At 42.3% G+C, this 144,179-nt stretch overlaps 2 protein-coding genes and 1 pseudogene across 6 annotated transcripts; all 3 read left to right on the forward strand.

The window, feature by feature from the left end:
- The first annotated feature begins 2,691 nt into the window (after window positions 1-2,691).
- On the forward strand, window positions 2,692-39,716 carry MTARC2 (mitochondrial amidoxime reducing component 2). Of its 3 annotated transcripts, none has more exons than XM_010368086.2 (8): window positions 2,692-3,154; window positions 8,922-9,095; window positions 16,004-16,166; window positions 17,171-17,311; window positions 34,639-34,700; window positions 34,789-34,860; window positions 36,402-36,549; window positions 38,868-39,716. In XM_010368086.2, exons 1-7 carry the CDS (start codon window positions 2,883-2,885, stop codon window positions 36,523-36,525), a joined length of 1,008 nt encoding a protein of 335 aa, XP_010366388.1. In that variant the 5' UTR covers window positions 2,692-2,882; the 3' UTR covers window positions 36,526-36,549; window positions 38,868-39,716. The 3 variants fall into 3 exon arrangements, with proteins under 3 accessions (XP_010366388.1, XP_010366390.1, XP_010366389.1); XM_010368088.2 differs by having other exon boundaries at window positions 2,702-3,154; window positions 36,402-36,556; window positions 38,868-39,192; XM_010368087.2 differs by having other exon boundaries at window positions 2,883-3,154; window positions 36,402-36,541.
- A 1,997-nt stretch (window positions 39,717-41,713) lies between these two features.
- On the forward strand, window positions 41,714-69,327 carry MTARC1 (mitochondrial amidoxime reducing component 1). 3 transcript variants are annotated; one of them, XR_004059013.1, is made up of 7 exons: window positions 41,714-42,054; window positions 46,171-46,344; window positions 51,646-51,808; window positions 52,866-53,006; window positions 54,623-54,957; window positions 60,135-60,196; window positions 60,298-60,355. XR_004059013.1 is itself a non-coding variant. In XM_010368089.2 (7 exons), the coding sequence occupies exons 1-7, from the start codon at window positions 41,780-41,782 to the stop codon at window positions 68,321-68,323; spliced, it is 1,065 nt and encodes a 354-aa protein (XP_010366391.1). In that variant the 5' UTR covers window positions 41,714-41,779; the 3' UTR covers window positions 68,324-69,327. The 3 variants fall into 3 exon arrangements, 2 of the variants coding, with proteins under 2 accessions (XP_010366391.1, XP_010366392.1); XM_010368089.2 differs by lacking the exon at window positions 54,623-54,957 and adding an exon at window positions 68,197-69,327 and having other exon boundaries at window positions 52,866-53,057; window positions 60,298-60,369; XM_010368090.2 differs by lacking the exon at window positions 54,623-54,957 and adding an exon at window positions 68,197-69,327 and having other exon boundaries at window positions 60,298-60,369.
- Window positions 69,328-81,129: 11,802 nt separating this feature from the next.
- On the forward strand, window positions 81,130-81,244 carry LOC115899468 (annotated as a pseudogene).
- The last annotated feature ends 62,935 nt before the right edge of the window (window positions 81,245-144,179 follow it).

Consider the following 144,179-nt stretch of genomic DNA (forward strand, 5'->3'; position numbering starts at 1 on the left):
TGCACACATTATTGATAAGGAATTTCCCTGCTCCCCTGAAGGCACCCCCAACCCCAGCATTGGTGAATCTGCAAACAGGGCAGGCTATGATAGGTAATGGCTGGTGAAGACAGCGAAGACTTGGCAGCACTCACCATGGCAAAGTTCCTCACTTGCTATCTATCCCCATCATTTCGCGCATGAGGAGGTGGAAGCATGGAAAGGTCAAGTTACCCATGTATCTAGGTAACTATTTCCTCTTTGATGTCCCACAGATACCTCCCACTCACTGTCTACAACAGGCTCATCATCTTTTTTCCCAGACTATCTTTTTCTCTTGAATTCTTAATCTCTGAGAATGGTACTCCCACCCCACCCCAGACTTTTATGCCACAGAGCTGGGAGGCCCTGTGGGCTCTTCCTCTCTCTCTGACTCTGTGTTCTGTCATCACTATCTCTTGTTAATGCTGTCCCCTGACCATCTCTCCTAACCACATGTCTATCTCCAGCCCCACTGTTATTTTTCCTTGATTTGGAATTACGTCAGCCTGAACTAGGGCATTTGCAACTCATTTTACCATCTGTGGTGTTATTCTTTCTCAGAGCAGCCAGAGTGGCCTTCCTAGCACCCAAGTCTAATCATGCCAGACTGCTGTTCAGAATTCTGAGGTGTCTCCACATTAAGTAGAGATAAGATGCATGTTGATCTGACTTCTGCCCACCTGTCCTGCCTCAGCTTCCGCCACCTGCTGCATGTACAGGTACATCCTAATACAGCTGGATTGCTGGTGGTTGCCCAAACATGCCACACTGTCTTGTTCCTTCCATTTTTTTTTTAGGCTATTGCACATGCTGCTCCTTTTACCCAGAATCCTCTCCTCTACCCATCTCCAAGCCCCTCCTCATGTTCAAGTCTCAGCTCCAAAGTTCTCTGCTCTGAAAACAGCACTGTCCTGAGATTCAGCTGCTCTTTTGCCTCTGCTTCCTCTGTATCTTGACCTTGCTTCTCCTCTGCCATTATCCTCTAGACTTGCAGGGGGAGGTATCAGTCTTCCAGGGAGTCAGTGAACTGGATGGAGGGGCAGCTTCTTCTAAACTTTAAATCCCCAGTGCCCATCTAGGGCAAAGCCTGGTGAATGATCAATACCTATGTGGTGAAAGAAACAGACGCTTAATCAATAAGACATTTGCCCTGTCTGGGAGCTCACATACGGCGAGGAGATGGCTTTGTAAGCCCCTCACTTTGACAGCAGGCTTGTGGGCAGCGAGGACTCTGACCCTCCTCAGGAGTCGAGAGAGGCAAAGGGGGTCAGCTCCAAGTGTACACACATCGCATTCAACACACTATGCTTAAAAAACAAATCTGTGAGTCTCAGCTGCCAAGCATGATGTAAATGTATGGGGATTGAGGGACTAATTCTGCTGGCCTGAGGCTTTTCCCTGAGGTGGGGAGAGATTCAGGCCCTTTTTGTCTTTCACTTTTCACAAGGAACAGTCAAAGGGAGCCTGGCTCCTCTGGTTCTCCACCCCTCCCAGAGTCTCTTCCCACACTCCAGAGGGGACCCCTTTCCCAGGGGGTGGCCAGCCCAGATTTGGTAGGTGGCCCACTGGTTGGCCTCCTTAAACTTTCCTAGAACTGTGCCACAGTTTAAGGGACAAACTTTTGAAAAACAAAAACAACCACAAAAAACTTGAAAGACTTCAAAACTTAATTTGTCTAAGAAAATCCACTGTTAACCCAGCAGCTTGCTTGAATGGAGTTGTTAAAGATCAATAAAAGCCGGACATTAGTTAAAACATGAAAACAGATTTTACTCAGTAACTACTTACAGTAGGAGAAAAAGCTGCTCATTCTCATTTGCGCAGAGGAGACTGGGCGTTTTAAAGGGTGAAGGAGAGAGTAGGGCGGGGGAAGCTAGCAGGGGCTCAAGTGAAAAATCACGAAGGGGTGGTCAGTATCAATGACCGGGCGGCTGTGCCTGGAGCTGGCAGTTATGAAGCTGGGATTCTATCATCCCACAGAGACTGGGGGACAGAGGCCTATCCTCCCCATGATTGCATTTCAAAGCAATGGCTTTCAGCTCCTTGAGAAAGACACTTCTGAGGTGTAGGCGATACATACACATCTCAAAACAACAGAGAAAGGATTCACAGTTGTAAGCCCTTTTAAGAAAATACCCTAAAAAAGGGAGGTCAGAGGCCTTACCATCGGGTGTTGGCTAGAATAAACGGAAAATTCTCCTGGCTGCCTTGAGCTTTCTCGGGAAGACATTTTACTGGGGTCGAGGTTAGGGGGCAGCGGAGAGTGGAGGACCTTGAGTCATACTCCTATAAGCCACGCTAGAGTTCCTCGTCTTTGAGTGCAGAGGTTTAGACTGTGTTTGTGTGCAGAAAGTCCTGCAGTTCTCACAGCGACCTGCCAGAAAAAGTCGTTCCCAAATGTTTGTAAATCCTCCGTTCTGCAACCCGCCTTCACGTTCTGCGGTGATCTTGTCGTGGGAGAAAAAGCGCAGTATTAGCAGAGAAGGGGGTGGCAGAGTGCTGACGCTAAAGGTCACGCTGCAGGGGTAACTGTCGTGGTGTAAGGGCGGGGAAGAGGGAGGAGAAACTGACCACCCTGGAGCTCGCTTGCTTTAGACGTCGTCGTTCCCACGGCGCCCAGGGTACCCCAGTCGCTCTCTTCCTGTCCTCCCCCATTACCGCGCAGGCTTTGTCACCACATTAAGGCATTCCCGCTCTCCGCGGAACCGCTCTGCCATCTCGGCGGTGAAAGGGTGAGAGGGCCAGTGTTTGGGTCAACTTTGACTCCTCCCACCCGCCCGGATCCTTCAGGGCCTCCTCGTCCTCCAGGGCTCCGGTCGCTGCCGCTCTGTGCGCAGGTTTGCGCCCGCCCTCGTTCTGCCATGGGCGCCTCCAGTTCCTCCGCGCTGGCCCGCCTCGGCCTCCCAGCCCAGGCCCGGCCCAGGTGGCTTGGGGTGGCCATGCTGGGACTGGCCGCGGTGGCGCTGGGGGCTGTCGCCTGGCGCCGAGCATGGCCCAGGCGGCGCCGGCGGCTGCAGCAGGTGGGCACCGTGGCGAAGCTCTGGATCTACCCGGTGAAATCCTGCAAGGGGGTGCCGGTGAGCGAGGCGGAGTGCACGGCCATGGGACTGCGCAGTGGCAACCTGCGGGACAGGTACGGCCGAGCGCGGGCGCGGGGCAGCGCGGAGCCTGCCTGGGATGAGGAGGAGGAGGCAGGTGGGGCCCGACCTATCTGGGAAGTACTATAGAGGTTTGCCACCTGAGTTTCTGGGCTGACTGTTGAGTCGTTGGTCGTTTAACTGGGAAAGCCAAGTTCATGCCAGATTTATTTTTGGTAAAATATGTAGGGGCAATCCCTTGCCCTTCCCTAGAGGAGAGAGTCCTCCTCTGTAACAGGAGGGAGTCTGACCTGTATCTCCAAGCCTCCTTAGCTCTAAAGTTTGTGATTCTATCTTATTATACCAAAGTAGAAAAATAAAGCTATTGGCACTAGAAAGCAGCAAGAAAGAAACCAAGTGTTGTTCAAGGACATTGGCTTAGGCGTAGCTGGGCCTTGTTCCTCACATTTCTCCAATCCTGGGGGTGCCAGGGGGGCCTGATACACTGTGACTAAGGATGAGCAAGTGGCATGGGGACTCTGGGGCAGGGGTCCTTTACTTGCCATTAAGGGAATAGTGTACCCCCTTCTCCCATAGGCAGAGTTGTTCACAGCCTGGAACTTTGGGACTTTTGGGTCTGACACACAGACATTTCATACTTAGGATTAAGATGCTTTCTTCTTTTTTTTGAGACAGAATCTCACTTTGTGGCTCAGGCTGGAGTTCAGTTGCGCTATCTCAGCTCACTGCAACCTCCACCTCCCAGGTTCAGGCAATTCTGCCTTTGCCTCCCAAGTAGCTGGGATTATAGGTGTACACCACCACACCTGGCTAATATTTGTATTTTTAGTAGAAACATGGTTTCACCATGTTGACCAGGCTGGTCTCAAACTCCTGACCTCAGGTAATCCACCTGCCTTGGCCTCCTAAAATGCTGGGATTACAGGTGTGAGCTACTGCGCCCAGCCAAGATGTCTTCTTATCTGGCTGAGATGGTTTAGCTGTGGCCCTGTGTCCGAGGGGAGGGAAGTTTGCAAGTTGATCATTCAAGGATTCTTCTAGCAGAGAGCCATCTGCATCCCTGTGTTCACTCCAGCACACACAGATGCACTGTTTTCTGAAGACTGCTGCCTTCTTAAAGAAATGTGGGCTTCCATGGTATTGGAAAACTTCAGTGAGTCTTAGAGAAGTGTTGTGTACACAGACGATATGAATCATGGGAGGATTTTCATTCTCCCACCCCCACCCCAAATTTCTTTTCCTGGAGAGCTTTTTCAACTATAATTTCTTGAGATTCCCATCCCAGGACTACTGAAGCAGAATCACCAAGAGTGGGGCCAACTCGTGTAGAATGTTTAAATCTCTCCCTGGTGATTTTGATGCTATAATTAAAGGGTTTTATCCAAGACCATGAAGAAGAAGAGGATGTTTAGAGCTTATTCAAATATGAAGGATAAGAAAGCCTTCCTATTGCTGGAGAGACTTCAGGCTCTGTGGGACTGGACACCTTCCAAAAAACTGGGAGAACCAAGTTTTCACGATGCATGTCCAGAGAAAATTAGTGTTGCAGACTAGGTTGCACTACTTCCTTCCTCACTTGAAGGATTGGTTTCACAGACTGTTTCCAGTTCTAATCTGCATTTCCTCTGATCACCTGAAGAACTGTTTCTTTCCCACTTCTCTTTGTCACTGCTTTGCCCTGACTACTGCAACCATGGAAAGAAAATACGTGTCCTTTGCCTGTGCTTTTTGCTCCCATTGGCATCTTAACATAAATACAACTATATTACCTTTCCCTTGTTTTAAACAATAAACGTTTAGGATGGGGTGGGGTGATGTGAAGCCTGGGGTGGAGGGAAAGGCAATGAAATTAATGTTAATTCAGTGGTAAAATGCAGCAGACACTGAGCTAAATCCTGTCGCATAGATTAGCATATTTAAGCCTCATAACAATCTTGTGGGCTAGATATTATTATCACCATGCAAATAAGGAAACAGTGTCAGAAAGAATGAGTATCTCATCCAAGTCCAGAAAATCAGTGTATGCTGTGGGGATTTGAACTCAGATCTGTGTGAGTACAGTACTTACGCTGTTTGTATGAAACCAGTGCATGATATAAAAGTATAAGGATTGCACTGAGGATCAGGAGACTTAAGACGAACTTTTACAAAGTTTTCTTATTTGCAAAAGAATGAGGTTGAACTTCATGGTCTCTGAAGCCCCATTTTAACTACATTTTATTTATCAAAAGATAATTAACAATTTGAAAGCAGGCTTGCTGGAGAGAACTCTATTCAATGACTGCTCTTCTCTCCACCTGACAATTTAATAACACTACTACAAATGTTCCTAGAATTCAGGGAAAGGCCTCATTTAATGAATTCCATTCTGAGCCTGTGTCTTTGGAACTAACTGCTTGAAGGAGCTGGGATTTTCCTCTGGAAGTGCTCTGGGTCTCAAATTTCTGAAGGTATTTTATTCAAAGCTCTTAGTATACTTGTGAACACTTGGCTTGAGCACCCTAAGCATTGAGTGGTTAAAGTCCACCTAGCAGAATGCTAGCATTGGCTGCCTGGTGCAGTTGCTGGGAGGGCGTGCTTGTTCTCCCTGACCTTGGAAATCTCTGCTGTCCTTAGCCATATGTGAGTTGATCAATTTTATCTGTCCAAACCCTTACTGAAGCCAGCTTTTTATTTCTTCTGCGCAAATGATTAACTGTTGGAGAAAGGAATCCCTTGAGGTTATTATCCAGGATGTTGTTCCCTGCCCAATTCCTGCTGTCTTTCTCATCCCATACTCAGTGGTAGGGTTCCTGCTTTCCCTCACTTTTCAGTCCTTCCTGCTCCCCAGGCCAGTTTGTAATTGAGAAAAGAGATTTTTTCCCATTGTTTTGGACTCCACTTACTCGTTGCTGTTGGTCAGGGCACTATAGCTCTTTTGGGGAATCGGGGCTCCAGGCTTCTACACCGATCCCTCTACCACATACTCATGTTTTACCTGTAAATTCAAGGCACCGGCTTTTATGTTGCAGACTAGGTTGGAGTAACTTGGTCATGATGAAATCCATACTCCAGACTTAACTCTTCTTTCAGATCTGGCAGAATAGAACTGGTTATTCTTTCACTGGGCATCATTTTGTGCACAAGAGGTGAAAAATAATATTGCCCAGGTTGACAGGAAAATGAGATGATTGGGGTATGTTACAAATGGCAACCTTTTAACCTGTGATTACTGTCATTGTCCCGACCCAAAATTGGACTCCCGGCACGTTGCCACTTGCTTTTTCAGTGACAGTGATGAGTGGGAAACCTCTAGCAACTACTTCCCACTGTTAACCCCAGCAGTTAACGCCTGCGTAATTATACAATAGGCTGGAACCATGGGTCAGGCTGTGAGCCACGGTGAAGGGCAGCATTAGTAAGGGATGAATGGGAGATGAGAAGATTCAGCCCATGGAGAAATAATGTCAGAAATAATGTGCAAACAGATTTGCCACTCCTGTTTGAACATGGCTCTGGTTGTGTGCAGATCTCAAAGGGAGTCTTGTCTGGGGATGGGGCATGTTGGAAGTTAAGGGTGAAGGCTTTGGTGAGGTTAACCAAAGAACTGTGCACCAAGGGACAAGGCTGGAGATAGGGAATAGGGCCCAGCCCTATCAGGCATCTAAATCAGAGGATGCCTGCCTAGTTTCATTGTAGCCCCGTTCTCTGGGCAGACATCCTCTGATTTACAGAACCCAGCCCCAGGCTGAGTGAACCTGAGAACTGTGGGATCTAAAGACATCTTTGACCAGGCAGGATAGCTTGCATCTGTAATCTCAGCACTTTGGGAGGCCAAGGAGGGAGGATTAATTGAGCCAGGAGTTCCAGGCCAGCCAGGAGGTCCAGACCACAGTGGGACCCCATCTCTACAAAAAATAAAAAAAACAGTTGGGCATGGTGATGTGTGCCTGTAGTCTCAGCTACTCAGGAGACTGAGGCAGGAGGATCTCTTGAGCCCAGCAGTTCAAGGCTGCCATGAGCTAAGATCATGCCTCTGCGCTCTAGAGCCTGGGTGATAGAGTGAGACCCTGTCTCCTCTCTTGAAATTAATTAAATATAAATATATATATATGAATAAATAATACACATATGCATTTATACACTTAGAAAGGAAAAGGTGGTCTCCTCAGAGGGGTGGGGACTTGCTGCTACCCAGTGTCGCCAGCTTTTTGGAAGGGGGTAGCCAAGACAGTTACGGGAATGCCTTTACACTGCCATACCATCATCATGCCAGCTAGCAGGGCACAGGCTGCCAGCCATTGTCTTTCGGTGTGGTTGCAGGGAAGGGACAGTTTAGCCAGCACCTGGAAAGGACTCTACCGATGAGGAGGTTGCGGATGCAAGACTATCTGTCAGGGGCAGGACAGGGCAGAGACGGATCTCCCTCTGCTCTGATGTCGGATGTCCTCCTGAGGTCTCCTCAGGCTTTCCCTCATGGCTCTGGTCATATTTTGGAATGTCTTCCTGGGAGGAGCCACCCCTGCTTCTGGAAGGGGCTGTGCTTTTTATCCTCCTCACATTTGAAAGGCTCTGGCTTTCAGGCACTTTTTACTCACCAGTGCCCACATTTTCCTCACCCGGTTGTCTGCAGATTCTATCTTCTTTCTAAAATAGTGATACTGGGCTGGGCACACCTGTAATCCCAGTACTTTGGGAGGCCGAGGCGGCAGATCACTTGAGGCCAGAAGTTTGAGACCAGCCCAGTCAACATAGCGAAACCCCTTCTCTACTAAAAATACAAAAATAGCTGGGCGTGGTGGTGCACGCTTGTAATCCCAGCTACCCGAGAGGCTAAGGCAAGAGAATCACACGAACCAAGGAGGTGGAGGTTGCAGTGAGCTAAGATTGTGCCACTGCACTCCAGCCCAGCTGACAGAGTGAGACTCTGTCTCAAAATAAACAAAATGAAACAAAACAACTAAACTAAAGGAACCAAACTGTGATATTGACATTTATTTTTCCTAGGAGTGGAAGATTTTTTCTTTTTGGCAACACAGTGTTTTGTGTGGTGTAGGCCCAACCTATATGCTAGGCTGTAGGTAAAAGTCTAACAAACTGGGCCTGGCCAGCTTTCCCTCACTCTTCAGCTCATCCCGTAGAAATACAAAGTATGAAAACCAAGTCCAGCACAGTGGGCTCTCTAGGAAATAAGTGGGATTCTTATCTAATGTGTACTTCTGTGAGTCTTTGTTCTCTATGTCAGAATGTGTGCATGAAAAGGAAAGGCTGTTTGGGAGGTTTCCTGATGTAGGACCCCCACATGCCACAGCAAGTTAAACAGAGCAGAGGCGGGCCTGGTTCTTCTTGGAGGCAGCAACATTGCAAGACCTTTGTCTCAGACTCCAATTCACTTGGCCAGCCTCATCTTGTTCTACAACAAAAGGCCCTGAAAGCTGTTTTACTTCTTCCAGGGCCACAGAGACATATATAACAGACCTACAGAAGCTTCTAACCAAAGCAGAGCCCCACACAGGCAGCAGGGTTGCCTAAGCAGTGAGGGGAAGGTGTCTGAGCCAGCCTCCTGTTCTCGTTTTTGAAACTGGAGATTGCCATACATCAGCCAGAAGCTCTCCCAGAACTGTTTCTGCCAAATAAGCACTTTTTGGGGTCACCAACTTTTAGACTCAAATCATTTGGCCAGACCCGGATAATTGTCTGGAAAATGATGTTAGGTCCCAAGTCAGGGCGGGTGGAGAGTTTTGAGGAAGTAGAAAGCTGGAGGGAAGCTATTGGGAGGTGGAGGAGGATTTTCTGAGTGTGCCCTGGTTTGTTTCTCTGCAGGTTTTGGCTGGTGATTAAGGAAGATGGACACATGGTCACTGCCCGGCAGGAGCCTCGCCTGGTGCTTGTCTCCATCACTTATGAGAACAACTGCCTGATCTTCAAGGCTCCAGACATGGACCAGCTGGTTTTACCTAGCAAGCAGCCTTCCTCAAACAAGCTCCACAACTGCAGGTATTCTGCCTGAGGGCATCCGGGGAACTGCAACAGGCTTGATTCCCCTTCAGGCTTCTCGCTCCATTCTGTCTTGCTATAGTTTCTACAGTAGAGGGTGACATCGGTAAAGGAAATATTTAATAGAAGTGCAGTTTGGGTTGGGATTGGGTGCGAGTGGATGATGCAGGGTATTGTTTTAAGGGTGCCTAGGATTTGTTTTAATCAGGTATGGTTAGACACGCAGACATAGAAATGACTGTCCTGAAAAAAGATGTTTATACCAAGAGATTCCTTAGAAATTGGAGGCACACCACGCCACACAAGGCCAAGTGGGGAAGCACCAGGAGGCAGAGGGAGCAGGGGGAACATGTGGGCAAGGGCTTTTATTGTGGTTTCCACAGGAAAGGAGAAGCAAGGCAGGGGTGGCAGGCTTAGGGCTGGCTAGTTTGAATAACTTCAGCAGGCTCTGGGACACAGGTTGTCTGGTGCTTGGCTCTGGGGTTGACTAGGGCAGGGGACTAGTGGCCCGGCATGTAAGCACCAAATAAAGGAGGTGACTGGGAGTGCAGACTCTGGATGGGTTGGTATTCCTATTACAGGCACACTTGCAGGGCATCAGCCTATTGTTTCTAGGAATTGGTCAGCCCTGGGAGAAGTAGTTTCTTCAGTGTCAACAAGGCTCAAAGATGTCAAAGCATAAAACATGCAGAAAATTAAAAGCAAGATTACTACAACTATAAATGTGGTACAATGTGCTCATCTTTAGGGCTTTTCTCCTTTCGTTCAAATCTTCATTCAGAATTGTCAACTCTCCAACCAGGCAGACAAGGGACTTAGTGGAGACGTAACAGCTGTATCTCAGGGCTGGGTGAGAAGGATGCTGGAGTTTCCAGAACTTTTCAAATGGACTCTGCAGCCTCTGAAGTGTGTGGTTGAGATGAAGGCATATTCCTTGGGTATAAGGGATTTCCACTTCTGGCCAAAGGCATACCTCAGGCCTTGGCTTCCTTTTGGCCTGTGGGACTTCTATTGGGTTGTCAAGTTCTGTGGTTTGCTGGGGTCTTGTCCTTCCTCATTAAGAAGACTTAGATGCTTGTCATGAGATGATCTGGATCCCTTGTCACCAACTGAGCTTCTTAAGTATATGGAAGTTGGTTTTGTCCAAGGTCCCAGGGCTCAGAGGAGAGCCTCAGATCACTCCCTGAACGCTCATCTTATGTTTTTTCAAGCAAAGTGTCTAAGCTGAAATCCACCACTCATAGTTCCCAATTTTCAAAAGTCTAAAGCAATAATTCACTGAATTCAGTACTTCGGGTGATTATCTTAGCAAGCCCGTGAGGGGGGTCCTTAATTCCACTTTACAAATGAGGAAACCAAGCCTTAGATCACTGCCATGAAAACACAGAGCTGGGGTTTGAACCCACTTGCCTCCTAAGGCTTTTGCCTTTAACGTGTATGTGTAGGGAGAAGAAATGCTTTTCCATAAATGACAGGTTTTGAACTCATTAATTTATTGAAGAGGAAGAGTGTAGCCATCTCGACTTAATTGGAAGACATGTGAAGGCAATGGGTAAATACATAGCTGACATGTGTCACATGAGTAATATAGGTGTTGCTCTGTAGACTCACTATGTTGCCGACAGTGAGCAAGTTTTCCCCCCAAGGCTCTTTACCAGCTAAATAGGCAGAAATCTAGGGACATGCACACCTTCCTGGATGGAAAGAGGGAAAGAGCAAGACCTTGTAGGTGAGTTGCCTGGGTCTGAAAAAGACACCAATTGCAGCCTGTTCTTTTTTATTTATTTATTTTTTGGGACAGAGTTTTGCTCTTGTTGCCAAGTCTGGAGTGCAATGGCATGATCTTGGCTCACTGCAATCTCCATCTCCCAGGTTCAAATGATTCTCCTGCCCCAGCCTCCTGAGTAGCTGAGATTAGAGGCATATGCCACCACACCCGGCTAATTTTTTTTTTTTTTTTTTTTTTTTTTTAGTAGAGATGGGGTTTCACCATGTTGGCCAGGCTGCCTTTCGAACTCCTGACCTGACCTCAGGTGACCCACCCGTCTTGGCCTTCCAAACTGCTGGGATTACAGGCATGAGCCACCACCCCGGCCTGCAGACTTTTCTTATGTTATTCTGTTCCATGCATCAATTGTAGATCTGGATGAGGTGGGAATAGAGAGCCTGGAACCCTGGCAGTTTGGTGAAAATGATTGAGAGCTGTGTATTTGGATTGACACAGAGGTGTAATCAGTGTACTGCCCCCTCTAGCTGGTTAGACATGCTGTAACTAGTTCAGCCTGTATTTATAAGCTATTTGTGATGGATTTGTTGCCAAGGGAACTGCTAAAAACTGAAGAAATAACATAGATAGTGTGCTTAGTTAGTGCCAGCTGCTATGACAAAATACCATAGTCTGGGTGGCTTAAACAACAGACATTAATTTCTCATAGTTTGGGAGGATGGGAAGTCCAAGGTTGAGGTGCTGGTAGATTGGTGAGGTAGCTTTTCAGGGTTGTAGATGGCCACTTCTCGTTATGTCCTCACATGACCTTTCCTGGTGCCTGCATGAAGAGAGAGAGCATTCTTGTGTTTCTTCCTCTTCTTATAAGGGTACAAATCCCAGCACGAGGGCTCCACCTCATCTAAACCTAATTACCTCCCATAGGCCCCACATTGGGGCTCAGGGTGTCAACAAAGGAACTTTGGGGAGACACAAACATTTGACCCCTAACAGTTGGTAAGTGACAGAGTGATTACCACAGCCAGCCCACCAGAGCTCAGAATCAAATAACATAAACCAACAATCTCAAGTTAGTAAAAAGAAAAGGAAGTCCCTTCACAGCCATTTGGACAAGGCTGAAGTGTCATGAATTTTATATTATTCTACACTTATTTTATTGTATTAATTTTTTTTTTTTTTTTTTTTTTTTGAGATGGAGTCTTGCTCTGTCACCCAGGCTGGAGTGAAGTGGCGCCATCTCAACTCAGTGCAACCTCTGCCTCCTGGGTTCAAGCAATTCTCCTGCGTCAGCCTCCTGGGTAGCTGGGACTACAGGCGCCTACCACCACACCGGCTAATTTTTGTATTTTTAGCAGAGACGGAGTTTCACCATGTTGGCTATGATGGTCTCGATCTCCTTACCTCGTTATCCACCTCCCTCAGCTTCCCAAACTGCTGGGATTACTGGCGTGAGCCACCGCGCCTCGCCACTTATTTTATTTTAAACTTTCACTGTTAGTGTTTTGAATCAGCTTTCCCTGTTCACCTTGTGTGGTGTTAAGTCTTTTAAGACTGATTATAGACCAGTATGGCTTCTTGATTATCACAAGGATTTATGAATAATTAGTGTCTTTTTTTTTTTTTTTTTGAAATGGAGTTTCACTCTTGTTGCCCAGGCTGGAGTGTGATGGCACGATCTCGGCTCACTGCCACCTCCAACTCCTGGGCTCAAGTGATACTCTTGCCTCAGCCTCCTGAGTAGCTGGGACTACAGGCAGGCACCACCACACCGGGATAATTTTTGTATTTTAGTAGAAGTGGGGTTTTACCATGTTGGCCAGGCTGTTCTAGAACTCCTGACCTCAAGGGATCCACCTGCCTTGGCCTCCCAAATGCTGGGATTACAGGCGTGAGCCACCATCCCCAGCCTGATTATTGTCTTAAAAGGTGACGCTAATGTTTTAAAGTAGGGGGAAGTAAGACATGACTTCAACCCTATATTGAATTTTTGGCTCATTTAGAGAAAATTGATGTGAAAATATGTATGTGTGTCTGGGGGTGTGTGTGTGTGTGTATTAAAGCACCTGCAAGAGGACCTGGTACACAGTAAGCTCTTAATTAGATATTAGCTCTTAAATAGCTATTATCTTTATTGTATTAATCCACCTTATCTATAAATATTATTTTTCTTCAGTTCTTTATGTCTTATTTTATCTCTTTAAAAAAGTTTTATAATTTTATCTGTAATGGGATTTTACATTTAGTAAAATCCCATGTTAGATTTAGTACTAAACATTTACTCCTTTCTTCCACTTTTACATGGCAAGTCTTAAAAACATATTTTTTGTTTGCTGTGTAAGATCGGTATTATTTATTCTTTAATTATTAGTAGAACCTGCCAGTAAAAGTATCTGGATTTTCTTTGTAAGAGTCTATCCAAGTTTTCATGCCCTCTTACATAATTTTTAGTGAGTTGCTTTTAATTTGTGAGTTAAGAGATTGCTTACTCATGAAGTTTTATTGAACCCACAGAGCAAGGGTCAGTTTTTTTCTATGGAGTGTTGCTGATGAGACATCTTGTGTCAAAATGTAGAAGAGAATGTATTCTGCAGAAAATTCTGCAAGAATTGGAGAAGATGGCATGGCAGAGGGAGTGATACCAGTCGGTGCAGGGATGGAAGACAGGGCCGGTGGAGGGATGCCTTCCATGGGGGGGAAGGGGTCCTGGTTGATCAATATTCCTTTGCCCTGTTGGCGGCTTTTCTACTTTTCAAAGTGCCACCCATAAGCTTCCCCAGGTGGGTGGATGCTGTGGGTAATACGTGTGCACTTACCTACAAGTGCTATTCTGAGGGGATAAGGGAAGAGCTCCATCGAGGAGCATATACTTAGGGAACTGCTGAACAGTGGGATGGAATCAGTTTTAGAGGAAAGACAGAAGGCCAGGAGAGGATCATGAGATGTCCGAAGAGCCAAGAATTAATCTGAGGTGAAACAGTGGCTTCAAGAAGGGAGTTTAGAGAGAAGGGCTAGGCCCAAGCAATGTGAAAGGAGCAGCATTGAGATTTGACAGTAGATGGGAGAGGAGGTAAGAGGGTAGGGAGTCTCTACCCTCAGACCAGGATTGTGAGTTGCAGGGTACCCAGGGGTTCATCTAACTGGGAGCACCTCAGGTGTCCACATTGAATTCCTTCACGTGCATTGCCTCAGGAGTCCTCACACTGGTGTGAGCCTTCCCACGGGGAGGAGCAAGCCCTTCCCATGGTAGATGAGGGTAGGGGAATCAATTTCCAGATCCTGTGAATCGTATCTACAGTCGGCAAGTTCTTCTGTCTCACCATAGGCCTTTCCTCTTTGTACAGAGGAAAGGCTTTTGTCTGTCCACCCCACATCTTACTAGGGGCATTGCCTGTGGAGGGAAAATCATACAGGGTCCCAAACAATGAAAAATGCTGGTGTTGATAAAGAAGGTGATGTTAATGACAGGGTAAAATTGTTGTACAAATCAGTGGTTCCAACTCTTTGTCTTACATTAAAATGAAGAGGCCTCCAATCAAATTGTTGCTGATAAATCATGAAAAATACTTGTTGACGACAAATCGCTATGTGACATATATTGCCTAGAGGTTCAAGGAATAAGTGAAATTACTATAACTCCCATTTCTGTCTCTTTATTTGTGTGAAAAACTCCTCAGGGCTTATTTAAAAGAAAGATTTAAAATTAATACTGAACCTTGTCTTATTCTAGCAATATGTGAGATTCATTCAGAGTTTTATGGATGCTCTATAGGGATCATTAAGCATTTAATTTCCAATAAAATCTGATTTTTAATGTTCAGTAATTATCAAAATATATAGCATATCTATTTTGTTATGATATATAAATCATAATTATAATGATAACTCAATCCTGAAAACATTTCTTCACACTTGAAAGCTTAAGAAACCAAGCAAATTTGGCCGGGCGCGGTGGCTCAAGCCTGTAATCCCAGCACTTTGGGAGGCCGAGACGGGCGGATCACGAGGTCAGGAGATTGAGACCATCCTGGCTAACATGATGAAACCCCGTCTCTACTAAAAAATACAAAAAATTAGCTGGGCGAGGTGGCAGGCGCCTGTAGTCCCAGCTACTCGGGAGGCTGAGGCAGGAGAATGGCGTGAACCTGGGAGGCGGAGCTTGCAGTGAGCTGAGATCCGGCCACTGCACTCCAGCCTGGGTGACAGAGCAAGACTCCGTCTCAAAAAAAAAAAAAAAAAAAAAGAAAAGAAAAGAAACCAAGCAAATTTAATTGCTTCAAAAGAAATACAGCAAGTGATCGATAGCCATAAAAATATATTAGGATAAAGTTACATAAGTAAAATAATATGCATATGTGTTCATGAATAAAAAGAGGAATAACACAAAAATGTTTAAATGGATAATGGTGGATATCAAACCAACATGGCCTTTAGATCTCATTACATACTTTTAAAAGCATACGGCAATCATTTTATTTTAAATGTCAATGTTTAAAATTCAGTGGAAATGATATCATTCAGAACAAATTAAACCTATGATGAAAAAGTTTACCTGTCAACTTATAGTTCTGTGAAGGGTCCATAGCTTTTTAAAACTCCTTTGGGGAATTTAAGCAAGAAAACCTTGAGGGCCACTGTGTTATGTAAAGTTATCTGTTGCCACCAAGTGGCATAGGTAGGTACCATATAATTATCTCCAATTTACAACTGGAGACAGGTCAGAGGAGTTAAATGATTTGCTTTTGGTCACAGAACTAGAGAATGGCCGAGTTCCAATTTGACCCAGGTCTGTTGGATTCTAAGCTCAGGGTGCATCTGCCACAGGACAGCCCCTCTCCTTTTGTGAAAGTGTCCCAAATCCTTGTGTTCGTGGACACTGTAGCTTAGGCATCCAGAAGCTTGTTGGGAATGTAGAATCTCAGACTCCAACCCAGACTTACTGAACCAGAATCTGCATCCATACAAGATCCTGGAAGATTTGCACATACATTAAGGTTTGGGTAGCTCTTCCCCAGAGCACATTCTACTCCTTTCTCCTGTGCTTCTGCCCAGCTTTGACCCAAGGACCACTCAACAGCCTTCTGGGCTGGTCAGGTCCCAACAGTCCAGCTGTTCATTTTTGACACCATCCCTTAGTGTATTGATAATAAGTAAGTTACCTGGTGTTCTTTTGTGACCTTTCCAGGGTATTTGGCCTTGACATTAAAGGCAGAGACTGTGGCAATGAGGCAGCTCAGTGGTTCACCAACTTCTTGAAAACAGAAGTGTACAGATTGGTTCAATTTGAGACAAACATGAAGGGAAGAACATCAAGAAAACTTTTCCCTACTATTGATCAGAATTACCAGGTGAGCTTACAGAGAGTTTACCTTCACTCCTACTAGTCACCCTTCTCTTTCTGACTTCCTTCATGGTCGGCAAAGAGTCTCTCTTGGGACCTCAGTTAAGAAAATATGATAATGGCCCTGGTGAGTGATAATGAGGGCACAGCCTGGGCAGAGGTAACGGGGGATGGAAAAGAAGGTGGATATGAGAGATGTCTCAAAAGTGGGATCTCTAGGGTATATGGAGGATTGAATATGGGAGATATTGTGGAGCGGGGAGCCGGGGTGACTCCCAGGTAGATGGAGATGCAAGAGAAAACTGGCTGGAGAAACAAAAGTGAGAAGTTTGTTTGGGACTAAATCCAAATTTCCTGGAATTACAGAAGCAGGCTTTGTTCTGACCCGCCCCTCACAATCTGTGAGATGTGCTTGTTTCAGGTGCTGGCAAGGCGCCTCCCCGTAAGGAAAACTGTCCCCTGAGCCAAAGACCAAAGCCTCTGATTCTGCCATGAGCTAAGGTTTAAAATACAAGGACCTCAGGGAGTTTCTCTTGGTAGCCCCTAAACTACAAGCTACTTGAGGGCAGGGATTTTTATCTGCTTTCTTTACTGCTGTTTCCCCACTAGAACAGTGCCTGGTAGGTGCTCAGTAAATGCCTAGTGAGTGAATGGTGTTGTTGAGGAAATTATTACTGGAGTATAGCTGATTGGCAGGAGGTCCTCGCTATTTGAGGATGATGTGGGAAGGGGGTCGCTGCTGGAGTGGGAGTGGGAACCCAGGAAGAAGAAGCGTGGTGGGTGACATTGGCCCAGAGCTGGCCCTGGCTGCAGCCCTGTTCCTGTGTATGGACATGGACTGCTCCAGTTCCTGGCCACTTGAAAGCCCAAAGTCACGTCTCTCTCCTTCCTGAACACCACTCCCCTCTTCTGCACTGAAGTGGTTTTGCTTCTGGACATTACTCAGCTTTGCAGTTGGTCTAGGCCATTCTGTGGAGTGGTGGGGCCTGACTATCCTGTGTTCTTGGTAAGGTGGCCTACCCAGACTGCAGCCCGCTCCTGATCATGACAGATGCCTCCCTGGTAGATCTGAATACCAGGATAGAGAAGAAAATGAAAATGGAGAATTTCAGGCCAAATATCGTGGTGACCGGCTGTGATGCTTTTGAGGAGGTAAGTGACCCACTGCTTTTCTGTGTTGTGCTCAGATGTGCTGTTCGCGGTGCTAAGGTAACTCTCCTGTAGCCAGAGCCAACTCAGATCCGCCAAGGTCGAGTCGTTCATTCATTGCTGCTGCCATCACTCATTGCTTGTGGCATCAACACACTGGCCTCGGCCTTGGAGGGGCACGTTGCTCTCACCCGTTAATGCTTGGGCCCCAAAGCAAACAGTCAAAACTCGAAATCGTAGCAAGTCTGAGGTTGGAATATGTAATCATAGCTCAGAGATAACTGAGGGAAGCAAAGATAAAGGAGAAAGATAAAGCCATTTTCCACTTCTCTGTCACTCAGCAGTGCTCTCAAAGATTTGAGACTTTTAGAAGCCCCATGCCCCAAAGTGCAGACCAAGAGGACACAGCCAATCTGCCCCTGGAGACATACCATGCTGTGGCCCGAGTTCTCTCCCAGGGCATGCACCTGCTCTTTTATGGGGTTGGAGCCAGAAATTTCCACCCTTTTCAAAGACACACCTTTGTGGTCTTAAGGGAAAACTGCATCAGAACCCAGTAGAAACCTTGAACTCTGTATGTATATACATATAGCTGGGTGTTGCTTTATAATAAGAAGCATCAGCCATCATATTAAGCCTGAGGGGTAAGCTGAACTTTCCAAGTAGTGGAAGTAACAGTGACAAATACCATTTATTGGGTGTTTACTGGGTGCTAGGCTTTGAGCTAAATAATCATTTCAGATAAATTACTTTATTTGATCTTTACAATAACCCTGTGAAATTTGTGTTACTGTCTCCTTTTTATAAGGAAAATGAAGCTCAGAGGTGTTATACACTTTGCTTAGCAGATAAATGGTGGCTGGCATTAGAACACAAAACTTGTAACTCCAGCATCTGTAGAGCTGGGGTGACAATTCTAATTTAGAGATCCCAAGTAGTTAACTCTGAGAGGAGAGGCTCTTAAACACCCTCTCCATTCTTTGCTCCCCTGAATGACTGTGCTTCCTTAGTAAAATGTGCCCCCCCCTCCTTTTTTTTGAGACAGAGTCTCACTGTGTCACCCAGGTTGGAGTTCAGTGGCACAATCTCGGCTTACTGCAACCTCCACCTCCCAGGTTTGTGTGATTCTCCTGCCTCAGCCTCCAGGGTAGCTGAGACTACAGGCACGTGTCACCACACTTGGCTAATTTTTGTACTTTTAGTAGAGATGGGATTTCTCCATGTTGGCCAGGCCAGTCTTGAACTCCTGACCTCAGGTGATCCACCCGCTTCAGCCTCCTAAAGTGCTTGGATTACAGGCATGAGTCACTGTGCCCAGAACTTAATTTGTTGATAAACATTGTTCTTTAGGATAAACCTTTGCGCTGAGCTTAGTATAAATCATCGTACATGTAGGCACTCCGTATTATCTGATAATTTGAAAAATAGCTGCCATGTGCTGTAGGCGCTCATGCTTATAGTCCTAGCACTTTGGGCCAAGGCAGGAGGATTGCTTGAGCTTAGGAGTTTGAGACCAGCCTGGATAACATGGCAAAACCCCATCTCTACTAAAAGAATACAAAAATTAGCCAGGTGTGGTGGTGCGTGCCTGTAGTCCCAGTTACTTGGGAGGCTGAGGTGGGAGTATGGCTTGAGCCCGGGGTCGGAGATTGTGCCACTGCACTCCGGTCTGGGTGACAGAACGAGAACCTGTCTATTAAAAAAGAAAAAAGAAAAAGGGAAAGAGCAATAGCAATGTATACAGAAGTTGTCTACTTGATGATGTCGTCTTGTCATTTGTTGTCTAGTTGAATTCCTCTGTGCCTTTGTTAATTTTAAAAATTTAATAATCTATTATGGGTCAGGCATGGTTTGTAGGAGCCCAGATACAGATGAAAAGATACGGATCTTGCTCTTCAAAATGTTCCAATATGAGGGGCATGGCCAGGAGACAATGACAGCCCAGTGTCAGAAGTGCTTTAGTGTACATACTTAGAAGTCACCAGAGATGTATAGAAGTAGAACTGCCTAAATCTGCCTGGAGAAGGGAGGCCTGGGCATGGGGAGGGGTCAGGTCCAGCTCCCTGGAAGCAGTGCTGTTCACCCTGTACTTGTGTGGACTGTGTGCAGGCCAGGGTCAGAGGAGGGTCTTTATGGGTAAAGGCGACAGGTGGTTGGGAGGCCTAGAAGCATGAGAGGCCATGAATAAAGGGGTGCTTGGGAGCATTTTAGAATCACAGGAGCATGGGGGTGAAGGAGAAATGTCAGGGCGGCTGGACTGGAGCTGGATGGAGGCCACCACACCAAGGAGTTTGGATTTTATACTGTGGATATTGAGGAGCTGGCAATGATTCTGAGCAAGGAAGTAATTATGATTTGCATTCTTCCAACAAATATCTGCTGAATGCCTGTACAGTGTGCCAGGCACATATTATTCTGGCAACTCTCTTGAATGCTTATTGAAAGGCAGGGAAGCCTGAGACAGAAATACCAAGGCCAGGCCCAATCACTAGAGAGTCTTTTTTTTTTTTTCTTTTTTGAGACAAGGTCTCTGTCACCCAGACTGGAGGACAGAGGTACGAACACGGCTCACTGCAGCCTCAAACTCCCCAGCTCAGGTGATCCTCCCACCTTAGCCTTCCAGCTTCCCAGCTAGCTGGGACTACAGGCATATGCCATCATGCCTGGCTAGTTTTTGTATTTTTTTGTAGAGACAGGGTCTCCCTATGTTGCCCAGGCTGGTCTTGAACTCCTGGACTCAAGCAATCTGCCTACCTTGGCTTCCCAAAGGGCTGGGATTATAGTCATAAGCCACCTCACCTGGCTAAGAGTCTTTTTTCTAAAGTGCAGATTAGCAGGCCTTACCTGAAACCTACATGAGCATTGTGATAAGGCCTGCACGTCTGCACTGGCAGCATCATCCCAGGTGAATCTCATGCCCACAGTGTCTGGAGAAGCACGGAGTTAGGAGAGTGCAGGGACCATGGGGGTCAGAGATGATATGGGATCGGGGCTGGGAGGGCAATGGAGAATGCCAGAGAGGAAGAGGCACCTGATGTACTCAGGAGACTGGTTTCTTGAGGGAAGGAACTAATGAATCTAGACTTGGTGGGACCTGAAGTTTATACAATTTGGGAGGCTCTTTAAGAAAAAAATAAAATTATTAACAAAAAATATATAAAATTAACAAAACTAAAATTAGGTTCAAGGCCTTGAAAGGTTCTGTGCAAATAAGGGGCCTGAGGCTCAAGCCTCACTGGTTTTCTAGTACACCCACCTGCCCCTCCCAGTTCTAGTTTCTCACATTGTCTAGTAGGATGCACATAAAATCGAATTCATTAAATGCTTGGTAAACAACAAATGAAATTAATGCTCTGTTTTAAGAATGTATGTTACTGAAGATTGGAATGGAAATAGTTCGTGGAATAGAAATTAGTCTGTGAAGCAACAGTTCTTCCACAGGAATCCTGTAATTCTTCCATTATTTTCTGAGAAACTTTCTTTTAGGGAATAAAATGTTTCTTGATTTGTTTCCACTAAAGAACAGATTATTTTGGTATTAATTTTAGTTTAAGATCTTGAGCCAAGGAAATAAGAAAAAAAGACACTCTTGTCCTTGGCTGAAGCGTTTTTGCTTTCCTGTACCTTGCCAACCTCTAATTTTGTTCTCCTATAACTTGTCAAACTTAACCTAAGGCTAATGAAAACCTAATCCTGCTTTCTTAAGCAGAGTGGAGTCCCCTTCCTCCTCCTCCTCCTCCTCCTCCTCCTCCTCCTCCTCCTCCTCTTCTTCTTCTTCTTCTTCTTCTTCTTCTTCTTCTTCTTCTTCTTCTTCTTCTTCTTCTTCTCCTCCTCCTCCTCTTCCTCTTCCTCTTCCTCCTCCTCCTCCTCCTCCTCCTCCTCTTCCTCTTCCTCTTCTTCTTCTTCTTCTTCTTTTTTAATAATAAACTGAAAATAAAAATAATAAACTGAAAAAATAATAACAATAAAAGCAAAAACAGGCCAGGAGTGTCCTAGAACTCTGGGAGGCCAAGGCGGGCAGGTTGTGTGAGTCCAGGAGTTCGAGACCAGCCTGGGCAACATGGTGAAACCCCACCTTTACAAAAAAAATTAATTAATTAAAAGTGAGAAAAATAAACTCTTAAATGAATTTGTGCCTCCAAGTCCATTTGTCATTTTATTCCTGCACTATGATGGGCTTACAGAAATAGCAAATAAGGTAGGACACTCTGATTTTTCTGAAACAGTCCTCTGGCCATGCTCATAAAAAAAATCATTCTTATTAAATGATGCTAATGTCGCTGATGTATTCTTCCTTAAATTAGGAAGCCCAGTAGTTAAAGGCCTAAGGCATTAATCTGTCTACCTGGTACCTCACAAAACTGTAACTCTTTCAATGAGTAGGACTCTGTTAAATATTCACGTAAAATGATAGAACCTGTATATATTTAATAGGCCAATTAATCATTAAAAATTAGCAAACCTCATCATGAAATTCAGGCCATCATTTACTGCAAAAACACAGAGTAATAGGAGAATGTATTGTGTAACATTTACTGTTTGTGGCCTAAAGTAGTTTGTACTTTGTCCGTGTAGCTGAGAATCTTAGGCAATTTTTGGAAGGCTGCTTCCTTGGGTCAGTGTGGTGTGCTTGAGTTCTGGGAATGCAACACGATGAAGTTTAGAAATACTAAAATTGACCAATGCTTCCTATCTCTGTAGTTGGCCATTGTGGGGTCAGTGTTTACTGAACTTTGCTCACTGTCCTGATGAGCTAAACTTGATATTTTTAATGGAATGTCTTGTTTGTATCAGTCCTCACTCCACATTATGAAAGAATTGTGGAGAAGCTTGCAGAAAACTCTTGGTGTGTTATCTTTCACTCAGGAAGTGCTTCTCCAGGAAACTTCCAGAGAGGGAGATTTTGAAGCTGGACAGCTGTGGTTGGACTCTGAGCCTCACTGCTTACTGCTGTGTGGATTGGGTCCTCCCAGTCTTATCCTTTCCAGCTGTTTTTGTAAACATAGTTTCTGTAAACACAGTTTTTGTAAATCATGATCATTAGACTTTTCAGTCCGCAGAACCTGAGTTTGGATGGGTTAGGATTTGAGATAACAAGTCTCTTTTCTGGAGTAAGAACAGCAGTCTCTACCAGGCTTCAGGGATTTCTTGAAGTAGCAGTAATGATAACAATATACAAAAATAACAGCAAGAATCACGACTCATTGCTATTGAACACTTACTGGGTCGCAGGCACCATGCCAAACCCTTTACATGCATTATCACATTTAATTCTAGTTCCCTTTCCAGACTGTGGGTCACAACCCATTATTGGGTTCTAATATCAGTGTAGTGGGTCCTGACTAACACTTTTAAAAGAAGAATAGGATGGAATAAAAGATATCAGAGTAAACTATATATGGAAGGGTTAAGAATTGTCTTGCAAAACTCTCTCACGTGTACACATGAGAGAGTATTAGGAAACAATGTGAAATGTAATTTTTACTGTGGGCCATGGTGGAAAATGTCTGATAGCCATTGAGGCGGGTAATGTTTTGATCCTTCTTTTTCAGACGAGGAAACTGAGCCTCAGAGAAGTTGAGTAACTTGCTCTCGAGGTCGCATAGCCAGTGTGTGGCCAAGTGAGGACTTGCACTCTGGCTGGCTATCAAAAGTCCATGAATACCAGCCAGCTACACAACTCTGCAATCTTGTTAAAGTCATTTTCAGGTCATTTGGCAAACCTGTATTGGACCCCAGTCACTGTGGGTGGGCTGGGGTCATGGGTGTCATGGGCTGCCCTCTGAAAGAAGCAGGACGATTGTGCTCAGTAGAAAAAAAGGAGAAGAAGAACAGGTATCATCAGCTTTGGCATAGTGAAGATTAGCCTGAATTTCATGTTCATTGTCTGTTAGAAGCAAGCTGAAAGCGTCTGAAAGTCATTTTTCTTTCTTAATGAAAAGAACCAAGCAGGGGCCTGGGGAGTGCAGGTGTCTCCTCCCTGCAGACGTTTGTGGCATGCCTTTCAAAGTAAAAGTTCCATGTCCTCATCTGGGGAGCTTCTGACATGCATATATTGTTAGCGGACTCCAGCAGGAGTCTTGGATAGGTTTACCTTGATTAGGAAAAGCACCAATGATGAAAACAGGAGGATAGAGATCAGGAGTGGATGGAGTAGGAATACATTCACATTTCTGAAGAATTTGCCAACAGAACTCCTTTACTTAAGGAGATCTCCTTCTACATTTGCTGTTTTGATTACGCCTGAGTCATTTGAAATATTTTCCAAAGGGGTTTTTAGGGATTGGGCAAGAGGGAGTGGAAGACAGCACAGCCAAGTACTACAGGGCTTTCACCTCTTTCTCATCAAGGAGAAGGAGGAGATGCTTCTGGGGGTACCTTCCACACAGCCTCACACAGCTTTCTTCATCACTACACCCAGTGAGTAAGAGAGACACCACTGGAAAGTCCGCAGCTAGGGCAGTCAGCGGAAGACAGATTAAGAGCAGATCTGCACTGAGATCTGCCTGGGCCCGTGGGTTTCCCTCTGGCTGCACATCAGGCCACCAGACAACCTTAAACAACACTGGTGGCTCCATCTCAGGTGCAGCTTGGGCAGAGGGAGCTTTTGAAGCTCCCCTGGGGTTTCCAGTGTGCAGCCAGTGGTGGGAACCTCTGGGCTAGGGTTTTCCTGGGGAGCAAAGTCGTAACTGGCAGGAGTTGCAGATGTGCCTGGAGACCAGGGTGGCCCTTAAATCATCATGAGCTTGGCCTTAACCTCCCTGAGCATGATTTTCTGATCTTAAAGTTAACAGGTTCTACCAAGGGACTTTAAAGGCTCTTTGCAGCCCTCAAGTTGTTTAATTCCCTGGACACTTTCTTCTCTCTCTCTCTCTCTCTCTCTCTCTCTCTCTCTCTCTCTCTCTCTGTATGCGTGTGTGTGTGTGTGTGTGTGTGTGTGTGTGGTCGGTAAAGGCGCTTGCTTTATCACAAATGTCTCTCAGAACCCCCTCTCTGATAGAACCACTGCATTGACTTTTTTTTTGGCGGGGGGGTGGGCGGATCATGAGGTCAGGAGATCGAGACCATTTTGACTAACACAGTGAAATTCCATCTTTACTAAAAATACAAAAAAAAAAAAAAAAAAAAAAAAAATTAGCTGGGCATGGTGGCGGGCGCCTGTAGTCCCAGCTACTCGGGAGGCTGAGGCAGGAGAATGGCGTGAACCCGGGAGGCAGAACTTGCAGTGAGCCGAGATCGTGCCACTGCACTCCAGCCTGGGTGACAGATCAAGACTCCGTCTCACAAAAACAAAAACAAAAACAAAACAAACAAACAAAAAAACTCATATTGCACATGCTGTGTTCTAGCTTTTTTGTAAGTGAGCTTGTTTAATTTTAACAGTCTCTTAAAGTCTATTTCTCGAGATTTCCTTCACCATGCTTTTTCTAGTTTATTCCTGGCCCTGAGTGAGCAAGGCTTTGTATGAGACCTTGTTGAACTGAATTCGAGGTAAGGATTTGGCCATTGAATTGTGTTTATCAGGTCTCATCTACTGTAAATATGCTATATTTCAGACCAAGGAGGGAGTTTGTCTTCAGTGATGGTAGTTCACGGTATTCCCCTCGAGTGAATGTGATACATGAATGCACGCTTATCAATCCGTTGTAAGGAGTGGTCATTCACTTTACAATGCTACCCCAGAGACCAGCCCTTCAAATACAGATGTTGGAGTAGAGATGGCAGAGTGGAGGTAGGCAGGAGTGATCTCGGAGACCATGACCCCCCATACCTTTCTCTTGCTGTCCTCTAGAGGACTGTGAGTCACTGCATGGACTTAGCGTGCTGAAAAGCAGTCCAGCACAGCCCAGGCTACTGCCTTTGGGAATTCAGTTGGTAGCTGCCCCTCCCAACCTCTGCTGTTGGTCATGTGGGACACCCAGTCAAGCCCGGAGTGGGAGACTAGGATGTCTGATGTCCATTAGCCACTAAAATTCTCATGGCCATAACCTCCCCTGAGAGGAAACTGCTATGTGGGTGGAACACACAGACCCACGTCAGCCCTGCAGAATGTCCCAACCAGTGAATACACTTCAGAACAACACAGCCACATCTCAGGAGCTCTGCTTCCCTTTCTGTAGCCTGTTGCTGGTGATTTTAAGAGTAGGTGGTCTCCAGAGAACAGAAGCCAGCTTCTAAAAAAGCCTCAGGCGGTCCAGTCACCGTGGCTCATGCATATAATCCCAGCACTTTGGGAGGCCGAGGCAGTCAGATCACCTGAGGTCAGGAGTTCGAGACTAGCTTGACAACTATGGTGAAACCCCATCTCTATTAAAAATACAAAAATTAGCTGGGCATGGTGGTGGATGCCTGTAATCCCAGCTACTTGGGAGGCTGAGGCAGGAGAATTGCTTGAACCTGGGAGGCAGAGGTTGCAGTGAGCCAAGATTGTGCCACTGCACTTTAGCCTGGGCGACAGAGTGAGACTCTGTCTCAAAGGAAAAAAAAAAAAAAAAAAAAAAAAAGCCTTAGGCTTCTGTCTTTCTCTTCTGCTAGGATTTTCCAGGTCCAAGTGTCCCAAACAGCAGATGCCTCCAGGCACATTTAATATGCCCAAGCGTGCTGAAAAGCAGTCCAGGCACATTATTGGTTTACAGAACTGTTTCTGTAACCTTATTGGTTTACAGAAATGTGTCCCATGCGATTCCATAGGAGCATACACCAGCTATTGTGTCATGTGAGGATACTTATCCTTGAAGGATAAAGCACACTGGGTCTCCACACAGTGCCGTTCAAACATGGGGTCATGAGAAAGCCCAGGGAGTCTGGAACCAGGGCTGTGGAAAACATTTCAATGACGAATTTCAAGAAACTTTTCAGATAGTTAATTTTTTTCTGATTGTAAAAGACATTTTTAAAAGTAATTCATCTTCTTTGCACAGCTTGAAAAACACAGTAGAGATTGAAGAAACACACAAAAATTCCTCACTGGGGAACAACACACACCAGGGCCTCTCGGGGGTTGGGGGTTAAGGGGTGGGAGAGCATTAGGACAAATACAGAATGCATGCGGGGCTTAAAACCTAGATGATGGGTTGACAGGTGCAGCAGACCACCGTGGCACGGGTATACCTATGTAACAAACCTGTGCATTCTGCACATGTATCCCAGAGCTTAAAGTGAAATTTAAAAATTCTTCATCATTGTACTATTAAAATGTAGTCTGTGGTAACATTTTGTTGTGTTTCCAGTATGGTTTATGCGATATTGTATAAATAGTATTAAATTCCACCATTTTCATTTGATGGCATATGGCAACCAGCTCTGTCTTTGCAAACCCTTCATTCGCGTGGTTCCATTGGTTCCATATGAGTCCATCCTGTGACTGACTCTGCAATAACTTGTTTAACCATTCCCTTAGGATTGAGCATTTAGGTTGTTTTCCATTTTCTCTTACATAAATAATGAGCAGCTTTGTAAAATGGTCCGTATCTACATTTCCAAAAGTATTCTTAGGAAATGCTAATGCAGCATTTTAAAGGCTCTCTGTATATATTGCCAAATTGCTTTCCAGAAACCTTGTACCAATTTATATTCCCTCAAGGTGAGCATAAATGTGCCCTTTTCATTGTCCTCTTGCCGGCATCGCTATAATTTTTACTAATTTGTTAAGTGAAAAGTAATGCCTTATTTAAGTTGGTAATTCTTAGTGTATGGCATCCTGTCTTAGTCCCCAAATTCTGAAATATTCATATTTGCAACAAATGTTTGTTTCCTTAGTGCTAATCTCTGAGATAGATGCTAAGACAACAGAGACAACCTCACTGTGTCTGCCTGCAAGGGTCTCAGGGCCAAGTGGGATCAAGGTTTCAGTAGGTAGAGGGCTGCAGCTGAGGTCAGGACATCAGACTTGCAGGATCCCAGTGGGAAAGAGGCACTCTGGATAGGGCATGTGTGTGTGTGTGTGTGTGTGTGTGTGTGTGTGTGTGTGTGTGTTTGCGGGCAGTGGATGCTGAAGACTTGCTTGATATGAACTGGATCCAAATGCAGGAACTATGGCATGGTCTTTCTTTGTAAGAAGAGTGATTAAATTTTGAAATATGACATTAAGGAATATTCATTAGCTTGTATGTCTTAAGAATAGAAAAAAAATAACTTTTGGTTTCAGATCATTTAACTCTGGTGTAATAGGAAGTATATATTTGGTCTTTGTCTCTGGTTCCTGGCACGAGCTCCTAAGCCCTTGGAATTTCCTGAGTGACAGGGGTGAGAGGAGTTTCTTTTGTCATTCATAGCAAGCCCCTTTCAATCATACCTGACTTTATGCTAGTGAGATGACTCTTGGGGAATGAGGGGTGTCCCTAGACAGATGGGAGCTGGTTCTCAGAAAGACTAAGCCATGATTAGAGGGTTGGGACTTTCAGTCCTACCCAGCCCTAACCTCAGGGGAAGGGAGAGGGGCTGGAGGTTGAGTTCAGTTACCAATGGCCAATGATTTTACCAATCATTTACATGAAATAAAACTTCCAAAAACCCCTGAAAGATGGGGTTTGGAGAGCTTCCGAGTTGGAGAACACATTGAAGTTCTGGGAGGGTGGTGCACCCAGAGAGGGCATGAAAACTCAGAGAGCCCCCGTCCCCATCCCTTGCCCTAGACAGCTTTTCCACTGGGCTGTTCCTGAGTTGCATCCTTTAAAATAAGTCGGGAACAACAGTAAAGCTTTTTTTGAGTTCTGGGAGTCATTCTAGAAACTTGTCAAACCTTAGGAGGGGATTGTGGGAACCCTCAATTTATAGCCGGTTGGTGAGAAGCATGGTTGGCCTGCACTTGGCTGGCATCTGGGATGGGGGGAAGTCTTGTAGGACTTACCTAAGGTATCTCTACTTGCTTCTAATAGTGAGTGTCAGAATTGGGTTGAATTGTTGGACACCCAGTTGGTGTCAGAGAATTGCAGAATTGGTGTTGGAAAAGACATCATGTATTTGATGTCAGAGAGAATCTGATAAACTATCTAGACGAAAGTTATTTTTAAGATGTGCTGTTGGGTTTATACCTCTTATAAAAAATAAAGCAAAAAGGCAAAAGAAGAAAATCAAGATTTATTATGAAAAACAATGTTTAAATGTTGGCGAGGAGCCTTCCAGATTTATTGCTATAAATGTGTACACATAGCTATGTATACAGATTTTGTATGTGAATGGAATCGTCCTCTATTATACATAAACACACACACCTAAAATGTGCCTTGTGCTTTTTTCACTCAGTGACACCTTGAAAAGTATTCAGTGTTAATAGATATAGGCTCACATCCTCGTTTTTTTCCAGACAGGGTCTCACCCTGTCGCCCAGGCTGGAGTGCAGTGACGTGATCTCAGCTCACTGCAACCTCTGCCTCCCAGGCTGAAGCCATCCTCCTGCCTCAAGTCTCCTGAGTAGCTAGGACCACAGGCACACACCACCACACCTGGCTAATTTTTGTAATTTTGGTAGAGACAAGGTTATATCGTGTTGTCTAGACTGGGCACACCCTTTTGAAATACCTGAATAATGATTATTGCACATGTGCCCCATGTATATTTAGCGGCTCTCCAGTAGGTGACTTTGAGCTTTCTATAATCATGTAGAGTCACTGATGCCAAGTCAGAAAAATTGCTATGGATTTAGAAACAGAACAGTCTTGTTTATTATTCCCTCAATTTATCACAAAATAGTTTAAAGTTGCTTCTAACAATTGTGTGTACAACACAATATCATAAACACATGCATAGAAAACCAGGAGCAACGAAAGGGAGGCGCCAATCCTGTGACTGAGATGAAGCAGAGGAAGGGGCCTGGACGGCAGTGGCAGGAGGCTCCAGGAACTGGCTCCCAGAGGCTTGGTGGCCGTGGATCTAATTTGAACTGCTGCTCTGATCTGTGCTCTTCCAAGTGATTTCTTTCATAGCCCATTGCCACAGCAGACCATGCAGGCTCTTTCCACCTCACTCTCAGAGGTCTTGTCCTTCTGTGCCAGCTGGTATTTGAGAACTTGCCTTGGCTTCTATTTTCACCTGACTCTGCACTCTCTCTCTCTGGCTATACATAGAGAGATGGACTATATAGGTAGAGATATATATTCTCTACATCTGTATCTACTTCCTCTCTCTCTATGGGTATAGCCATGCATCTGTGTGTCTATATAGACCCGTGTGTGTGTGTGTGTGTATACACATTCATATGCATCTATGGAAAGAGAGACAGGAAAAGAGGAAGGGAGACTCTCCGTTAGTAGTCACCTTTTAAGTTTCATACATCTAATTTTTTGCTTGGCAAATGCCTATTTGGATTCTAATGAAGGTTTCAAACAGACAAACACCCTCATTTGTGTGTTCCACAACACCCACCCGCCCCACCCTTATTTCACTTCTCTCTCTGGGTGCTGCTTGTGATGGAAAACCCTCTAGTCTTAATTTAGTATTTATAAGATGTGCACACATTCATTCATAGCAAATTCTCGGGATTATTTCCTCAGGGCTGAGCCCCTTATGTATAGTACTCCCCCTCCTCCTTGCATTTTCCTCTTCCTTTCCTTGCTTCTTTCATCTGGGAAACTCCCTGGTTTTATCCCGTCACTCTAAGTAAATGTCATTGGGACCCGGATTTCGGCAGACTGCGGAAAGGTTGGTTACCAGCAAAGGTTGGTTACCAGCAGGGGGCGCACTAAGCGTCTCGAGCTGATTTTGTGTTTAGGGAAGACCCTGGAATCTTTTTCTTTACTTATTTACTTATTTATTTTTTTCTTTCCAACATTTTTTTTAGGTGCAGGGGTACGGGTGCAGGTTTTTTATATAAATAAATTGTGTGTTGCTGGGGGTTTGGTGTACAGGCTGTTTTGTCAGCCAGGTAATAAGCATAGTACCCGATAGTGTTTCAATTCTCACCCTCTTCCTACCCTCCACCCTCGAGTAGGCCCGCGTGTCTGTTGTTCCATTCTTTGTATCCATGTGTATTCAATATCTAGCCTCCATTTATAGGTGAGAACATGTGGTATTTGGTTTTCTGTTCCTGCATTAATTCTTTCAGAATAATGGCCTCCAGCTCTATCTATGTTGCTGCAAAGGACATAATCTCGTGTTTTTTTTTTAATGGCTGCAGAGTATTCCATAATGTTTGTATACCACATTTTCTTTATCCAGTCCACTGTTGACAGGTTGATTCCATGTGTTTGCTGTTGTGAACAGTGCTGTGATGAATATACGTGTGCATGTGTCTTTGTGGTAGAATGCTTTATATTGCTTTGGGTGTATACCCAATAATGGGATTGCTGGGTTGAATGACGGTTCTATTTTAAGTTCTTTGAGAAATCCCCAGATTGCTTTCCACGGTGGTTGAAGCAATTTACATTCCCACCAACAGTATGTAAACCTTCCCTTTTCTCCACAGCCTCGCCAGCACCTGTTATTTTTTGATTTTTTAGTAATAGCCATTCTGACTGGTGTGAGATGGTAGCTCATTGTGGTTTTGATTTGCATTTCCCTAGTGATCCGTGATATTGAGCATTTTTTCATACGCTTGTTGGTCACGTGTGTGTCTTCCTTTGAGGAGACACTGGAACTTACCAAATAGCTTATTTCACTGTTATGTATGTCTAGTAGAATATAATGGAATAAAATTCCATGCATTATTAAATGTATTTTAATAGTATAAAGTGTATCATTTTTAATAACTGAATTAATAATTGCATTTAAACTTAATTAGCATAGGTTTTTTTTTTTTAAACTGCAAATAATGCTTTACACCAAAATGCTGACAATGATCAGATTAGGGTGAGAATATATATGATTATATGTGGTGATTACTATTTTAGGAAGTAACTAGAGCTGGCATCTGTGGGTGCTGCAGAGGATTCTTAACGAACCCAGACAATTTGCTCTTCTAAACGGCGCCTTGCGGTTGTCTAACAGTGAGAATAGATGACTAACTGAATTTGTGCCTGCTTTCTATCATAATAACGACGCAAAATTACCACCGTTATGTGGCTTGGAAATCTTAAATTCGTCAGCACTCCTGAAAGAATAAAACAAAAAGTGAACCGAAGATACTTGCAGGGCCTGGGTGCTTTCAGCACAAGGCGGCTGAGTCGGCTCCCATTCCTGTGTCCGCAGCGCCCTCGTGTGGTGAAAGGTGTCCAGGCTTCCTGGCCGCCTTTTAGGCCAGGGTACCCATCGGTCCTCACTTCCCAGTACAGTAGCTGCCTTCCTGGGTCACACTCCATCGGAGGTCACGATCTGCCAGGAGGTTAGCCACCCGCTGTGGTTGTCTTGTAGTTTTGCGCAATAAGTTGCTGGCTAGGAGTGCTTGTAGTAAGTCCTGAGTAGGACATGGCGATTCCATTCCTTACCCACGATGTGTACACACAGTTATCCTCAACTGGTTAGTTGGAACGTGGCGTTTATTTCCACAAAGCAGCAGTTTCCTAAAGGACGATTTAGAACCCAGTGCATCCATGGAGACCTCCCTACTTCAGTCTATAGCTGTGGTCTTGCCCTGTAGGAGATTTCTGAGTTTTGAAGACCCGGTAGGTACTGGAGAACCATTTGCATTTGCTGAAGCACCACTGTAGGCGCGGGAGGGGGTTGGAAGGGCTGGCTTACCGCTGAAGGAGGACCAGACATGGCCTAGTCATCAGTGGTATAGGGGGAAAAGTTATGGGGTTAGTCCCTACCCGCTGCCCTGCTCTGCCTCCTGCAGAGACTTCAGACTTCTTATGCCTCCTGCCCAAGCGAAGCAGCCAGGTAAGTAGGAATAGGTTTCTTTGGTTCCTAACTTGAGACGATTTTTTCTCCAAATTCCTTAGACTCACAGTCTATGTTGTTGATTTACGGAGGCAGTAGTGAGGCCCCCTATCCTGATGCCTCCTACCTTGAGACCTGAGGATTGCCCTGTGAAATTCAAACCTTAAGTCAGTAGGTATCAGCAGAGACAGGCATGGTGCCTTACAGATAAAGAATACAGATGGCCTCCCTATTCACGGAGGGGCCTGCAAACTTTATATAGCTCTATATACACCCCCTCCCGTGTGTGCCAATGCTTCTTGACTTACCATGGGGTTACCTCCCAATAAACGCATCATAAAATCAAAAGGTTGTAATATGCCTGGGTATATGTATTAGTCTGTTCTCACATTGCTATAAAGAAATACCTGAGACTGGATAATTTATGAAGAAAAGAGGTTTAGGCTGGGCGTGGTAGTTTACACCCTGTAATCCCAGCAGTTTGGGAGGCCGAGGGGAGCAGATCACCTGAGGTTAGGAGTTCGAGACCAGCCTGGCCAACATTACGAAACCCCATCTGTACTAAAAATACAAAAATTAGCCGGGCGTGGTGGCACGTGCCTGTAATCCCAGCCACTCAGGAGGCTGAGGCACTAGAATCGCTTGAATCTGGGAGGCGTAGGTTGCGATTGCAGTAAGCCGAGATTGAATCACTGAACTCCAGCCTGGTCAACAGAGTGAGACTCTGCCTCAAAAAAAAAAAAAAAAAAAAAAAAAAAAAAGGAAGAAAGAAAGAAAAGCGGTTCATGGTTCTGCAAGCTGTACAGGATACAGAGCGGCTTCTGCTTCTGGGGAGGCCTCAGGAAGCTTCCAATCATGGTGGAAAACAAAGGAGGTCCAGCTTCCTACATGGCAGAAGCAGCAGCAAGAAAGCTAAAGGGAAATGCCAGACACTTTTAAGCAACAGGATCTCGCAAGAACTCGCTCACTATCACGAGAACGAACAGCACCAAGGCGATGGTGCTAAACCATTCATGAAAGATCCACCCGCATGACTGAATTCCGTCCCGCCAGGTCCCACCTCCAACAATAGGGATTACAATCCGACATGAGATTTGGTGGGGACACAGACCCAAACCATATCATGTATCATATTATATATCTATATGTAATATTGAAGGAGTTAAAATCACATGACCCCCAAACATGCCGCTCCAGCATATTGACTTTTTTGAGTTAAGGACACTTGAAAAACAGAGGCGCAAGAGGATCACTCTGCCCTTCCTTCTGTTTCTTACAAGCAGGAGATGAAATTCCTGTGTAAAAGATGTCTCCCAGTACCAGAAGGAAAATGTCATGCTTATTATCAAGGACAGAAAGTTGAGGCCAAGGGAAATCTGTACAAACTCTGTGAAACCAATCCTCATCTTCCCTGTCCCTCTCTACTCCGTTAAGTACCCTAGTCCTGCCACATCTTTGCCCAGTTCTGTATATAATATAAGTGTTCAACTCTAATGGCATCTTCATTTTGTCATGAAGGTTCCTGTGCCACATAAAAGTTATATTCAACAAATATGTGTGCATTTCTCCTGTTGATCTATCTTATGTCAATTTAATTATCAGGCCCAGCTGAAAAACCCTAAGAGGGTAGAGGTGATATTTTGCCTCCCTACAATATGATCCACATAACCACCTTGTATATGTATATGTATATGTATATGTATATGTATATGTATATGTATATGTATATGTATGTGTGTGTGTGTATAAAAAGAAATCATATTATATATATATATAATACGATCTCTATATCCCTCATATATGTTTCTGTATATGTGTGTGTGCCCATATAAACATATATATGGTTAAAAGCTGGGTGGTTCAAACTCCTACCTTCAGAATCAGAAAGATTTCAAACCCAGCTGCTTTACATCCTCTGGTGTGACCTTGAGATAATTTTGTATCTCTCTAGTTCTCCATTTCTCTGGGTAAAATGGGGCTCATGATAGCACCTCCCTCAAAGTTGTGAGGATTGAGTTCATCCCTGAGGCAAGTGTTGGTGGTGCCCACGTTCAAGGGTGGGAAGGCAAGGCACAGTCAGTGGCAGTGGGATCAAGACCCCATTAGCAGGCTGCCTATCTGTGGAGGTGGCAGCATTGAATGTGTGAATCATGACTGCCTTCTCTTGGGTGATGTCCCCAATCTTCAAAGAACCTTCAGATTGTAACTTGGGTTCTATTGCAGCTTAGCTATAAGGAAAGTGTGGACTTGTCTTGCAAGTTATACATTTCTCATTGTATACCCACACATTGACTTTTCTGTTAATTTATGACTCTCATGGCAAACTGCACCGTATAGAAGATCTGTCATCCCTGTGATGATGGAATCAGGATTTTGAGACTGGGAGTCAAGAGGTGGCATACTGAGCTTGCCAGTATGCTGCCTCCCTTTGAGTCCTCTGGGAGATATTTCTTGGTGTCACCTTGTGCTGCTTTCTTCTGCTATAATAGTTTCATACTTTATATGAGCCAAAGAATAAACAGACTCAAAGACTAATGAAGCCTCCATTTAAAAGATAACTTTCTCTTTTCTCTTAGGATACCTGGGATAAACTCCTAATCGGTAGTGTAGAAGTGAAAAAGATAATGGCATGCCCCAGGTAATGAGCCTTGCTAGACCCCAGGACTGCGGTGTGGCCCACCCATTGGTTCCTGACCATCACCTAACCCTTGGTTATTGCATGACAGGTGTATTTTGACCACGGTGGACCCAGACACTGGAATCATAGACAGGAAAGAGCCACTGGACACCCTGAAGAGGTAGAATACCACCACGGCCAGTGTATTTTAAATATTATCTCCACCCCAGAACTACCTATGGGTTTAGGTGCTATGTCTGCTTTAGGGAAGATATGACCTTTCTCTCTGGAGCACCTTCCACTCTACCTTCTGACTGATTTGTGTCTATTGGTTAATGAGAGCACTGTTGCTTTCTCTCTTTTCCTGGATGGATCCTCTAGTGCCTTGGATAAACTCTTTTTTTTTTTTTTTTTGAGAGGAATCTCATTCTTTCCCCCAGGCTGGAGTGCAGTGGCGTGGTCTTAGCTCACTGCAGCCTCTGCTTTCTGGGTTCAAGTGATTCTCCAGCCTCAGCCTCCTGAGTAGCTGGGACGACAGGTGTGCGCCACCATACCTGGGTGATTATTGTATTTTTAGTAGAGACAGGGTTTCACCACGTTGGCCAGGCTAATCTCAAACTCCTTGCCTCAGTGATTCACCTGCCTCCCAGCATGCTGGGATTACAGGCATGAGCCACCGTGCCCAGCTTTGATAAACTTTTAATTGTATAATACTACATTTTGAAATTTTAATGTCTCTCATATCAATTTTTAATAATATTTATATGTGCCTTTCCAAATTTAGGCCTCAAACACTTTATTTAATCATGTTTATTGCAACTCAGATTCCTCCATTAGAATCAATATCAAGGAATATGAGAATAATTGAAACTACATAATGAAATATTAGAAAAAAAATGAATGTAATGAATTGTCAGAGATTTTTTATTGAGGAGCTTTTTTTATGCTAAGGATTTCTCTTGTTTTGTTATTTAAAGAAGTTTGGCTGACTTTAGTTCCCAATGAAGATAGTAATTTAGGCTTAACATTCTTTGGAGCTATATTCTATTTTGTTTCTCTTTCCTCTGTTTTGTGGATTGTTTCCAATGGGTTTAGCTTAGAGAAGAGGTTATTTCATGATGCTTTCAGATTTGCAATTCTATTTTGTTTTTGATTTTTAAGATGTAGTGATAATTATTTAAGATGCTATGAAATTTATTATTATTTTTAGACAGGACAATGGGAAAAGACTAACTTCTGCAGTAGTCCAGACCCACCTGACAAGTGCATAGCTGTCTGAATTTTTGCTCTCCAGTGAACCCCAGCTTTGGGCTTATAAACCGGGAGGGGATTGAAAGCATGGTGCTTAAATGCACTAGACAGAAGATTTGTAGAGTTCAGGGCCATTCCGTTTTGTGTTTTCAGGGGCATTTGTTTCAATGAGTTGTGAAGTCGAAGGTACTCATATAGACAAAGTATTTATTTTATATGTACACATACATTTTTTTCTTTTTGGCCTTAAACTGAAGCCATGGAGAAATTGCATAGACTTTCAGGATACTTCTAGAAAAGCTAGAATTATTTGCAGTTTGACTAATTGTCCACAGACTTCTCTGTCAACATTTTAGAAAAGGTTTGCTGTGTATTTATAAATAAGTTGGAAGGCAAACTTGAGTTCTATTGAGAATATTTCGATTATTATTTCCTTTTTGTGTCTGATGATTGAATTTTTGTTTGTTTCAGCTACCGCCTGTGTGATCCTTCTGAGAGGGAATTATACAAGTCATCTCCGCTTTTTGGGATCTATTATTCAGTGGAAAAAATTGGAAGCCTGAGAGTTGGTGACCCCGTGTATTGGATGGTGTAGTGACGGATCCACTAGGGTAATATGGTAAAGGGTCAGCTTTGCTTCTGAATACCCTGTCTTGGAGCCATTGCTGCATTTTCTTATGTTTATTTTATTTTATTTTATTTTATTTTATTTATTTTTTTTAATGTTATGCTGCTTTAATTCTTAGAGAATAAGCAGTTTTGTGTTCTGATCTTTGGAGTTGGAAAATGCCCTTAATTTCTGTTCCCTACAGTAATCTGTGTACTCCTACCTCAGCCTTCTCCACCCCTATTTCCCATTTAATGGTAAAATGCTGATGGAAGAGGCTCAGCAGAAAGACAGGTATATGTTCACAGCTTATTACAGAACATCATTAAGGAATAGGAAAATGAAGGTGACTGATTCTCAAGAGTTTTGTATTTATTTTTTCTGTCTCAGATAGAAGAGGAAATGTTTAAATTATTCAACATCAACTTGGGAAAAATGTTTAAATTGGATGCTTTTTATCAAATGTATTTTTAAAGTATAATTGAAGTTTGAAAAAAAAATCAGTGCATCAAAGTGACTGGATCCTGAATCATGAGTTAGAAAATAATGTTCTCGGGCCGGGCGCGGTGGCTCAAGCCTGTAATCCCAGCACTTTGGGAAGCCGAGACGGGCGGATCACGAGGTCAGGAGATCGAGACCATCCTGGCTAACACGGTGAAACCCCGTCTCTACTAAAAATACAAAAAAACTAGCCGGGCGAGGTGGCGGGCGCCTGTAGTCCCAGCTACTCAGGAGGCTGAGGCAGGAGAATGGCGTAAACCCGGGAGGCGGAGCTTGCAGTGAGCTGAGATCTGGCCACTGCACTCCAGTCCGGGCGACAGAGCGAGACTCCGCCTCAAAAAAAAAAAAAAAAGAAAAAAAAAAAAGAAAATAATGTTCTCACATTGATTTCATTGTGTCCAATACAGCCCTGACTCCTGGGGGCAAAAGCCTAACTCCCAAATTAAAGGAATGAGAAAGTTGGTCAGAAGACCTCAAGTTGGAGATTTTAAGCAAGTTCTCTCATAAAATCCATGACCCAGTTCTTAAGGTCACCTCATCTCCAAAACTCTTGACCATCCTTCTCTCTGTTTCTGGCCTGAGCTTCTCACGTGTGTTACTTGCCCTTGCAGTCCTGACATCCACAACCTGACCGTCCTTAAGGACAGGTAACATAGTGGCTTAGAAGGTCTAGATCTAGCATTAGATAGACTTGGGTTGGTAATCCAAACATCTTCCTAAGTTGAATGAGATATTTAACTTCTCTTTAAGTCTCAGTACCCTTATCTACAAAGTGGGAATAATAGTACTTACCAAAACAACCAACAAAAGTTAGCTTGAGTATTAATTCATATAAAGTTTCAGCATTGCAATACAAATAAAGTACTCAGTAAATATTAGTTATGTTTTTTATTGCCATCATTCCATCATGATCCAGTCTTAGGTTCCATAATGGATATAAACATGACACAGGCTTTTCCCTTGAGTTGGGCAAAAAGGAACTACACTTCCATTGACTACTATTATGACTAGGTATTTGCATAACCATAACCATATTTCATCAGTTCTGAGATCCTATTCTAACATCTCTGATATCAGTCAGCTTCTTATAACATTCAGGGTGCCTTTTGAAAAATATCAGTGATGCATAAAATTATCAGTGATGCATAAAATAATGGTGCATTTTACAATTGGTATATCTTGGATTTGATGAAATACAATAAGTATTGATACTAGAGAGGAAACTGTGAAGCTCCTAAGTGCCTGGCATTTCTAAAAGCCCCATTTGGGGAGAGTGGACCCAAGCCTGAGCCATCTAGCTTGAGTGAAACTGATCCTGTGTCCTGCTGTTCCAGTCATGATTGACTGGACCTGGATCAATGTGTGAGCCAAGGGCTTTCATGTGTTCTCTGCATCTGAGGGAGCCCAGTGGCTGTGAGATACCTTAACAACTGAGGGTTTTCCATGTCACTTGGTCACAAACTCATCCAACCAGATCCTGTTTTGCAGTGGATGGAGGCAACGAACATCTGTGGTTTACTCAGCCTCAATTTCCAATTGTCTCTGCTCCCCAGAAGGCCTTGTGTAATCTTTATCTGTGAGAGGATCTCTGTGAGATAGATATGATAATAGGCATTTTATGAATGAGAAACAAAGGCTCAGCTAGGTCAGCTGATGTATGGTCTGGGAGCTGATGTGAATTAGAGCTAACAGGCCATGCTTTCTGCACAGCACTGCACCATACATTTATATGTGTAACCTCAATAAGTGACTGTTTTGTGGGAGTTTGAATTATTTATGAACAGTAGGATAAATAACCAAATAACCAGAGATTCTTATTATTTATTCAGGCTTCAGCAACCAGGAGGGATTGACTGAGATCTTAACAACAGCAGCAGCAATACCTCAGCAAATCCTTATTATCCAGCCTTCAACTATCTTTACCCTGGAAAACAATCTCGATTTTTGACTTTTCAAAGTTGTGTACGCTCCAGGTTAATGCAAGGAAAGTATTAGAGGTGGGAATATGAAGGTATATGTATAAATTTTAGGTACTGAAGGCTTTAAAAATAATTAACATCATCAAAAATGCTATTTTGAATGTTATCATGGCTATTATGCTTTTACATCCTGACTTTTTGATGAATAAAGCAAGTTTAATGAATCAACTAAAAAGCTGCAAAAATGTTTTTAAAATGTGTTCCTTTTATTACCTATCAAGATTACCTGATGTGCAGGACACGTGTTACCACACTCACAAATGCCTAATATTGGACTTTACGTGGCCATTGACTCCTGTTGACTTTTCACTCATGTGCTCTAGCATTATGGAATCTGAGCTGTACTTGAGTATGGAAATTTTCTTATAGACTTAGTTTTAATATTCTATTACACCTTTATTAAGCCATATAAAAGTAATCTGTTTGTGTGTAACTGCCAGATACACCACCTGGAATTCCAAGTAAGATAAAGAAGAGGATGACATTTAAAAGAGGATGGAATTTTGAGAGTAGGATTGCAAGGAAGACAGCATGAACATATTTTTTTCAATGCAAATAATTTTTTTGTAACAAAAAAAGAACTACTTTGGTATGATCTTAAGCAAAAATGCTCACTGAAATAGTATATGGCTGAATTCACCTACTTACAATTTTATAGTTTCTTTGTAACTAATAAACGTGAATCTCAATCCTGCTTTATCTTTGGTATTTATGAGTCTTCTTCCTGGGCTTCTCTCTTTATATTAGAATTTGAGTCACTGCAATTTATTTTTCCTTACCCTTTCTGATTGCCTCCAGAGACACAATCTGACTCCACAAACACTGGCTTCTGTCATTGGCAGGGGGTGAGGGCATTGTGAGCTGCAGGCACACAGGTGTCCTGTCTGTGGCAGGATGGCCAGTGTCCACAAGGGGCCTTCCTAGTGGTCAGTGAGGAGTGGTTGTTCCCTCCTCCTCCATTTTCCTTTGCTGGGTTCTGGGACTGAAACTCACCACCATCCCCCGCACCCTGTGTGGTAAAAGTAGTAAGCGAGCTGTAGCCCTGGGTAAATTCTGGAAGTGATGAAATTGAAAAATCAGAACTTTAAAGTCAACCATTAAAATAGGGGAACCATTTTTTCCTCTTAAATTTTCAAAGAGGAATTCAGGAGGGAGATAAACAGAAACACATATTTGGTGCCCCGGAGCTGCCTTTCCGAGGAGGATCAAGTGGTGCATCCTGCTGAGCTGTGTCCTTTACAGACAGAGTGTGACCTGGGGTTGAAAGAGAAGAGAATAGAGCAGAAAAGCAGGACAGATAAGTGTTCAGGCCAGGAAAGACAGAGCCTCCCTGAGCACGGAACTGCTCTGCAGTGAGTTGCCAGCTAGAGGAGAGTGTTGTTCTTTTCTCTTGGTGAACTCCCACTTCTCTCATCCAAGGCACCCTTGCCCTGCATGGTCAATTCTGACTGAGTCTTGAAAGGTACACTCCTGGCTCAGGGGACCATGGCTGAGCTGGGGATGACACAGGCTCTCGACCAAACTTCGGTCTCCTCTGAGCCCTTTTCTTCATGAGGCCTTGACCTTGCCACCCTGCTCCCTGCAGAGCCCAGTTTAGCAAGAACCCTGCTTAGTCAGTTTCCAGAGTATTCTCCCATCCTTGATATCTGATCACCCTTGATATCTGCTCAGATTCCTCATCTGTCACCCTCAGTGTGTAAGTCCTTGCCTAGTTCAGTAGAATCCTGTTAAGTGGGTTTATCAATAATCCTCTATACTTGATGTCTCCTCTTAGTGATTTTCCATTCACTGACCTCGAGGAACTTTGCTCTTTGGCTATAAACCCCCAGCAGTCTTTGCTGTAATACAGAGCTGAGCTTAATCTCTTTCCCCTATTGTGATGTCCCTGTTACAATAGCCGTGAATAGTCTTCCTTACCTTTTTAATAAGCGTTTGAGTAATTTTTTCCTTTGATAGCTTGGTACATCAAACAGGAGCCTGACTCCTAAACCATGCTGTTCGGGTATGCTGATATTGTTGACTGGAATATAACCTGATTTGGAAGTGACAAGTGACTGAGGTGAGTGCCTGCAGGACCAGGTGACATTCCCTCCCGCCAGAAGCAGCCTGGAGACCTTGTGCAGTGCTAAACTTCTGCGCCGGGAGCGTAGAAGGTGCTCTCAGACGCCCATTGCTGCTCTGAGCTGCCGCCAGGAGAACTCTGGCCTTGTCTCACTGGCGCAGATGGCCTGGTAGCATCCTCCTCCACGAGACCCTCACTCTTTGGAAGCTCCCTAGACCTTGGGCAGCCTGCGGGGAGGGCGGCCGCAGCAGAGAGCTGGACACCGCGCAGGCCAGGCAGGGCCAACCCGCTCTCTACTATTCCTAGGAGAGGCTGCTGCCCGCTATCTGATTTTTAATTTCAAAATCACGCTTTGTCCTGCAAATGTTGTATATTGTTTATTTTAGGTCAAATAACCCCATAAATACGTAAGTAAATAAACTGGTCACTTGCAGCGATCGTGGGGGAGGGCACAGCGCCCTGCAGCTGCAGGCGACGGAAGGTTGCAGAGGCGGTGGGGCTCAGACCAAGTGGAAGCTGAGCCGCCACCTCCCACTCCCCGCGCCGCCCCCCAGAAGGACGCACTGCTCTGATTGGCCCGGAAGGGTTCGGGAGCGGCCCACCCTTTGGGCTCAGTGCCAAAGGCCGCACCTTCCCCCAGCGGCCCGGGGCTACCAGCGCGCTCCGGCCTTGCCGCCGCCACCTCGCGGAGAAGCCAGCCATGGGCGCCGCCCGTTCCTCCGCGCTGGCCCGCTTTGTCCTCCTCGCGCAGCCCCGGCCCGGGTGGCTCGGGGTCGCCGTGCTGGGACTGACCGCAGTGGCGCTGGGGGCTGTCGCCTGGCGCCGCACATGGCCCAAGCGGCGCCGGCGGCTGCTGCAGCAGGTGGGCACCGTGGCGCAGCTCTGGATCTACCCTGTGAAATCCTGCAAGGGGTTGCCATTGAGCGAGGCTGAGTGCACGGCCATGGGGCTGCGCAGCGGCAACCTGCGGGACAGGTACGGCCGAGCGCGGGCGCGGGGCAGCGCTGATCCGGCTCGGGCAAGGGGCTGAGAAGGGAGGAGTGCAGGGAAGGTCTGCAGAGTCTACTAACAGGTCCTTCCTCCTATTACAAAGAAACTGGAGTTGGATGAGACAAGGCCAAAGAGTAAAAGGAACCCTCAGCCCCCAGCATCAGATCCCGGGGCTCTGGGACTCTGAGCGCATGGACCGGTTTTCCCGGGGTGGGCGGATTTCCACCTCCCACTGGCTCTTTGGCGTAATGTGCTCCTGCTGAGGTGTGGTATCGCTCCCAGGTGTCTGCCAGTGAGCAAACTTCTTAATCTCCGTTTCGTGGAGGCGGCTAGCTTAAAGAGATTGGTTCCCAGTAGCTTTATTTTGAGTGACTTTCTTGAGATCCTGGGGAAAGCTGAAACTGTAGAGTCCAGCCCTCCAAGAGCGCACCAAGGCGGGGCTCATAATAGTCATGACTGCAATTCAACAAATACCTTCAGGCGCGGTGGCTCACGCCTGTAATCCCAGCACTTTGGGAGGCCGAGGCGAGTGGATCACCTGAGGTCAGGAGTTCGAGACCTGCCTGACCAACATGGTGAAACCCCATCTCTACTAAGGAAAAAAAAAAAAAAAAATTAGCCGGGCGTGGTGGCGCGCACCTGTGATCCCAGCTACTCAGGAGGCTGAGGCAGAAGAAGCGCTTGAACCCGGGAGGTAGAGGTTGCAGTGAGCCAAGATTATGCCACTGCACTCCAGCCTGGGCGACAGAGGGAGACTAAGTGAAGAAAAAAAAAAAAAAAAAGTGAGGGGTGGCATTGCAGATGCTATTTTCCCCAATTCTCTCAAGCACTCTTGTGGATAAAGAAGCTGAGTTCAGAGCCACACAGCAGTGGAACCAGGACTCTTATTTTCTTTCGCACACTAGGGCTTTGTAAAGAGTGATCTTGTTAATGTTCTGTCTGGATTCTGAGAGTTGCGTGGATTCCTGGCGTTCAGCGAAGGCTGCAAAACCCGGGGAGCTGACGGCTTTGTAATCTTTAATGTCTGGCTTCAGGCCAGCCCCGGGTCTCATTGTGAGGCTGCACTTGAAACTCCTTTCCAGAGAAGCCCTCGCAGCTCAGCAAGTAACACAGGACTCATGGGAGCTGTAACCTTTCTCCTACCAGCTCCCAAGACAGAGGGCAATTCATGACATAGTTGAAACGTTACTGATGCATGCATCTTTGCTTCAGGAAGGAAACCAAGGATCCTAAATATTCCATGTTTTGGGCCAGGCGCGGTGGCTCAGGCCTGTAATCCCAGCACTTTGGGAGGCCGAGGTGGGTGGATCACGAGGTCGGGAGATCGAGACCATCCTGGCTAACACGGTGAAACCCCGTCTCTACTAAAAAATACAAAAAATTAGCTGGGCTTGGTGGCAGGCGCCTGTAGTCCCAGCTACTCGGGAGGCTGAAACAGGAGAATGGCGTGAATCTGGGAGGAGGAGCTTGCAGTGAGCCGAGATCGCACCACTGCACTCCAGCCTGGGCGACAGAAAGACTCCGTCTAAAAAAAAAAAACAATCCATGTTTTGTATAGTAGGCTCTGAAAAGTGATAGAATTTACTGAATTAGTTTTTGTAGGCCTGAGAGGCAAAGGGCCCTGGAATTTTACTACGTAGATTCAAAAAGCAGTTTTTGAGCTCCTATTACAATAGATGATAAGAAGAGCTGGCCTTTGTACCAGACACTATGATAAATTCTTTATTTTCCTTCATCACACACTCCCAGAAAGTGTGATCAAGAGAAGCCAACACTGGCTTACAGTCCTAGGTGATAACCAACTAAACAAGTAAGTTGGGAGAAGAACTTTCCAGAGAGAGAATAAGCTGGGCAAAGACACTTGGCTTGAGAGGATGGTGTATGCTGGGGAAAGGCTGGCATAGTCTGTGCTGGGTTGTGCAATCTTTAAGCTTCCCTAGGCCACATAGGAAGAAGAATTCTCTTGGGTCACACACAAAATACACTAACACTAACAATAGCTGATGAGCTAAAAAAAAAAAAAAAAAAAAAAAAAAAAAAAAAAAAAAAAATTCACAAAAAAATCTCATAATGTTTTAAGAAAGTTTATCAATTTGTGTTGGGCTGCATTCAAAGCTGTCTTGGGCCACATGTGGCCCACGGGCCATGGGTTGGACAAGCTTACTCTAAGGTATTTACCAAAAGGAACTGGGACATAAATAGGATGAATGTTCTTTGCAGCATTGAGTGTTGAACCTTTATTATGATGTTATTCACAGTAGTCAAAAGGTGGAAACAACCAAGTATCCATTGATGGATGAGTGGATAAGCAAAATGTGGTATATACACACAATGGAATACTATTCAGCCATGAAAAGGAATGAAGTTCTGATATGTGCTACAACATGGATGGCCCTGGAAAGCATAATGCTAATTGAAATAAGCTAGACACAAAAGGACAAATATTGCATGATTCCGATTATATGAAATGTCTAGTAGATAAATTTATAGAGACAAAGTGGATTAGATGTTATTGGGGGCAGAGGGAAGGGGAAAACGAGGAGTTATTGCTTAACTGGTACAGAGTTTCTGTTTGGGGTGATGAAAAGGTTTTGCAAATAGTGCTGATGGTTGCACAACACTGTGAATGTACTTACTGCCACTGAATTGCATGCTTCAAAATGGTTAAAATCACATTAAAAAAATTCCATTCTCTGTTGATGGACACTTGGGCTGTTACTACTTTTTTTAGCATTTTGAATAAAGCTGCAATAAACATTGATACACAAATATCTGTTTGAGTTCCTGTTTTCAATTCTTTTGGGTCTGTACATAGGAGTATGCTAGGTATTTTATGTTTTATATCTATTTTACTGCAGTTTAAAAAAATATATAAAAGACTGGCCTGTGTGAAGACCTCGGGAGGTAAGAATGGCTGGAGCAGCAGCTGGATCATGAAGGGCTGTGCATGCCCTTGCTTAGGAGTTGGTTTTATCCTGAAAGCAGGAACCATGGAGGGATTTGAATGAGGGGGTCTTAAAGTTAGATTTGCATTTTAGAAAGATCTAAACTGCCATTACCAGGAAGAATATTAGGGAGAATATTCACCTGCTGGTCCCAAGGATTTGGGGCAGGGCAGGCCTCTGTCTGTGCAGAAACAAAGTCTGATAAAAGGGCAGTTAGGGAAAGGGCTTATACTGAGCATATTTTTCTAGCGTAGCTGAACAGCTCAGCCATGATACCCTGCTGGAAGTGATGCAAGAAATATCTTGAACGACCTAAAGTACCGGCCATACTTTTTTCTTATGTCTGGAAATCTCAAAAGCACATGCTCACTTCTATAACTGTAATCATTTGATTAGTGTGTACTGAAAGGATTGAAATGCCAATATGTTTTGTTTCTTTGGTAGCTGAGAGATAACCTACAAAAACATATTGTTCTTGTTCTGGAAATGGCTCTTTCTATTGCTCTTATTTCTCCATTTATCTTTTTTTCTAGGAAGTACCTGTAGACCAGGAATACTGGGCCAGAGAAAAAAATACTGTCTAGTTTAGCAAATTGCAGAATGGACAGCACCGAATATTGGAACATTAAAAGTTTTTAAAGGTGGGGGGCTGGACTGGCAGAGTATAAGTGGCACCGCATGTTGCTCAGCTAAACTCCATGCTCTGTGAACAATATGAGCAACAGCCCTGCTGTTTCCACCGATGAGAGCCCATTGCCTACCGGATGCCAGGCACTGTGTTTCCTCCTGCCCTTAAAGTCTTTCTGTAAAATAGATTCTTGTCATCTGCTTGGAGCATGTTTAATGAAAGCGTTCAGGCTTTCTAGAGATTGAGATGAAAATATAATTAACATCTTTAATTTCCGTGCCATCAAAGAGCTCAAACTGTTCTCTAGATATGTTGGATGCTTGAGTGGTTATTAAACCCTTTGAAATTAAGTGACAGACTCAGTCCTGTATGCTGATGTTTAGGACAGACAGACACACACTCTCAAACTCACACACACCAGGCTTATGGGGAAGAAGTCAAAGATGACAACAGTGTCTAATTGGAGCTCCTCCAGAGTCTGGCTTCCTGTCAATGGTTCACATATATCCTGTGTTTTGAAAATGGCAGGTTTTGGCTTGTGATCAACCGGGAGGGAAACATGGTTACTGCTCGCCAGGAACCTCGCCTGGTCCTGATTTCCCTGACCTGTGATGGTGACACCCTGACTCTCAGTGCAGCCTACACAAAGGATCTACTACTGCCCATCAAAACGCCCACCACAAATGCAGTGCTCAAGTGCAGGTAAGGAAAGGGCAGGTCGTAGCCCTTGCATGAATGAATAGTCATGCGATTTTGAGAAAGCGTAAACTCTAGAGGAAATCCTGAGAAACATATCAATAATGAACTGTTGATTGCGTGTGTACCATATGTAGAACCAAGTCTTCAACATTATGAAGATCTAAAAGAAGGAGAAAGAAGGAAGCAGCTTCAGAAACTTGTGTTGTTGAGATGACAACAACACATTGAAAGTGCTATGTAGAAACCCATGAGAAAAAAGCATATTGACATGTCAGCAAGAGAAAAATAACAGCACCCAAAGATCAAGCACAAAAATGGGGTAGGAGTAGTGGGGGCGAGTGTCCTAGCAGAGGTGAGATTCGATCTATGCATTCTCATAGAACTTTTTCTACTTGGCTTGGAAAAACTGGGTATCTTCCAAATCTGAGTTAGGAAAGGAGTTGCAAATGGCTATGTGACCCATAAGATTTAGTTCTAATGAAAGAAAGTTCCAAAATAGAAAAGAACAGCTCTAGCTAGCAGAGTGATCCAGCCAGTGGCTGCTCAGTGGTCAGTGTCAGAATGAGGCTGGGGATGCAGCCCAGGAGGGTGTTCTGTACAGAAGCCCTTCCCTCAACATCAGAAGGGCTGCAGCGAAGCAATTCTTCTAGGAAAACTAGCTTTGCCTCTAAGAAGTCATGTCTAGAGTTGATTTCTTATCTCATTATGGCAAAATTAAAGTTGGTCTAATTATATTCTTGTTATAGTTTCTGCATTTGGAATAAAAATGCACTGTGAATGTTACATGTAGTTTATAACCTATCATAAAAAAATAGTATCACCTCAAAAAATGTAGTTATCTGAAAAATGTCTAAAGACCCAGAAAAGTTCACAAAATGCAATACTGATATAATTTCTACATTTTAGTTTTAAACATGATAATATACTTTTATTGAAATTGGTGGTTTTTCAGATTAGAAAAGTGATACATATTCATTGTTGAAAAATTGGGAAATACCAAAAAAAAAAAGAAACAAAATCTGTGATAACTGTAATTAATATTGTGGCATATTTCTTTCTGTCTCTATGCCTGTTACTTAGAAAACAAATTGAAATAATACAAAAAAATCCTTTCATATTGTTTATATACTTAAACTGATAATGTTGAGTATTTTTTCATATTGTTAAAAAATCTTTAAGGATACCATTTTTCATGTTGGCATAATATTTCATTGTGTGGGTATCACCTAAGGCATTTTAACATGGCCCATGATTAAACATTTTGATTGTCTTAATTTTTTTCCAGATATTAAGAAGAATGTGATGAATATCTTGGCATAAATCTTTGTTTATATCATTTGTTGTTTTCTTAGGAAAAAATTCTAGCAGTGGTTTTGTTTGAAATAAGAATATGGATACTGTAGGCTTTTGATACATCTTGCTAAATTGTTTGCAGAATGGTTTTACCAATTCCATTTTAACCATTATATTAACAATATTTTGCCATTTTTATGAGCAAAAATGATAATTTCTTGTTACTTTAATTTGCATTTTTCCCTGAATGAGGTAAGATTTTAAATATTTACATTGCAATTTGTATTTCACGTTTATCCATGTCCTGATTTGTGTTTATTTGCCATGGTTAGATATTTACCCATATTTTCTTACAGTTAATTTTTTGTTTAATTTTCAATTCATTTGAAATTGTGTTGAAACTTTTTTCACAGTCCCATATGGGCATTTGGTCCATGCCCAAAAGACTAAACAAGGGCATGCTTGGAAATTGCAAACTGAAAAGGCTTAGACATGCTACGGTAGTATACAGACTCTTCATCCAAAGATTCCAAGGATGTTCTGGACTCAGGTTTCTTTCGACAGCCCAACCTATTCTCTTATGAGGAAGTTGTAACCTCAGCCCACAGTTTCTTAAAGATTTCTGATGAGTTCTTGGAGCTCTGGGGTCACTTTCAGAAGGTCGTGATCACAGGCAGTACACCTGTTTTCATGGTTGAAGATGTTACTTGATTTTCTCACATGCCTTGCCTGCTACTAATAAGATACAGAGAATTAGGGACTTTTGCTGGGGATTATTCAGGCAAGCAGCCTCAAACCTCAAACCATCTCAAGCCATGCCTACATTATCTTTGTCAAAGGGTCAAAGGTTATAGAAGCATTTGGAATTTTATTTTAATTCTTCGCTTGCACTCTTTGGGACAGTGTACAGGTGGAGTGCTGGGGCCAAGATACAGCAGAGGCCAGTCAGAACTCAGGAGAAACATGGGAGGAGCAGGAAGAAGGCAGAACAAATTCTACTCGCTGAAAGACCTCAAGTTCTGGGTGATTATGAACCTGAACCCCAGGATCTAGAAATAGAGGTTGCAATGGAAATCAGTGTCGGATTAACAGGGCAGATGTCTAAATGGCCCAAGAGAGATGCAAATGTTTTGACTTTGTAAAAATAATTATTGCTAACTGAAGCCCTAAGGAGTCAAAGCAGCCTTCCTGTTTACATCCTCTGCTGTGCGCCCTCACACCCTCCTGTAAAAGCAACTAAGGGAAGCCCTGGGCTGCCGAATGGCAAGTTGAGACTGAAAAGGTACTTTGGTGGGCTGTAAGGGTTTGACTCTGGAGAAAGGAGGGTGATTTTTTTTTTTTTCTTAGGCACCAGCAAAGAGGCATCTAACAAGGCAATGACCTTCAAGGCTATCTCCATACCTAGATATTTGGTAATGCTGGCATTTCACAAGATGCTTCTGAAATCAGCATTTCAGACATTAAACTGCACACACACACAGACGCTAAGCCCCTCATATACACTCAGTTCTAGAACTGGTGAATTTGATTTTTGGGAAAAGTAAAAAATTATTTGGAGCTAAACCCTATGGATAAGAAAACGATAGGACCATTTTTTTTTTTTTTGGTTAAAAAGTGAGGTTAAGCTTAAGAGTAGTAATAAGTAGATATGATTAATAATAGGTTAGAATGATTACTTCCCAAGGTGACTGCTCTGAAAGGTAATATCCATTTGGGTGTATAAGTTTGGGTACATTTATTTTATTCATTTTATTTATTTTTCATCTTGATCCAGAAAAGAGTAACACAGACACTCCTGGTCTTTGTAAATGTTCTCATGACTTCATAGGCCTTGGGTGCATATTTCAGCCCTCTGATTCTCAGGCAGTTAATTTAGAATGGGTGGGGTGACAGTGTGCGAAAAGGTATCAAGTCATATACTACAGCAGTGCACTTTTCTACATGAGTGTGACACTTCAATAAAAAGTTTTTAAAAATTTATGAAACCTTTGAATATACTAATCTCACTGCTTAATGTAACCCAGACACTATTAGTAATGATTTCTCATTTTAGATATAAAGCAATAAAATAAAATTATATAAAAATATATAGGATACTATACTCAATATTATTTTACAATATAAAAATCAATTTGTACATTATTATTAGAGAATGGATGCTTTTGTCTGATTAAATGTTTGATTTGTGGAGTAACTATACAAAGATAGCTTGAAATAACTTGGTTGGGGGACCCTAGGTCATTACCGCCTACTGAGCACACCCCAGTCCTAAGAATTGTTTGGGTGCTTCTTACAGATTGTTCCTAATCCTCACAACAAAGTTGTGCTCCTACCCCCATTTTATTGATGAAGAAACTGAGTCTCAGAATAATAAACTATCACCAAGGTCATGGAGCTGGTCATTTGTGGAAATGGAATGCCCAGCCAAGTAGATTTACTTGATCCACTAAGCTTTCTCAAACTTCCAGCATTTGCATAACACCACCATGACAGTAGCCAAACCATAAACCACCTGTACTCTTATTTACTTAATGCTTTTCTTTAAATTGATTCAGCTTAAAAACTAATCTTAAACACATTTATTAAAAAAAGAAACTTTATATAGCTACCTATACAATTTGCCAGGTATATGGCTTTATATGGCTACCTATATAATTTGTATATATGGGTTTATATATAAATTTATGTGACTACCTATAAACCTTATATGGCTACCTATATACAAATTTTATATTGCTACCTATATAATTTGCCAGAAATTAACAAACACTCAATATGCTAAAACATTACTAAATTCTAGCTAGAAACTGTTGCCTACAGAGGCCTCTGGACCTAAGGTGTGTTCTTTCTTTGTTAAAAGAGGTGATTATCAGGGCCGGGCGCGGTGGCTCAAGCCTGTAATCCCAGCACTTTGAGAGGCTGAGACGGGTGGATCACGAGGTCAGGAGATCAAGACCATCCTGGTTAACACGGTGAAACCCCGTCTCTACTAAAAAATACAAAAATCTAGCTGGGCGAGGTGGCGGACGCCTTTAGTCCCAGCTACTTGGGAGGCTGAGGCAGAAGAATGGCGTAAACCCGGGAGGCGGAGCTTGCAGTGAGCTAGGATCCGGCCACTGCACTCCAGCCTGGGAGACAGAGCAAGACTCGGTCTCAAAAAAAAAAAAAAAAAGAGGTGATTATCAAGTGTTGCTAAAAGGTAAAGATTTATTACCACTAAACTGAAATTTCTCTCTGTATAATTCACTGTTATTTAATGCTATACCCAGGTGCCATCTACAATTATCTTGAATGCCAGCAGTGGTAATGGTCCTGCACTTTGTGAAATGCTGGCCTACACCATAGCATTTATTTTCCTCTCTATAGCTGTGAAATTCATATAATGCCGAACAGCCCTGCACATGACTATGTGCTAGAGAGTAGGAACTTCAAATCCTACAAAGTTATAACTTGCAATCAAATCTAGTAGATTATTATTATTATAAAATAAATAGACTATTACTGTTAATGTTTGTTATATATAAAGTTATTATCTGTAATGTTTTAGACTTTATAGAACATTTTCATATTGTTGCTGTTACTATACTGGCAAAGTATAGCCAGGCCTGTGAATAAAGATTTCTGGTCGCTATTCAGCTGGGTGAACTAGATTTTGCAGTAATTCTAAGTTTACTTTATACTGATACATTAGTTTTCTTCTGGAGAACTCAGTACATTTTCAAATATATGATTTCATTTCATCCTCCCTGCATTCCTTCCAGGAAGGGAGACACAGTTGTACAAAACTTGATTTTTAAAATCGGGAAAGCAAAGCTTAAAGGGGTGCTTTTCACTTTCGTGTGGGCTGATGCAGGTTTGGAGTCAGGGCCAGGACTAAAATTACATCTTCTGGTAATTAAGATATGACGGTAATGTTACAGCTAGAAGCAGCTTTTCTGATATAACTGGCACATATTAGGGTGCATGGATTTTCAAAGCCATGTCTGCCCTTTGTTCCTGCCACCCCTGCAGAGTGCATGGCCTGGAGATTGAGGGCAGAGACTGTGGTGAGGCCGCTGCCCAGTGGATAACCAGTTTCCTGAAGTCACAGTCCTACCGCCTGGTGCACTTCGAGCCTCACATGCGACCGAGATATCCTCACCAAATAGCAGACTTGTTCCGACCCAAGGACCAGGTGAGAGGTTCTGCTGCCCCTATTGGTAGAAAGCAGTCACCCCCAGCCCAGGGGGCTCAGGTGGCATCTCTGATGAACTCGGCTCTCTTGTTTTCGGGGCAGCCCTCTGGTAGCTTAGATCACAAGCAGTAGGCATGTGATCTAAGGAAGCGTCATTTGTTTCTTCATTTGGGGGACTCTTGAATTTTTGCCCTTGAGCGTCTACCTTCCTATTTGTGTAAGCATTCTGATGCCAGTAGGGTTTCAAAACTGTCCTGCACCAGTGTCTTTTTTTCATTCCATTCTGTAATCGCACATGGAGTCCAGAATTTTTAGTTTGCAGTTGTATGTCAGATTCCAGCTATGCAAGTTGGCATGGGTATGGAGATACACAGACTCAAATGATCAGCCTTAATGGCATAAAGCTCTAAGGATTCATCATAAAAGCAGGGTTGTTGGTAGCACCATATACTGCTTTTACCATGCACATAAAAAAGAAATTATGCTGTAGTCCTTGCTACTAAGGAGGCTGAGGTGGAGGATTGATTGAGCCCAGAGAGTTGAGGCTGCAGTGACCTGTGGTGGCGCCATTGCATTACAGCCCGGGCGACAAGGAGACCCTGTCTCAAAATATATAGATAAATAAACAAGCAAATGCATAAATTATAGTCAACATAAATATTAATTTGTAAGTTGCATAAAAATAAGTATTCATGGAATTAGTGAGCATTTAAATCAAACGTAATGAGGTCATCAAACTCAACCAACTTACTAAACATTTGAGAAATTGGAGGCTTAGAAAGGTGCAGTGATGTCCCCAAGGGCACATGCCTTGTGGCAGCTTAGGATTGATTCTGAATCCTTGTTCCCTTCATTCCACCATGCAGTTTCTGCTGTCTGCAAGGCTATTTAAAGCTTCTGAGTCACTATGACTTCTATTAAAAGAACAAGAGAACTACTTTGAAAGATTGTATGTGGGGTGGGGTGGGGCACGGAGGGTATGTCTAGGAGCTAGGCACACCTAGCCACTGAAAAGTTGCTGTGCCACGTGTTATAACAATGTGTATTTCCTTATCAGATTGCTTACGCAGACACTAGCCCATTCATGATCCTTTCTGAGGCATCGCTGGCAGATCTCAACTCCAGGCTAGAGAAGAAAGTTAAAGCAACCAACTTCAGGCCCAATATTGTAATTTCAGGATGCGATGTCTACGCAGAGGTAACGCTATGCCCCTTTGCATCTTTCCTTGGATTTGACTTCTTTTTCAAGGTATGAAAGTCTTTGACATTGGATTAGATTATTCTGAAGGGTGCATTATTTATCAACTCTGTAATACATAACAATTTGATTTTTAGATTTATTCAGCACCTAATAAGTGCAGACTTCTGTGTGGAGGATATAAATATTGATGGGTCAGAGACTGTCATCAAGGAAGCAGTTCAGTATCTGTGGCTTCTAAGGAGAATTCTGAGTTGACAGGTTCGTTGTTGAGTCAAATTTTCTTGCACAGACTACATGATCTGTGTGGGCCGTGGAACAAAGAAAGTGTGTGCTCCTGTCTTGTCAAAGGATGGTCTTCCTGTTCAGTAGATGGCTCTCTTGGAGAAGACAGGCATTTACTGCAAGGCTGCTGGGTGAGGGTTGGGAGAGCTTGTTGCCCCTGAGCTTGATGGCACGGCCCTAAAACGCCTGCAGTGCCACCTTCCATCTGCCCTCAGGTGTCTGCGTGGTGACTTAGCTTGAATAGCCCTGAGGCTTGGTTTCCGGGATTCCGCAGGATTATGGCAGCAAATTTACTTTGTAATAAATAGCCTTTGGCTATTTAACCTGATTCTCTCCCTGGGCTTCCATGAAGGCAGAGGTTGGTGGCCTAGAGGCTTGGTGAGTGGCCACCAGCCGTGGATACTCAACAGAAGCCCTGACTCCCAGCTAGGAATTCAGGAGCTCTGGTTGTGCCTCATGTTTATGTTGAGAAGGGAGAGGTAAAAGGGACAATATAGTGGTTCTTACGTCTGCCCATTTCCTCCATAACAGGGACAAATGGAGTCAAAGCAATTGAGTTTTAACCTTTTATACTCAGAGGAACCAATTCTGTTCTTCACTTTTGCTGTACGGAGGCAAAGCTGTGCTGAAAGAGAAATAATATAAGAATTTGGTTCCCACATTCAAACAAGAGGATGTGAGGGCTGGTTTCAGCTTCTGTGCTGGCTTCTGCATGACTTTGAGCAGCACTGCTGTGTCCCATTTACCTCATTTACCTTGTCTGAACGATGAGATGATCATATTTCTGCCTAGGGTTACCTTAAAGGTCTGTTGAAGGATCAATTTGGATAATGTAATTTATGAGGTGTATAAATGCAATATCAATCGATGGAGGATAATAAAAGTACTCCCAAATCCACCACTAATGCTTTATATAAAATACTCTTGGCTCCCACCTTCCAAGGGTAACGTTTCTTCTAAAGATGGCAGAGAACTTCCTAGTGTGAGGCAGATGGACTGTGTGCATATCCCCCACGGTCCTGGGTTGGGTGTCTCTCAGTGCTTCTTTGTGACAAGGGAGCTCTGCCTGTCCTGCTTCTGTGCACAATGGGCCAGCCTGACTCAGACAACAGGAAAATAATCACTGTTTGGTTGCCTTTGACTATGTCCTTGATATTCATCTTCCACTAGCTATGGCTAGGAGAGTCATTTTTCCTGAGAATATTCCTTCTCAGGGAAAGAGAAATGAGTGGGGAGGGTTTTGAATAAACACTTGTGTTTCACTTAAGTATGTTGTCTCTTCTATGCCTCACAGAGCCCAGCAGGGTAAAGCTTTCATTCCTATCTTACAGGAGAGAAGAGAGAGGCTTGGGGAGGTGAGGTGGCCTGCCCTAGGCTATACCACAGCAAGGAGGGGCTGGGTTTTGAACCTCAATTGTACAAGGCCAGAGGAACCCTGAGAATTCTAGGGCATATCCATGGGGCTGGGACAGCTGGATTCCACTCCGCCTGCTTCAGCAAGTGACCACACAAGCCTGAACAGGTCACCGAACCTGCCGAGGCCTCTGCTTCTTGCAGTTGTAAAACATGGGCAATTCCAATGACTCCCTCGCCTGATGGGAGCTGTGAGAATCAAGGTCGATGACAATTTGTGGAAAAGTTCTAGAACATTAAGTACCACAGAAAGGTAAGGAAGAGTTTCATTCCTGGGAGTTTGGCTCAGACCCCAGCTTTCTCCCTATGATCGGCTTTAAGCTTTCTTTCCCCTGGTGTGATCTGTGCACCAAGGGTCATACTGAAGCCATTTCCACTCCAAAATTCTGTGACAGTAAGATTCGGATGAGAGGAGAGGAGGAGACGGCCTAGAGTAGAACTTCAGATCTCGGAGATTTCTTTCAATTGAATCTTACTTTAAAAACTCATATCTCTCTCTCTTTCTCTGAGTGTTTCTTAATTGAGAACATTCTGTATGTGAAGTTGGGCGGTAACACAATGGTGGCTGAACCGGCCTTGTTTCTAGTAATTCACCCATCATCTAGTGGGTTGCTGCCCCTGTGTGGTGTGCGTTGTGAATAGACAGTGAGAACAAAGGTTGAAGAAATGCACTTGCTTCTCCTGAGGAGCTCAGAGTGGTCAGATAGTGAACAAGCAGTCACAGTCCAGTAAGACATGGCCAGGAGGGTGGCGAGCAGCCAGACATGGGGACGTGACTAACACCTGCATTGTGGGGTTAGCTGAAGCGTGGGGCACCCAGGGCTCTGGTCTCAGAACCTTTCTCATTTGTCTGCACTCACTTTTCTGATTCCTTCCTTCCTTCCTTCCTTCCTTCCTTCCTTCCTTCCTTCCTTCCTTCCTTCCTTCCTTCCTTCCTTCCTTCCTTCTCTCTCTCTCTCTCTCTCTCTCTCTCTCTCTCTCTCTCTCTTATCATCTGTTTTCAAAACCTTGTCTGTCCTGAGGACTCCTAACTATATCCTTCTGCCAGAGCTTTCCCCTGCTTCTCCATAGCTCCATGTGGATGTCTAATCCAATGTCAGGATGTCTGAAATTGAGGGTCAGGTTTCCACCCTAAAGCCTGCTGTGCCCAGTCTCACCCATCTCAGCACACAGCAGCCCTGACTTCCGCTGGCTCAGGCCCCAAACTGCGAACCACCCTTTGTTCTTCTCTTTGTCTCATATCCCAAGTTCCTACAGTTGACAAATCTTTATGGCTGGGCCTCCTCCCCACTCCCCTCCCTGCCTGGATGTAGTCACCAGTGGTGCTGCAACAGCCTGGGTTCACTGGCCTTCCTGCCCTACTCTTGACCCAGCCCTGCCACCATCCATGGGCTGTTCTCAGCACATCTGTCAAAGTAACCCTGTTGATGTAAGTAACATCATGTGATTCTTCTGCTCAAAGCCCTCTCACAGTTCTCCACCTTCCTTCAAGTAAAAGATGGGATCCTTATGGATGGCCTTGAAGGCCCAACATGACACCCTGCCAGCTCCCAGCCCCTTCTCCTCTCACTCCCCTCTGCTGTCTCATTCTGCCCCAGCCATACTGGCCTTTTCTCTGTGTCCTGGCTGGGTCCTCCGCCTGGCATACCTTCCCTCACAGGCCTCATGGCTCACTCCAGTGCCTCTTTCAGTCCCCTGCTGCGGGCTTCACTGACCCCACTCATCCAGCTCCCCACAGCACACACCCCACCTAACAAGCCGTGTGTACTCAGGTATTAGTGTATTGTCTGTTTCCCCTATGCAAGCTCCTTATCTCCAGCCCCTAGGAGAGCCCTTGGCACATAGTAGGTGTGCACTACTTATCTGTTAAATGAATGACCAGATAAGTATTGTCAAGGAGAAGGGGAGCACTGAGGGAGGGGTGCATACACAGGGCTATGAAGATGTGAGAGAATGGTCATCTCGTAGCGCTGGGGCTCAGGAGAGGAGGGGAGCTGAGAGCACAGGTACTTGGTGTCAGGTTTTGGGGAGTCTGGGAAGAATTTTTAGCCAGAGAGTGACTGAATCTGATTTGCATGGTACATATTTGCCTCTGCCAGGAGCCTGGAGAAGGATTAGAGCAGGTGGGGCCAGGGTGCAGCTGAGAGAGCAGGCTAGCATGGAGGAAGGCTGAGGACCTGCATGCAAGTTTCTGGAAAGCAGACCCACTTTGCATCTCAGAACCTACCTTCTCAGCAACTGTGGCTTTGCTCTGCCTCCCTTCATCATCGGCACTCCCCACACTCATTTCTTACACCTCATTTCTCCCCAGAGCCACAGTAGAGACATCCACCCCACCTGCCACAGTCAGTGACTTTTTCAGTCACCGCTTCCCTGCCCTGAGGACCCATTGGCACTACTTACTGAAACGTTTCTCCTTTGACTGCACTGCCCTTACTTCTCTGCTGTTTGTCCTCATTCCTTACTTCCAAAAGTTCTGGCCTTGACCCTATTCTCTCCCCTCTTTGGTGATCACACTGTCTCCTGCAGCATCACCCTCTGTCACCTGATGTAGGTCCCTTAAATGTCCACCGGGACCCCCTCTGGAGTGCTGTGTCACAGTTCCAACTCTTTGTTGGTTGACAGAGAAACTCAGACTTAGGTGCTCACACACCAGCCTCTACACCCTCACTCCACCTCCCCAAACTCATTCTTTCTTTCTTTTTTGAAATAGAGTCTTGCTCTGTCACCCAGGCCGGAGTGCAGTGGCGTGATCTCAGCTCACTGCAACCTCTGTCTCCTGGGTTCAAGCGATTCTCCTGCCTCAGCCTCTTGAGTAGCTGGGATTACAGGCATGTGCCACCACGCCTGGCTAATTTTTGTATTTTTAGTATAGAAGGAGTTTTGCCATATTGGCCAGGCTGGTCTCGAACTCCTGACCTCAGGTGATCCACCTGCCTTGGCCTCCCAAAGTGCTGGGATTACAGGCATGAGCCACTGTGCCTGGTCCCCAAACTCCTTCTGTTGACTTTGCTGTTTCTATCCAGGCAGCTCGTTGTTTTCTTTCACCCAGTCTGGGAAGGTGACAGTCAGCCCTGGCTCCTCCCTCTGCTGTGTTCCTCCCAGTCCCAGCCACATCAGCTCCCCTTTCTGTTCTCAGCCACCAGCCAGATCTAACATTTGTTACTTTAAGTTTGGACCACTAAGTCCTCCCTCCTGAATGTTGCCACAGCCAAGCCTCCCAGAGCTGATCAGCATGATCTCTCCCCCTCTAAAAGTCTGTGACAAAACATCAGTGTTTCTGCCTTGCTTAGAAGCCTTTAGTGGCTCTCCATGTCACAAAGGTCCACGCTTCCCACTCAATCATTACATTCCTCTGTAACCTTGCCACAGTCCGCTTTTCCAGCCTTTATTACCAACTGTATTAGTTCATTTTCATACTGCTATGAAGAAATACCCGAGACTGGGTATATAAAGATAGAGAGGCTTAATGGACTCACAGTTCCACATGGCTGGGGAGGCCTCACAATCATGGCAAAAGGCAGAGGAGAAGCAAAGGCATGTCTCACATGGTGGCAGGCGAGAGAATGTGTGCAGGGGAACTGCCCTTTATAAAACCATCAGATCTTGTGAGATTTATTCACTATCACAAGAAAAGCACTGGAAAGACCCACCCCCATGATTCAATTATCTCCCACTGGATCCCTCCCATGACATATGGAGATTATGGGAACTACAATTCAAGATGAGATTTGGATGGGGACACAGCCAAACCATATCGCCAATGAAAGCTCCAAACTGCAAACCAGTGTCTCCTGGTCACTGAGAATCTTACTCCCTTCCCTACTTAAAACTCTTGACATTCTCTGAAAGCCTGGATTAAAAGCCCTCTCCCCTGGGAAGCCTGCTGTGATTGCAGGACCTCAAAGAGCTCCCTCCCATCTCTGAAGCTATGGTGTGCTCTGAGCCTCTCCCATACCATGCTTGTCCTGTTTGAACTGGTCACCTCCAGGTGCTGTAGGAAGACTTTCCTGGGCTCATCAGTGCTTATGACTCAATCCTCAATAGTTTTTACTGGACATAGAAGGGGCTCTGGAAATATTTCTTTAATTAATAAGAACTTAATTTCCTAAGTGGAACCCTTATCTTTCTCCTTTTATACTCTGTTTATGTGTTTTTTTGTTACCACAGTGCCTCCTTGTGGAGAAATGTTCACAGGACAGGCTGTGGCTGTGCTAATCCACTGTGCCCAGTTTTCTGGACTGTTGAAAATATGCACTTGAGACCCATTTTATGATTTATGACAGAACAAAACCCCTGTGTCATATATATCAAGAATAACACACACTATCGAAGTTAAGATTCTGAGCTTGAAACTCTGTCCCTCAGCTCATGATCAACCAAGGACAAGGCAGTTTGCTTTCTAACTCCAGGTCTTTGCCTTTCGCCCTTGTGTGGCGGGCACTTCTCTCCGAGGGTAAGAAGGTCAGGACTATAATCAAATGAACTTTGCCTCCTCAGCACCCTTCCTTCTTATTGCTGTCCCCTCTGCCTGGAGTCCCCTTACCCTTCTTTTGTGCCTCTCAAACTCTTTGCCCTTTTAGACTCAGCACTTATCTTACCTATTCCATAAAACTTCCTCTAACCAGACCAGTCCGGAGAGCTGTGCCTCTAAATCCCGAGTAAGTATTGCCTGCACAGTGAAACCAACACACAACATGCTGCCTTGGAGTGCTTTTTGTGAATATTTCTGGCATTTAAAAATAGAATATTGATCTTTAGAATTCCATGTATGGATGGCCTATCTCGGCTGCTAGATTGGAGGGCCTTGGTCCATTAATGCGGTTTGTTGTGGAAAGTAGGCTCCACTGACCCAGCCCACAGGCAATGCCTGCAGAGCTCCCCTGGCTTCAGTACTTCGTGAATGCTCCAGCAAAAATCAAAGAGGAATGAGGCTGCTGGTCCTGCTCCTGATGTGTCCGTATCTGGCCGGGGAGACATGCACATACTCAATGACTTCAGGCTCTTGATCCATGTAACTTCAGGCAGGCATGAAGGGATCTGATACTATCTGAAGTAATGAGTAATGTCCCCTTCTGTCCCCCTCCCCACTTTCACCCACCCCATCCACTTTGTGCACCCCAACCCCCACCAGGAGTCAAATGGGATCATCAGGGAGCCTCCCTGAGCGAGATGAGTTTCCATGACAGTTACAAGTGAGACGAGAGAGAAATCTCATCTCAGGGGAATGAACTGGCATATGAAAGCCAGAGAGAGGGAACGCGAAGGTGTGTGGGTATTGCTTGGCAGAGCAGGGCTGGAGGAGAACAGAAGGCTGCCTTCGCTGATGTGGGTGACATCATTAGGTGCGGGCGCTCCTGGGAAGTCTCTACACACGTGTCAGGGGCAGGATCTGGAGGTGCTCATGGGAGTTTGTGCTTTGTTCCTTAGGATTCTTGGGACGAGCTTCTTATTGGCGACGTGGAACTGAAAAGGTTGATGGCTTGTTCCAGGTAAGGCGCTTTCCTGTCCCTGTGGGGTGGGGGTGGGGAAAAGGCCACACTCTGCTCTGTCCTCTTATGTCCCTCTTATGATGCTCTGTGTGTGTCTCCAGATGCATTTTAACCACAGTGGACCCAGACACCGGCGTCATGAGCAGGAAGGAGCCGCTGGAAACACTGAAGAGGTAGGACTGGGCAGACGGGGCTCATCCTCGGGTTTAGGTGCCTGGAACAGAAGCAATATTTGTTGCTTAATGTTTACAAGAGGAAGCAGTGAAAACACCACACACATAGTCTGGAAGCTCAAGGGGGTCCCATCAAAGAGATGATTTGGGAAACATTCCCTGGTGTTTTGAGCACCAACATGTCTGCTTAAATAAATACTTTTATCTTTCATTTAGAAATCATAATTCAAATAAATCAATGTTTAAAAGTTGCTTATGTATTTTGACAAATTGTATTATGGGCTGAGGATTAGATGATACCAAAAAATGTACCAGGTGTCCTGGTGGCATTGTGGTTATATTAGAAATGTCAATATATTTTAGAGACGCTGCTTGAAGTATGTGTGTAGGAGTGAAGTGATGTGACATCTGGAACTTGTTATATACTATATATTATTTTAGCAAAAAGAAAAATAGGATAGATTAGTACATTTTAAAAATGTGTCACAATCTTCATAAATAGAATCTGAGTGATAATTATGGGGAGATTTATTGCACTATTCTACTTTTATGTTTACTTTAAAATTTCTTAAGGATAAATTTTAAGTGAAAGACATAGTACCGAGAATCATTTTAAATTGTATATATAGTCAAGATGCCATGTTGATTTTACAAAGTTGATTATAAAATAGCACTATTTACTTTTTATTTTTATTTGATTTTACATTTTAAAAAACATAAATGCACATGAGTAGATAAAAGGCTGAAAGGAGATAAAGCAAAATGGAGATGCAGTTTTGGTTCAGTGATAGAATTATGGAAAAGGGTTATTCTTATATGTAGTCTCTAAACTTTCTATAATTGCTCTGCATTACTTTTGTGAAAACAACAATAACAGTTTAGTATCCAAGCACTTCAGTGCTGTTATCTGCCAAATTTGGGACCCAGGAAATTGCTGAAACTGAAAATGAACTAAGGTGCTTCTCTTCATTGGTTCCTTTGACATTGAATACTGAATCACAGGCCAGGTGTCAGGCCTCATCTCTGCAGTCCCTGAGAGCCTTCCTTGGCTTTGGTCCTGACTTGGCATCCCCAGGTATAACTTGTAGAAGGGAGGGCTCTGAGAACCTTGAAGAAGGAATGCAGTTGAGATGTGACTATCTTGTGTCAAAACCATCGTGAACGAGTGCATGACAGAGCTTGCACTGGCCTTTGTGGAGCAGGACTCATTCCCTATAACGTGAGGCTCCCTGCCTCCCTTTCCTTCCACCTTTCACCCACCTCATGGCCTTTTCGGGGGCCAACAATTCAGTCTTCTCTGATCAGCCCCAATCCCTCCCTGACAATTCTACTGTCCCAGATCTGACTCCCTCTCTGGGCAAGCTGAAGCCCTGGGCTGGAGGGCTGTCATCCCTGCTGTCACCTCACTCCTGAGCATGAGGCTGTGGCCTGACTTCTCTGGCCAGCACCTGTCATCCTATAGGAGATGAGTCCCAGGGTGTGGGCCAGGCTGCAGCAAGGTTAGCAGGTGGCCTTCAGGGCCTAAGCCACCTGGCAGGGAGACAGCGGTCAGCAGGGAAGTTAAACAAGGTGGGTGGAGGGAGTTACGGAGAAGGGGGTTTGTGGGACTCAAGGAATCTTTGAGGTGGATAGCAAGTGGCTGGTCTCTACCTCTCTCCAACAGCATTGGGTGTGATTTGTAGCAACTTTCAAAGAGGAGGGCTACAGACCAGCCTGAGAGAATACAGTGGATTGATGAATAGATACATATGTGATAAAGAAAATATAGTCAAGGCCAGGCACGATGGCTCACGCCTGTAATCCCAGCACTTTGGGAGGCTGAGGCTGATGGATCACTTGAGGTCAGGAGTTCGAGACCTGGGCAACATAGTGAAATCCTGTCTCTACTAAAAATACAAAACTTAGCTGGGCATGGTGGCGGTCACTTGTAGTTGCAGCTACTCGGGAGGCTGAGGCAGGAGAATCATTTGAACCCGAGAGCTGGAGGTTGTAGTGAGCTGAGACTGTGCCACTGCACTCCAGTTTGGATGACAGATATATATATAGTCAAGTGTTTTATATATATATATATATATATAGTCAAGAATATATATAGTCAAGTATATATACATATATAGTCAAGTGTTAAGCTCAGAATTCAAGCAGCGAGTAAATGGGTATTTGCTGTAAAATTATTTTAGCAATTGCCTGTTTGAGAATTTTCATAGTAAAATTTTGGGGGAAATGTCACTATGTGTGACAGAACATTGATGAGAGGAGCAGGGTTATAGCTATTCTTTGAAATGTGCACACTCACCATCAGAACAAACCAGAACTCAGTCTTCCTGTTTTCCATGGCCACAGAGGAGCTACTAGGGGCAGAAAGCAGGGAGGGCCAGAGGGAAGATCCTGGGCTGGGAGTCAGGAGACCTGGATCTGCAGCACACCAACTGCTGTGCTCCCGCCCCCACCCCCACTCAGGCCCTGAGTGTTCTTCCCTATAAAATAAGGGAGGCAAGATAGAAATAGATGGTTCTGTGTAAATCAGCCAAGTGGTTTGGGGAATTGGCTGTCATCCTTTTTTGTCCATCTTGTTCTCTCTCTCCCCCCAGTTGCTCGGTGTGGGGCATCCTTCCCTCTGGATTTAGAAGGTTTATGCTCTTGCAGAAACGGCCTCCGCAAAGCACTTCACGTGTTTGGGCTCGTTCTCTGCATCTTCAGGGCCCCCCTTCCTCCATTGGGAGCCTGTGTTTATAGAAGGAGGATAATTGACCCTAAACACAGAGTGAGGGTGGGAAGGCGGGGAGCGTAAGAAGCCAGCACACCCCCCTGATCTTCTGCAGGCTTTGTGCAGCCCAACAATCCAGGCCTAATTGCTTCTAATACCCCCAGGAGACAGTGCGGCCAGCCTAGGTGTCTTCTCCTATCTCTTACTGAGATTTAAATTGCCATGGATGTTTAATTTATGTTCTTCCCAAGACAGGTGGTCATAAATTGGGAAGAGAAAGGCCTGGCCGCATCGCATAAATCATGGGAAGGGAAGCAAACAGTGGTGTCCACAGCCTCTCTGCTGTTGGGCAGGTTGCTCAGAACCACACGGCTTTCTGCCTCTGGGCACTCATGGTGCCCATGGCTGGGGTTGCTTCTGGAATGCAAGCGCTCAGCTGGGAGACCTCTCTGCCTGCCCAGCCCTGCCTCCTGATGTTAGTCACCCGCAGGCAGAGCCCGGGGTGGCACAGCAGTGCGAGAAAAAGAAATACAGAGGCACAGGGGAGCCTTTGTCTGTAAAATACTCACAGTGGGCGGCACAGTGGAGGCCTGTCTGCTAACAGGAAAATAGGAAAATGGAATTTTTCTTTTCTTTCTTAAGGGAAAGTGACGTACACACTAATCCCCATGGTTGAAGGAATGACTGGAGTCTGCCATTGTTGCTTTCATGACATCTTGCCCCTAATGGAAAGAATATAGCACAGTTACTGCATGGGCACTCAAAAAAAAAAAAAAAAAAAAAAAAAAAAAGGTTTTGCTGGATGCACGAATACTGTGATTGCAATGACATTTGCCAGCAGCCACTTGTGTCAGGCTGTGCTCTGCTGAGCAAAACACAGAAGATATAGCAGTGGTAACTCCAAGGGAGGAGACAGACCCTCCACCTGTCTGGCTCTGTCACCTCCTAATTGTGTGACACTGGCAAGTTGCTTAGGCTCTTCAAGTCACAGTTTCTTTATTGGTATAAACTGGACTTGTAATACCTCTTCTGGTAGACTGGAATAAGGCAAGATATAGGATTTTTATAGGTGATAAAATACTGTGCAGAATGACCATGTAAGCTGCGTTCATTGAGAGTCTCCGTTTATAAACTTGACACTTTCTGAGAGGAGGAGAAGCCTGACCACACTTCTTCCTATACTCAGAGGCTGCTTTAAATGAAACCTAACATGAACTTGCCCAACAGCCAGCCTCTGTAAGTTCAGTGTGGCACCTCTCCCGGGAACGTTCACGATGCTAATTCTTTTCTTTTATTTTCTTTTATTTATTTATTTATTTACTTATTTTTTGAGACAGAGTCTCACTCTGTCACCCAGACTGGAGTGCAGTGGAGTAATCTCGGCTCCCTGCAACCTCCGCCTCCAGGGTTCAAGCAATTCTCATGCCTTGGCCTCCCAAGTAGCTGGGATTACAGGCATGCGCCACTATGCCTGGCTAATTTTTGTATTTTTAGTAGAGACAGGGTTTCACCATGTTGACCAGGCTGGTCTCAAAGTCCTGACCTCAGCTGATGTGTCTGCCTTGGCTTCCCAAAGTGTTGGGATTAACAATGCTGTTTAATTCTTAACCTGGCCATAGAAATAGGCAGTCATGAGGCCTCAGGAATGGCTTCTGCCCCTGGTGACTTATGGTCCCATGAACACCAGTGGCGGGATTGGGCAGTGACCAGAGACTCTGCCTGGAGTCATGGCCTGGACGTTGACCAGTGAATGAGTAAACCAGGCAGTGTAAACAAGGAGCAGCCCTCTGTGGTGCACAGCACTTTAAAGGTAACAAACTGTTTCCATTTACATTGCACCTTGTAAATAATGGAGACCTCGGTTTAAGCTAAATAAAGTGTCTTGGGCTTCCTGCTCATTAGAATAGTTATGTTTCGTATTCATTTAAGAAGAAAGTGCACTAAGGAAGATTTTAAATGAGTTTTAATTTATTAATACCAACAGGAATACATATATGAAAAGTCATATATTAAAAAAATCGTAGAAGACCCATGTATGAAACAACACTATTTTCTTTCAGTCGGTTGAACTTGGTGTGCACGCGAATCCATAGACTGCTTGCAATACCTCTTAGTGCCAGTAGGGGCCGCTAGTGACCTCGTTGAGTCTTCACACAGCCTGGAGGTGGGCTTCAGCGGCAGCAGCAGCGGCAGCAGCAGGAGGAGGTGGTGCAGGGGGCGGTGAGAGTCTGCAGCAAAACCAGGCAGCTGTAGGAAAGCCCTGGCAGGCCGGCCCGCCGAGAACCCCTTCTCCACTCCCATAGCTCTTCCCGCTTCTAATCCTAGACAGTGGAGTGGACCGTCACCTGTGAGCCGGTGACCACACCTGCACTTTGACAAAGCAACTCCCTCACCCTGACCTCTGCAGTTTAGGGAGGCTGTGCCGGGAGGGGCAGCCGCTCTTTATGGTCCTCTGCTCCTCATTACCTGGTGGGGGAGTGAGTGTGTATGTGTGTGGTTGGCAGGAAGGGATAGGTGAAAACTGTCAGTGGCTAGAAATTGGTGTAGATGACTAAATTGTGAGGCCCCTCAGTTCTTCTCAGGCCGGCGGTTGTACTCAGGAGGATGTTGATGACCAGGCAGGGTTACGTCCTGGGTGGGAAGAGTCCACCAGACTCTGAAGTCAGCCAGGCCTGGGCTCTGGCCCCAGCTGGATCCCTTAGATCTGTGATCTCAGGCAAGTCTGTTACTCCCCTGAGACTTAACTGTAAAATGGAGAAAAGACAAATTCGCACATTGGCAGTTTGTAAGGATTAAAAGAGATAACATGTGTAAAGTTCCTTATAGACTATCCATATGTGGTGCGCAGAACTCCAACTCTCAATTTCTCCCCAAGATAATGAGAGCCTGGACTCTAGATTACAGAGCTTGGTAGCCACGGAAATCCCAAGCCATACAAGCAGCTGATGTGTCGCCTGTTCCTGAAGAGGTCACCCTCTGACAGATACATCCCAAAATGTCGTGGGTGTCACATGCTGACAGAGGAGAGCCAGGCTAGGAGAGATGTCTGGTTCGTCAGGTCCAAGGGCATTGCAGAAACCTGATTACAGAGAGAGGAAATTCTCTTGGCAAGGCAGGGAAGCCTGCATCAGCAGCTTGTCATTTTCATTCATTCATTCATTCATTTGTTCATTCATTGTTCAACCAACATTTTTTTTGAGTGGTTACAGCATATGTATGAGGCACTGTTCCAGGCCATGAGAATGCAACAGAGAACAGAGTGGACACAATGCTGCCTACAGGAACTGTTTACAGTCTGGGGAAGGAGCTGTGGGTCTCCAGAAGGAGGTTCTAGATTTGACTCTCTGTTTTCTCCTTTGCCATTTCTGATTTGAAAACAACATTAGAACCAAGTTGTTGCAGTCACTTTTTTTTTAAGCAAGGCAGAATAAAATGAATGATTTATCTAAAAATGTTTTAAATATAAAAATGATGTAAAATTAGGGTTAGATTAAATAAAAAGCTGAAGGTTAACTTCTTCCCAGCGGGGAAGGTAGGGGAATCTTGCCATGTGAGTCCCACACATCTGCTCATGTGCCCTCTCCCTGCGGCTTCTTTCATTTTCTGCTGGACAAAAATATTCATATTTATACTGTCTCTGACAGACGGTTTTACTCGTGAGCATGCTAATCCAGCCAGCAAACAATGCTGGGTCACAGGCGACGTAGGAGGCCCAGCATTGGGCATGAGCAGTACAAGGCAGTACAATTAACAGGCATTAATCACAGTTCCTGTTCTCCAGGGACTCTGCCTTGTAGAGTCAAACTTGTGCCCTGACATTACAGGACAAGACATGTGAGTGTTGGAGGGGCAAAGAGAATTGAGGAGGGGAATTACTCGTGGCTGGGGGAACCTGGGCTTCCTTCCCGGGAGATGTGGTGTTTGAATTGGGCCTTGAGGCAGGTATAATTGTAAAGCATGGGGACCTGGAGGAGGGGCATCCCACAGGAATCACAGAGGGCTCACCGAGTCAGTAAAATGCAAAGCAAGGTGAAATCCAGCAGACAGCTGCAGAGGTGCAAGTAAGGAGCAGATGGCAACAGGTTTGAAAAAGTAGGCTGGGGCCAGGTAGAGCCCTACACACCAGGCTGAATAGTTGGAATGTTATTCTTTAGGCATTGGGGAGCCATGGAAGGTTTGCGAGCCTAGGAATGATAAGACCAGAATACAATTACAACAGTGATATAGTGCAGTGTCAACAATGAATTGAAAACAGGTAGAGAACGAGGAAGAAAGGTTGGTTAAGAAGTTATTACGATAATCTGAGCATGCTGGAAGCAAGATCGTGATGGTAGGAATGAGGAAAAGCAAGCCAAGTCAAATAATGTTGTACAGGAAGAACCTTGGAACTGGTCAGCTGTGGACAGGCTGTGGGAAGGGAGGACAGTGGTGTAAAGGATGGGCTCCCAGCCCAAGTGATGACTAGGATAGTAGTTCAGGTGACAGATATGGAGGAGACAGGAGGAAAGATGCCTAGGGCAAAGGAAGATGATAAAGTATGTCTAGACACATTGAGTATCTAATTTTTTTGTTGTTGTTTTTTGAGATGGAGTTTCACTCTGTCGCCCAGGTTGGAGCACAGTGGCACAATCTCGGCTCACTGCAAGCTCCGCCTCCTGGGTTCATGGCATTCTCCTGCCTCAGCCTCCCGAGTAGCTGGGATCACAGGCGCCTGGCACCACACCGGGCCAATTTTTTATAGTTTTAGTAGAGATTGGGTTTCACTGTGTTAGCCAGGATCTCCTGACCTTGTGATCTGCCCGCCTCGGCCTTCCAAAGTGCTGGGATTACAGTCGTGAGCCACTGCGCCAGGCCAAGTATCTAATGTCTTGATGCTGAAAGGGGGAACATGAATATAGAGAAAAGATGTGGGGATGTGGCCATTGCTTATGCTTCTGTAATTGTTTGCTGGGCAGGCTGTTCACTGCCCCATTCCAGGAGGCGCTGTTCTGTTGAGCTTTGATGGGATGGTGCCCTCTCAAGCTGTGCATGTGGAGGCCCTGTGTGTGATGGAAGCCACGTGCTGGTTGAGCTCTTGCGTCTGCTTGGCTGTGACTCATCATGATATTTTCCTGTTGCAGTTATCGCCAGTGTGACCCGTCAGAACGAAAGTTATATGGAAAATCACCACTCTTTGGGCAGTATTTTGTGCTGGAAAACCCAGGGACCATCAAAGTGGGAGACCCTGTGTACCTGCTGGGCCAGTAATGGGAACTGTATGTCCTGGAATATTAGACGCCTTTAAAAAATGTTCTCAAAAATGACAACACTTGAAGCATGGTGTTTCAGAACTGAGACCTCAACATTTTCTTTAAATTTGTGATTTTCACATTTTTCCTCTTTTGGACTTCTCATGTCTCAATGCTTCAATGTCGCAGTGCACAAAGCAAAGAAATACAGTCTTGATAACTTAGTAGGCTTCCAGTAAGACACTTAAGTGACAAGACACTTAAGTGTCTGAAAACACTTACAGACAGGATTCTGAAAACTCCCTGTTTAACTGATTATGGAATAGTTCTTTCTCCTGCTTTGCCATTTATCTACCAAGAGTGCAGACTTCCATCCTGTCACTACCACTCATTAGGGAAAGAGAAGAAGAGAAAGAGGAAGAGTGGGTAGGCCAGAAGAATGTCCTAGAATGTGTTATTACCCCTGTGCATGAGGTATGCAATGAAAATTAAATAGCTCCCCAAATATGGCTGGAATGTCACTTCCCTTTTCTTCTTAAGCCCCGGGCTAGCTTTTGAAATAGCATAAAGACTGAGGTGACCTTCAGGAAGCACTTCAGATATTAATTTTCCATAGGTCTGGATCTGGCCCCGCTGCTTCTCAGACAGCATTGGATTTCCTAAAGGTGCTCAGGAGGGTGGTTGTGTAGTCACGGAGGACCCCTGGATCCTTGCCATTCCCCTCAGCTAATGACTGAGTGCTCCTTCTCCAGTTCTGGGTGAAAAAGTTCTGAAGTCTGTGGAGGAGAAGAAAAGCGATTCAATGATTTCAAATGGATACTGAAAACCTTTAAAGGGGGAAAAGGAAAGCGTATGTCAGTTGTTTAAAACCCAATATCTACTTTTTTAACTGATTGCATAACTCTAAGATCTGATGAAGTATATTTTTTATTGCCATTTTGTCCTTTGATTATATTGGGAAGTTGACTAAACTTGAAAAATGTTTTAAAAACTGTGAATAAATGGAAGCTACTTTGACTAGTTTCAGATCTTATTAACTTCTTGGCACAAAGTTAGACTGTGAAAGCTTACTGAGGCTGGGCACAGGGACTCATGCCTATAATCCCAGCACTTTGGAAGTCCAAGGTGGGAGAATGGCTTGAGCCCAGGAGTTTGAGACCAGCCCAGACAATATAATGGAATCTTGTCTCTACAAAAAATTTTTTTTAAATGCACTGGGTGTGGTGGTACGTGCCTACAGTCCTGGCTATGGCTATTTGAGAGGATGAGGCAGAAGGACTGGTTGAGCCCAGGAGCGGGAGGTTGAGGCTGCAGTGAGCTATGATTGCACCACTACACTCCAGCCTGAGTGACAGAGTGAGACCCTATCTCTAAGAAAGAAAAAGGGGGAAAAAAAGAAAGCTGACTGAGATGAATGGGCAAAGCCAATAATTCTGATGCATGACCACAGCTGGGTCTGCTGCATAATGGAGCTGCTCACTCATAGCCTCCCAGGCAAGCACCCACCTTTGAAGGACTATCAAGTCAACATGCTTTTTACCAAAAGCAGTGCATATTTCACTTTGATTTTATAAAAGAGGTCAGTAATTGCTGAAATCTAGCTGAGCTCTGAAGTAAAGTTCTGAGCAAAGAGGTGCATGTGCTTGTTTTCTGATTGGTGAGTTATTACAATTTGTTTTGTGCATGCTTGGCATGAGGTGAATAATTACATCAGTTATCCAGAAAACCTGAGCCATCACCTTCCCCAACAAGTCCAGTTGATGTTGAAACTACAGATAGATTGAGACAAAGCGAAATGTTCAGCAAGTAGCATTACTAATGGGACCAGGGGACCCGTGGGAGAGGGAGTGTACACAGGATTTAGGAAACCATGTGAATATTGGCTCTCTGGGAATAGCCAATAGGTGGGGAGCAATCAGAAACCCAAGGTCAGGTTTGGTGGCTCTTCCTAGGTATTTATAATTAGTGCCAAGTGAAAGTTGTAGTCCTGAATTTCTAATCACTTGTAAGAACTAACAGCCATTTCTCCATGGCCGATCAGTGCCAAAGGCCATACTTCAGGCAGTAACCATCATTCTCCATGGACAGACTCTTGGGGTAGGTAGCTCTGCAGGGCAGCTCCCACATGGAAGGGAGCACCCCGAAACCCACAGGAGGCAGACCTGTCCTGTGCCTCACAGTGTGAGGAAGATTCGTGTTTGAAGAGAGAAGTTCCAGTGACCTCTAGAATCTCAGAGTAGTTGCCAAGCTTTCTGCCAGTGAGATTTAAAGGCCATTTACTTGTGTTTATTTTATATTTAATGAGTTGGTTAATGCCAGAGACAAAGCTGATGTCCCATTTATTTTGGATACTGAGCATTTGCACACTATTCCACTTGAAATGTAGGATCAGGAATGTAGGCCATCCCAGACTTTCACATCTTACAATAGTGAATGACAGACGTTTGGGGTCAGGCCAAAATATTCACCCTTGGTAGGCGTCTTCTCTCTGTGGCAACTTATGCTGCAGCCGCAATAGAGAATCACAAACTCAGAGCTGGAGGTCTTGAAAAGGACAATGTGGGCCAGGCTCTAGAGGGGCTACCTAAAGGCTTGCTTTTGTGACTCTTCTGCAGAAAATGCTAGAAACTTGCAACCAAAAGACCAGAGCAGCAACTGATACACACGAAGGCAGAAAGAGATTGTGGGGAGGGGGAGGTTATGGAATTCAGGCAGTTGTCCTACAGGGAGAAATACTCCTCCTCTCCTTCTCCTGTTACTGATAACAGGGCAGGATGAAGAGATGAGCTTGTGAAGGTCTGCCAATTTGGTAAGAGTGCATGGGGGAGGTTAGGTAAATTAGATTAGCCAAATGAGACTTTGGGAAGCCATTTGTGAGGCTGTCACCAACAGTGATGGCGGGCTGAAACCCCAGGCAAGTGCTCCCAGCATTCTGAGAATGTATCAAATTAAACCAACCCATGATGATGGAGAACAGATACATTAAAGTTCCTTGAAAGTGACAGAGTGGCTCTCAGACCAGACCTTGTTTTTGGGTATAATTGGAGTGTTGCTACCACACCCTAACACTTCATTTCCCAGTGTTTTATTGGTCCGTGGAATTCTGAAAGTTTGCCTTTAGGGATGCTCCTAAAAACAATTCCATGGGTCAATAAGTTTGGAAAGTCCTTCGTGCCTCACTTCTCTTCAGAGGCAGAAGGCTCTGGAGAGACCTTTGTGAAGGCATCTGTGTTTAATGCTGCCCTTCCCAAAAGTCTGTTTTTGACTGTCTTTTGAGAAATGATCCTCGGATCTCTAGGCAGAATGCCAGCGAGCCAAGGAATCCCAATTAGCAGGAGGGGTGCACTCATGGGAAGACTGAAGGAGTTAAAAGTTCCTGCCATGTGAAGGAGACCTCTCTTGGGACACTTCCCCTTGTCCTCTCCCTTGTCCCTCTTGCTGGGGTAAAAGGATGGCACTGGGACTTGATAGGTTAAAGGAGGTGTGGAGAAGTGTCTTAGACCAACTCTCCTGTTGTGGGCCTTGGGGGAAGTACTCTCTTTCTTTGGGTTCATTTTCCAAACGTGCATTTTTGGATGGATAGGGTGGATCAGGGTGAAGGAAGGGAACCCAGACTCTCTCTAATCTTGCCCTTACAGCAATACCTGTGATGTAAGTTATAACAATACTTGTGATGAAAGTGCTCCAGGATGCTTCATTCACAGGGAGGGGTGCCCTGTTTCTCTTCTGCTAGCTTCTCCTTTCTTTCTTTCTTTCTTTCTTTCTTTCTTTCTTTCTTTCTTTCTTTCTTTCTTTCTTTCTTTCTTTCTTTCTTTCTTTCTTTCTTTCTTTTCTTTTCTTTTCTTTTCTTTTCTTTTCTTTTCTTTTCTTTTCTTTTCTTTTAACAGTGTCTCACTCTGTTGCCAGGCTGGAGTGCAGTGGTGTGATCTCAGCTCACTGCAGCCTCCGCCTTCCAGATTCAAGCAATTCTCCTGCCTCAGCCTCCCAAGTAGCTGGTGTGTCCAGAGTTGGTTCCTTCTGGTGGGTTCTTGGTCTCGCTGACTTCAAGAATGAAGCTGTGGACCTTCGCAGTGAGTGTTACAACTCTTAAAGGTGGCATGGACCCAAAATGAGCAGCAGCAAGATTTATTGTGAAGAGCGAAAGAACAAAGCTTCCACAGCGTGGAAGGGGACCCAAATGGGTTGCCGCTGCTGGCTGGGGTGGCCACCTTTTATTCCCTTATTTGTCCTGCTGATTGCTCCATTTTACAGAGCGCTGATTGGTCCATTTTACAGAGTGCTGATTGGTGCATTTACAATCCTCTAGCTAGACGGAAAAGTTTTCCAAGTCCCCACTCGACCCAGGGAGTCCAGCTGGCTTCACCTCTCACTGGGACTACTAGGTGCACACCACCACACCTAGCTAATTTTTGTATTTTTAGTAGAGACAGGGTTTCACCATGTTGTTCAGGATGGTCTCGATCTCTTGATCTTGTGATCTGCCTGCCTCGGCCTCCCAAAGTGCTGGGATTACAGGTGTGAGCCACCACACCTGGCCCTAGCTTTTCCTTTCTATTGCAACTCCTCTCAACTAGTGTTGCCTTCCACCATATAAAGCAGAATTACCTCAGGAGTCCTATGGCCCTGACTCTACCTACGTCTGCACAAAGCACTACTGTGCTTTGCTATCTGCAAGAACAGAGATTGTTTGCTTCAACCACTTTCTCTGAATGGATAAATCAATTATGATGATATCTAAAGTTACCCAATTTCAAACAAGAGGAAGAATCTGGCTCAGTACCACAAATGTTCTTGGAATTGGGATAATAAAAAAGTCCCTTAGGCATCCCTTAGTCTGCTCTGACTACACTCTCTTCAAAGGAAGAGGCTTGGGCCACAGCTCTGACGATAATCCTGCTGTCCCTCCAAACACAGCTGAGGAATTGGGTGGTGGGACACCTGCTCCCATGCTCTATAGCCTGGCTCAGAGAGAAGAATTGCCTTAGTTATATTGTTATTCTTCCTGGACAGGCTGTAGGGTGTGTAAAGTAACAAAAAGGACTGAGAAGTGACTTCCCATTCAGCCTCTTCCAAGGCCGTTTTTGATGGGCAGGTCAAGTTCACTCACATTTGACTATTTGTTGGCCAATTTAGTGCATTCACCCTTGTTGGTCCTCAGTCGTCTCCTTTACCTTCAGAGAGCATTCTAGATTGCTCTTCCTCTTACCTTCCTTGTGAAACCCACAACCCCTAGACCCTCCCCTTCCCTGGCATTTGTTATGTCCTCGACCAATCCCTGACCTGGTATTGGTCAGTCTTCAATCCTGGTGGATCCCTGTGGGAACTAAGTTAAGTCTAACTTCTGTCTCCCTCTTTAGAATTTACTGGGAGTACTGTAAATAAAGTATTATTGTCATAATTGTTTCTGATTAACATTTTTACACCTAATAAAGTCTCAGAGAGATTGAATTTACTGGGTCTAGGGGAGGAGCACCTTCCACATGACCTGCCCAGCAATTAAAGCTGCTTGTTAGTCCGAGGCCCAGGACGGCCGAGGACAGCTGGAGAGCTCTTCGTTGCAGGCAGCTCTGGTTAACATCAACCAGGAAAGCTCTTTGTAAACACATGAATAATTGATCGTCCAGCGCTCACATAGCTACCGCGGATCTGAGCCCGTATGACTCATTTGCGAGCCATTCCTGTCGTCTGGATGCCATAACATTGGAGAAATGATGATCATTTCTTGGAGGTTCTTCTGTGGCCAGAGTTGCCAAGACCAAGGCTGTAATGGTTTGTTATGATGACCTTTGTTATTCCATTAGGCTCAATTGCTTTAAAAAATGATGTGTGCATACTTTAGGAACGTTTTTACCCTTTATGTTGACCTGACATCATAGTTTATATTATAAAATGTATTAATGACAGAGGAGTGTTTTCATGTCCCAAGGACAAATTTTAACAACCATAATCTGCCCTTAGTCATCATAAATATAAATGTATTGGTCAAACAGATCTCGTTAATGTGGCCAAGATAAATGCAAGTCTATATTTTAAGGCAGCTGAAGTCCTAGAGAATATATTTGGAGCTTTTTGTGGGGCTAAGAGATCTTGTACATGTGCTATCAAAAGGCTGAGAAAATTAACATGTTCCCCCCTCTGATTTTGCACTGGACAGATATAAACGTCTTGGGGATGTCAAATAAGATTGTTCACATAGTTTCTGGACACCATTAATTCCTGATGGGGTGAATCTCAGTTCTTAAAGCCATATTCTTCTCATTATGCTCACAGGGCTTTTGAAAAGAGAACAAAATAAAGATTTCAAGTCTTAGCAATGTGCTGCCCAGCCAACATTTTTTTGAGTTATACTGTGTCTTAAATTTCTAATTATATCATTCTCCCCATTCCCCAATAGCTTGCTTCCTGTGGGACAAGCCCCCTTTCCACAGATGTGGGTCTGACATTTGCATCATTCCAGTTGGCAAGCCACATGTCGGCAGACAGTGTTCTGGGCATGATCTGGAGGACAGGATGAGTGCTTTGTTTTCTTTTTGTTATGCCATACTCAGCAGCTTTGGTCATTGTTCATGGTGTCCACATTTTAAGCTTCTTAGGGAGAAAATAAATCCTTACTGAAGAAATACTTTTTAATAGTGCTTTTATTTTGAACCATGAAAATGCATTTAAAGCAGCAATGTCTCAAATGCTACTGTCAGAGCAGACTGTTTACAGGAATGAGTTCATTTCCCCAGATATGGTAAAAAACAAACAAACAAAACAAAAAAATGGTGCCATAATTAGCCTCTCCAAGAATTATGGTCACCTGGCAATGAATGAAAAGCACTTCAATTAAAACCATTTACCCTTTTTCCCTTTGAAGAATCTCGTAAAGCAATTTTCCCTTCTGAATCTGCTGTCGTTTTTGGCAACACCAAATATTGGACTTTAGGAATGAGTTTTGCCTGGATAAATTATCTGGGACTGGGGACTGGATTATTTTCTAAATTTGTGCTGTGATCATCTCCTGTGTTGTTTGAACTTCTTGAGCAGTTAAAAAAGTGAGGTACATGCACCAATGTTCATAGCAGCATTATTTACAATAGCAAAAAAAAAAAAAAAAAAAAAGAAAAACAATAGAAACAGCCCAGGTCCACTGACAGATGAATGGATAAACAAAGTGTAGCCTATACATACAATGGAATATTATTCAGCCTTGAAAAGGAGCAAAATTCTGACACATGCTATAACATGGATGAACCCTGAGGACATTACGCTAAGTGAAATAAGCTAGTCATATAAAGACAAATACTATATGATTCCACTAATATAAGGTACCTAGAGCAGTCACACTATTCTAGATATAAAATAGAAACAAAAAGTAGAATGCTAGTTGCCAGTGGATGGGGGGATGGAGAATAAGGAGTAGTTGTTTCATAGGTATAGAGTTTCAGTTTTGCAAGATGAAAAGAGTTCCAGAGATTGTTGCAAAACAAAGTGAATGTGCTTAATACTCCTGAACTGTACACTTTAAAAAAATGGTTATGGTGGTCAAGGCAAGAGGATCACTTGAGGTCAGGAGTTCAAGACCAGCCTGGGCAACATAGTGAGACCCTATGTCTACAAAAAATGAAAGTATTAGCCAGGCATGGTGGTGCATGCCTTTAGCCCTAGCTACTTGGAAGGCTGAGGTGGGTGGATAACTTGAGCCAAGGAGTTCACGGGTTACAATGAGCTATGATCACACCACTGCACTCCAGCCTGGGTGGTAGAGTGAGGCCCTTTCTTTAAAAGAATAAAAAAAGAAGTTATGGTGGTACATTTTATGTTATATATATTTTACCACAATTAAAAAATAATTTAAAAGAGTGCAACACTTCAGAGACTTGGAGTTGCATTAATCCCAACTCTAAAGTCCCTTCCTGAAAAGTCATACTAGGCTACTGCTGCTGAAAGAACACCAACCCCATGTAGCCCATTCAGAACTCTTCTTGCTGACACCAAAAAGAATAAGAAATTGCAATGTAATGTTTTTGAACTTGAGAGAAAATTTAACTTCAGATTTTTAATTTCTCATTTTGCCTTCTTTGGCTCTTAACTCGGAATTTAATTTTGTACTACAGACTCCTTGGTAATTTGGTGTTGAGGGGGTTTATGTTCAAATCTAGAGCATCTTATTGTCATTTTATTGTTGAGGTACCTTTGTGATATAGCTTGACTTTGCTGCACAGTCTGATAGGTTCTGTTGGTCAGTATGATGTCTGGACATAGCTTGAGACGGAAAATAGAAAAGGATCGACAATTTTTATCTTGACTACAGAAAGGCCTTGAAGAACAAAATGTACTGTACTGGCCCATCTCAGAACCTTGTGGGGCAAAAAAAGTACCTTTCTAGAAAGATCTACATGCAAGTGACACTGGAGATGGGGGTAGGAGTTGATTCCCTCTCTGAAGATGCTATCCCTATTTTTTTTATATATATATATATGACTGGGCATAATGTGTAAGCACAATGGGCTCAAAGAACAAAAAGTTGAGGAATCTGGGGAGACAGATAACTTAGCTATAACAAATGTGTTATAATCACACTTATCCCTAATATGTCCAAATGAAGAGACATTCCTTAGTCTTGGCCCCTCTCTGCCTCCTCACACTGTCTTGTTTGGGGGAGATCTGATTGGTAAATGTGGAAGTAGTGAGTTTGAGCTCTGCTCTTTCTCCTTCTCTTTTCTACTTGGGCTCTTGTTGCCTTCAAGGTGCTAGGACCCTGGACCCTTTGGTCCAAGTGGTGATTTTGGTAGAAAAGACCCTTCCCTAGTTGGGAGATGCCTGTAGTTCTCCAGTTTTGCCTAAGGCTGGGGAGATAAATTCAGTATTGGGATTCAGTATTATTGATAAAACGTAGGCTGGAGGATGTAGTTTAGGAATACAAAAGCAATGGAATTTTTATCAGAAATAAAGCAGATATTTTGATCTCAAAACAAAACAAAATAAAACTAAAACCCACAAACAAAACCCAATAGGACCATGTTCTAAGTGTACCTTGCATTTGTAAAGTGCCATGACCTGCAGTGCACCTTCATCCACTCTACACGATTAGATCTTACTGATGACCCAGTGAAGTAGGATGGATGTGAGAGTCTTTTGTAAGCTCCTTACGTATCATCACTCTCCTTCTGAATGCATAACGCGTGTCACTGATCTTTGGGAAGGTTAAGTAACTTGTCCACATTACAGGTGATGGGCTTGAATTAGAACTCAGGGCTCATGCCTTCTGGCAATGCTACAAAATAAGTTGGCAAGAATGAATTCAAAGAGTGGTAGTACCTTCATCCAGAAACTGGTTTGATCCGACAATCTTGTTTTGAAACAAGGGGGGTCATTTGAAACAAATAAGGGGTCCCAAATACTGAAAGGACCTTTAAGACTGGTGTGTGTATTTGAATCACCTGTGAACCATGGGTAGAATCTACCATGGGTAGATTCTCAGATCTCCTGATTTAGTAGTTCTGCAATGGAACCTAGAAATTCTTGTTTTTATGAAGACTCTAACTGTTCTAAACTTTTACTTGATTTTCTGTAGACCAAGTTTCCATCACCCCTACACACCCCACATTAATGTTAACATTATTCTTAGTGGTATGTAAAGGAATACTGGAGTAACATATTCTGGCTTTCTGAGAAAAATGGAACCTATTAGAATACTTCATGGCTAAGCATGGCTGTGCTCATTTTGGGTGATGGGGTCACACTGATCCAAACATACCTCTCCCAGCCCTCAGGGGACCAAGCCCCACTTTTGGATACAGCAGAGGACCGTGTATACCCTGAAAGGGAACAAATCTCTGAAGGCACCAAACCTACAATCTGAATCTCCATGCAACAGAGTCAATGAACTCATCATTAACAAATGCTGAATTTGTCAATCAAGCAGAGGCAATGCTTGGAGCCTAACAATTGTGCACAAATTGTGTAACAAATGACCTTGTGTGCATGCATGTGTGGGGGAGTAAATGAGAAAGCATGTTTTGTAAGAAAATTTAATCTCCTTATAAAAATCAATTAGTTTCTTTTAGTGAATCAACAAATAAGGGGGTCCCAAATACAGCATTAACAATTTTAAAAGCATGAGTACCAATGGTATTTCCTTTCTTTTTCTCCTTCCTTCCTTCCTTCCTTCCTGAAGTCCTTATTAAGTACGTATTTTTAATTAAGTATATACGGGAGTGGTTATAAGGAAGATATAAGGAATTCTGACTTAATTATTAATTAATTAATTAGGATCCGGTATTTCTTATTCTATCTTTCTTATCACTTTCTTGTTTAATTACTTCCTTCCTTCATTCCCTCATTCCTTACGTCCACCCCTGACAGAACATCCATACCCTCCCTTTCTTTCTGCTTTATTTCTTTCGTTTTTCTTTCTTTCTTTCTTCTTTCTTTCTTTCTTCTTTTTTCTTTCTTTCTTTCTTTCGGTCTTTCTTTCTTTTCCTTCTTTCTTTTTCTTTCTTTCTTTCTTTCTTTTTCTCTCTTTCTTTCTTTCTCCTTCCTTCCTTCTTCTTTTCTTTCTTCTTTCTTTCTCTCTTCCTCTTTTCCTTTCCTTTCTTTCTTTTTAAAGAAAGGCAAGGTAAAGACTGAGAATGTTGATGAATGATGGCCCCATTCTCTAAGAGCTCAGTGGGAGTCTGTGCCAACTCGTTTTCCTCTCTCCCTCCCAGCCAAGCTTCAGAGGAAACTCTTTTCATGTGAAATGGAAAGGATGAATTTCAAGCTCCATTGAGAGCTTTAAAACCTTAAATTCTTCTAGAAAATAACCTGCCTCTCAGGAATCCTAGGTCCCAAAGAATTGTAAAGCTTTTCCTTAAGCTGTGGAACGGCTCCATTACTAACTATGATTACTTAAGTCTCAGAATAGAAGGATGTAATAAATCTGACAGTATTTGTTCTGGTTTGTGATGAAGCAAAACTGTATAATATTAAATCAGATGTTGTTATAAACATATGAAATGGTGCGTTTTTTTTCTGACTTGGGGCACTGTGGCATGAAGCATCCCACCAAAAATGTTTTTGCATTCTTGGATATCAGCTCTGGTTTCTGCTAGATTTCCTTCTTTCTGAGCATGGATGCTAAATAACAGTGCTTCTTTTTAGCCATGTGTGTGTTTCCTGTGAGTTAGCAGGGCTGAGGAGACGTATTCTCATTCCTTTGTGTGCTTCTCTATGGGGTAGAACTGGAGACTCAGGCAAAGTGTATGGATTTCTGTGTGTGTGTGTGTGTATGTCTGTTAGGTGGAGGAATGAATGGCATCCTAGCACCCAGGAATGTTTGGGTTGGAAAGGCTGTTAGATACAAACTAGTTAACTCACCTCCTCGTTACCCAGGTCACATTTTTAAGCTTAGGTCGAAATGTATGTGAGAGAGAATGCTGGAAAGATCTGGAGGTTGGAAGGAGTTTTGAAAGGGCAGTGAGTTCATCCACTGCCTTCACTCCTCTTCCCACCTGAGTTCTCAATAAAAGGGATATTTCCCCTTCTTTTAAAGACTTCCTGATAAAGGGAGTCTTCATGGACATCTCAATAAGCACCAGGCAGCACAAGGGAGGGAGCTCTGGTGGTGGCAGATTTGGGACACTCAGGCACATGGTTGCAGAGGCACAAAGGTGTGACCATTCTAGATGTATCTTCCACAAGGCCCTGGTGGAAGGGACCAACTGCATCCCCTAAAACTGCCAGGGCAGCTTCCCATGATGCTGGGCTGAGTCCAGGTTTCTAGATTTGGCCGGTGCAAGCTCCTGGTTTGCTAGAAAATTGCTGATGAAATAGGAGAGTTGTCAGGCCATGGGACAAACCTGCCACTGTCCTCAGGCGTCACCCCGCCTGGCCTTGTGTGCTGACAGTCATGACCCTTTGGACATCTGCATGTTTGTCTCTGGGTGAGTGGCTGTGTTGGGATTTAGTTTTTATTTGCTATATGATGAGCAAAGAACCACAAAGAAGTCTTAACACAGCTGGTGCTAAAAAGTGATTATCCTTGCCCTTGTTTTAGGACTTACAGCCACTTTTTCTTTCTGTAGCTTCCAAATATTTTATTTTTTATAATTAAGAAAGTAAATTTATATTAAATTTCTTTCCTGAGACAGGGTCTCACTCTGTCACCCAGGCTGGAGTGCCATGGTGCAACATCAGCTCACTGCAACCTCCGCCTCCAGGACTCAAGTCATCCTCCCACCTCAGCCTCATGAGTAGCTGGGACCCAGCCCTGCCTGGCTAAATTTTGTATTTTTTGTGGAGATGAGGATTTTTTATGTTGCCCAGGCTGTTCTTGAACTCCTGGGCTCAAGTGATCCACCTGCCTCGGCCTCCCAAAATACTGTGGGATTACAGGTTTGAACCACTGTGCCCAGCCTATGTTAAAATTAATATTAATTTTTCCATTTAAAATGTCATTAATTAAAATTGATAAAATTTGTATTGAAACCATAGCCTAGAATCTTTGCATATGTAAGAATCGCTTTTAAAAAAGATGATTCAAGATGTTGATAGCATCTTATGAATTGTTTAGAGCTGCACTGTCTGACATGGTAGCCATTAACCATGTGTGGTCATTGAGTGTCTGGCACATAGCCAGTACAAATTAAGATGCGCTGTGTATGGAAAATACACACCCAATTTCAAAGACTCAGTACAAGTGAAAACGTTACCTATTTTAGTAATTTTTTTTATAATGATTACATGTGAAATGATAATAGCTTGTATAATATTGGGTTAAAGAAAGCATTAGAATTAACTTCATCTGTCTCTTTTCACCTGTTAATGTGGTTACCAAAAAATTTTAAATTACATATGTGAGAGTTGTATAAAGAAGAGAAGGTTAGCATTCCCCTTGACAAGCATGGAGGAGTCCTGTACACTCATATAACTTCGGCATTGCTACCTTCTTTGTGGCATCTGACCATGGTTTTGAGAATGGAAAATGATTGTGTAATTGGTACGGGGTTTCCTTTGTGATGATTAAAATGTTCTGGAACTAGATAGTGGTGTCAGTTACACAATATTGTGAACTGCACTACATGCCACTAATAGGAAATTTTATGTTATGTATCTTTTACTGCAATAAAAAATTACATGTGTCTCACATTATATTTCTATTTTGCAATGGGTGTGGCTTTGCTTACACTAGTGTCTCTAGAATGGGGAAGAAATGGAAAGAGACAATGATGGGATGAAGACTGCAGGAAGGGGTTGGAATTCTTTTCTCTCTCCCTTTGGTAAAAATATGAGCATATATTTAAGTTTCCTGCCTTCTTTGCAGTCTGTCCCTGGGGGCCCCGACCTCTTGCAACTCCTGCCTCTAGACAATGCCTTCACCTTGTTGATCTCATCTCACTTTCCTCCACACTTGGCCAGCTGCCCACCGCTGTGTTTCTCTCTGAGATAATCCTGTCCCTATGATTCCTCCGGTTTATGTGGTGTTAAGGAGTTAGGGATCTTGACAGTTAAAAGTAACATAGAACACCCAGATCAGGCTCCACAAGCCTCCCCAACCTCAGGCATTGTTGATGAAGAAAAAGTGAAGTCTTTTCTGTGCATCTCTGGAATCAGTTTCTGAAAAGTGACCCCCAGAAGGCAAGCCTGATATGTGGTGCTCAAAGTCAGGACAGTGGTTACACTGGGTGGGAAGGAGGTGGGCAGTGATGGGGCCAGGGTGCAGACAAGGGCTTCTGGCCATGGGAAATACTGTTATTGATCTGGTGCTGATGACCCAAGTTTGTTCACTTTGTGGAAATGTATTAAGCTTGCAACTTGTGTACTTGTCTGAATGTGCATTACACATTAGTAGGAAGTTGAAAAACAGAACACATCACCCTGTAAGGCACATATGTTTTTGAGTGAAAAGCTAGCAGCCTGGGGTAAGCGAATGTGGTAGGGTGAGGACACGTTCTGTGAGAATGGCCATCAAGGGTCCCCTACCTGTGGGGACCTGCATTGACGATGCCTGTTAGAGTCCTGGAGGGGTGGATTCTGGAGGTCTGTCCCACAATCCGATCCTCAGACTAGAGGTTTGTGAGTGAGTGACCTGCCTTGGAAAATTCACCTCAGCACCTCTTATGTCTCTTGGCTCTCATGTGGGGCACCATACACACACAGAGCAGAACAGACCAGAGTTTTACATTTATCTTTCATTATTATTATTTTTTTAGAGGCAGGGTCCTGCTCTGTTGCCCAGGATACTGCAGTACAGTGGTGTCACCAAAGCTCACTGCAGCCTCAACCTCCTGGGCTTAAGCAATCCTCCCACCTCAGCCTCCCAAGTAGCACGTGGGGCATGTCACCATGCCTGGCTAATTTTTAAAATTTTTTTATGGAGATAGAGTCTCCCTGTGTTGGCCAGGCTGGTCTCAAACTTGTGGCCTCAAACAATTCTCCAATCTCAGCTTCCCAAAGTGCTGGGATTATAGGCATGAGCCACTGTGCCCTGCCTTTTAAAAAAAATGTAAATTCTCAATCCACAGTGTGAGAGTGTTAAGAGTGAGGGGCTGCTCATCAAGAGGCTTGCTTAGTTAGTTGGGTGTAGGTAAGACATTTAAAGAGAGTCACATTCTTGGGAGAAATTAAGATTCTTCCCTTGCTGTAAGAAGACACCACAAGAAGCCGAGGGTTGGCTCTGAACAGAGGGAAAAGCCAACCAGGCCCTGCTGTTATCACCTACGGAAATCCTGTGTGGTGGTAAATACAGTCCTCAGCAAAGCCTGGAGAAGAGATTACAGGGGGCACAGAGGGGCTGGGGATGCTAATGTGGAGGTTATTGGCCAGATAGCGGCCAGGAAACCAGAGACTAGGGGGAGTTCAGTTGGAGGAACATAGGCGGAAATGGGAGAGAAAAATAAATAAATGAGATAAGCAACTTCATTTGCTTCCTCCCTTATTACTCTTTTGTTTTGTGTCTAGGACTCTGGTCTCCCCTGAGGTTGATCTCTTCTTCTGGGGACAACAGCCTGCAGGGCGATTTTGAAAAGCAGGCCTGACTTGTACTTCCTTGTCCTGTACTCACCCCTCCTGGCGTAATTCACCTTAATGCAGTGAACTTCCACATGGCTGCTGGGCATGCTTCCCAAAGCCAGCCCCTGGTCAAGGTTTCCATTAATTTAGACCCCTGTCCCTACCTCTCCAAGTGCAAAGTGTACAAAGCTTCATGCCCAGCTACCCCCTACACCCATACACACACTGGAGAGACCAAATGTTTGGGGTCGTTGTTGGGTAGCTGGGTCAAGAGAGCTTAATAACAATGTTGTTGGCATGTGGAGAGCTTTTCTTTTTCTTGGATCCCAACTGGAAATTATCAGATTGGCCCCATGCTGACATGCGAATGTCCAGGCCTGCCTCTCTGCTGCAGGGCAATGCTCCAGGTTCCAACATCGACATCAAGCAGTTTGTTGAGAAAACTTTAGACCTTATGAGCTGGGCAAGAGGGGCCTGGCAGGTGGTAGGAGAGGAGCCTGTCCATGCCTCAGCTGTGGCTCCACTGGCTCGGTGACTGTGCAGATTTTCTAACTTTTGAAGACCTCTGTTTGGATATCCATAAAATAGGTAAGATGGTGCTAATACCTAACTGTGATGTTGTGAAGATTTAATAGCATAATACGTGAAAGCACTTTGCATATGTTTGCACGATGCCTAAATATTGGTTATTTGGTGGGGGCTATTAACCAGTGTGCTATGAGATGTGTGCAAAGTAAGTTGTTACCGATAACTCAAAGAACTCCAGTTTGCGAATGGTTTTCTTTTACTTAACAGAATCTTTATGGGAGAATTAAATTGATTAATTCCCACCACTGGCCAAGAGCTCATGCTATAATTATCCAAGACAGAAATAGCTCAACAGAAAACCAAGTCATGTAATTCTGAGCACCAGTCCCTGGGATGCCACTTTGGGGCTCCCATATCTGAAATCATTTTATTCTCAGTCCACCTGTGTGACATTTCTGTCCTGCTCAGCCATGAGTCCATAATAGTGAGGGAATGACCCAAGGGACTCACTTCTTCCAAGCAGCCAGTGCCTTTGGAAGTTATGTCGAGATTGCTTGTTTAAACCTAGGGCAATAAATCCTCTCTCTGTCAGACCTGACTCTTCAGGCACACTCCTCAGTTTGGAGATGTGACTTGCCACGTAGTACTGAGAGGGAAAACAGGCCAGAAATAGCCTTGTTGAAAACTTTTTTTCTGCTTAGCTGCCCTCTAAACAGTCACCATAAAGATTGTGAGGTGCTGGAGCCAGGGATGACCTCATAAAGTGCTTTGCTAAATACTTAGTGAACTGGTACTGTGGGCCAGGCACCGTGCTCATCATGAACAAAACCAAGGCAGACACCACTGTCATTAATGGAGCTTATCATGTAATACAGAAGCCTGGGATAAGCAACAAATTACACAAGTGACAAATGTGATGAGTGCTGTGAAGCAGAGTGCGGGGTGCTCAGGAACATTTCAGCAGAGCCCTGGAGGATAACCGCCTGAGCTCTGGGAAGGAAGCGTGTGGTGGTGCTTAGGGTCAGAGTGGGGACAAGCATTCCAAGCAAAGGGAACAGCACATATACATGCTATATTAGTCAGGTTTCTCTAGAGGGACAGAACTAATACGACAGATGTATAAATGAGAGGTAGCTGATTAAGCGGTATTGACTTACATGATCAGAAGGTGAAGTCCCACAATAGGCTATCGGCAAGCTGAAGAGCAGGGAAGCCAGTCCGAGTCCCCAAACCTCAAAAGTAGGGAAACTGACGGAGAAGCCTTCTGAAGGCCCCAGAGCCCCCACCAAACTGCTAGTGTAAATCCAAGAGTCCAAAAGCTGAAGAACTTGGAGTCTGTTGTTCGAGAGCAGGAAGCATCCAGCATGAGAGAACGATGAAAGCCGGAAAACTCAGCAAATCTACTCCTTCCATGTTCCTCTGCCTGCTTTTATTCTGGCTGTGCTGGCAGCTGATTAGATGGTGCCTGCCCAGATTGAGGGTGGGTCTGCCTCTCCCAGTCTACTGACTCAAAATTAATATCCTTTGGCAACACCCTCACAGACACACCCAGGAACAACAGTTTGCATCCTTCAGTCTAATCAAGTTGACACCTAATATTAACCATCATACATCCCCTCCATGGGAAGGAGCATGATGCCTTATATAGTCTACTACCCCCAACCCAATCCTACTCCCTCACCCCCAACACCTTCTTCCCCTGGAACTCTAGACTAGAGTTTCTTGACTAGACACATAAGCACAATTAGGCTATGCTTAATTGTGAAGCCATCCCAGTTTATACATTTTCTTGTTATACTTGCCTATTTACAAGTTTTTCTTGTGAAAACTTGCCTATTCTTTTTGCTGCCTCCTCGCCACCCTAAAAGAGAAACCCTAAGGAAACACTCCCAGAGTTTATTATAGTTATTATGACTCAGATTTGAAGACTAGAATTTAATGGAGGTTTTCCTAACATTGCTTGGGGACTTGAAGGACTTTTTCCCCCACCAGCCATAGAAGTAAGACTATAAAACGTTTATTTATTAAAAGAAAAGAAATCTTCTGGGCTCAAGGTTCTAGTTATTTTAAAAGCAGAGCACTTGTTCCATGTTTTCATATTGCCTCCCCACACCTACCTCTTCTCTCCCATTCCCTTTTTCTTTATTTCTGTGCTGTGGTAATAAGCAAAACAGAGAAACAATTGGTTTTAGTCTTGGATCTTGACTTTGCTGTGTGGCCTTGGCCAAGTCACTTCCCCTCTCTCAGCCTCAGTTTCTTCAAGTGTAAAAAGAGGGGTTGGATGGATCAGAAGATTCAGGCTTTCTTGCAGATCCCCATGGGTGAACCCCAACAACAGGCTATTCAGCCAGCAGCCCAAGTCATTTATGAAAAGCCAGGGTTGATTGAAAATCTCCCTTTTCAGGAGAGAAACTAGAGGCATAGCTTCCTCACTGGAAGAGATAACTTTGGCAGGAACCAATTCAGGTACCAGTAAAGGATCTCTTCTCCTGCAGGCCAGCCTCCCTCTCTCCAGCTTGGCTCAATTCTGCATTCATTGACACTGCACTTCTACAAGACCTTAGAACTCCAGGAATTCTCTCCTAGTTTTCATAGGTATGCTTGCATTTCCTACATGGGTTTCCTGGAAATGTCCAGACCAATAATCAAATGCCTCCAGGACCCATAACACAAATGAGAAGAGTTCTCTCATTATGACAGGTAGGACAATGGCCACCCCAGGGCTCATGCTTGATCGAAGGGGATCTGTGTTAGTCAGCATTCTCCAGAGAGGTGGAACCCATTGGATAGATATGTAAAAAGATTTATTTTGGGAGTTGGCTCATGCAATTATGGAGGCCTAGAAGACCCACTATCTGCTGTCTACAAGCTGGAGAAACAGGAAAGCCAGTGACATAATTAAGTCTGAATTCAAAGGCATAAGATCAAGGAGAACCGATGGTGTAAGTCCCAAAGTCCAAAGGCTTGAGAACCAGGAGCTCTGGCATCTAAGGGAAGATGTCCCAGCTCTAGAAGACAGAATTCACCCTTCCTCTGCCTTTTTGCTTTATTTGATCCCTCAATGGGCTGGATGATGCCTATTCACGTTGGTGAAGGTGGATCTTCTTTACTCAGTCTACTGATTCACACCTGTTCCAGAAACACCCTCACAGACACACCCAGAAATATTGTTTTCCCAGCTATCTGGGCACCCCTTATCCCAGTCAAATCAACACATAAAATTAATCATCATAGGCTCTAAGTTCTACTTAGCTCCAACAGTTGAAGTCATTTTGGAATAAGTGTAAAGTGTTTTCAGATATTCTGATCTTTCACGAGAAGCTGGAAATTAGCATTTTTAAGTAAAGATGGCTCAATTATAAAACAAAAACCATGGCATGAGCTCCATGGCATGAGCAGAAGACAGTGGATCAGATTCAGGCCTGTGGCTGCCGGTTGGCTACTTGTGGGTGTAAGCAAAGTACTGGGTCCTTTCTGATTCTAGACTGAATTTACAAAATCTGTAATGCTTAGCTGTACATTCTTTCCATTTAGCAATTATTTGTCAACTACCATGAGCTGGTATTATGTAGGATGCTGGGGAGAATAAATAACTAAGACCCAACACATGTGTAAATGAGAATGATAGTGTGATATAATCAATGTCTCCTGGGCTAGGTGTATCTCCTTTGCTTCCACAGCACCTGTGTATACTTCCATTATGGCATGTAACATGCTGGCAAGAAATTGATTCCTTGGACTGTGTCTTCTCAGCTGCCTAAAGAATGAAATCATATAGTCTACTTTTATATGCCCAGCATTGTACACAACTTGACACATCACAGTAGCTCTAGGAAAGCACATAGGCTGACAACTGAGTGAACAGCCCACTGACTGTGTGTCCTTCAGGGTTGGGAAAGCAAAGGCAGGTCTTTGTGCCCTATCTCTAGCTTTTCCTCAACTCTGGCTTTATAAACCCTTGTATCAAAAAATAAAAGCTAAGGCTAGTTGTTTCAAATTAGGCTACTTTATTTCTACCCAGTAACTTCCCCACCACCAATAAAGGAATAATTTAAAGGAGCAAACTGTAGAAATAAATAGGAATAAAAGCATTACCTCTGTAAGCCAAGGCCATTAATTCATTTGAAAAAAAAAATCAAAGCCTGGGCATGGTGGCTCATGCCTGTAATCCCAGCACTTTGGGAGGCTGAGGTGGGCAGATCACCTGAGGTCAGGAGTTTGAGACCAGCCTGACCAACGTGGTGAAACCCCGCCTCTACTAAAAATACAAAAAAATTAGTCAGGCGTGGTGGCGGGTGCCTGTAATCCCAGCTACTCGGGAGGCTGAGACAGGAGAATCGCTTGAACCTGGGAGGCAGAGGTTGCAGTATGTTGAGATCACGCCATTTACATTCCAGCCTAGGCAACAAGAGCAAAACTCCATCTCAAAAAAAAAAAAAAAAAAAAAAAAAAAAAAATCAAGATGAATAACATACTCTCATGTAACAGGTGAAAGTCTTAAAGGACTTAAAGGAAAATCTTAAAGTGAAGTCTCGGTGTAATGAAAAATCCATTGGTTTAGAAATCAGATCACCTGGCTTCTAGTTCACTTCTGCAACTGTGAGATCTCAAGGTAAACTACTGACTCCATCTGGGCCTCAGTTTCCTCCACTATAAAGTCAGAGGTAATTGGAGGATCTCCAGAGTTACTTCTGGGTTTCATAGACTGTGCATCCTGGCAACCAGTCGCCTCTTCTGAGACCACCTGGTCTGGTAGGAAGAAAAACACAAGGAAATATATGAGTAAACATAATCATGCCTCCTTCTGCAACAGTAGCCATAACTCTGCTCTCCACAGGACAAAGGAATGAGTAATAGTGCAGTGGAAATCTCATCTACTTCCCTGTTCTTCAAGAACCAAGAGGCTACTCCAAACATCTTGAAATGCAACATAAAACACAAACTGACCACATCAGAGTGCAGCTCCAGGTTTTAACAGCACTTTGATGCTTGGCAGATTTCTCTGGATTTGTTTTTTAGGCTGACACACTGCGCCTCGCTGTTCACCCTGCAGCATTCTCTAACGGACTTCAGAAACTCACTAGGAAAAGGAGTGGAGGGTGTGAAGCAAGGGAAGGTTTGGATGAAAGGCTGGGAAATGCTCCCTCAGGGGAAGGGAAATCTGGCACCATCAATAACTTTAAGTCTATAAAATGATTTTCTTCTGGGACTAAAAGCTCACATGATATACTATATTTATCACTCACTGAATCTCATTGTCTTATTCAAAATTTCCACTTCCTATAGTTAACTTCTTTTGGCCCATGACCTGTCACATTTCTTTTATGGCTAGTATATTGAATTTCAACTATTAGCAGCCATTTATTAAAAACAAAACACACCCACAGAAAACCAGGCAGACACAACTTGATTAATAACAAGTCGGTGCTTTCATCTTATATTTCTTTCAGGTCAGAGAGGTTGGAAAACTGCTAATGAGTCTTCTGTACCTTTTAAAGAAATGTCTTAGAGTAATCCTACAATTAGGAGTTTCCTATATCAGGTAGAAATTAAATGCTTTGAAAGCTTCTAGTTTCAAAACAGGTAGTGAACTAGCACAGGATATTGGCTTCCTCCCAAAGCCCAATCTTAAAGTGAAAGGAAGTTGCCAGATCCTGAAAGCAAAGAGAAAAACTATAGAGATTTTCATGGTGAGGGTGGGAGACATGGTAAGGGTGAGAGTGGGGGAGGGCAAAATGTCACAGACACTTTGAGTGTGATGAGTAATTTTATGTCCGCTTGACTGGACCAAGGATGCCCTGACATTTGATCAAACATTATCCTGGGTTTGTCTGTGAGGATGTTTCTGGATAAGGTTGGCATTTGAATTGGTACACTGAGTAATGCAGATTGCCTTTCCTAATATGGTGGGCCTCATCTAATCAGTTGAAGGCTTGGCTAAAACAAAAAGACTGAGAAAGGGGAAAATTCTTCTGCCAGACTATTTGAGCAGGAACATCAGTCTTTTTCAACCTTTGAATTTGAACTAAAACATCGGCTCTTCCTGGGCTTTGAGCCTGCCAGTTTTCAGGCTGGAATTTATGCCATCAGCTCTCCTGGTTCTCAGGTCTTTGAACTCAGACTGTAATGACACTTCGGCTCTTCTGGGTCTTCAATTGCTGACTACTGACCTTGAGACCTCTTGGCCAGCCCCTATAATCCTGTGAGCCAGTTAGTCTCCTGTTGGTTTTGTTTCTCTGGAGAACCTTGACTAACACACTAGAGTTGTGCCTGAAAAGTGCTTGCTGGTTGGTTTCTATCTTTCCTTCATGTTTATTTGGGTGGATCACTGCCCACCACATTGACCCTACAGCACAGGAAAACAGTTGTGCTTCTCAAAGGCAACAGAATGAGATCCTAGATCCTGAGTAGCGTAGTAAATAGAGGTTTGCTGGACAGGCCACTCTGAGGATTCCCTTACCAAAACCTTTTTAACATTCCATTTTACCTCCTCTACCTCCTTTACTTACCTCTTTGCATTTTTTTCTTTTAGCAGTTGTTCTAGGGATTGCATATGCATCCTTAACTTATCACTTAGAGCTAATATGGCATGAAATATAAGAGCAGTATGAAATGTGAGAGCAATGTCCTGCTGATGCTTTGGGCTTAGAGATTACCACCGAGAAAGACAGCCTCTGAAAAGAACAGTGCCTGAGTGGAGGTTCTGGGCATGACTACATACCCAGGAATTACAGCGGAAGGCAACATCACCCTGAAGTGCTTAGAGGCGTGCCCCTTGCCCAAATCACTTGGAGGCTATACAATCTAGGCATTTGACTCTCCTCCAAGGTATATACTAACAGAAAGGTAGCTGATAGGATTTCAGAAGGGAAGACAAAAGAGAATTCTGAGGAACACAGACATCAGGAAAGAAAGGCCAAAAACTGAATGACATACACCAGAGGAAGCAAAATTAAGGGTCTGGGAAGAACAGGAATATAAATAAATATAATAAATATTTTCAAAGTTCGAATAAAGGATGTTGGAAACATGAAGCAGATATAAATTATGAATAGGAGTCAAATGGAAATACAGGGTAGAAAAAATATAATAGTTGAAATAAAGAGTTCAGCAGGATGAAAATATTTTTTCTTCCTTTCATTTCTTTACAATATATGACTGTTTAAAGCAAAACTTTAGTACTCTTTTTGGGGGTTTATAATGTATTGAGATATAATATGTATGTAACAATAGCACAAAGGCTGGAAGTGGACATATGGAATTATACTGTTGCAATGCTCTTATATTTCATGCAATATTAGCCCTAAGTAATAAGTTAAGGATGCATATGCAATCCCTAGAACAACTGCTAAACAAAAAATGCAAAGAGGTAAAGTTAAGTAGCCAGTAGAGGAGATAAAATGGAATGCTAAAAAATAATCAGTCATTCGGGTGCGGTGGTTCATGCCTGTAATCCCAGCCCTTTGGGAGGCCATATAAAACCCAAGTTTCTACTTATGCAACTAGAAAAAGAAGAGCAATTAAACCCAGAGTGAATACAGAGAAAGAAATGCTAGGGATAAGAGAAGAAATCAATCACATAGAAAATAGAAAAATAATAGAGACAACGAACAAAATAAAAAATTGGTTATTTTGGAAGATTAATGAAGTGAAACGTAAGTCCACAAAAAGACTTTACAAGAATGTTTATAGCAACTTTATTCATAATAGACAATAACTGGAAACCAATGTCTATGAATAGAAGAATAGATAGATCAATGGGGTATGGTCATACAATGGCATACTACTGAACAATACAAAGGAAAGAACTGTTAGCACACACAACAACGTGGATCAATGTCTCAGACATGCTGAGCAAGAGGCAAAACAAAAAGGAATAGATACTTTATGATTCCATTTATATGAGGCCAAGAACAGGAAAACAGACAAAAATCTATGGTGAAAAAAATAAAATATAAGAAATGGCTGCTAGTGGGAAGGTGGTTGACAAAAGAACTTTCTGGGATCATGGAAATGCCTTATATCTTGAGAGCTGTGTGGTTGGATGGGTGATTTCATTTACCACTACTCATCAAATTGCACACTTAAGATCTGTGCATTTCACTTCTGAAGACTGTATATGAAAAAGAACTGTAAGCAAGCATTAAACTTATGAAGTTTGCTTTTTGAAGTAGTAATGGTTAGCAAAAGAGCAAAAAGATTGAGAATAATGGGAACCAGATTTCCCATTGTTGGAGTTACAAACACAGCAAGAAGGATGAGTAGAATGTACCCTATGTTGTTGAATTGAGATTAGTGGTATCAGTCTGAACATCAGTGTAATAAAATACATTATATATTATATGTATTTCCTAGCCACCATCACTTGGAAAGACCTAAAAGCCATGCCACATCAGTGGCAATGATTCTGTCTAATGCCCAGATCTTGGTTTCTATATACCACCTTCCATTAAAAGAAATCAGAGTTCTTTGGAGAAAAGGCTGATTCCAGGGCTGGGGCAGAGGTCAACAATGAGCCTAGAACATCTTGTTTGTGCCAAAAAGTCAGGAAGTGCTTGTCCAGTAATGAGGATATGTTAAAACCATATTGGAGCTAACCTGAAGTGGCTGTCACTGACCAAATCCATTATAATTTTATAATTGAATAGTAATAAATTAAACTCATTCGACAAAATGAAAATCCATCAATCCATATTGATATTATTAGTCAATGAATAAATAAATAAAAATGGGTAAAGAACAAGCTCTTCCTTACAATAGAAGGAATGTTGGAGTTAGAAAATTATCAATGGGTGCTAAAACTGAAGAGTGAAAATTTAGGGAAGAAAAGAACATTTACATTGTCTCAAAGGATCTTGCAAAATATTACTTATTAGTCACAAAGGCGAGAATACCACCCTGACAGTGGAGAAATATGGCAGTTGTCACCTTACATCAAGAAACTTTAGATAAACCTAAACTGAAGAATATTCTACAAAATAACTGATCTGTCCTCTTCAGAAGAGTCAAGGTGAAGAAAAAAGGCTGAGAAACTGTTCCAAATTAAAGGAGGTTAAAGAGATAAACCAACACAGCACAGTGCATAATCCTGCACTGGATACTGGTTTGGGAGAGCAGAATAGCTCTGTGCCCAGTACTTGGACAAATGTTACCATTTGAATATACAATGTAGATTACATAATAGTATTGTATTATGTCAGTGTTAAATATCCAGATTTTGATAATGGAACTGTGACATATAAAAGAATGTTTGTGTTTTTAAGGAAATAAACATTGAAATATTTAGGGATAAAGGGACTGATATATCCAGTTTACTCTCAAATGATTAAAAGTGCATACATATAAATAGAAATAGGAAGTAATGAAGTAAATGGGGCAAAATATTAAATGATTAATAAATCTAGGTAAAGAGTATATGGGCATTTCTTGCACTATTCTTTCAACTTTTCTTTAAATTTGAAATTGTATCAAAATTATAAGTTACCAACAAAATCCACGGGGAAAAGATTGTTTGGTAGAGGCAATTGAAATAGTGAGTAAAGGCAACCTTAAGTCTCTTCCCAAGGAATGAATAGTTACAAGATGTCAGGCACAAATAATGGAATACAATGCAGGAGTCAGAATTTTTAAATTTATGTATGTATGTATGTATGTATCTATCTATCTGTCATCTATCTTATTTATCAATCAATCTATCTGTAAAGGACAACATGACTAAATCTCAAAAATATATTTTTGCATGAAAAAGTAATGAATATAACGAGATCCACAGGTAAATACTATTTGTGTACATTAATCACATATATGCAATAATATCATGATATTTACAGGTATGGACCTAACTAAGAACATAAATTAGATACCCAGGAGTGGGGGCTTATGGGAGAGAAATGAATGAAAGTCAGTCTGGAAGAATAAAAGGAGAAAATAATAAAGGAAAATAACATAAGAAAGGAGCCTTGCAAGGGATGATGATGACGACATGACATGGACAGAAAAATATGATTAAGTTAAATATTTGCCACTGGTGTCCCAAAAATAGGAGCTGGCGGCAGAAAGGAAACATAACATGGAGTCCCTTTCAAGATGCCATTTAGTCTCAGGGTTTCATTTGATTCATTCATAAAACACACACTTGCCTGTGCACCAGGCACCTTGCTAGATGCTGGGAAAATAGTTTGAACGAGATAGGAACTAGGAACATCCTCTGACCTCACCTTATAGTCCAGGAAACTAACCCCAGTGAGTAAGTGTTAATATATCACTGGAGAAGGCCAAGGATGGTATTTGAGATGAGGAAAATTCAGAATAACTACCTTTTGCTGAGTTTGCCCAATTAATTCTACTTCTATGAACAAATCACAGGAAGCCACTTTACCATTTCCCTTCAGTTTATGCCTCCTTGCTATTTGGAGAATTTCCTTTAATTCCTATTCTCTGTAATGTATTATCAATTTTGTTTTGACTAACTTGATCTGTTAAACCAGCCCTTTGCAATGTTTAGAGTAATCCTCATAATTGTGAAGCCTGTCCATACCATTCATAAGTCCCTGTTACTGTCCTTTTCTGTAATACTTGATAGACATGTCAGGCCCTTCCTATGAAAAGCATAGGCTCTTCCTGCTCTCCTCAGGCCTATCATAATACTTTGCATTTGTTACACTCTCAGTTATATTGAATTAATAAAGATATGCTAAATTAACTCAGGAGCAATCTAGTTGTGACATCTTGACTCTTGGGTTTCTACCCAAGTACCTAATCAGTGCTATTGTACTTTGAAGAAAAAAGTTTATGAAGCACTTTTACAAACCTTAACATGAATTGCTATACATTTTCTTTAGTCATTGGCAGTTCAGGATCCAACTAATGAGAAATATATTTTCTCACAGATGGTCTAGGACACAAACTATATTGTTCGTACTTTTGAAAAACATAAAGAAACAATAAAAATAAGATATTGTGAGAGCTTTGAAGTGCGTGGGTCACAATGGCAGGTTCCTTTGTTGAGCAGCGGATTTTCCTAATGCCACTCAGCTAGATTCTTATCAAACATTTCTGAGCAGGAGACAATGAAAATGACCCAGCATGAATAAAAGAACAGATGAGAAATGTGCTGTGATAAAGGCTGAAAAGGAGGCAGGCAAGTGCCTGGGTCCTCATTGAAAACAAATAACCCGAGGTGGGGAGAGAGGCTCGCTTTATCTTTGGCATTCTTTTTATAGCTCTGATCCGGAATTGTTTTCCCTTGAAAATGAATGGAGTGCCAGGGAGAGCTGCTTGATCTTACTCTCTGGCCTTTTCATTGCACTGTGCAGCCATTTTAATGAGTTATTTCTCACAGTCACCCTACCAGGCAGGTCATCATCAATATCCTTGTTTTCCAGGCAGAACCTAAGTGAGGCAAGGGCTGAGGGTGATTCAGTAATGGGTCTTAATTATGTTAGGGTCATGTGGCTGAGGATGGCGAGCAGCTGTTTTGGGGAGTCTCTCCTGAGTTCAGAGGAGAAGGTACGAGGAGAGCTGGGGCAGGGGCAACATTAGAGCAAAAGGAGCTCTGGACTAGGAGACTGTTCCCTGCATTATCATGGAGGTTTCTGAGAAGAGGAATCTGGCTTCTGCCTCTTGGTTTGTACCATGAAAACATCTACTAGATGCTATAGATGTATATCTCCCAGAAAATAAATGCTCAGTTGGTCGATTGATGAATGATATGAACAACTCTTTATGCAGGGATATTTCAACCAAAGCTAGGGACAGATTGATCTGGTCCAACTTGATCTACCAAGAAGAAAAGACCAAATGATTCTGCAAGGTCACTGGCATTTCTTGGGGTGCGTAAGCAGCACCTATCTGCCATTAGCTCTGTTCAATTTAATTCAAAGTTCAGTCAAGTTAATGCTTTTGATCATCTGCTACATGGAAGGTAATAGACAAGGCTCTGGGTAGATTGCAGAAATAAATCAATTATGGCTCCTGCCTCATAAAGTGAAAGGTAGAGTGGGAGAGAAAGAAATGTATGCAACTTCTTACAATACAGGTATCTGAGAATATGAGAAGTGCTATCTTAGAAATTCAATTAGTTCATGAGACTATGGAAGAGGAAGTGAAGAATTCCAGTTTGGGCATTGGGAGTGAAGGCATAATAACTACACAGATTAACATTACTATGTGCCATGCAGATGATAAGTGCTTTACTTGAATTATTTTATTTAATACTTACAACTGTATACAATAAGTACGAATGTGATTTTCATTTTATTCACCATCATATGGAAGCAGAGAGCAGTTAAGTAACATACTGGCAAGCAGCAGAGGCAGAATTGAACTAAGGCTGTCTGACAGCGCTTAAGCTAAGTTTAAAGAAAATTCATGTTATATTCCAGTGTCTGGGTTAGGTGTTTCATATAGATTATTTATTTACTTCTATAAATAACTCTAAAAATTATATTATCTCCCTTTGACACATCTGAGGTTAAATGACTTGACCAAGTTACATGGTTAATAAATATCAAAAGGCACTTTCCTTCCCAGACTGATGTGGCCTCATGCTGTGTCATTTCCACTCTCTGCAAGGCTGCTTCAGGTAGAAAATAGCCAATGCTTCCTCAAGACCTCAGGAACCCCAGGCAACCAGCCATGTCCAGCTGAAGGCAATTGAGAGATCTCAGGCACAGTCTCTGAAAAGCCTCCAGCCCCCTGTAGGTTCAAGCCCACAGATAAACTGCCATCTGGAGCCCTGCAGCAGCAGCAGACTCAGAGCTTTCAGGCCTTCAGAACTGGTCACGTTGTCCCCAGGGTGGTTGTATTAGTTATCTATTATAGCAGTGTAACAAATTACAGCAAGTTCAGTGGTATAAAACAACATACATTACCATCTCATGGTTTCATCATTCAAGCATCTGGGCATGGCTTAACTAGGTCTTCTGCTCAGAGTCTCACAAGGCACAATGTGTTGGTCAGCTGCATTTTCATCTGGAGTTTGGGCTCCACTTCCAAGCTCATGTAGGGTATTGGCAGAATTCAGTTCCTCCCTAGGGTAGGACCAAGGTCCTCAACTCCTAGATGCTGCCTCCCTCCAGAGGCAGTTGACAGCATGGCTGTTTGCTTTTTAAGAGCCTGCAGGAGAGCATCTGCTATGGACTGAATGTTTGTGGTCTCCCCCAGATCTGTATGTTGAAATCCTAACCCACAATGTGATCGTATTAGGAGATGGGGCCTTTGAGAGGTTATTAGGCCATGAGGATGGAGTCTTCATTAATGGGATTAGTGCCTCTATAAAAAGAACTCTAGAGAGCTCTTTAGCTCTCTTTCCGTCATTTGAGAAGGCAGCTGTCTACTAAACAGGAAGAGAGCCCTCACCAGAACCTAACCATGCTGGCACTCTGATTTTGGACTTCCAGCCTCCAGAACTGTGAGAAATAAGTTTCTATTGTTTACAAGTCACTCTGTCTGTGGTACTTTGCCATAATAGCTCCAAGGGACTAAGGCAGTGCCTCTTTCCTGAGGAAGGACACATGCCTCCTTTAATTTGATTTGACTTTGATTTGATTAAGTCAAACCCTTGCAAAATAACCTGGTTTTTGGTTCACTCAAAATCAAATGATTTGGGACCTCAATTACATCTGCAAAATCTCTTCATTTTTTGCAATATAATGTAGACTAATCACAGGAATGATATCCCACCCTATTCATAGGACTCGTCCACACTCATAGGGAGGGAATTATGTATAGCAAGTACACCATAGAACAAGAATTTGAGGATTGTCTTAGAATTCCACCTGCCATGGGGCAAGAATTTGAGAATCATCTTAGAATTCTGTCTGCCATGTGAAACTCATTCCTAGCACCGTGGATGCTTTGGTCTCCTTTGGGCTAAAACGGGACCTAGTTATCTAGGCAGAGCCAGAGAAGAATCTATATATGAGCCACATGCATTTTGGAATTGCCTGTCTCCTTTTCCTCTTGTGCAGGGGTCACACACCACCCATCAGTGAGTTTTGGCCCATGGGTCAGCATTTCTGATGAAAGATTTCATGGGAAAAGGATGACATTTATGTCTAAAGTTGATTTGGTGGTTAGCTTTGGTGATTATCTTTTAATTATTTCTGCTTCCCCTCTCCCCCATTGTTGTTGACAGTCAGGACTTAGTTGTGCATATTATTTATTGAAAGAGCTAAAGAGGAAACGGCCAAGGCTAAAGCCTAATAATTGAGAGGAAACAAGTCAGAAGACATCTAAATGTCAATTGATGGAATTGGCTTCTTGACTTGAAGATTATATCTTTAAACAGTCTTGGGAAACAGCATTTTAATTCAACGAAGGAATTCTTATAAATACATTTTAATTGCTTTTTCAAGGATTGTCTATTGAGACCCCACCTTAGGTTTTGTTTTGTCTTGTTCTGTTTACCATTTTCTTGCATGCACACTTAGCGCCAAAGGGACTGGACAATAAAAGAAGGCTAAGCCTGCAACACTAAGCACGATTGTAAGAAAGCAATTTAGGGAAAGCAGTTTTCAATCTCATTCAAAGGTGTCCAACATTTCAATATTCCTAGACATTTCTTGCCATCGCAGTGCCAAAATAGAGACAACTTTTGCCCTATAGTCAACTCTCATGATGAGCCAGCTTTTATTGAATCAAAAAGCCCTAAAATTTCCACCACAACTCTGATCAAAATCAAATCCTTAGAATGTCATTAAGACTGAATAGGAGTTTTATTTCTACCATCCTCCACCACTTTATTGATTAACTCTGCTCAGAACACAACCAGCTCACAAAGGCTCAGATCCTAGAATTGGGTGAGAAAGATTTTTTTTACCAGAGAGAAGGGCAGAGGGATTTTTGTAAACTTGACATCTGGGGCCCAGACTGGGACCACTGTGAGCCTGGAATATTCTTTCAGTCCTCCCCTCCTCGTCATCCACCCATTTAAAACAGCCTCAAACTTGAAAGTCCTGATGACTTCAAATATCTTCCTGGGTCTGTAGTGAAGATGCTTATAAATATTACAAAAGATTTATCACTTTAGTGTGAAATTCTCTGATACCAGCAGGGAGTTTTTAAACACAACTGGCAACAAGAAGCATATGGTTAGAGATTCAAGTTACTGCTTTCTTTCTTTCTTTCTTTTTAATTGTTGTCTGCCAAGGACAATATATTTTTTTCCCTTCTTCAAAATAAACATTGTGCAGGAATGTGCCTCAGCAAATGGCTGGGGCTCTATTATATTTCATGCAGCTTTCTAAACAATTTTCAACCCTGGGCTGGCCTGGTGTCAAACAGAAGGCAACCAACAATAGCAAAATCCCATTAAAGCCAAGAAGGTTCCTTCCTGGGGTGAGCCTGGCCAGAAATAGTCATCTTGGCTCATTCTCCAGTTTGGCACCCGGGACTAATAATGCACGGTCTCCTAATGGAAATTATCTAATTTCATCCAAGAGCTCCTCCAGAGAGAGCCGGGCTGACGCACTAACAGTCAATATAACAACATTCTTCTTGAAGTGCTGAACAATAGGCCTTTGGAGAGACTGTGATAAACCACGTCAGACTCCGGACAAACACGAGTGTAAAAATAGGCATCAGAGGCATTGACACAGCCACCTAATTTCTCAGGGGGGAGGCCCACAGAGGAAGGTTTGTTCAGAATGCTTGTTGAGTATGCTTCATCAGAAGTAGTGAAAGAAGGATAGTGAAGAAAGAAACAAAAGGGATGGGGAGAGAGATAAAAGGAAGACTGGATCAGATCAAGAATGGGGAAAAAATAAGAAAATGATAAATGAAAGAGAGGAGTTAATTCTTCATCTGTGGTACAATTGTCCGTGGCTAGCTAATATAAATCAAACTTTGGGTGTGATTCCCTTTAACATCATGGGGCTGTCTTTCAAATGATATGTGCAAAGAACAGCCAGCAGGAAATAATGCTCCATTTAACGACAGAGATATTTAGGCATATATATTACTCACATATGTATATAGGAGTTCTGTGAATTTACCGCTTTTCTAAGACCAACAGGATCATCCTGAGGCATACATTTGGTTTTATGTTTCCTTATGTTATTACTTGTTTTCTGAATACTTTTAGCCTCCTCTAAATTTTAAGCTCCTCAAGAGGAGAAACCAGCTTGTGTCTATAATGCTTATCCACATCGAGACAACAGTAAACAAACAAACTGTTGATTGGTTGGTTTTTGTTGAGCCTAATAGTCTTGAAACATCAGAAAGTCTCTCATGAGTGGGTATTACAAGAAATAAATTTCTTCAAAATCGATAATTTCAGGGCCCAAATCCATGTCAACACCTCCCTGATTCCACCCCGACTCCCACCTTCCTACTTCCCTTCCCCATCACCAAGCTAGAAAATGGCATAGCTTGCGAAATATAGAATGGCTTCCCTAGACCAGAGGGCCTAAGATAGACTACAAGACATTCTCCTTGGGCCCAACATGTGAATTTGCAACTCTAGGCTGATGCAAGAGAATGTATTCTAGCTGCATTCACACCACTGGAATAATATTCACAGTCTGAATCAAGATGGTGGCTCAAGCACATGTTTGCTTTCCCTGCCCAAACCCCAATCCAGATATATATTCAACATACAGATAACACTGTGTCTTGGGAGGGAAATTCTGTGTCTGGGGGATACCAGAGTGAAAAGTCTACTCCTTTAGATAGCTTTTGTACATTTTCAAGGTTGAACTCTGTGAATATAACACTATTCAAAAATTTAAAGTTAAGTTTAAATAAGCTAGTATTAGAGTATCAATATAAAATAAAATGGAATTTAAGGCCAAATGCATAAAAGGAAAAATGAGACATATTTATATTGATTAAAAGTATAGTTCATGGCCAGATGTGGTGGCTCACACCTGTAATTCTAGCACTTTGGGAGGCCAAGGCAGGCAGATCATGAGGTCAGGAGTTCAAGACTAGTCTGGCCAACATAGTGAAATCCCATCTCTACTAAAAATACAAAAATTAGCCGGGCATGATGGGTGCCTGTAATCCCAGCTACTCGGGAGGCCAAGTCAGGAGAATCGCTTGAACATGGGAGGCAGAGGTTGCAGTGAGCTGAGATGGCGCCACTGAACTCCAGCCTGGGCAACAAGAGTGAAACTCCATCTCAAAAAAAAAAAAAAAAAAAAAAAAAAAGTAGAGCGTTCACTAAGAAGTCGCTTAACTTCATGAATCTAGCAACTTCAAAATATACAAAACTGACAGAAATATAAGGAGAACATAATGATGCGTAAAAATTAAGACTAAATACACAAAAAGAAGGTATTATATAGTAATAGCATTTGAATAACATACACATATCTCATAGATATATGTAAAACTTGGTATTCAACAGAGACAACACATTTAAAAAAATATACAGAAATTTACACAATCAGTTCATATGTTGAGCCACAGAGAAAATATCAACAAATTCCAAAGTAAATGGGGTCATACAAGTTGCATTCTCCGAGTGCAATGCAATAAAAATGGAAATTATCAAAAGTGCTAGCCACATAAACACACACATGTAAATCTGTCCACTTGGAAGTGTAAAATATCCCTCTACGTTCTTGGTATAAACGCAAAGCAAAACTATTTAGAAATAAATTATGAGGACTCTTATCAAAACAAATGGGACATAGTCAAAGCAATACTCAGAAGAAATTTTGCAGTTTTAAAATACATTTTTCTTAGAAAATAAAAGATTGAAAAATAATGAAAGCATTCAACTTAGGAATAATATCAATAACAAAATTAAAGATAAAAAAGAAAATAAAACATAAAACATTATGTGTGCATATATTAAACTATTTTAAAAGGAAAATATTTTGTGTCCTTGGGATTTCTTTTGTAGAATACATTAAACTGGATAGATGTTGTCAAATATTTATTTAAATAAAGTATTGGCCAGGTGTGGTGGCTCACGCGTGTAATCCCAGCACTTTGGGAGGCCAAGGCGGGCGGATCTCCTGAGGTCAGGAGTTCAAGACCAGCCTGGCCAACATGGTGAACCCCCATTTCTGCTAAAAATACAAAAATTAGCTGGATGTGGTGATGCATGCCTGTAATCCCAGCTACTTGGGAGGCTGAGGCAGGAGAATCGCTGGAACCTGGGAGTTGGAGCCTGCAGTGAGCTGAGATCGTACCACCGTACTCTAGCCTGGGCGACAAAGTGAGACTCCATCTCAAAAAAACAAAAATAAAAAAAGTATCAGTAAAGATGATTTCTGGTGTGTTTTGCATAAAATATTGCTAGGATTAAATTATAACACAAGTAAAGGATTTGATGCAGTGCTTGTACTGGAATAATTACTATTTAGCTGCTATTATTACCATTAAATATCTTTTTGTGACAGGAAAATCACAGAAGTTCACTTTAGTGTTAAAAAAAATTTCTTTTAAGTTTACTGGAATAAAAACTGCTTTCATATTATCTTTCTCTCATTTGTTCCATTGATGGTTACCTTACTCCTTGTCTCTACTCCCCTAATCTCCAAACCTGAATCAGTGTACTCTCTTTCATACAGGACACTTTTTCAAATATATGGTCAAATAGAATGGGCATGTGCATAGTTTTCACTTCTCTTATCAGGCAAAACATTGCCAACTGTTTATCTTTCCTCACTCAAGTGGAAAGGAATCTAGGTCTTCCACCTTCTTTTTAAAATATTTTATTTTTTTGTGGATACATAATGGATATACATATGGATGTACATGTGGTAATGTAATACCTTTATACAATTTGTAAAGACCAAATCAGTGTAATTAGGGTATCCATCACCTCAAATATTTGTCTTTTCTTTATGCTAACAACATTCGGATTATTCTCTTATAGCTCTTTGAAATATACAATGGGTTACTGTGAACTGTAGTCACGCTACTCACCTATCAAACACTAGGTCTTATTTCCTCTATCAAACTGCTTATTTATACTCATTAATCAACCTTTCTTCATCCCCTCCTACTCACTACCTTTCCCAGCCTCTGGTAATCACCAATTTACTCTCTATCTTCATGAAATTCACTGTTTTGTCTCCCACATATGAATGAGAACATGTGATATTTGTCTTTCTGTGCTTGACTTACTTCACTTCACTTCACATAATGACCTTCAGTTTCATCCATGTTGCTGCAAATGACAGAATTTCATTCTTTTTATGGCTGAATAGCATTCCACTGTTTATATATACCACTTTTTTTATCCATTCATTCACTGATGGGCACTTAGGTTGATTCCATATTTTGGTTATTGTGAATAATGCTGCAATAGACATAACAGTTCAAACATCTCTTCAATATACTGATTTCATTTCTTTTAGATATATACCCAGTAGTGGAATTGCTGTATCATATGGTAGTTCTATTTTTAGTTTTTTGAGGAAACTCCATACAATTGTTATACTAGCTGTACTCATTTACATTCCCAAACACAGTGTATGAGAGTTCCCATTTCTCCACATTCTTGCTAGCATTCATTATTCCTTGTATTTTTGAAAAAAGCCATTTTAACTGGGGTAAGATGATATCATATTGTGGTTTTGGTTTGCATTTATCTGATAATTAGGGATGTTAAGCATTTTTTCATATACCTGTTGGCCATTTGTATGTTTTCTTTTGAGATATTTGTGTTTAGGTCTTTTACCCATTTAAAAATTGAATTTTTTTTTTTTTTTTGCTACTGTATTGTTTGAAGTCTTTATATATTCTGGCTATTCAATCCCTTGTCAGATGGATAGTTTTCAAATATTTTCTCTCATTATGTGGGTTATATCTTCACTTTGTTGATTATTTCCTTTGCTGTGCAGAAGCTTTTTAGCTTGATAATCCTATTTGTTGATTTTTGCTTTAGTTGCCTCTGCTTTTGAGGTCTTACACAAATAATCTTTGCCCAGACCAATGCCATGGAGCATTTCCCCAATATTTTTTTTGAGTATTTTTATAGTTTCAAGTCTTAGATTTAAGTCTTTAATCCATTTTGTTTGAGTTTTGTATATGGGGAGAGATAGGGGTCTAATTTTTTTCTTCTACATATGGTTATTCAGTTTTCCCAGCACCATATATTGAAGAAACTGTCCTTGCCTCATTGTATGTTCTGAGCACTTTTGTTGAAAATGAGTTGGCCATAAATAAATGAACATATATTTAGGTTCTTTATTCTGTTCCATTGGTCTACATACCTGTTTTTATGCCAATACCATGATGATTTACTTACTATAGCTTTGTAGTATATTTTGAAATCAGGTAGTGTGATGCTTCCAGCTTTCTTTTTTTCACTCAGGATTGCTTTGGCTATTGGGGGTCTTCTGTGGGTCCATATAAATTTTAGGATTCTTTTTTCTATTTTTTTTTGTGAAAAATGTCATTGGTTTTTTTGATAGGGATTTCATTGAATTGGTAAATTGCTTTGAGTAGAATTGTCATTTTTAACAATACTAATTCTTCCAACCCATAAACTGGAATGTCTTTCCATTTTTGCATTTCCTTTTCCATTTCTTTCTTCAGTATTTTATAGTTTTTCTTGTAGAGATCTTTACTTCTTTGATTAGATTGAGTCCTAAGTATTTTATATTCTTTGTAACTATTGTAAATGGAATTACTTTCTTGATTTTTGGGGTATATAAGTGCTACTGATTTTTGTATGTTGGTTTTGTATCCCGCAACTTTACTGAATTTGTTAATCAGTGCTAATACTTTTTTGGTGGAGTCTTTAGGATTTTCTAAGTATAAGATTATGTCAGCTGTCAGCAAGGTTAATGTGACTTCTTTCTCTCAATTTAAATATGCTTTATTTTTCTCTTTTGCCTATTTGCTCTGGCCAGGATTTCCAGTACTATGTTGAATAAAAGTGGTGAAAGTTGGCATCCTTGACTTGCTGCAGATCTTAAAGGACGGGCTTTCAATTTTTCCCTGTTCAGTATGATCAGTTAACTGTCAATTTGTCATTGTGACCTTAATTACTTTGAGATATGTTTCTTCTCTACCCAGTTTGTGGGTTTTTTCTCATAAAAAGATGCTGAATTTTATTAAATACTTTTTCAGCATCTGTTGAAATGACTATATGGTTTCAGTTCTTGGTTCTGTTAATGTGATGTATTTTATTTATTGATTTGCATGAGTGGAGCCATTCTTGTATCCCTGAGATGACTCCCACTTGATCACAGTGAATGTTTTTTTTTGACAAGTTGCTGAATTCAGTTTGGTAGCTTTTGTTGAGAATTTTTGCATCTATTTTTATCAGTAATATTAGTCTACAGTTTTCTTTCTTATGTGTCTTTGTCTGATTTTAGTATCATTTTAGTATCAGGGTAATGCTGGCCTCACAGAATGAGTTTAGAAGGATTCCCTCCTCTTCAACATTTTGTGAAGAATTTGAATAGAATTTGTACTAGATTTTCTTTAAATGTTTTGTTGAATTTGGTAATAAAGCCATCAGGTCATGGTTTAAAAAAAATTTTTTTTTAAATAGAGGCAAGTCATTGCTCTTTTGCCCAGGCTGGAGTGCAGTGGTGTGATTATAGCTCACTGCAGCCTGGAATTCCTTGATTGAAGTGATCCTCCTGTCTCAGCTTCCCAAGTAGCTAGGACTACAGGCATGCACCACCACACACAGCTAATTTTTTTTAATTTTTATTTTTTGTAGAGACGGTTTCTTGCTGTGCTGTGCATGCTGGTCTTGAGCTCTTGGCCTTAAATGATCCTCCTGCCTTGGCCTCCCAAAGTGCTGGGATGACATGCATGAGCCACCATGCCTAGCCTGGACTTTTCTTTGATGGGAGACTTTTTTTTTTAATTAAGGCTTCTATCTCATTACTTGTTATTAGTTTGCTGAGGTTTTCTCTTTCTTCATGGTTCAATCTTAGTAGGTTTTATGTGTCCAGGAGTGTATCCAGTTCTTCTAGGTTTTCCAATTTATTGCTCTATGGTAGTTCATAATAATCTCTAACGGTCTTTGTACTTCTGTGCTCTCAGCTATCATGTCTCCTTTTTCATTTATGATTTTATTTATTTGGGTCTTTTCTTTTTCCTTAGTCTGGCTAAAGGTTTGTCATTTTTATCTTTTCAAAAAATAGACTTTTAATTTTGTTTATCTCCTGTTTTTTTAGTCTCAATTTCATTTATTTTTTACTCTCATCTTTAGTATTTTTTCCCTTCTATTAATCTTGAGTTTGGTTTGCTCTTGCTTTTCCAGTTCTTTGAGTGCATTGTTAGGTTATTTATTTGAAGTCTTTCTGCTTTTTTGACATAGGCTTTTATTGCTATAAAATTCCTTCTTGCTATTGCTTTTGCTGCATTCTATATTTTGATATGTTATATTTCCATTTTCATTGTTTCAATAAATTAAAAAATTTTGTAATTGACCCTTTTGTTCTTCAAGAGCATGTTGTTTAATTTTCATATGTTTGTGCATTTACTGAGGTTCCTTTTATTATTGATTTCTAGTTTTATTTTATTAAGATAAGAAAAAATACTTGATATGATTTCTACTTTTTTGAATTTGTTGAGACTTGTTTTGTAGCCTAAAGTATGGTCTGTTCTTCAGAATGTCCCCTGTGCTGATGAAAAGAATGTGTATCCTGCAGTCATTGGGTTAAAGTATCTGTTATTGTCAGGCTCATTTGCTCTAGTGTGTAGTTTAACTCTGATTTTCTTTGTTGATTTTCCGTTGGATGATATGTCCATTACTAAGAGTGAGTTGTTGAAGTTATATACTATTATTGTGTTGAAATCTATCTTTCCCTTTAGATCTATTAATGTTTGCTTTATATACTTGGGAGCTCCTATGTTGGGTGCATGGATATATTTTCTTGGTGAATTGTCTCCTTTATCATACATAGATTTTCCATTTATATTCTCTTGCTGAATTTTCTCTTTTACCATATATGGTGACCTTTTTGTCTCTTGGACTTGTAGTCTGTTTTGCACGATGTAAGTATACCTGTTCCTGTTATATTTTGGTGTCAAGTAGCATGCAATATCTTTTTTCACTCTTTCACTTTCAGTCTATGCATGTCATTATAGGTTAAGTGGGTTTCTTGTAGGTAGCACATATTTGGGTCATGTTTCTTTATCCATTTAGCCATTTTACGGCTTTTAATTGGAAAATTTGAGTCTAAGTCAGTATTTTTATTAGGCAGTAAGGATTTACTACTGTCATTTTGCTGCCTATTTTCTGGTTGTTTTGTGGATTTTCTCTTCTTATTGTTTTCCTTTTAGGTTATTTTCTCTGATAATATGTTTTAATTTGTTTCTTTTCTTTGAAAAAGAGAATCTATTATAGGTTTTCACATTGTGGTTATCATGAGGCTTACTAAAAGGATCTTATAGACATAACAAGTTATTTTAAAGAGATGACAACTTAGATTACAAAGAAAAGAATAGAAACAAACAAATCAAGAAAAAATGAAAAAACTCTCCAACATGTTAACTGCAAATGTGGGGACGTCTATATTTTGACTTTATGTTGTCTTTATTTACATATTCTTATGTTGCCTATCTCTTAACAGGTTGCTGTAGATGTTATTATTTTTGATATATTTGTCTTTTGGGCTTCATACGAGAGCTATGAGTGGATTGCATACCAAATTACTGTATTGGAGTATTCTGGGTTTGTCTGTGTCCTTAATTTTACCAGTGGATTTTATATTTTCAAATATTTCCTTTTTGGACTTCAGTGCTTTTTGTTCTTTCAGCTTGTTTGAAGAGGTTCCTTTACTTCTTCTTCTTCTTTTTTTTTTTCCTGCTCTTATTGCCTAGGCTAAAGTGCAGTGGTGCAATCTTGGCTCATTGCAACTTCCGCATCCTGGGTTCAAGGGATTCTCCTGCCTCAGCCTCCTGAGTAGCTGGGACTACAGGTGTGCACCACCACACCTGGCTAATTTTTATATTTTTAGTGAAGACGGGGTTTCACCATGTTGGCCAGGATGGTCTTGATCTCCTGACCTTGTGATCAGCCCACACTGGCCTCCCAAAGTGCTGGGATTACAGGCATAAGCCACTGTTTCCAGCCTCCCTTTACCATTTGTTGTAAGATAAATTTGTTGATTGTGAATTCTTTCCATTTTGTTTGTGTGGGAAAGACTTTTATTTCTCCTTCATATGTGAAAGTTATGTTTGCTGGATACAATATTCTTGGATGCCAGTATTTTCCTTTGAGCACTCTGAACATATCTCATGTCCTCCTGGCCTATATGGTTTCCATTGAGAAGTCTGTCTTCTGAGAAATTGAAGACTCTTTATATGTTATTTGTTTATTTTCTCTTGCTATTTTTAGGATTTTCTCCTTGACCTTGACAGTTTGATTATTATGTGGCTTTGAGTAGTCTTTCTCAAGTAGAATCTCTTTGGTGTTCTCTGATCTTCTGGTACCTGGATATTTAGCTCTTTCTTAAGTTTTGAAAAATTTTCTACTATTATTTCTTTGAATAAGCTTTCTTTTTTTTATTATACTTTATGTTCTAGGGTATGTGTACACAACGTGCAGGTTTGTTACATATGTATACATGTGCCATGTTGGTGTGCTGCACCCAGTAACTCGTCATTTACATTAGGTATATCTCCTAATGCTATCCTTCCCCACTCCCCCCACCCCACAACCGGCCCTGGTGTGTGATGTTCCCCTTCCTGTGTCCAAGAGTTCTCATTATTTAATGCCCACCTATGAGTGAGAACAAGCAGTGTTTGATTTTCTGTTCTTGTGATAGTTTGCTGAGAATGATGGTTTCCAGCTGCTTCCATGTCCCTACAAAGGACATGAACTCATCCTTTTTTATGGCTGCATAGTATTCCATGGTATATATGTGCCACATTTTCTTAGTCCAGTCTGTCACTGATGGACGTTTGGGTTGGTTCCAAGTCTTTGCTATTGTGAATAGTGCCGCAATAAACATACATGTGCATGTGTCTTTATAGCAGCATGATTTATAATCCTTTGGGTATATACTCAGTAATGGGATGGCTGGGTCAAATGGTATTTCTTGTTCTAGATCCTTGAGGAATCGCCACACTGTCTTCTACAATGGTTGAACTAGTTTACAGTGCCACCAACAGTGTAAAAATGTTCCTATTTCTCTACAACCTCTCCAGTATTTGTTGTTTCCAGACTTTTTAATGATTGCCATTCTAACTGCTGTGAGATGGTATCTCATTGTGGTTTTGATTTGTATTTCTCTGGTGGCAAGTGATGATGAGCATTTTTTCATGTGTCTGTTGTCTGCATAAATGTCTTCTTTTGAGAACTGTCTGTTCATTAAAGATGGGGTGTCCAGAGTTTGTTCCTTCAGACGTTCAGATGTGTCTGGAGCTTCTTCCTTCTGGTGGGTTCCTGGTCTCCCTGTCAGGAGTGAAGCTGCTAGTGAGAGTTACAGCTCTTAAAAGCAACACATCCGGAGTTATTTGTCCTTCCCGGTGGGTTCATGGTCTCGCTGGCTTCAGGAGTGAAGCTGCAGAGCTTCGCGGTGAGTCTTACAGCTCATAAACGCAGCATGGACCCAAAGAGTTAGCAGCAGCAAGATGTATTGCAGAGCAAAAGAACAAAGCTTCGGTAGTGTGGAAGGCCACCCCAGCGGGTTGCCGCTAGCTGGCTGGGGCAGCCTGCTTTTATTCCCTTATCTGGTCCTACCCACATTCTGCTGATTGGTCCATTTTACAGAGAGCTGATTGGTCCACTTTACAGAGAGCTGATTGGTCCGTTTTGACAGAGTGCTGATTGGTGCCTTTACAATCTTTGAGCTAGACACAGAGTCACAGAGTGCTAGTTAGCTAGTTACAGAGTACCAGTTAGGTGTGTTTACAAACCTTGAGCTAGACACAAAGTGCTGATTGGTGCATTTACAATCCTCCAGCTAGACACAGAATCACAGAGTGCTAGTTCTCCAAGTCTCCACTAGGTTAGCTAGATACAAGGTACCAATTGGTATATTCACAAACCTTGGGCTAGACACAGAGTGCTGATTGGTGTATTTACAAACCCTGAGGTAGACTCAGAGTGCTGATTGGTGCGTTTACAATCCTTGAACTAGAGGCAGAGTCACAGAGTGCTGAATGATGCACATATAATCCTCCAGCTAGATACAAAAGTTCTCCAAATCCTCATCTGGTTCAGAAGCCCAGCTGGCTTCACCCAGTGGATCCTGCGGGGGGGTTGCAGACGGAGCTGCCTGCCAGTCCCCAGCCTCGCCTGCTCTCCTCAGCCCATGGGCTGTGGATGGGACCGGGCACCATGGAGCAGCGGGCAGCGCCTGTAGGGGAGGGTCAGGCTGCGAGGGAGGGGGAGGAGCTCAGACATGGCTGGCTGCAGGTCCCGAGCCCTGCCCCACAAGCAGGCAGGCAGCTAGGGCCCAGCGAGACTTTGAGTGCGGCGCCGGCCGGCGGGCACTGCTGGGGTACCCGGCACAACCTCCGCAGCTGCTGGCCCGGGTGCTAAGCGGCACCGCCGGCCGCTCTGTGTGCCGGGCCCGCCCAGCCCACGCCTGTACCCGCCGGAACTCACACCGGCCCGCGAGCGCAGCACGCAGCCCCCAGCCCCAGTTCCTGCCCTCGCCTCTCTCTCCACACCTCCCGGCAAGCAGAGGGAGGGGGCTCCGGCCTCAGCCAGCCCAGAGAGGGGCTGCCACCGTGCCATGGCGGTGGCGGGCTGAAGGGCTCCTCAGGCGCCGCCAGACTGGACTCTGAGGCCAAGGGGGCGCTGAGAGTGAGGGCTGCTAGCACATCGTCACCTCGGTTCCCGCTGGCGCCATGGGGGGGGGAACCATGGCGGGGGGGGGGGGGGGGCGGGGCGGGGCGGGCTCCGGCCTCAGCCAGCCCAGAGAGGGGCTCCCAGGGTGCCATGGCGGGCTGAAGGGCTCCTCAAGCGTCGTCAGAGTGGACGCTGAGGCGATGGGGTGCTGAGAGTGAGGGCTGCTAGCACATTGTCACCTCTCACCTTGTTCTGGTTTTTATGAGATATATTTGCATAGAGATTCTTTGCAATTTTTCTGTTAATTCCCTCCCTCCCTCCCTCCCTCCCTCCCTTCCTTCCTTCCTTCCTTCCTTCCTTCCTTCCTTCCTTCCTTCCTTCTTTCCTTCCTTCCTCTTTTCCCTTTCCCCTTCCTTTATTTAATTCTAGGTCACTGCCTCTTTTCTGGCACCAGTCATGGTGCCTTAAACCCAGTTTGCCTGAGTTCTAGTAAATAACCAGAGTACTGCCGGTGCTGAATTGCAGTATCAAATGGCATATCCCAGTAGTTTGGGAAGGCTGGTTAGGGGTTTGTGCCCAGGACACTTATGGAACAAATCTGCTACAGCATATTACTGATGAACAGCCACTCTGATTTAGCATCTCCTTTGGCTGAGTTACAGAGCCAAGTTTCCCAAACTGGAGATGGTAGTCTTGCCTCCTCTTTTTGTCTCTGACTGTCTTCAGGGATATTTCCCACTTCAGGCTTTCCTGATTCTTCCTGTGGGATGAGGCAGGGCAGGTGTTCTGCCAGGGAACCCAAGATGGTATGGAATCTGTTGTCCATCTTGATCTCACTTTTTCCAGTGTAGAAACCATGAGTCGTGGGAAATTTTCCGTACATTTGGTGCTGGGCAGATTGGGAGGACGAATGTCATGGACAGGGAAGTCTCATTTTCTTACCACTTGCTCAGAGATTTTTCATTTCTCTGTGGCCCTGGGAACTGTTGCATCCTCATGTTTGGGTTCTGAGATATTACTGGTGACAATCTTGGTGCTATATATTTGTCTTTTGTTTCCTGGGGGGGGTGAACAGGGGGAGGAATGAAGCCAGCTTGCTTCTTAATCAGCATTTTTGAACTGCAAGTGTTTCTGTCCATATTCTGTGTTATTTCCTGGGTCCTCCATATTTGTTGTTGTTCTCCCATTTTTGTAGAAATTTATCTGATGGGTTGGTCAGTGTATAATCCAGGAAATCACTTTTTCACTCAATGTTTTTAATGCAGTCAGTTTTGTTTTTGTATTTTTGGGGGGTGCCAACTCCATTTTTTTTTATCACTTTGATGGGACTAATGGCTCAATAAGTCATTGAACAACAATTTACTGAGCATCACTCTGTCAGTCCAGGTACTGGGTATGAAGGATACAGAATGCATAAGAGCCTCTGCTGGAAAGGACTCTTAACTAGGAGTGTGTAAGTTACGGCAACAACAACATAGTATGCTAGGGGATGTGACCAAGGTAAATACAGATTTCTCTGGGACTTCAGAGGAACTATCCCAGTATAAATTAAACAAAGAGTGAGTCAGGGAAGGCTTCCATAAGGAGATGTCATGTGGGATGAATTCTGAAGACAAGCAGGATATAGCAAGGAACACAGAGTATGGGGTGAGGTGAAGAATGCTCTAAACAGTGAATACAATATGTACAAATGCAGCAAAATGAGGAGAAAGAAACATTATGCTTTCAGGGATGTCACGCAGTTGGCTCACTGTGGTTTTGGTTTATATTTCCCTAATGACTAATGATGTTGAACACATTTTTGTATAATTATTGGTTATATGTATATCTTTGGAGAAATGGTCTTTGGAGAAAATAATCCTTTGTTCATTTTAAAATTTGATTGTTTACCTTTTTATTGTTGAGTTGTAAGTGTTCTTTATGTAATCTTTTTCTAATTTTTAATTTCTATGGGTACATAATAGGTGTATGTATTTATGGAGTACCTGACATGTTTTGATACAGACGTGCAATGCATAACAATCACATCAAGTAAAATGAGGTATCCATTTACCAAGCACGTATCCTTTGTGTTACAAACAATCCAATTATAACCTTTTAGTTTTTTTAAATGTACAGTTAAATTATTATTGTCTATAGTTACCCTGTTGTGCTATCAAATACTGTGTCTAATTCTTTCTTTCAATTTTTTTTTTTTTTTGAGACGGAGTTTCACTCTTGTTGCCCAGGCTGGAGTGCAATGGCGCAATCTCGGCTCACCGCAACCTCCACCTCCTGGGTTCAAGCGATTCTCCTGCCTCAGCCTCTGGAGTCGCTGGGATTACAGGCATGTGCCTCCACACCCGGCTAATTTTGTATTTTTAGTAGAGACAGGGTTTCTCCATGTTGGTCAGGCTGGTCTCGAACTCTCGACCTCAGGTGATCCTCACCTGCCTCAGCCTCCCAAAGTGCTGAGATTACAGGCATGAGCCACCATGCCTGGCCTCTATTTTTAAAACACCCATTAACCATCCTCATCTCCCATGCACCCTCCTGCTACCCTTCCCAGCCTCTGGTAACCATCTTTCTACCCTCTATGTCCATGAGTTCAATTGTTTTGGTTTTTAGATCCCACATTTAAGTGAGAACTTGTGACATTTGCTTTCTGTGCCTGGCTTATTTCACTTAGCACAATCACCTCCAGTTCCATCCATGTTGCTACAAATGATAGAATCTCATTCTTTGTGATGACTGAATAGTACTCCATTGTGTATAAGTACCACATTTTTTTTTATTCATTCATCTGTTGATGGACACTTAGGTTGCTTCCAAATTTTAGCTATTGTGAACAGTGCTGCAACAAACAAGGGAGTGCAGATATCTTTTTGGTATACTGATGTCTTTTTGTGAGTATATAACCAGCAGTGGGATTGCTGGATCAAATGATAGTTCTATTTTTAGTTATTTGAGGGACCTCCAAACTGTTCTCCATAGTGGTTGCACTAATTTCCATTCCCACCAATGGTGTAGGAGGATTCCCTTTTCTCCACATCCTTGCCAGCATTGTTACTGCCTGTCATTTTTTTAGCAATACAGAAAACAAATATTTATTCAGAACAAAATTTTAACAATCGATTTTACATTCTAAGCCAAAAGGAAATAGTAAAAGGTGTAGCAAAGAAAAGACAAAAACTAAAAGAAAAGCAGTGCACTGTGTTTTCTGCTTGGTAATGCTTAGTTGACCCATGACCTCTTGCTTGGCCTTTCTCCCAAGTACATTTTGGAATCAACAGCTCACTCATAATTTTGGGTTAAAACCCACCTTTCTCCTGAGAGTCAGGAGTTGCAGATGAGCTCCAACAAGCTGCTTCTCTAGGGTTACTAGCTATTGAGGCTAAGGTGCAAATGTAAGGCTTCGGTACCTTTCTTTACACAGGGGCACCCCCATTTCTTACTGGTTATTGCCTGTCTTTTGAAAAAAGCCATTTTAACTAGGGTGAGATGATATCTCACTGTAGTTTTGATTTGCATTTCTCTGATGATCAGTGATGTTAGGCACCCTTTTATATGCCTGTTTGGCATTTGTATCTCTTCTTTTGGGAAATACATATTCAGATCTTTTGTCCATTTTAAATCAGATATTAGATTTTTTTTTTTTTTCTGTAGAGTTGTCTGAGCTCCTTATGCATTCTGATTATTGATCCCTTGTCAGATGGGTAGTTTGCAAATATTTTCTCCCATTCTGTGGGTTGTCTCTTCACTTTGTTGATCATTTCCTTTGCTGTGCAGAAACTTTTTAACTTGATGTGATACCATTTGTCCATTTTGGCTTTGGTTGCCTGTGATTGTGGGGTATTACTCAAAGAAATGTTTGCCCAGACCAATGTCCTGGAGAGCTTCCTCAGTGTTTTCTTGTAATAGTTTCATAGTGTAAGGTCTTAGATTGAAGTCTTTAATCCATTTTGATTTGATTTGTGTCTATGGTGAGAACAAGGGGTCTAGTTTTATTCTTCTGCATATGGATATCCAGTTTTTGCAGCACCATTTATTGAAGAGAATGTCTTTTTCCTGCTGTATGCTCTTGGCACCTTTTTTGAAAATGAGCTCACTGTAGGTGTGTAGATTTGTTTCTGAGTTCTTTATTCTGTTCCATCGATCTATGTGTCTGTTTCTATGCCAATACCAGGCCGCATTGGTTATTATAGCTCTGTAGTATAATTTGAAATTAGGTCCTGTGATTCCATCAGTTTTGTTCTTTGTTTTTTCTATTTCTGTGAAGAATTTCATTGGTATTTTGATAGGGACTGCATTGAATCTGTAGATTGCTTTGGGTAGTATGGACATTTTATTTAGTATTGTTTCTTCTGATCCATGAATATGGAAAATCTTTCCAGTTTTTGGTGTCTTCTTCAATTTCTTTCATCAGTATTTTAAAAGTTTTTGTTATAGAGATCTTTCACTTCTTTAAGTTAATTCCCAGGTATTTAATTTTATATGTGCCTATTGTAAATGGGATTACTTTAAATTTTTTTTTCAGATTGTTCACTGCTGGCATATAGAAAAGCTACTGATTTTTGTATGTTGATTTTGTTGATTCTGAAAATTTACTGAATTTATCAGTTCTCATAGTTTTTTGGTGGAGTCTTTAGGTTTTTCCAAATATAAGATCATATCATCTGCAAACAAGGGTAATTTAACTTCTTCATTTCTAATTTTGATGCACTGTATTTTTCTCTTATCTGATTGCTCTAGCTAGGATTTCCAGTACTGTGTTGAATAACACTAGTCAAAGTGTCTATCCTTGTCATGTTCCAGATCCTAGAGGAAAGACTTTTAGTTTTTCCTCATTCAGTATGACACTAGCTATGGGTCTTATATGGCTTTTATTATGTTGAGGTATGTCCCTTCTATATCGTTTTTTTTTTTTTTTGAGAATTTTTATCATAAAGGGATGTTGAATTTTATTAAAAGCTTTTTCAGCATCCAGTGAAATTATATGTTTTTTTCCTTCATTTCACTGATATGATGCATCAAATTGGCTGATTTGCATATGTTGAACCATTCTTGAATCCCAGAGATAAATACCACTTGGTCATGATAAATGATCTTTTAAATGTATTGTTGAATTCAGTTTGCAAATATTTTGTTGAGAATTTTTGCATCAATACTCCTCTGATATATGGACCTGTAGTTTTCTTTTATTGATATGTCTTTGTCTGGTTTTGATATCAGGGTAATACCGGCCTCATAGAATGAGTTTGGAGGTATTCCTTTCTTATTTATTTTTCAGAATAGTTTGAGTAAGACTGGTGGGAAGTCTTCCTTAAATATTTGGTAGAATTCAGGAGTGAAGCCATTGGATCCCATGAATTTCTTTCCCGGGAGACTTTTTATTATGACTTTGGTCTTGTTATTCGTTTTTTCAAGTTTTGGATTTCTTCATGGTTCAGTCTTGGTAAGTTGTATATGTCTAGGAATTTATTCATTTCCCCTAGATTTTCCAGTTATTGGCGTGTATTTACTCATACTAGTCACTAATGATCTTTTTGAGTTTCTGCGGTATGAGTTGTAATGTCTCCTTTTGCATCTCTGATTTTATATGGTTCTTTTCTTTTTTTATTAGTCTGTCTTTATTTATTTTTTATATAAGTCCTTTGTCTCACATATAGTTTGCAAATATTTTTTCTCCTTTCATAGGTTGTCTTTCTTTTCTTTTCTTTTTAAATTATACTTTAAGCTCTGGGTTACATGTGCAAATGTGGAGGTTTGCTACATATATGTGCCATGGTGCCATGGTGATCTGCTGCACCCATCAACCCGTCAACTACATTAGGTATTTTGCCTAATGCTATCCCTCCCGTAACCCCCCCCCACCCCACGACAGGACCCGGTATGTGATGTTCCTCTCCCCGTGTCCATGTGTTCTCATTGTTCAGCTCCCACTTATGAGTGAGTGAGTGGTTTTCTGTTCTTGTGTTAGTTTGGTTTTCTGTTCTGGTGTTAGTTTGCTGAGAATGATGGTTTCCAGCTTCATCCATGTCCCTGCAAAGGGCAAGAACTCATCCTTTTTATGGCTGCATAGTATTCCATGGTGTATATATGCCACATTTCTTTATCCAGTCTATCACTGATGGGCATTTGGGTTGGTTGCAAGTCTTTGCTGTTATGAACAGTGCCGCAATAAACATACATGTGCATGTGTCTTTATAGTAGAATGATTTATAATCCTTTGGTTATATACCCAGTAATGGGATTGCTAGGTCAAATGGTATTTCTAGTTCTAGATCCTTGAGGAATCGCCACACTGTCTTCCACAATGGTTGAACTAATTTACATTCCCACCAACAGTGTAAAAGAGTTCCTATTTTTCCACAACCTCTCCAGTATTTGTTGTTTCCTGACTTTTTAATGATCATCATTCTAACTGGCGTGAGATGTATCTCATTGTGGTTTTGATGTGCATTTCTTTAATGACCAGTGATGATGAGCATTTTTTTTATATGTCTCTTGGCTGCATAAATGTGTTCTTTTGAGAATTGTCTGTTCATATCCTTCACCCACTTTTCGATGGAGTTGTTTGTTTTTTTCTTGTAAATTTGTTTAAGTTCTTTATAGATTCTGGGTATTAGTCCTTTGTCAGATGGATAGATTGCAAAAATTTTCTTCCATTCTGTAGGTTTCCTGTTCACTCTGATGACAGTTTCTTTTGCTGTGCAGAAGCTCTTTAGTTTAATTAGATCCCATTTATGAATTCTGGCTTTTGTTTCCATTGCTTTTGTTGCTTTAGTCATGAAGTCTTTGCCCAAGCCTGTATCCTATATCCTAGGTTTTCTTCTAGGGTTTTTATGGTTTTAGGTCTTACATTTAAATCTTTAATCCATCTTGAGTTAGTTTTTGTATAAGGTATAAGGAAGGGGTCCAGTTTCAGTTTTCTGCATATGGCTAGCCAGTTTCCCCAACACCATTTGTTAAATAGGTTATCCGCTCCTCATTGCTTGTTTTTGTCAGGTTTGTCAAAGATGAGATGGTTGCAGATGTGTGGCAGTATTTCTGAGGCCTCTGTTCTGTTCCATTGGTTTATATATCTGTTTTGGTACCAGTACCATGCTGTTTTGGTTACTGTAGACTTGCAGTATAGTTTGAAGTAAGGTAACATAATGCCTCCAGCTTTGTTCTTTTTGCTTACGATTGTCTTGACTATGAGAGCTCTTTTTTGGTTGCATATGAAATTTAGAGTAGTTTTTTTCCAGTTCTGTGAAGAAAGTCAGTGGTAGCTTGATGGGAATTTTGTTGAAGGCCTTTTCTGCATCTATTGAGATAATCATCTGGTTTTTGTCATTGGTTCTGTTTGTGTGATGAATTACGTTTATTGATTTGCATATGTTGAACCAGCCTTGCATCCCAGGGATGAAGCCAACTTGATCGTGGTGGATAAGCTTTTTGATGTGCTGCTGGATTCAGTTTGCTAGTATTTTATTTAGGATTTTCGCATTGATGCTCATCAGGGATATTGGTCTGAAATTTATTTATTTTTTTATTGTGTCTCTGCCAGGTTTTGGTATCAGGATGATGCTGGCCTCACAAAATGAGTTAAGGAGGATTTCCTCTTTTTGTATTGATTGGAATAATTTCAGAAGGAAAGGTACCAGCATCTCTTTGTACATCTGGTAGAAGTCAGCTGTGAATCTGGTCCTAGACTTTTTTTGGTTGGTAGGCTGTTAATTACTGCCTCAATTTCAGAATGTGTTCTTGGTCTATTCAGTCATTCAACTTATTCCTGGTTTAGTCTTGGGAGAGTGTATATGTCCAGGAATTTATCCATTTCTTCTAGATTTTCTAGTTTATTTGCTTAGAGGTGTTTATAGTATTCCTGGGTGGTAGTTTGTACGTCTGTGGGTTTGGTGGTGATACACCCTTTTTCATTTTTTATTGCATCTATTTGATTCTTCTCTCTTTTCTTCATTAGTCTGGCTAGCTGGCCATCTATTTTGTTGATCTTTTCAAAAAACCAGCCTGGATTCATTGATTTTTTGAAGGATTTTTCATGTCTCTATCTCCTTCATTTCTGCTCTGATCTTAGTTTGTTCTTGTCTTCTGCTAGCTTTTGAATTTATTTGCTCTTCCTTCTCTAGCTCTTTTAATTGTGATGTTAGGGTGTTGATTTTAGATATTTCCTGCTTTCTCTTTTGGGCATTTAGTGCTGTAAATTTCCCTCTACACACTGCTTTAAATGTGTCCCAGAGATTCTGGTACGTTGTGTCTTTGTTCTCATTGGTTTCAAAGAACATCTTTATTTCTGCCTTCATTTCATTATTTACCCAATAGTCATTTGGGAGCAAGTTGTTCAGTTTCCATGTAGTTGTGCGGTTTTGAGTGAGTTTCTTAATCCTGAGTTCTAATTTGATTGCACTGTGGTCTGAGACTGTTTGTTATGATTTCCATTCTTTTACATTTGCTGAGGAGTGTTTTACTTCCAATTATGTGGTCAATTTTAGAATAAGTGTGATATGGTGCTGAGAAAAATGTATTTTCTGTTGATTTGGGGTGGAGAGTCTGTAGATGTCTATTAGGTCCACTTGGTCTGGAGCTGAGTTCAAGTCCTGGATATCATTGTTAATTTTCTGTCGCGTTGATCTGTCTAGTGTTGACAGTGAGGTGTTAAAGTCTCCTACTAATATTGTATGGGAGTCTAAGTCTCTGTATGTCTCTAAGAACTTGCTTTATGAATCTGGGTGCTCCTGTATTGGGTGAATATATATTTAGGATAGTTTATTTAGGATAGTTAGCTCTTCTTGTTGCATTGATCCCTTTTCCACTATGTAATGCCCTTCTTTGTCTCTTTGGATCTTTGTTGGATTAAAGTCTGTTTTATCAGAGACTAGGATTGCAACCCCTCCTTTTTTTGCTTTCCATTTACTTGACAAATATTCCTCCATCCCTTTATTTTGAGCCTCTGTGTGTCTTTGCACATGGGATTGGTCTCCTGAATACATCATACTGATGAGTCTTGACTCTATCCAATTTTCCAGTCTGTATCTTTTAATTGGGGCATTTAGCCCATTTACATTTAAGGTTAATATTGTTATGTGTGAATTTGATCCAGTCATTATGATGCTAGCTGGTTGTTTTGCCAGTTAGTTGATGCAGTTTCTTCATAGCATCAATGGTCTTTACAATTTGGTATGTTTTTGCAGTGGCTGATACTGGTTGTTCCTTTCCATGTTTAGTGCTTCCTTCAGTAAGGCAGGCCTGGTGGTGACAAAATCTCTCAGCATTTGCTTGTCTGTAAAGGATTTTATTTCTCCTTCTCTTATGAAGCTCAGCTTGGCTGGATATGAAATTCTGGGTTGAAAATTCTTTTTTTAAAGAATGTTGACTATTGGCCCCCACTCTCTTCTGACTTGTAGGGGTTCTGCAGAGAGATCCGCTGTTAGTCTGATGGACTTCCCTTTGTGGGTAACCTGACTTTTCTCTCTAGCTGCCCTTAACACTTTTTCCTTCACTTTAACTTCGGTGCATCTGACAATTATGTGTCTTGGGGTTGCTCTTCCTGAGGAATATCTTTGTGGTGTTCTCTGTATTTCCTGAATTTGAATCTTGGTCTGCCTTGTTAGGTTGGGGAAGTTCTCTTGGATAATATTCTGAAGAGTGTTTTCCAACTTGATTCTATTCTCCCTATTAATTTCAGGTACAACAATTGAATGTAGATTTGGTCTTTTCAGATAGTCCCACATTTCTGGGAGGCTTTGTTCATTTCTTTTCACTCTTTTTTCTCTAATCTTGTCTTCTCACTTTATTTCATTGAATTGATCTTCAATCTCTGATATCCTTTCTTCTGCTTGATCTATTTGGCTATTGATACTTTTGTATGCTTCACGAAGTTCTCATGCTGTGTTTTTCAGCTCCATAAGGTCATTTATGTTCTTCTCTAAACTGGTTATTCTAGTTAGCAATACATCTAACTGTTTTCAAGGTTCTTAGCTTTCTTGCATTGGGTTAGAACATGCTCCTTTAGCTCAGAGGAGTTTGTTATTACCCACCTTCTGAAGTCTACTTCTGTCAATTTGTCAAACTCATTCTCCGTCCAGTTTTGTTCCCTTGCTGGTGAGGAGTTGTGTTCCTTTGGAGTAGAAAAGGCATTCAGGTTTTTGGCATTTTGAGCCCTTTGTGCTTATTTCTCCCCCTCTTTGTGGATTTATCTACCTTTGGTTTTTGATGTTGGTGACTTTTGGATGAGGTCTATGAGTGGACATCCTTTTTGCTGATTTTGCTACTATTCCTTTCTGTTTGTTAGTTTTCCTTCTAACAGTCAGGTCCCTCTTCTGTAGGTCTGCTGGAGTTTGCTGGAGGTCCACTCCAGACCGACTGCCTGGGTATCACCAGTGGAGGCTGCAGAACAGCAAAGATTGCTGCCTGTTCCTTCCTCTGGAAGGTTCATCCCAGAGGGGCACTCGCCAGATGCCAGTGAGAGTTCTCTTGTATGAGGTGTGTGTCCGCTCCTACTGGGAGATGTCTCCCAGTTAGGACACACATGGGTCAGAGACCCACTTGAGGAGGCACCCTATCCCTTATTAGAGCTTGAATGCTGTGCCAGGGTATCTGCTGCTCTCTTAAGAACTGTCAGGCAGGGACGTTTAAGTCTGCTGAAGCTGTGCCCACAGCCGCCCCTTCCCCCGTTTCTCTGTCCCAGGGAGATGGGTGTTTTACCTGTAAGTCCCTGACTGGAGCTGCTGCCTTTTTTTCAGAGATGCCCTGCCTAGAGAGGCAGTCTGGCTGCAGTGGGCTTGCTGAGCTGCAGTAGGCTGTGCTCAGTTTGAACTTCCTTGTGGCTTTGTTTACACTGTGAGTGTAAAACTGCCTACTCAAGCCTCAGCACTGGCAGACACCCCTCCCCACACCAAGCTTTAGCATCCCAGGTCAACCTCAGAATGCTGTGTTAGCAGCAAAAATTTCAAGCCAGTGGATATTAGCTTGCTGGGCTCTGTGGGGACAGGACCCCCCGAGCCGGCACCAGAGGGAATCTCCTGGTCTGCTACATGTGAAGACTGTGGGAAAAGTGCAGCATCTGGGCCAGAGTGCACTGTTCCTCCCAGTATAGTCTCTCATGGCTTCCCTTGGCTAGGAACGGGAAATCCCCTGACCCTTTGCCCCTGATCCCTTGTGCTTCCCAGGTGAGGCGACACCCCACCCTGCTTTGGCTTGCCATCCATGGGGCTGCACCCACTGTCCAACCAGTCCCAATGAGATGAACCTGGTATCTCAGTTGGAAATGCAAAAATCATCTGCCTTCTGCATCAGTCTCGCTGGGAGCTGCAGACTGGAGCTGTTCCTATTCAGCTATCTTCACAGCAATGATAGCTTATCTTTCATTTTATTAATGATGTCTCTTGAAACACAGAAGTTTTAATTTTGATAAGGTCCAATTTGTCTATTTTTTATTATATTTTGAGGAATGTGTAAAAAAAATCAATGCCTAATACGAAATCACAAAGATTTACTGCTATGTTTTCTTCTAATAGTTTTATAGTTTTTTTTTGCTTATATTTAGGTCAACGATCTGTTTTTAATTAATTTGTATATATGGTGTGAGGTAGGGCAACAGCTTCATACTTTTTCATGTAAATATCCAGTTATCACACACCATTTATTAAAAGGATCATTCTTTCCTCATTAAATTGACCTGCAAATATTGTAAGAAATCTATTTATCAGTGTAAGGTTCTATTTCTGTACTCCCAATTCTATTGTATTCATTAATATGTCTGTCTTCATGCCAGTTCCACACTGTCTTGATTTCTGTAGCTTTGCAGTAAGATTTAAAATCTTTCAGGAAGTGTGAGCACTCTAACTTTGTGTTTTTCAAGGCTATTTTAGCTATTGAAATAATTGTGTGGGTTTTTTCCATTATTCTATTAAGGAGGTGTATTATTCGTTTAATTTTAGTATGTGGTAATAACCTTGCATTCCTGGGAGGCTTCTCACTTGGGAATAGTGTATTATCTCATTTATGTGTTGCTGCATTAAATTTGCTGGTATTTTGTTGAGGATTTTTGCATCTATATTCATAGGAAATATTGTATAATTTTCTTTTATTGTGACATCTTTGTCTGATTTTGATATAAAAATACTGGCCTCATAGAATAAACTGGGAAGTATAACCTCTTCTTTTATTTTTTTTTTTTTTATTTTTTATTTTTTTATTTTTTTATTATACTTTAAGTTCTAGGGTACATGTGCATAACGTGCAGGTTTGTTACATATGTATACTTATGCCATGTTGGTGTGCTGCACCCATCAACTCGTCAGCACCCATCAATTCATCATTTATATCTTGTATAACTCCCCAATGCAAGCCCTCCCTCCTCCCCCCTCCCCCCTCCCCATGATAGGCCCCAGTGCGTGATGTTCCCCTTCCCGAGTCCAAGTGATCTCATTGTTCAGTTCCCACCTATGAGTGAGAACATGCGGTGTTTGGTTTTCTGTTCTTGTGATAGTTTGCTAAGAATGATGGTTTCCAGCTGCATCCATGTCCCTACAAAGGACGCAAACTCATCCTTTTTTATGGCTGCATAGTATTCCATGGTGTATATGTGCCACATTTTCTTAATCCAGTCTGTCACAGATGGACATTTGGGTTGATTCCAAGTCTTTGCTATTGTGAATAGTGCCGCAATAAACATACGTGTACATGTGTCTTTGTAGTAGACTAATTTATAATCCTTTGGGTATATACCCAGTAGTGGGATGGCTGGGTCATATGGTACATCTAGTTCTAGATCCTTGAGGAATTGCCATACTGTTTTCCATAATGGTTGAACTAGTTTACAATCCCACCAACAGTGTAAAAGTGTTCCTATTTCTCCACATCCTCTCCAACACCTGTTGTTTCCTGACTTCTTAATGATTGCCATTCTAACTGGTGTGAGATGGTATCTCATTGTGGTTTTGATTTGCATTTCTCTGATGGCGAGTGATGATGAGCATTTTTTCATGTGTCTGTTGGCTGTATGAATATCTTCTTTTGAGAAATGTCTGTTCATATCCTTTCCCCAATTTTTGATGGGGTTGTTTGTTTTTTTCTCGTATATTTGTTTGAGTTCTTTGTAGATTCTGGATATTAGCCCTTTGTCAGATGAGTAGGTTGCAAAAATTTTCTCCCATTCTGTAGGTTGCCTGTTCACTCTGATGGTAGTTTCTTTTGCTGTGCAAAAGCTCTTTAGTTTAATTAGATCCCATTTGTCAATTTTGGCTTTTGCTGCCGTTGCTTTTGGTGTTTTAGACATGAAGTCCTTGCCCATGCCTATGTCCTGAATGGTACTACCTAGATTTTCTTCTAGGGTTTTTATGGTATTAGGTCTAACATTTAAGTCTCTAATCCATCTTGAATTAATCTTCGTATAAGGGGTAAGGAAAGGATCCAGTTTCAGCTTTCTACTTATGGCTAGCCAATTTTCCCAGCACCATTTATTAAATAGGGAATCCTTTCCCCATTTCTTGTTTCTCTCAGGTTTGTCAAAGATCAGATGGCTGTAGATGTGTGGTATTATTTCTGAGGACTCTGTTCTGTTCCATTGGTCTATATCTCTGTTTTGGTACCAGTACCATGCTGTTTTGGTGACTGTAGCCTTGTAGTATAGTTTGAAGTCAGGTAGCGTGACTGCCTCCAGCTTTGTCCTTTTGACTTAGGATTGTCTTGGCAATGCGGGCCCTTTTTTGGTTCCATATGAACTTTAAAGCAGTTTTTTCCAATTCTGTGAAGAAAGTCATTGGTAGCTTGATGGGGATGGCATTGAATCTATAAATAACCTTGGGGAGTATGGCCATTTTCACGATATTGATTCTTCCTATCCATGAGCATGGTATGTTCTTCCATTTGTTTGTGTCCTCTTTTATTTCGCTGAGCAGTGGTTTGTAGTTCTCCTTGAAGAGGTCCTTTACATCCCTTGTAAGCTGGATTCCTAGGTATTTTATTCCCGTTGAAGCAATTGTGAATGGAAGTTCATTCCTGATTTGGCTCTCTGCTTGTCTGTTACTGGTGTATAAGAATGCTTGTGATTTTTGCACATTAATTTTGTATCCTGAGACTTTGCTGAAGTTGCTTATCAGCTTAAGGAGATTTTGGGCTGAGACGATGGGGTTTTCTAAATATACAATCATGTCATCTGCAAACAGGGACAATTTGACTTCTTCTTTTCCTAACTGGATACCCTTGATTTCTTTCTCTTGCCTGATTGCCCTAGCCAGAACTTCCAACACTATGTTGAATAGGAGTGGTGAGAGAGGGCATCCCTGTCTTGTGCCAGTTTTCAAAGGGAATTTTTCCAGTTTTTGCCCATTCAGTATGATATTAGCTGTGGGTTTGTCATAAATAGCTCTTATTATTTTGAGGTACGTTCCATCAATACCGAATTTATTGAGCGTTTTTAGCATGAAGGGCTGTTGAATTTTGTCAAAAGCCTTTTCTGCATCTATTGAGACAATCATGTGGTTCTTGTCTTTGGTTCTGTTTATATGCTGGATTACGTTTATTGATTTGCGAATGTTGAACCAGCCTTGCATCCCAGGGATGAAGCCCACTTGATCATGGTGGATAAGCTTTTTGATGTGCTGCTGAATCCGGTTTGCCAGTATTTTATTGAGAATTTTTGCATCAATGTTCATCAGGGATATTGGTCTAAAATTCTCTTTTTTTGATGTGTCTCTGCCAGGCTTTGGTATCAGGATGATGTTGGCCTCATAAAATGAGTTAGGGAGGATTCCCTCTTTTTCTATTGATTGGAATAGTTTCAGAAGGAATGGTACCAGCTCCTCCTTGTACCTCTGGTAGAATTCAGCTGTGAATCCATCTGGTCCTGGACTTTTTTTGGTGGGTAGGCTATTAATTGTTGCCTCAATTTCAGAGCCTACTATTGGTCTATTCAGGGATTCAACTTCTTCCTGGTTTAGCCTTGGGAGAGTGTAAGTGTCCAGGAATTTATCCATTTCTTCTAGATTTTCTAGTTGATTTGCGTAGAGGCGTTTATAGTATTCTCTGATGGTAGTTTGTATTTCTGTGGGGTCAGTGGTGATATCCCCTTTATCATTTTTTATTGCATCTATTTGATTCCTCTCTCTTTTCTTCTTTATTAGCCTTGATAGCGGTCTGTCAATTTTGTTGATCTTTTCAAAAAACCAACTCCTGGATTCATTGATTTTTTGGAGGGTTTTTTGTGTCTCTATCTCCTTCAGTTCGGCTCTGATCTTAGTTATTTCTTGCCTTCTGCTAGCTTTTGAATGTGTTTGCTCTTGCCTCTCTAGTTCTTTTAATTGTGATGTTAGAGTGTCAATTTTAGATCTTTCCTGCTTTCTCTTGTGGGCATTTAGTGCTATAAATTTCCCTCTACACACTGCTTTAAATGTGTCCCAGAGATTCTGGTATGTTGTATCTTTGTTCTCATTGGTTTCAAAGAACATCTTTATTTCTGCTTTCATTTCGTTATGTACCCAGTAGTCATTCAGGAGCAGGTTGTTCAGTTTCCATGTAGTTGAGCGGTTTTGATTGAGTTTCTTAGTCCTGAGTTCTAGTTTGATTGCACTGTGGTCTGAGAGACAGTTTGTTATAATTTCTGTTCTTTTACATTTGCTGAGGAGTGCTTTACTTCCAATTATGTGGTCAATTTTGGAATAAGTGCGATGTGGTGCTGAGAAGAATGTATATTCTGTTGATTTGGGGTGGAGAGTTCTATAGATGTCTATTAGGTCCGCTTGGTGCAGAGCTGAGTTCAATTCCTGGATATCCTTGTTAACTTTCTGTCTCGTTGATCTGTCTAATGTTGACAGCGGAGTGTTGAAGTCTCCCATTATTATTGTATGGGAGTCTAAGTCTCTTTGTAAGTCTCTAAGGACTTGCTTTATGAATCTGGGTGCTCCTGTATTGGGTGCATATATATTTAGGAGAGTTAGCTCTTCCTGTTGAATTGATCCCTTTACCATTATGTAATGGCCTTCTTTGTCTCTTTTGATCTTTGATGGTTTAAAGTCTGTTTTATCAGAGACAAGGATTGCAACCCCTGCTTTTTTTTGGTCTCCATTTGCTTGGTAGATCTTCCTCCATCCCTTTATTTTGAGCCTATGTATGTCTCTGCATGTGAGATGGGTCTCCTGAATACAGCAGACTGATGGGTCTTGACTCTTTATCCAGTTTGCCAGTCTGTGTCTTTTAATTGGAGCATTTAGTCCATTAACATTTAAGGTTAATATTGTTATGTGTGAACTTGATCCTGCCATTATGATATTAACTGGTTATTTTGCTCGTTAGTCGATGCAGTTTCTTCCTAGCCTCGATGGTCTTTACATTTTGGCATGTTTTTGTGATGGCTGGTACCGGTTGTTCCTTTCCATGTTTAGGGCTTCCTTCAGGGTCTCTTGTAAGGCAGGCCTGGTGGTGACAAAATCTCTAAGCATTTGCTTATCTGTAAAGGATTTTATTTCTCCTTCACTTATGAAACTTAGTTTGGCTGGATATGAAATTCTGGGTTTAAAATTCTTTTCTTTAAGAACGTTGAATATTGGCCCCCACTCTCTTCTGGCTTGTAGAGTTTCTGCCGAGAGATCTGCTGTTATTCTGATGGGCTTCCCTTTGTGGGTAACCCGACCTTTCTCTCTGGCTGCCCTTAAGATTTTTTCCTTCATTTCAACTTTGGTGAATCTGGCAATTATGTGTCTTGGAGTTGCTCTTCTGGAGGAGTATCTTTGTGGCGTTCTCTGTATTTCCTGAATTTGAATGTTGTCCTTCCCTACTAGGTTGGGGAAGTTCTCCTGGATGATACCCTGAAGAGTGTTTTCCAACTTGGTTCCATTTTCCCCCTCACTTTCAGGCACCCCAATCAGACGTAGATTTGGTCTTTTTACGTAATCCCATACTTCTTGCAGGCTTTGCTCATTTCTTTTTCTTCTTTTTTCTTTTGGTTTCTCTTCTCGCTTCATTTCATTCATTTGATCTTCAATCGCTGATACTCTTTCTTCCAGTTGATCGAGTCGGTTACTGAAGCTTGTGCATTTGTCACGTATTTCTCGTGTCATGGTTTTCATCTCTGTCATTTCGTTTATGATCTTCTCTGCATTAATTAGTCTAGCTGTCAATTCTTCCACTCTTTTTTCAAGATTTTTAGTTTCTTTGCGCTGGGTACGTAATTCCTCCTTTAGCTCTGAGAAGTTTGATGGACTGAAGCCTTCTTCTCTCATCTCGTCAAAGTCATTCTCTGACCAGCTTTGATCCGTTGCTGGCGATGGGCTGCGCTCCTTCACAGGGGGAGATGCGCTCTTATTTTTTGAATTTCCAGCTTTTCTGCCCTGCTTCTTCCCCATCTTTGTGGTTTTATCTGTTTCTGGTCTTTGATGGTGGTGACGTACTGATGGGGTTTTGGTATAGGTGTCCTTCCTGTTTGATAGTTTTCCTTCTGACAGTCAGAAGGACTGTCTGTTGGTCTGTTGGAGATTGCTTGAGGTCCACTTCAGACCCTGTTTGCCTGGGTATCAGCAGCAGAGGTTGCCGAAGATAGAATATTGCTGAACAGCGAGTGTACCTGTCTGATTCTTCCTTTGGAAGTTTCCTCTCAGGGGTGTACTCCACCCTGTGAGGTGTGGGGTGTCAGACTGCCCCTAGTGGGGGATTTCTCCCAGCTAGGCTACTCAGGGGTCAGAGACACACCTGAGCCGGCAGTCTGTCCGTTCTCAGATCTCAACCTCCGCGTTGGGAGATCCACGGCTCTCCCCAAAGCTGTCAGACAGAGTCGTTCGCGTCTGCACCGGCTCCAGCTACTTCCCCTGTTGGTCTTCAGCTGTGCGCTGTCCCCAGAGGTGGAGACTACAGAGACAGGCAGGCTTCCTTGAGCTGCTGTGAGCTCCACCCAGTTCGAGCTTCCCAGCGGCTTTGTTTACCTACTTAAGCCTCAGCAATGGCGGGCGCCCCTCCCCCAGCCTCGCTGCTGCCTTGCGGATAGATCGCGGCAGACTGCTGTGCTAGCAATGAGGGAGGCTTCGTGGGCGTGGGACCCTCCCGGCCAGGATTGGGATATATTCTCCTGGTGTGCCTCTATGCTTACAGCGCAGTATTGGGGTGGGAGTTACCCGATTTTCCAGGTGTTGTGTGTCTCAGTTCCCCTGGCTAGGAAAACGGATCCCCTTCCTCCTTGCGCTTCCAGGTGAGGCGATGCCTCGCCCTGCTTCAGCTCTCGCTGGTCAGGCTGCAGCAGCTGACCAGCACCGATTGTCCGGCACTCCCTAGTGAGATGACCCCAGTACCTCAGTTGAAAATGCAGAAATCACCGGTCTTCTGTGTCGCTCGCGCTGGGAGTTGGAGACTGGAGCTGTTCCTATTCGGCCATCTTGCTCCGCCCCTCTTTTATTTTTTTTAAGAGTTTGTGAAGGACTAGTGTTAATGCTTCTTTAAGCATTTGGCAGAATTCACCCGTGAAGCTCTCTGATCCTTAACTTTGTGGCAAGATTTTTTGTGGGAAATGTTTTAATTACTAATTCAAACTCTTTATTCATTATGTGTCTATTCAAATATTCTGTTTCTTCTTGAGTCAGTTTTGTTAGTTGTGTTTTTCCAGAAATCTGCCCATTTCATCTATTTTGTTTAATTTGTTGGCATACAGTTGTTCATTGTATTCATAATTCTTTTTATTTCTGTAAGGTTAGCAGTAAAGTCTCATTCCTGATATTAGTAATTTTAGTCTTTTCTCTTTTTTTCCTGGTCAGTGTAGCTAAAGGTTGATCAACTTTATTTTTTTGTAGAGTCAAACTTGGTTTGATTAATTTTCTCTATTGTTTTTCTATCCCCTAATTTACTTATTTGTACTCTAATGTTTATTATTTTCTTCATTCTACTTACTTTGGATTTAGCTTGCTCTGCTCTTTTATTCTTCAAGATCTTCAGGTGAAAGATTTGCTTTTAAGAGATTTCTTTAAAAAAAAATAGGTGTTTACCTATACATTTCCATCTAAGCAGTGCTTTGGTTAAATTTTGGAAGTTTTGGTTTGTTGTGTATACATTTTTTATTCACCTTAGAATATTATCTAGTTTCCTTTGTGATTACTTTTTTGACCCATTGATTACTTAGGAGTATATCATTTAATTTTCACATAGTGGTGAATTTTCCAACTTCTTTCTGTTGTTAATTTCTAATTTCATGTGGTTGGAAAGCATGCTTTTTATGACTTAAATCCTTTCAAAATTTTCTAGACTTATTTTATAGCTTAACATGTGATCTAATCTGGAGGGCATTTCATGTACACTTGAGAAGCACACATATATTCTGCTGTTGTTGGGTGAAGTGTTTCATAGAAATGTATTGGGTCTGATTGAATTATGGTGTGGAATATTCCAGTCTTTAATTTTCTCATGGATCTTTGGTCCAGCTGTTCTATTCATTATTAAAAGTGGGATATTGAAGTCTCCAGCTGTTATTGTTTAATTATCTATTTTTTCTTGCAATTCTGCCAATTTTTGCTACATGTAGTTTGGAGCTCTGTTGTTAAGTGCATATATGATTATAATTATATCTTCTTGATGAATTGACCTCTTACTCATAATAAACTGTTTCACTTTGGTTCTAGTCATAATTTTTGTTTTAACTTCTATTTTGTGTGATGTTAATATAGCCACTCCATCTCTCTCAATATTTTTTTTATGCTATATCTTTTCCCGTTTTTGCTTTCAATCTTTTTGTGTCTTTAAAGCTCAAGTGTGTCTTTTGTAGATAGCATAGTTGGATCAATTTTTAAAAATCCATTGTGCCAATTTTTACTTCTTTATTGGAGTATGTAATCCATTTACATTTAATGTAACTAAGATAAGGTAAGATTTATACCTGCATTTTGTTGTTTTCTACATGTCTCATGTTGTTTTTGTTCTTCTATTCCTCCATTAGTGTCTTATTTTGTTTTAGATGTTTTCTAGTATAACATCTTAGTTATATTATCATGTCTTTCATATGTATATTTGTTTACAATTAGCATCTTAATTTGTAACAATCTAATTTGAATTTACTTAATTCAATTAAGTAATTTTCTTAATTACTTAATTTTACAAATTAACTTAATTTTCAATAGTGTACCAAAACTTTGCTCCTATATAGCTCTTTGTGGTATTATCATCATACAAATTACATCTTTATACATCATAAGCTCCTCAACACACTTTTATAATTATTGTTTTATGCAGTAATCTTTTAAGTAATATAGAAAAATTACAAACCAAAATTACATTTATATTGTCTTTTATTTTTACTTATGTAGTTGCCTTTACCAGTGCATTTTATTTTTTCACGTGAATTCAAGTTACCATCTAGTCTCCTTCTATTTCAGCTTGAAGAACTCCCTTTACTATTTTTTTTCTTTTTGTAGGACATGTCTGCTAGTGATGGTTCTCTCAGTTCTTGTTGATCTAGGAATGTTTTAATTTCCATTTTGTTTTTGAGGGATATTTTTGGTGTCTATGGTATGATTTTTTTAACTTTTTTTCTTTCTACACATTAAATATGCCATCCCACTGTCTTCTGGCCTCCATGGTTTCTAAGAGAAATGAGAAATTTGCTGTTTATCTGCTTGAGAATTCTTCTTATGTGATAAGTTGGTTCTTACTTGCTGTCTTCAAGAATGTCTTTGTCTCTCAACAGTTTAATTATGATATGTTTAGCTACAGGTCTCTTGTACTTCATTGAGCTTCAGCTACATTGGCTGTGTGGATAAATGTTTTTTTCCTAAAATCAAAATTGAGAAGTTTTCAGTCATTTGTCTTCAAATATTCTTTCTGCCATTTCTTTCCTTTTCAGACCCCCATTATGCACATGTTGGTACAATTGGTGATGTCCCGTAAGTCTTTGAGTTCCTGCTCATTTCCCTTCATTCATTTTTATTTCTGTTCTGCAGACTGGATAACATCTATTGACCTATCTATAAATCCACTTTATTATTATTATTATTCTGCCAGCTGAAATCTGCTGTTGAACTCCTCTAATGAATATTTTATTTTAGTCATTGTACTTTTTGACTCCAGAATTTCTATTTTGTTCTTTTAAATAATTCCTATTTCTTTATTGACATTCTTTATTTGGTGATACATCATTCTTACATTTTCCTTTAGTTCTTTGAACATATTTGTAATAACTGATTTTAAGACTTTTCATAGTAAGTTCAATGTGTGGACTTTCTTTGGGACAGTTTCTATTGACTACTTTATTTGCTTAAGTATGGGGCATTTTTGTTGTTGTTGTTTTAAGACGGAGACTCACTCTGTCTCCCAGACTGGAGTGCTGTGGTGCGATTTCAGCTCACTGTAAGCTCCGCCTCCCATGTTCAAGCGATTCCCCTGCCTCAGCCTCCTGAGTAGCTGGGACTACAGGCATCTGTCACCACGCCCTGCTAATTTTTGTTGTTGTTGTTGTTGTATTTTTAGTAGAGACGGGGTTTCACCTTGTTAGCCATGATGGTCTCGATCTCCTGACCTCGTGATCCCTCTGCCTTGGTCTCCCAAAGTGTTGGGATTACAGCGTGAGCCACCGCACCAGGCCTCTTTGTCTGTCTTACAGTATTTGTTTGTTTTAGAGATGGTGTCTTGTTGTGTTGCCCAGGCTAGTCTCAAACTCCTGGGCTCAAGGGATCGTCCCTCTCACGTCGGTCTCCCAAGTAGCTGGGACGGCAGGCACACTTCACCATGCCCAGTGTGTGTGTGTGTGTGTGTGTGTGTGTGTATTTAACTCAACAGTTTAAACAATATAACGTGACAACTCTGGAAAGCAGATCCCATCCATCAGTGGGGTTTGTTATATTTATTATTTGTTATTATAGTTGTTTGTTCAGTGACTTCTCTGAGCTAGCTGTGTAAAGTCACTGTTCTTTTTCACATGCAGCCACTGAAGTCTCTGTTTGGTTAGCTTACCATTCAACTAATTATTGGACAGAGATTTCCTTATGTCTTGCATCAATAACTCTTACCACCTTTGTCAAGATTCTGTTTATGTGTTAGGGTACAACTTTAATGGTCTTGCAAGCAGGTTACAACTTAATGTTAGCCTTTATTGTGTGTCTTTGCATAGCCTCAATTTCAGTCAGAGGTGAGTGATTAGGACCTCCTTAGGTTTTGGGTAGCATCTGCACAGCCCTGCATATGTACATGGTCTTCTAAATTCCCAGGAATATGTCAGAATTTTACAAAGCCTCCTTGGGACAGTTTATTCTCCAGTCTATCTTTTTAACCTTTTTGTCAACTTCTTGTTTGCCCTCAACTGTTATAGCAACCATAGGCAGCTGCAATGTGAAAATTGTTGCTCATTATTTTGGTCAATGCCCCTAGGCTCTAAGTTAGGTGAAATAAAGGTCACTCCTGCAAGTGAGGGTTTTCAGAGAACTGCCAGAGAGATGAAAGAGGGGGACAGTTCTCTGGTGATGAGACTTTTGGGTACCTCCAAAAGTATTCCCCCCACCCCCGCCTCCCGGCTCTAGTTACTGCTAGGCTGCTGGTTTTCATAATACCATGATGGTGAAGCTGTTGGCTTTCAGATTTTCATGATACCATGACGGTGAAGCTGTTGGCTTTCAGAGCTATCACAAAAACTGAGGAGACAGAGATCAGAATACAGTAAGTGAAAATGCTATAAATCTTGTCACTCTTACCAAGATTCTGCCATTTTTCTTGAACAAACACTTTTCAAATTGGTGTGAGGTTTTGGTTAATTTCCAGAGTTCTGAAAAAGTTGATTGCTGACTCTCTTTCCAGTGTTCTTGTTGCTTTTGTAGAGGACTGGATTTGTTTTGTCCATCGGCTTTGTCCCATTATTCTTCCTAGCTTTGTTGCACTGCATACTTGGTATGATATTAATACCTTCTACATCTCCATGGAAATCACAGACACCAGTGTTGCCCAAGAGTGGACCAGCAACAGTTTGAGTCATATTCCTCAGACTGAACCAACCCCTCTGGGTCCATGTCAGTTACTGGGTGTCAAGGTTGAAGAATTCAATCAATGAGCATCACATCATTAATCCATATTTCATCATCTTGTCCTAAAGTCTAATATGCAGCCACTGTTAAGTGTTTCACTTATGTCAAAATGCAGTTTTCCAGTGTTATTACTCTTACTTCTTAATTTCATTATACTGCTTTATTTTCTCCCAGCGTTTTTCCCTATTAACATATATCTAGTCACTTTTTGCCTGCTTCACCACTAGAATGCATGCTTCTTGAAAGCCAGAAGTTTTGTTTTATTTTGTTTTACTCGGTTGCCAGTGTCTAGATGAACTCCTGGCATATAGTACCTGGCTCATGAAATTATTTGTGAATGTAATGAATGAATTAATCAACTTAATAACCTTTTTAGAAAAAAAGTTATTAGTTTAACATAACTTGTTATTTTGAACAGTCCATATTGCTTCAGTGGAATCCTCCAAGCCTTTCAAAAAGCAGACAATTCATGTACTTGATACTCCAGGCCAAAATTTCCAGGGGACAATATATTTACTAATCTGAAGTTTAAAACCCCTTTAAAATTTGGCCTATTTTTTGCCTCTCAGTTTTGGCATCTCTCTTATTCCTCACAAATTCCCAAAGATATAGTTAACAGTGAATCTAAGATCACATCAGAAAGTTTTTTTAGTGCTTTGGGATTAAAAAGTAGTAAATCAGAGCTCTCAAGGACCAAACTAATTTTAAGCAACTACTTTTTCAAAAAAGTACTTTCAAGGAAGAGGGAACAGTAAAAGCATGTACTATAGTGGAACTTCAAATTTACATTCATTGTTTTAAATTTATTTATAATTTCAAAAACATTCTCTCTGAATAAGAAGATCTAAGTAAACTAAGAGTTGGATAATTCTTACTTCTCTCTGTTATCAACGATTGCATCATGTTCACTGAAACCTGGTACTTTTTCATCCTTCTGTGTAGGCATAGATTTATTTTTTTTAATTTTTTTATTTTTTTTACTTTTTAGAGCTTATAATTTTATTTATTTATTTATTTATTTATTTATTTATTTATTTATTTATTTATTATTATTATACTTTAAGTTCTAGGGTATATGTGCATAATGTGCAGGTTTGTTACATATGTATACTTGTGCCATGTTGGTGTGCTGCACACATCAACTCGTCAGCACCCATCAATTCATCATTTATATCAGGTATAACTCCCAATACAATCCCTCCCTCCTCCCCCCTCCCCATGATAGGCCCCGGTGTGTGATGTTCCCCTTCCCGAGTCCAAGTGGTCTCATTGTTCAGTTCCCACCTATGAGTGAGAACATGCAGTGTTTCGTTTTCTGTTGTGATAGTTTGCTAAGAATGATGGTTTCCAGCTGCATCCATGTCCCTACAAAGGACGCAAACTCATCCTTTTTTATGGCTGCATAGTATTCCATGGTGTATATGTGCCACATTTTCTTAATCCAGTCTGTCACAGATGGACATTTGGGTTGATTCCAAGTCTTTGCTATTGTGAATAGTGCCGCAATAAACATACGTGTGCATGTGTCTTTATAGCAGCATGATTTATAATCCTTTGGGTATATACCCAGTAGTGGGATGGCTGGGTCATATGGTACATCTAGTTCTAGATCCTTGAGGAATTGCCATACTGTTTTCCATAATGGTTGAACTAGTTTACAATCCCACCAACAGTGTAAAAGTGTTCCTATCTCTCCACATCCTCTCCAACACCTGTTGTTTCCTGACTTTTTAATGATTGCCAATTTAACTGGTGTGAGATGGTATCTCATTGTGGTTTTGATTTGCATTTCTCTGATGGCGAGTGATGATGAGCATTTTTTCATGTGTCTGTTGGCTGTATGAATGTCTTCTTTTGAGAAATGTCTGTTCATATCCTTTGCCCACTTTTTGATGGGGTTGTTTGTTTTTTTCTTGTATATTTGTTTGAGTTCTTTGTAGATTCTGGATATTAGCCCTTTGTCAGATGAGTAGATTGCAAAAATTTTCTCCCATTCTGTAGGTTGCCTGTTCACTCTGATGGTAGTTTCTTTTGCTGTGCAGAAGCTCTTTAGTTTAATTAGATCCCATTTGTCAATTTTGGCTTTTGCTGCCGTTGCTTTTGGTGTTTTAGACATGAAGTCCTTGCCCATGCCTATGTCCTGAATGGTACTACCTAGATTTTCTTCTAGGGTTTTTATGGTATTAGGTCTAACATTTAAGTCTCTAATCCATCTTGAATTAATCTTCGTATAAGGAGTAAGGAAAGGATCCAGTTTCAGCTTTCTACTTATGGCTAGCCAATTTTCCCAGCACCATTTATGAAATAGGGAATCCTTTCCCCATTTCTTGTTTCTCTCAGGTTTGTCAAAGATCAGATGGCTGTAGATGTGTGGTATTATTTCTGAGGACTCTGTTCTGTTCCATTGGTCTATATCTCTGTTTTGGTACCAGTACCATGCTGTTTTGGTTACTGTAGCCTTGTAGTATAGTTTGAAGTCAGGTAACGTGACGCCTCCAGCTTTGTCCTTTTGACTTAGGATTGTCTTGGCAATGCGGGCTCTTTTTTGGTTCCATATGAACTTTAAAGCAGTTTTTTCCAATTCTGTGAAGAAACTCATTGGTAGCTTGATGGGGATGGCATTGAATCTATAAATAACCTTGGGCAGTATGGCCATTTTCACGATATTGATTCTTCCTATCCATGAGCATGGTATGTTCTTCCATTTGTTTGTGTCCTCTTTTATTTCACTGAGCAGTGGTTTGTAGTTCTCTTTGAAGAGGTCCTTTACATCCCTTGTAAGTTGGATTCCTAGATATTTTATTCTCTTTGAAGCAATTGTGAATGGAAGACCACAGTGCAATCAAACTAGAACTCAGGACTAAGAAACTCAATCAAAACCGCTCAACTACATGGAAACTGAACAACCTGCTCCTGAATGACTACTGGGTACATAACGAAATGAAGGCAGAAATAAAGATGTTCTTTGAAACCAATGAGAACAAAGATACAACATACCAGAATCTCTGGGACACATTTAAAGCAGTGTGTAGAGGGAAATTTACAGCACTAAATGCCCACAAGAGAAAGCAGGAAAGATCTAAAATTGACACTCTAACATCACAATTAAAAGAACTAGAGAGGCAAGAGGAAACACATTCAAAAGCTAGCAGAAGGCAAGAAATGACTAAGATCAGAGCAGAACTGAAGGAGATAGAGACACAAAAAACCCTCCAAAAATCAATGAATCCAGGAGTTGGTTTTTTGAAAAGATCAACAAAATTGACAGACCGCTAGCAAGACTAATAAAGAAGAAAAGAGAGAGGAATCAAATAGTCGCAATAAAAAATGATAAAGGGGATATCACCACTGACCCCACAGAAATACAAACTTCCATCAGAGAATACTATAAACACCTCTAGGCAAATCAACTAGAAAATCTAGAAGAAATGGATAATTTCCTGGAAACTTACACTCTTCCAAGACTAAACCAGGAAGAAGTTGAATCCCTGAATAGACCAATAGCAGGCTCTGATATTGAGGCAATAATTAATAGCCTACCAACCAAAACAGTCCAGGACCAGATGGATTCACAGCTGAATTCTACCAGAGGTACAAGGAGGAGCTGGTACCATTCCTTCTGAAACTATTCCAATCGATAGAAAAAGAGGGAATCCACCCTAACTCATTTTATGAGGCCAACATCATCCTGATACCAAAGCCTGGCAGAGACACAACAAAAAAAGAGAATTTTAGACCAATATCCCTGATGAACATCGATGCAAAAATCCTCAATAAAATACTGGCAAACTGGATTCAGCAGCACATCAAAAAGCTTATCCATCATGATCAAGTGGGCTTCATCCCTGGGATGCAAGGCTGGTTCAACATTCGCAAATCAATAAATGTAATCCAGCATATAAAGAGAACCAAAGAGAAGAACCACATGATTATCCCAATAGATGCAGAAAAGGCTTTTGACAAAATTCAACAGCCCTTCATGCTAAAAACGCTCAATAAATTCGGTATTGATGGAACGTACCTCAAAATAATAAGAGCTATTTATGACAAACCCACAGCTAATATCATACTGAATGGGCAAAAACTGGAAAAATTCCCTTTGAAAACTGGCACAAGACAGGGATGCCCTCTCTCACCACTCCTATTCAACATAGTGTTGGAAGTTCTGGCTAGGGCAATCAGGCAAGAGAAAGAAATCAAGGGTATTCAGTTAGGAAAAGAAGAAGTCAAATTGTCCCTGTTTGCAGATGACATGATTGTATATTTAGAAAACCCCATCGTCTCAGCCCAAAATCTCCTTAAGCTGATAAGCAACTTCAGCAAAGTCTCAGGATACAAAATTAATGTGCAAAAATCACAAGCATTCTTATACACCAGTAACAGACAAACAGAGAGCCAAATCATGAATGAACTTCCATTCACAATTGGCATAGATTTAAAAGTCCTGTTTGCTACCAATCACATACTTTACAAGTCTAACTTCACCATGGACTCTAGGCATTCTGCAAGTGCACTTAGAGGTTACTGCCACTCTCTTGGACTTTGTCTTTGTAAACTCCTGTTTTGCTATATGCTTTTTTAAAGATTGAAGCCTACTGAAGAGCCCCTTGTGCAGCCATATGGGCTTCTTTGGATGCCTCACTTCTCCACTGGGATTATATACAATTGTTAGGTCTGGATTTGAGATTCCCCCAGTCTCTCCAAGACCTATTCCCCATTACTGTCTCCAGTCATAGGATTAAAATTACATCGTTCACATGATAGCTCTGCAAACACGCAGATTTTTCTCTGTTTCTTAAGTAACACCCAACTTAACAAATCTGTAGAGATATTCTTGCTTTAAAAAACCAAACTGCTGGCCGGGTGCAGTGGCTCATGCCTATAATCTCAGCACTTTGGGTGGCCGACGCGGGTGGATTATTTGAGGGCAGAAGTTCAAGACCAGCCTGGCCAACATGGTGAAACCCTGTCTCTACTAAAAATACAAAAATTAGCTGGGCGTGTTGGCAGGCGCCTGTAACCCCAGCTACTCAGGAGGCTGAGGCAGGAGAATCGATAGAGCCTGGGAGGCAGAGGTTGCAGTGAGCTGAGATCATGCCACTGCACTCCAGCCTGGGCGATGGAGTAAGACTCTTTCTCAACAAACAAACAAACAAACAAACAAACAAACAAACAAACAAACACCAAACTGCTTTCACAATGGAACCTATGTTGAAAGCATTAAGAAGAGGAATTTATTGAAAATAACACAGTGAACACGTAAAAATAACGTTACAACCAAGTTTATCAAATAATTATCTTAAACATGTTTCAGTTGGGCACAGTGGCTTATGCTTGTATTCCCAGCACTTTGCAGGACTGAGGTGTGCAGATCACTTGAGCTCGGGAGTTTGAGACCAGCCTGGGCAATGTGGTGAAACCCCTTCTCTACACACACACACACACACACACAAATTAGCCAGGTGTGGTGGTGCATACTTGTAGTCTCTGCTACTTGGGAGGCTGAGGTGGGCAGATTGCTTGAACCCAGGAGGTCAAGGCTGCAGTGAGCCATGAGCGTGCCACTGCACTCCAGCCCGGACAACAGTGAGACCCTGACTCAAAAAAAAATTCTTATTATCATATTAAACATATAGTTCAAGGCAAACTATAATGAAGAATTGTGATTATCAATTCCTGCTCATCACAGAATCAACCATGGATATTTGATTGAGGCTAAGTGTCACTGCCTCTACCTCACCATTTTTTTTTTTTTTAACAGTTTTAATTTATTTGACCTTGAGAGAGTTAACTGGGAAGAGCTGAAAAGGAAACCAAGCAGAGTGAGGTCTCAGCTTTCAGGAAAGGTAGGTAGTCATGTGCACACAGCAAGCCATTGCTGCATGCAGAAACTGGGGTCTCCTACTAACTATAGAGTTTGCAATTGACTGTAGAGTCAAGCAATTATGGAGGCTTAGAAGTTTCATGATCTGCTGCCTACACGCTGGAGACCCAGGAGAGCTGATGGTGTAAATTCCATCAGTGCAGGAGAATACCAATATCTCAGTTGAAAACAGGCAGAGAGAGTAAATTCTCCTTACTCAGCTTTTTGTTCTATGTAGGCCGCCAATGGATTGGATGAGGCCTACCCACAGTGGGGAGAGAAATCTGCTTTACTCAGTCTGCCAACTCAAATGTTAATGTCATCCAGAAACACCCTCATGGACACACCCACAATCGTGTTTATCTGGGCATCCCATGGCCAAGTCAAGTTGACATAAAAATTAAACTTTAACAATGAGCAAGAAGCCTAGTGGCTAAAAAATGCAGCTTCAAATTCAATGTGCCCTACTTACTGTGACCTTAGGTAAGTTACTTAACCATTCTAGGCCTCCCTTACCCCCAAGTAAAATGGAAATAATGATAGCTCCTTCCTGAACTTGTTTTTAGAAGCACGTGAGAGAGGGTCAGGTCCAGTGGCTCACGCCTATAATCCCAGAACTTTGGGATGCCAAGATGAGAGGATTGTTTGATGCTAGGAGTTTGATACCAGACTGGGCAACATAGTGAGACCCCATCTCTAAAAAATAAAAAAATAGAAAGAAGTTAGAATCATATGAGATAATGTCTGTAGAGTGCTTAGCAGAGTGCATGGCCCTAGAACTCACCATTTCTCTCTATCTAGGCATGACGAAAGGAAATTCTCAACCAGGGAGGTTGGCAGTAAGTTTGAAAAATTCTAAGAAATTTCAGAAGATTCTATATGACCTTGATTACTAAAATAATATTTGTTATGGGGGAGGGAAAAGAAGCAAAAGAGTGGGGAGAGCAACTGAAAGCCTCTTATCTTCCAGCAGACCAGAATAACAGGGAACACTATGTCTGCTTTGAGGCTCCCTGCTGTCAAGGATGCCTGCTTCTGGGATCTGCATAGAAACCTCTTAAAATCTGCTCACAGGCTTCTTAAGCTCCTGCCTCTTGAGCACCTCACATGTCATGCTTCCTGTAGAAATCTCCATTGCACATGGCTGCTGTGGGAAAAAGAGTAGGGTGGGGAGATGAGGGTAATACTAGAGAGAGGGATGAAGCATTGGAAGCTGAGAGACATTCTCACATTCAGAGGGTCATAGAGTTTGAAGTCAGGGCTTTGATGGCAACCAAAATATACTGCTTTCCAGTTGCAATGGAAAAAAGTGACCAGGATGTTATGATGGAGGGCAAGGAGGGTGGGTGAGAAGGTTTAGAAAAATGCCTTCCTAGGCAAACTATCTAGTTGATTGGATATTTTAAATAGTCAAAATGATTTACTTTTATTAATGCAAAGACAAAACTGAATTATCAACTGAGGGATTTATTTTCATTTGCAGATGTGATTTGAACACAGTATCACGCTACTCATTGAATTCTGATTTGGAGCATCTACTCAAATCAAATTTGGACCTCATTTGGGTAGATGCCAAATTAGAATTTGACTAGTGGCATGATACTGGGAGGCAAGGAAGTCTCCACATTTAATGCTGAGGAGAGAAAGAAATTTCAGGGTAGGGTAGTATGTCTGGATTAGACATACTTCTTTTCTCCAGCTCCTTGTTTGAAGTCAATACACATTCTGATTGAGGGCAAAGAGTTTTTCCTCTGAATAAACCATTTTCCCTGAAGAAATTGGCTGAATGGTATAGTACTGGTTGATGAACCAGAAAACCTAGCCTCTGTTCCCTCCAACACCATTTCCCAACTACGTCACCTTGGGCAAGCCACTTAACCTTTCTGAGGATCAACTTCCTAAAGTCAAATGGGATAATAATCCCTCGTCGGTATCCTCCTACAGTTGGCTATTTCAAAGAAGTGAGACAATAAATGTGAATTGACCTTGAGATCTGTAAAATGTACACAGTATTATTCCTGAACCATGACTGCTTCCCTCGCCCGGTCTAGTGATTTTAAACACATAGTACAAAATCTTCCCATATTGTTGCAATATGGAAGGAAACAGCTGCTAGTCAAAGCCAATTTTAGAAACCTGCATTTTTGCAAAAGGAAGAGTCAACTTTCATCATAACAATATTGCTGGCACAGGATGGTTACAGCCAGAAAACAATGTGGAGATGGTCCAGCAGGTGTCAGCAGAGAACCAACTTTCAGTACTAGGTGGGCTCCTCCAGGGAGGGAGATGCCTGGGCGTAGTGGGCTGGGACAGGGCTGGGGGGAGTCTGTCATTAAATCCAGGGCTGTCCCAGTTATGGTGGGTGCTGGTGGGCAGATTAGGACCACTGAGACGGGGACAACAACCGTTTGGCTTTATCTGCAAAATCCCTCTCATTGACTCCAGGATTCTTTCCCTTCAGAAGATCCCTTCCCATGACTGCTTTTTAGTCTGGGCCTGAGTCCCTCTTCTGGCCTTAGAACCTGTGCTCTAACTTGAAAACCTGTCTCAAAGGGAAGAAGGTTTATTTGTTTGTTTAGAGAAATACTGCTTTGGGAACGCCTTTCATCCCTCCCTGTTTTGGATATATGATTTTCACCTACTCTTCCTTCTCCTACCTTAACAACCAGCCATTCAGATTCAATAATTCAGGCAACAAATCCAAGATGAGTGGCTAATGTATTGGGAGTGGGAGAGCACCATTTACAGCTACTAAATAGGAGCCTGTGCAAAGAAGTATGTAAGCTCGTATATGCTACAGATAGGCTGTCATATTTTACTCTTATGATTTCATTGTAAACGTATATGAGTCTGTTATAATGTGTCATGTTGAAATGGGTTCTGCTGTAGGTTTTTATGAGATTCGGGGTCTTTCTTGGCTGGATGTAGAGAGGATGACTTGGAGCGGCACAGAAGCGCTCTTTGAAACAGCAACAAATCCCAAACTGCCTGCCTTCCCTTCCCCACCCCCCACCATTTCTAAGATTCCCAGAGACTGTGTGTGTGTGTGTGTGTGTGTGTGTGTGTGTGTGTGAGAGAGAGAGAGAGAGAGAGGTACATATATGTAAAGTGGTATATCTTAGTAGTGAGGGAAGGGAAATATCTCACACATTTCCTATGTGAGATATTGCCCTATGAGGGGAAAGGGCAAATGGAATCAGAGCCAAAAGGCTGTCTGAAACTTTAGAGCAAGACCTTTGGCTAAAGTTCAAGGGCAGGGCCACAGCCACATAGAGAGCTAGCCACCTGCAAATCTGCCACATCTGGGAAATGGAGAAAAGGAAAAAGAATAAATCAAATAGCTATGGATGCTTGTAGCTCTATTGCATTATTTGCTTTTCTCACCCCATAGAAAAGTCCAACTTTTCTCAAAACTCAGAAATTCTGGAATAACTCTAAGGTCTCCAAGAAAAGAGAGTTGTGTCCTACTTAGAATAGGTCAAAGTATGTGTGTGTGGGTAGGGGATATGTCTGTGGGGGGTCATTAGGGTCCTAATCTCTGGTGTCTACACCCACAAAGAACAGAACTCCCATATCCACTACTAAGTATGACTGCTGGGCCCAGTGATCCATAAATCTCCAGCTGGCAGGAAGACAGGCATAGTATACACAGATTCCTACATTGCTGTAAATTTCTTGAATTCTCAAGTAGCTGGATAAGCTGTGTTTCTTTTTCTTTCTGATTGTAAATATTTAATTATTTCCATCTCTTTTCTTGAAGCCAGTAGGTACCATGTTTGCAAGAATATTTGAAATTCAGAGGAGAGGGGTTCCCAAGTCCACAGAGCATCTGCCTTGCACATTATTTTGCTCAGAATGTACAAGAAAAGCAAAACAGATAGCCGATATAGCCAGTTCAAGCCCTTGCAGAGTTATGGTCCTGTAATATACAAGGCCCAGCATTCATTATAATTGACCTATGCTCAGTGTGGATCTGTGACTCTGGTTTTGGGACAAAAATCTGCACTGATAATTTAAATATGGAAGCTCCAAAGACAGGGAGAACCAAAGGATGGTGAAACCCATCTCTTGCGTCAGTCATTGCATAAGCCCCTGATTCAGGTCCCTTTTAAACCCTAAGTACCCATAAGCTATATTGTTAAATTATAGAAAGAACCTTGTCTGATCTTATCCATTCCCAGTATGGTGAAATCGTCTTTGGCTATGTCTAACTAGGAAAAGTGAAGTGATGAGTTGAAAGCATTAAAGACAGAAGTCAGAAAGATCAGAAACCCCAGCCAATGCGACATTTTCCCAAAAAATGAAGCCACAGTTAGAGTCTCCGCTGCGTAGACCAAGCTCAGGTTAATTCGGTTTAACCAGGCGCTTTTCTTTCCTGTTAGATCCTCAACCCCCATGGCTACCAGGCCCTGGGGAGCCCTCGCTTCTGCCCTCAGGACCTCCCTGCCCGGCTCAATAGCTCTGGGCCAGTTCATTTCGCCACAGCCCGGAGCCGCTCGGAAAGCAAAGATTAAAGGGGAAAGTCGCAGCTGTATATTTATATTTTCATTGCTAGAAGGGAATTGATTTCCGTGCATTTATTTTGGTAGTTGTAATACACAAGGGCGGATTTGCGTCACCCGAGCAACTTGCCGGTGGAGATAAAGTTGCACAAATATTGAAAGGGGAAGTGCTAGGAGTCATTATAGAGTTTTTCTCCGGAAGAAATAAGGATTTCTGCAGTATCCTAAAATACTAAGGCCGCTTCTATTTTGAGACCAATCTCGCAGGCACATCCGCTCATTTAGTCCGAGTTTGAGCCCATCAAAAAACAGGAGATGACCTGAACTCCGGCGAGCCCAGGGTTTCCTGCTGCTTTCTTGGTTCTGAAGAGTGG

The sequence above is a fragment of the Rhinopithecus roxellana genome, chromosome 8, assembly GCF_007565055.1.
Source record: "Rhinopithecus roxellana isolate Shanxi Qingling chromosome 8, ASM756505v1, whole genome shotgun sequence".
Classification (NCBI taxonomy): domain Eukaryota; kingdom Metazoa; phylum Chordata; class Mammalia; order Primates; family Cercopithecidae; genus Rhinopithecus; species Rhinopithecus roxellana.

Excerpts from the sequence above, each read along its gene's own strand:
- MTARC2 (XM_010368086.2), top strand. The coding sequence starts at position 2,883 with ATGGGCGCCTCCAGTTCCTCCGCGCTGGCCCGCCTCGGCCTCCCAGCC. Across the intron at positions 16,167-17,170 it reads CTATTGATCAGAATTACCAG|GTGGCCTACCCAGACTGCAG; the intron begins GTGAGCTTACAG and ends GTTCTTGGTAAG. Across the intron at positions 34,861-36,401 it reads CCACTGGACACCCTGAAGAG|CTACCGCCTGTGTGATCCTT; the intron begins GTAGAATACCAC and ends TGTTTGTTTCAG.
- MTARC1 (XM_010368089.2), top strand. The coding sequence starts at position 41,780 with ATGGGCGCCGCCCGTTCCTCCGCGCTGGCCCGCTTTGTCCTCCTCGCG. Across the intron at positions 53,058-60,134 it reads GATTTGACTTCTTTTTCAAG|GATTCTTGGGACGAGCTTCT; the intron begins GTATGAAAGTCT and ends TTTGTTCCTTAG. Across the intron at positions 60,197-60,297 it reads AGGTTGATGGCTTGTTCCAG|ATGCATTTTAACCACAGTGG; the intron begins GTAAGGCGCTTT and ends GTGTGTCTCCAG.